Source organism: Hyperoodon ampullatus (assembly GCF_949752795.1).
Source record: "Hyperoodon ampullatus genome assembly, chromosome: 7".
NCBI classification, from domain to species: Eukaryota; Metazoa; Chordata; class Mammalia; order Artiodactyla; family Ziphiidae; genus Hyperoodon; species Hyperoodon ampullatus.
Genome location: NC_136920.1, coordinates 43,392,006 through 43,536,184, shown reverse-complemented (window position 1 = coordinate 43,536,184; position 144,179 = coordinate 43,392,006).

Below are 144,179 nucleotides of genomic sequence, written 5' to 3'. Positions count from 1 at the left end.
TTTTTCTGATATGAGAATTGTTACTCTAGTTTTCTTTTGATTTCCATTTGCAATGAATATCTTTTTCCATCCCCACATTTTCAGTCTGCATGTGTTCGTAGGTCTGAAGTGGGTCTCTTTTAGACAGCATATTTATGAGTCTTGTTTTTGTATCCTTTCAGCCAGTCTATGTCTTTTGGTTGGAACACTTAATCTATTTACATTTATGGTAATTATTGATACGTATGTTCCTATTACCTTTTTCTTAATTGTTTTGGGTTTGTTATTGTAGGCCTTTTTCTTCTCTTGTGTTTCCTACCTGGAGAAGTTCCTTTGTCATTTGTTGTAAAGCTGGTTTGGTGGTGCTGAATTCTCTTAGCTTATGCTTGTCTGTAAATCTTTTAATTTCTCAATTGAATCTGAATGAGATCCTTGCTGGGTAGTGTAATCTTAGTTGTAAGTTTTCCCTTCCATCACTTAAATATGTCTTGCCAGTCCTTTCTGGCTTACAGATTTTCTGCTGAAAGATCATCTGTTAATCTTATGGAGATTCCCTTGTATGTTATTTGTTGCTTTTCCCTTGTTGCTTTTATATTTTTTCTTTGTATTTAATTTTTGATCACTTGATTTATATGTGTCTTGGCGCGTTTCTCCTTGGATTTATCCTGTATTGGACTCTCTGCCCTTCCTAGACTTGAATGACTATTTCCTTCCCCATATTAGGGAAGTTTTCAACTATAATCTTTTCAAAATTTTCTCAGTCCCTTTCTTTTTCTCTTCTTCTTCTGGGACATCTGTAATTCAAATGTCTGTGCATTTAATGTTGTCCCAGAGGTCTCTAAGACTGTCCTCAATTCTTTTCATTCTTTTTTCTTTATTCTGTTCTGTGGGAGTTCATTCCACTATTTTATCTTCCATGTCACTTATCTGTTTTTCTGCCTCAGTTATTCTGCTATTGATTTCTTCTAGATAATTTTTCATTTCAGTTATTGTGTTGTTCATCATTGTTTGTTTGCTCTTTAGTTCTTCCAGGTCCTTGTTATACTTTTCTTGTGCTTTCTCCATTCTGTTTCCAGGATTTTGGATCATCTTTACTGTCATTCCTCTGAATCCTTTATCAGGTAGACTGCTTATTTCCTCTTCATTTGTTTAGTCTGTTGGGTTTTTACCTTGCTCATTTATCTGCTGCATATTTCTCTGTCTTCTCATTTTGCTTAACTTACTGTGTTTTGGTTCTCTTTTTCTCAGGCTTCATGTTTGTAGTTCCTATTGTTTTTGGCTTCTGCCCCCAGTTGGTAAGTTTGGTTCAGTGGGTCATGTAGGCTTCCAGGTGGAGGGGCTTGTGCCTGTGTTCTGGTGGATGAGGCTGGATCTTGTCTTTCTGGTGGGTAGGACTGCCTCTGGTGCTGTGTTTTGGGGTGTCTGTGAACTTATTGTGATTTTAGGCAGGCTCTCTGCTAATGGTTGTGTTTGTTTTCCTGTCTTGCTAGTTTTTTGAAATGGTGTTTCCAGTACTGGTGCTTGCTTTTCATTGCGTGGAGCTGGGTCTTAGCATTGAGATGGAGATCTCTGGACGAGCTCTTGTCAGTTGATATTATATGGGACCAGGAGGTCTCTGGTGTTTCACATCTTTATCCATTTTTCTGTCAATGGAAATTTAGGTTGTTTCCACGTTTTGGCTATTGTGAATAGTGCTGCTATGAATATAGGAGTGCATGTTTTCTTTTTGAATTATAGTTTTGTCTAGGTATATGCCCAGGAGTGGGATTGCTAGATCATATGGTAATTCTATTTTTAGTTTTCTGAGGAACCTCCACACTGTTCTCCATAGTGGCTGCACCAACTTATATTCCCACCAACAGTGTAGGAGTGTTCGCTTTTCCCCCACACCCTTTCCAGCATTGTAATATATAATGGGAAAAAGACAGTCTCTTCAGCAAGTGGTGCTGGGAAAGTTGGACAGCTGAATGTAAATCAATGAAGTTAGAATACACCCTCACACTATACACAAAAATAACTCAAAATGGCTTAAAGACTTAAACATAAGACATGACACTATGAAACTCTTAGAAGAGAGCAAAGGCAAAACATTCTCTGACATAAATTGTACCCAAGTTTTCTTAGGTCCGTCTCCCAAGGCAATAAAAATAAAAACAAAAGTAACCAAATGAGACTTAGTCCAACTTACAAGCTTCTGCACAGCAAAGGAAACAATAAAAAAAAATAATTAAAAAAACATATGGAATGGGAGAAAATATTTGCAAATGATGCAAAATACAAGGGCTTAATCTCCAAACAGCCGGTAGAGTTCAACAACTACAACAACAACAAAAAAAATAAACAAACACCCCAATCTATTTGTGTTCTTAAAGCTGAAATGAGTCTCTTGTAGGTAGCATATACCTACATGTTGAGTCTTTTTAAATTTTAATCAGTTTAACCACTTAATTCTTTTGATTGGATAATTTTGTGCATTTACATTTAAAGTAATTACTTATAGGTATGGACTTATTATTGGTTTTTAGTTACTGTATTCTGCTTATCTTATAATTTCTTTGTTCCTTTCTTCCTCTCTTGCTCTTTCTTTGTGATTTGATGATTTTTTGTAGTGGTATTTTGACTCCTTTCTCTTTATCTTTTGTGTATCTATTATAGAGTTTTGCTTTTTGGTTACCATAAGGCTTACATAAAGTATACTATAACAGCCTATTTAGGTTAATAATAACTTTATTTCAAGTGAATACAAAAACTCTCCCCCCAACATTTTGTTTTTACTATTTGTATGTGTTTTTTTTTTACATTGTGTAACCATTAACATATTATAGTTGTAGTTTTGAAAATACTTCTGTTTTTTAACTTTCATACTAGAGTTATAAGTGACTCACCCAACAGCATTACAATAATTTATTCTGAATTTAACTATATATTTACTTTATCAAAGAATTTTATATTTTTATATGTTTTCCTGTCACTAATCAGCATCCTTTTGTTTCAGCTAGAATAACTTCCTCTAACATATTTTTAAGGCCAGTTTAGTGGTGGTGGACTCCTTCAGCTTTTTGTTGTTGTTGTTTAGAAAACTCTTTATCTCTCCTTCAAATCTGTTTGACAACTTTGCTGAGTAGAATATTCTTGTTTGGAGCCACCCTATTTTCAGCTCCAACTTAACCTTTACCTCCTGCTTGTGCTAAGCTTAAAAATTAGCCAAGGTTAAACGTTACTGTCTCCTCAGGTCTTTTCTGAGCATGTTTCCTGTCGTGCATATGCACATGGGCTTTCTAGTTGACCCAGTACATGCTGAAACTTTTCAAAGTCCTTAATCCCCCCAATTCTCACTATCAATATTTTCTTCCCAGGCTGTGTGTCCTTTATGTGCCTCAACGGTTATTTTTTACCCTACATGGCAAGGGATTTTCATTTGTTTCTGAATGTTTTCATAGTGTCCCCTGTTTGATAGATTTCCCGGATAGGCAAAACAAAGGGAAGCCCCTTGCATTAGTACTTTTGAAAATCTGTCAGGTCAAAAAAAGCAATATTTCTTGGAAACATGGTCTGCTCTATTCATTTTAAAAATCGGATACCTGCATCTGGAATGTGGGTTGCCATCCTCAAGACCTTGGCAGTGCTAGGGAAATGGATGGAATCAGGGTCAATTAAAATGTCACAACAAATTTCTACCATGTTCAAACTGTCTTTAAGGGTTTGCTTATTTCCTCTAAACTTTTGACTATCTCTCTGAGTTCTGCTACGATTAATTCTGACAGTTTTTACTAGAGCTTTCAGTGTTTCTGTGGAAGAAGAGACCCACCTGCCCAGAGTTCCCTACTTTGCCATTTTCACTGACATTACCTACGCCTGCATTTCTTTTTCATTTTTTTTTTTTTTGTGTGTGTGTGTGTGCTATGTGGACTTCTCACTGTTGTGGCCTCTCCCGTTGCAGAGCACAGGCGCCAGACGTGCAGGCTCAGCAGCCATGGCTCACGGGCCCAGCCGCTCGGTGGCATGTGGGATCCTCCCGGACCGGGGCACAAACCCATGTCCCTTGCATCGGCAGGCAGACTCTCAACCACTGCACCACCAGGGAAGCCCCACCTGCATTTCTTAACATGACTAATTGTGTACTACCGAGTAGAGAATATATGATTCAAGTTCTTACATTTTCTAATATAATAGAGGTCATGTCCATTATGCAGAAATGTGTTCATGTACATATAATAAGCTATAATCAGTAATGAAGATTAGAGGGAAGGGAATATTAAAGTCAGTCAACTGAAGTGACCTTTTCAATATTGCTCTGTTGTTTTTTGACTGAGAAAGGGACAGAGCCCATGTATTCTGTCTTTCAGCTCAGCACAATCCTTCATAGTAGATTGCTGTTGAATATTCACTAGTACATATTTTGTAACTTCCAGTTCAGTTTCTTGTTGGTGACATAAAACTTAAATCAATAAAAAATACATATCATTAATCCTCAAAGCCAACAACATTGGTTTTCATAACAGTGATTTTAAAATCCCTTTTAATATGTGACACAGAGATTCACTTTCTCTCCCTAAATGTTCTTAAATATATGCTCTCCTTCCAGTGCTTCTAAATTTGGATCTTATACTTTAGCTTTTAATGTCAATTCAAAGTGAGGCCAAATGTAAAAAGCAATATGTATATGTGTGTGTAAGGGGAAGGAAATACATAAAAGCTATAGTTATCTAATGGAGCAGCTGCTTAAGAAATCTTTGTGCAAACTTAGGTTAATTTACTGCTTAAGGAAATATTAGAAAATACTTCATATGTGTTTGGTGAGCGAGGGACAGTTAAGCCCTTGCAATGGAGAAGGTACAAAAGCAGCAAGTACAACCTGAGAATCCTGTATGGTACCTGATATCTATGGACAATAGTCAAGTGTTTTGTAAGAAAGGAATGCTCAAGAGCTAGCAAATTCTGTATTTAAACCTACAAATGTTTACAACTCTTGTTTTTTTTAAACTTTTCTGTGTTTTATTAGCTGTTTTCTTTGCAATTTTAGTGAGAATTGTGGCTTCTATTTCTCTCATATCCAAGTCTGATGTCATTGTGTCCAGTAATATTCAGTCAGTTTCATCCAGAAGCCAGAATTTTAAGTGTAAATGTCTTTCCTGTGTTATGCTTTATAAAGTTCCTGGGTGATTTCTGCAGGCAAGCTTTTCAATCTGACTCAGTCCCCACCATTTTACTCTAATATAGGTTTTCAGCTGGAGACTATTTCATGTTGGCGAGATGGTGATATATTCTTAAAAGTTTGTAAAAGGTCTACATGGGAACAAAAGCTTTCCCCACAATTTAATTGCTTATAGCATACTTGAAATTTTATCTAAATGAAAAAATTAATCTCAAACATCAAGTTTTGTTGTTTCACAGCTTTGCTTAAGCTTGGAGTCATTAAGAAATATATTCAGAATTAACAATAAATTGTTTGAAATAAAGGCAACCATTATGAACACTTTTGCCTTTCCTGATAGTGGCTTGGGGTATAAATGCCTAAGAATCATTATTCTTAGAAGACATATAATACTTTATTAATAAAATATGAGTCAAAAGTTTCATTTAAAGTCTTCTAGTTATTTTATTTTCTGGGAGAAAAAAACAGCATTTTGTCATTTTTAAAAATAAGGAAATATATGTATGCGTTAAGTGATTTATCCCAGGTCTGACTGAAAGACTCAGGATTAGCTTCTATTTTTTGCTTATGTGAATTTCTTACCCAATCCTCACGTGGTACTCCATGGCATAGATAGAAGAGGTGTGGCCAGATGTCCCCCAAACGGGTTTCTTTGATACATGTACCTTTCACTGATTAACCTACCATATTCTCTTGAGTATTATCTTTATGGCCTTTTAGGAAGAGTATTGATAAGATATTGAAAACTAAAGGTCACAATCATTCATAATTCTCAAGATTTCAATATGACATTCTTTTGTTTGAAAATTTAAAACAAGATATTTTGACATTACTTCATACTATGCAAGAAATTATAAATGCTGATTGATGGTAAGATTTTTTAAGTTTCCCACAAAGAAACCTAAAAAAAAGGTAGACTATTTAAGATCTAGCATGTCTGATAAAAAGAAGGATAAAAGAAGGAGAATAGAAGGAGAATTGTAAAGATTGTTTAGTTCTCGTACAGATATATCTGCAGATAGAGACTTTTCAAATCCATGAATTATCCTGTGTTCCAGTTTCTAATTCACATACAATTGCTTTCTCCTATTATGTCTATGTTATGATTTGTCAACTGAAAAAAATGCACCACCTAAAAGTTGAGAATTATCTTTTATTTGGGAGATTACTGAAGACTATAGCCTGAGAACCAGCCTCTCATAGAGCTCTGAGGAACTGTTCCAGAGAGATCAGGGGCTAGCCAGGATATAGAGCAGTTCTTGCTGAAAAACAACAGCAACATATAGTTGAACATCAAAAGATTACTGCTAACCACAAAAAAAAAAAAACCAAAAAACCCAGACATCTCAAATTTTAGTACATTTTTATGTACAGGAAGATACAAGAACCTGGGCTCATTGAAATTATTCCTTTGATATACATCTTAACTACAAAGCGCCAGTATCTGGTTTCTCTCCATCCTATATTCCCCTAAGGGTGCACTGTTAGGGGTGGCTACAGTGGCTGATGGCTTGATGGTGGACAACATTCATGTTTACTAAAATGGCAGGTAATGTTTTTCTTTTTTTTTTTTTTTGGTCCACAGATTTTATTTCAGGTTTTAGAAGTAGATTAATAAACAAAATCCTCTTGAACTTTACAAGTAGTTGGAATTTCACCATATTTTATTTCACCTTTGGAACCTCACTTTCTACTGATAGCACCTGCACTTCAAGCATGAAGAAGAAATAAACTTACTTACATTTGCTTTTAAATTAAAATTTGAACAGAAGGCAAATTTAGGAATATGATTGTTATCATCCCCTGGAAAGTACATTAGTTGTTTTTGAGCTGTTACTATCATTATCAATGTTTTGAACAGAAACTTTAAATACAAGATAATGAAATTGTCAATGTCATTCTACTTCTTTCATTTTAAATCACTGATGTAAATTATCAATGAGTATTTATTGATAATTCCAATCCTATTGTTAAACTCAGTATTATGTTCATGACCTAATTATCTATATATCCATATGGCCATGCCACTCTGTGTCCCAGGCCTGTACTCTTTCTCACTGACGTGTTCCCGCAAGTCATAATTAACCTCTCTCCTGTTTCTACCTTCAATATGTAGTAAATTTAATTCTTATAAATAAACCATTATGTCAGAAATATCAGTTTACTTCTGGAATTTTCCCAGGTTTCTTATTCTCTACGGTGTTAAACTCTTTTAGTTAGCACTCTGAAACTGTAACATGGTGGTAGGAGCAGGCAACAGGGAGGCTGAGCAGGGAATTCATGTTCTTTGCTCCCCATTTCATCTTACTGGGTACAACGTCTTCAGGATACTTTTGTTGTCACAGTGAGGAGGGCACCATTGTCAAGGGCAAGTAGGTAATACACAAAAATATCAGTATCCCTATAATACTCTTGGAATATCCCACTTATCAAAACAGCATGCTGCATTCCATGGCACTTTGATATTTATTAATGCACAAAACGTCTCATAGAAATATAGTCTTAAAACATATCTCTATATAATCTTTAAATCCACGGTTTTTTCTTAATTTTTATATTCATTAAATTTTCCAGGAATATAATACCATATAACTAGATGAAATATTATATTTTATTTTGTTTTGAATTTTAAAATGAGTTGTTAACCTTTAGAAAAATCATAGCATTAATAGCAATGCCAACTTTCTGTATCTGAGTCACAAATACAACTATCAATTTGAATTTATGGCTCATTCATTAATATTCATTCTATCTATAGGAACAAGCATATGGCCATTTCCTTACATTTTCTAAAGTCAGTATACCAAAGCATTTACATATTGAATGATAACTGCAATCATAATTTTTATTACTTTTGTCGATTACTGTTAGGACATTATATTGATTTTTAAGTAATATGAATAAGTGCTTAATTGTCTCTGTGAATTACATTAGGATACTAAAGGGGACTTTATTCATAAAGTTATTGAAAAAAGAGACTGGGCCTGTTAGAATTAATAATCACAGTTCTATAATATATGAAGTGACTATGGAAAAATAAAGGGCTAAAACAAGAATTGCCCCCATGATCTGGGACTGAATTCAAGTCAGAATACAGAATAGAAGAAGATCCAAAACAAATAAGAGCAAAGAGACCAAATGTCATCGTGACTCACTGGAGTCAGGTCACAAAAGTAGTTTTAAGTGTCTGCCTTGTTAATTCAAAGGACATTAGTTCTAAGAATGGGAAAAGAAGAGACTAAGGATTAAAACAGACAGAGACTGAATGAGCTTCTACTGAGTGGGAGAGAGGGTGCAATTCAGGGTGAGGACAAGGAAAGGGAAAAATGTTGTCTGGAAAATTAATGATCAGTATAGAGGTTGGCCCTGCTAAGCTCTTGATTTGGCCTTTTTATAAAGGAACATGTGTAACAAGATTACTCTGCTCTGGTGCCCCCATCTATTTCTCTTCCCATTCTCTCTTGTACTTTGTTTCTGTGAGCTCGTATTTCTTATCTTCCTCTCTGAATGTTCAGACCCCTGCATGGCCTTTTTTGGTTCCTTTTATTCTCACCTGAAGGTGCAATTCCTGAGGTGTCTTTTATGTCAGCTTCTTGCATCTACCTGTTCCTGATGTATTGCTCTCTCCAAATTATGTTTTTGAATATGGGGGATCAGTGAAGGCCAAAATTTCCATGTGTCTCCTGGAACTCTCACCTAGTGCAGACTTTAATTTAAAGTACTGTCAATGATTCCTGACCTAATTCTTTATTCTTGATCACTGGTCTAGATTCAGTACAGTCACACATAGATGGAGATTAAAATAGGCCTTTTCAAAGATAATTCATTCTTCTAGGTTGTTTAGGTACCTTTTGCTGATGGCTGTCCTCATGAAACAAAGAAATTGTTACACTTTTGATTCTTGTAATAACATTCAGAGCCCAAGAAAAAGTTTTACCGGAAGATATTATCTAAGCATCCAGTGCCATTTTACATGAAGTGAGATATTACAAGGACTGGGAAACTTTAAAGGACTAGATAGTAAATATTTTACATTTGGGGCCAAATAGCCTTCATCAAATCTACTGAATATTGCCAGTGTAGTGAAAAAGCAGCCCTACACAAGGCATAAACAAATGAATATGTCTGGTTTCCAATAAAACTTGATTTACAAAAAGAGGCGGTAGGTTGCATTTAGCCCCTAGGCCATAGTTAGCTAACCCTGGACTATCACACTGGTAGCTTTTAATAGCTCAGTGAATTAATTTGAACTTAAATCTGTTTTATAATTTTTTCCCTTCTGCACAGTCTGCCCAGGAAGATTCCAGTGTAAACTACACCTTTGCCCAGCAAATGAAATCAACTTGAGTTCATATGAGATAGTTGCAATATATAGTCTTATGTTATGCTTACTGTGTAAAGTATATAAAAATTGTTAAGCCTTGCCAAAATTCTATGCTCAGAAATGGTGAATGATAAAGTTTAAGACTGAGAGGGAGTTGATATTTATTGTTATAAGGGACATAGTATGCTTTTTCTTAACCCCATTTGTTAACCATTTAAAATATTTTAGAGTAGTTAAATTGTACAACCAAAGTGCACTTTTCGAAACAGTGAGAGCTAACTTAAAAAACATCAATGCTCCATACAATTAAAGGAATGAAAACATCAAAACTACAGAGTTAATGAAAATAAAATATTGAAAGGGTCTTTACCTAACTACTAGTATAACCATTATCCATTCTTGGTCTGGTCAAGAAATATTTGTGTGTGTGTGTGTGTGTGTGTGTGTGTGTCTGTGTGTCTCTCAACACAGATGGCTCCCTAAGTCTTTGATCCTTTGTCAAAATTTCAACATAGCAGATTGAAGTTATTGTCGCCAAAATCAAAATCAGAGCCTGAAAAATGTACTTATACTGAATGTAATTCCCGTTTAACGTTCCTCTTTTGGATGACTTCAACTTTAGAACTTTTGCCCAAAGTAGCTCAGGTTAAAATTATTTAAGAAATTTAAAATCAATCAGAAAAAAGAAGGAAATCCTGTCATTTGTGACAACATTGGTGGGACTTGAGAGAATTATGCTTAGTGAAATAAGACATAGAAAGATAAATATTGAATGATTTCACTTATATGTGGAATGTAAAATAAAACCCAAACTCATAGAAGCAGAGATCAGATTGGTGGTTGCCAGAGGTAGTGAGGTGGAGAGTGGAGGAGGTCAAAAGTTATAAATTTCTAGTTACATGATAAATAAGTCCTAATGATGTAATGTACAATATGGTGACTATAGTTAACAATACTGTATTGTGTATTTAGAACTTGTGAAGAAAGTAGATCTTAAACGTTCTCACCACAAGGAAAAAACAATTTGTAACTATGTGAGGTGATGGATGTTTACTAAACTTATTATGGTAATCATTTCAAAATATATACAAATATCAAATCATTATGTTGTACACCTTAAACTTTTATACTTTTATATGTCAATAACAACCCAATAAAACTGAAAAACAATAAAATTAAAACAATATTTGCAGTCTTCTTAATATAGTGTTTAGGAGACAGCGTTCTGGGAAAAAAATTACCCAGGTCCAAATTCTTAAGCAATCATTTGGTCAGGTGTCTAATGTTATGTTCTGAAGTATCTTTGAGTTTATTTCCTTAGAAAGAAAAACTGCCACTTTTCAAGAATGATTTAGAAATTTTCCATTTTGCTCTTTATTGACTGTATCTTACCTATCAAATTATTTCATTCATCTAAAAAGTATTTAATGAGAGCTTATTACATGCAAGGACTTGTTTATACAAAAGTAAACAGATATGAATCTAGTTCTTATGGAGTTTCTAGGCTGATAAACAATTCAGAGTAAAGAAGTAGATGCAGAAATAAATATTTATTTAAAATGCAACCATTTTAAATGTGCAAATGTAAAATGTGTAAATGTAAAATGTATGTGCAATGATAATAGGAACCTGAACAGTACAGCATGAGTTGCACACCTCCGAGAATTATGCCCTTTTCATTATACATACATATTTTGATTCAAAGGTGTCATTTACATAGAATCCTAGGGAGTCACGTATCCCTGGAGTTGGCAATAAGCTGTCCCTGGTAGTGTGATGGAGAATAACAGTGTGATGAAAGATAGGGAGAAAAGACAAAAGTATAAAAGCAGAAATATATCGTGCATATAGTAGTTAGGAAATACTTTTCTGAGAAGTTAACATTTAAGATAAACAGAGAAGGAAAAGGAGTAGCCATACTACAGCAGAGAAAACATTTTCCAAACTAAGAATAGAACAAAAAATGAGGCCATATGTTGGAAAGAACAGTGTTTTTTTTTTTTTTTTTGAGAATTAAAAAAAAAAAAGAGTCAGCAGGATAGGAGGTAATCTGTGGCATGTGGTGAGGTAGTAAGAAACCTAGGGGACTTAAAGTCACAGTAAGGATTTTCAATTTAATTCTTGGTGAAAAGGGAAATGACTGAAGAGAGAGTGATATGGTCTGACATATTTTCAGAGGAAGTTCTGGATATTTCATATTCAGTCAAAAGTGCTGAAATTATATCAAGAAAGAAAGTACGTCATTGAACCAGGAGAGTAATAATAGATAGGAAGAAAAATAGACAGATTTGAGGTATATTTTAGAGGAAGAACTGACAGGATTTTGCTTTAATTTATTCAACATCATCCTTACTGATTACATGAAACACAATAGGTCCTTAGGAGGGAAGCTAGATTGGCTATAACTAAACATTACCGAAAATATCTAATCAGACTTGTGTAATAATGTTGAATAATTTGGGGTGAAGTGGAATTTTCATTGCCATTCAGATAAACTTACGCCATTACTAAAAAAAAAAAAAAAAAAAGATGAGGTGATGGAAAAATCAAAGCATAAATAAAGTCCTTTTTTAGTTCAGAACTGCTTTAAGTCAGAATGAAGAAATTCCTGAATGAATTTCAACTATTCATTTTAATAATATTCCCTGATTTACTTTCTGTTTCACAAATTTTCTAGGGGGGAAAAGACATCACTAAAATAGCTTTAAGAGTTAAACTAGACATTTCCTAATCATCTATGCCAATTGAATTTCATTAAATATCTATCCATTGGGTAGGCAATGTTTAGAATGATAAATAAATGCTAAGTTCCTGCTTTACATCCTAACGTCTTCTCACAGATGATAGAAATAAAAGTAAAAATGACCATTTTCTCTTAACATCGTATTATATATCCTCAGTAATAATAATTTCATGTTTTGTCTAATACTACAACCCATTATAAAGTCAAATGTTGTAGCAAATATCAGAATACATATATTTTTTGTTCAATCTTGAATATTTTATTAATAAATTTAATATTCGTTAATTTACCTTCAATGTTTTTTTTTATTTTTATTTTTTTTCGGACAAACACTTAGAGAATTTATTACCAGCAGACCTTCATTACAAGAAACATTGAAGGAAGTCCTTTTTTTTTTTTTTTTTTTTAGTTTCTGCTTTATAACAAAGTGAATCAGTCATACATATACATCTGTTCCCACATCCCTTCCCTCCTGCGTCTCCCTCCCTCCCACACTCCCTATCCCACCCCTCCAGGTGGTCACAAAGCACCGAGCTAATCTCCCTGTGCTATGTGGCTGCTTCCCACTATCTATCTACCTTACGTTTGGTACTGTATATATGTCCATGCCTCTCTTTCCCTTTGTCACAGCTTACGCTTCCCCCTCCCCATATCCTCAAGTCCATTCTCAAGTAGGTCTGTGTCTTTATTCCTGTTTTACCCCTAGGTTCTTCATGACATTTTTTTTCTTAAATTCCATATATATGTGTTAGCATACGGTATTTGTCTTTCATTTTCTGACTTACTTCACTCTTTATGACAGACTCTAGGTCTATCCACCTCATTACAAATAGCTCAGTTTCGTTTCTTTTTATGGCTGAGTAATATTCCATTGTATATATGTGCCACATCTTCTTTATCCATTCATCCGATGATGGACACTTAGGTTGTTTCCATCTCCGGGCTATTGTGAATAGAGCTGCAATGAACATTGTGGTACATGTCTCTTTTTGAATTATGGTTTTCTCAGGGTATATGCCCAGTAGTGGGATTGCTGGGTCATATGGTAGTTCTATTCGGAGTATTTTAAAGAACCTCCATACCATTCTCCATAGTGGCTGTACCAATTCACATTCCCACCAGCAGTGCAAGAGTGTTCCCTTTTTTCCACACCCTCTCCAGCATTTATTGTTTCTAGATTTCTTTATGATGGCCATTCTGACTGGTGTGAGATGATATCTCATTGTAGTTTTGATTTGCATTTCTCTAATGATTAATGATGCTGAGCATTCTTTCATGTGTTTCTTGGCAGTCTGTATATCTTCTTTGGAGAAATGCCTATTTAAGTCTTCTGCCCATTTTTGGATTGGGTTGTTTGTATTTTTGCTATTGAGCTGCATGAGCTGCTTATAAATTTTGGAGATTAATCCTTTGTCAGTTGCTTCATTTGCAAATATTTTCTCCCATTCTGAGGGTTGTCTTTTGGTCTTGTTTATGGTTTCCTTTGCTGTGCAAAAGCTTTGAAGTTTCATTAGGTCCCATTTGTTTATCTTTGTTTTTATTTCCATTTCTCTAAGAGGTGGGCCCAAAAGGATCTTGCTGTGATTTATGTCATAGAGTGTTCTGCCTATGTTTTCCTCTAAGAGTTTGATAGTGTCTGGCCTTACATTTAGGGCTTTAATCCATTTGGAGCTTATTTTTGTGTATGGTGTTAGGGAATGATCTAATCTCATACTTTTACATGTCCCTGTCCAGTTTTCCCAGCACCACTTATTGAAGAGGCTGTCCTTTCTCCAATGTACATTCCTGCCTCCTTTATCGAAGGTAACTTGACCATATGTGCATGGGTTTATCTCTGGGCTTTCTATCCTGTTCCATTGATCTATCTTTCTGTTTTTGTTCCAATACCACACTGTCTTGATTACGATAGCTTTGTAGTATATTCTGAAGTCAGGGAGCCTGATTCCTCCAGCTCCGTTTTTCATTCGCAAGATTGCTTTGGCTATTCGGGGTCTTTGTTTTTCCAAAGAAATTTTGATTTTTTTTGTTCTAGTTATGTGAAAAATGCCTGTGGTAGTTTTATAGGGATTGCATTGAATCTGTAGATTGCTTTGCGTAGTAGAGTCATTTTCACAATATTGATTCTTCCAATCCAGGAGCATGGTATATCTCTCCATCTCTCTGTATCATCTTTAATTCCTTTCATCAGTGTCTTATAATTTTCTGCATGCAGGTTTTTTGTCTCCTTAGGTAGGTTTATTCCTAGATATTTTATTCTTTTTGTTGCAATGGTAAATGGGAGTGTTTTCTTGATTTCACTTTCAGATTTTTCATCATTAGTGTACAGGAATGCCAGAGATTTCTGTGCATTAATTTTGTATCTTGCTATTTTACCAAATTCATTAATTAGCTCTAGTAGTATTCTGGTAGCATATTTAGGATTCTCTATATATAGTATCATGTCATCTGCAAACAGTGACAGCTTTTCTTCTTCTTTTCCAATTTGGATTCCTTTTATTTCCTTTTCGTTTCTGATTGCTGTTGCTAAAACTTCCAAAACTAAGTTGAATAAGAGTGGTGAGAGTGGGCAACCTTGTCTTGTTCCTGATCTTAGTGGAAATGGTTTCAGTTTTTCACAATTGAGGACGATGTTGGCTGTGGGTTTGTCATATATGGCCTTTATTATGTTGAGGAAAGTTCCCTCTATGCCTACTTTCTGCAGGGTTTTTATCATAAATAGGTGTTGAATTTTGTGGAAAGCTTTCTCTGCATCTATTGAGATGATCATATGGTTTTCCTTCTTCAATTTGTTAATATGGTGTATCACATTGATTGATTTGCGTATATTGAAGTATCCTTGCATTCCTGGAATAAACCCCACTTGATCATGTTGTATGATCTTTTTAATGTGCTGTTGGATTCTGTTTGCTAGTATTTTGTTGAGGATTTTTGCATCTATGTTCATCAGTGATATTGGCCTGTAGTTTTTTTTCTTTGTGATATCCTTGCCCGGCTTTGGTATCAAGGTGATGGTGGCCTCGTAGAATGAGTTTGGGAGTGTTCCTTCCTCTGATTTTGTTTGGAAGAGTTTGAGAAGGATGGGTGTTAGCTCTTCTCTAAATGTTTGATAGAATTCGCCTGTGAAGCCATCTGGTCCTGGGCTTTTGTTTGTTGGAAGATTTTTAATCACAGTTTCAATTTCAGTGCTTGTGATTGGTCTATTCATATTTTCTATTTCTTCCTGATTCAGTCTTGGCAGGTTGTGCATTTCTAAGAATTTGTCCATTTCTTCCAGGTTGTCCATTTTATTGGCATAGAGTTTCTTGTAGTAATCTCTCAAGATCTCTTGTATTTCTGCAGTGTCAGTTGTTACTTCTCCTTTTTCATTTCTAATTCTATTGATTTGAGTCTTCTCCCTTTTTTTCTTGATGAGTCTGGCTAATGGTTTATCAATTTTGTTTATCTTCTCAAAGAACCAGCTTTTAGTTTTATTGATCTTTGCTATCATTTCCTTCATTTCTTTTTCATTTATTTCTGATCTGATCTTTATGATTTCTTTCCTTCTGCTAACTTTGGGGTTTTTTTGTTCTTCCTTCTCTAATTGCTTTAGGTGCACGGTCCAGATGTTTACTCGAGATGTTTCCTGTTTCTTAAGGTGGGATTGTATTGCTATAAACTTCCCCCTTACTATTGCTTTTGCTGCGTCCCATAGGTTTTGGGTCGTCGTGTCTCCATTGTCATTTGTTTGTAGGTATTTTTTAATTTCCTCTTTGATTTCTTCAGTGATCACTTCGTTATTAAGTAGTGTATTGTTTAGCCTCCATGTGTTTGTATTTTTTACAGATCTTTTCCTGTAATTGATGTCTAGTCTCATAGCATTGTGGTCGGAAAAGATACTTGATACAATTTCAATTTTCTTAAATTTACCAAGGATTGATTTGTGACCCAAGATAGGATCTATCCTGGAGAATGTTCCATGAGGACTTGAGAAAAATGTGTATTCTGTTGTTTTTGGATGGAATGTCATATAAATATCAATTAAGTCCATCTTGTTTAATGTATCCTTTAAAGCTTGTGTTTCCTTATTTATTTTCATTTTGGATGATCTGTCCATTGGTGAAAGTGGGGTGTTAAAATCCCCCATTATGAGTGTGTTACTGTCGATTTCCCCTTTTATGGCTGTTAGTATTTGCCTTATGTATTGAGGTGCTCCTATGTTGGGTGCATAAATATTTACAATTGTTATATCTTCTTCTTGGATCGATCCCTTGATCATTATGTAGTGTCCTTCTTTGTCTCTTCTAGTAGTCTTTATTTTAAAGTCTATTTTGTCTGATATGAGAATTGCTACTCCATTTTTCTTTTGGTTTCCATTTGCATGGAATATCTTTTTCCATCCCCTTACTTTCAGTCTGTATGTGTCTCTAGGTCTGAAGTGGGTCTCTTGTAGGCAGCATATATATGGGTCTTGTTTTTGTATCCATTCAGCTAATCTGTGTCTTTGGTGGGAGCATTTAGTCCATTTCTATTTAAGGTAATTATCGATATGTATGTTCCTATTCCCATTTTCTTAATTTTTTTGGGTTCGTTATTGTAGGTCTTTTCCTTCTGTTGTGTTTCTTGCCTAGAGAAGTTCCTTTAGCATTTGTTGTAAAGCTGGTTTGGTGGTGCTGAACTCTCTCAGCTTTTGCTTGTCTGTAAACGTTTTAATTTCTCCATCAAATCTGAATGAGATCCTTGCTGGGTAGAGTAATCTTGGTTGCAGGTTTTTCTCCTTCATCACTTTAATTATGTCCTGCCACTCACTTCTGGCTTGTAGAGTTTCTGCTGAGAGATCAGCTGTTAACCTGATGGGGATTCCCTTGTGTGTTATTTGTTGTTTTTGCCTTGCTGCTTTTAATATGATTTCTTTGTGTTTACTTTTTGACAGTTTGATGAATATGTGTCTTGGCGTATTTCTCCTATGATTTATCCTGTATGGGACTCTCTGTGCCTCCTGGACTTGATTAACTATTTCCTTTCCCATATTAGGGAAGTTTTCAACTATAATCTCTTCAAATATTTTCTCAGTCCCTTTCTTTTTCTCTTTTTCTTCTGGAACCCCTATAATTCGAATGTTGGTGTGTTTAATGTTGTCCCAGAGGTTTCTGAGAGTGTCCTCTGTTCTTCTGATTCTTTTTTCTTTATTTTGCTCTGCAGCAGTTATTTCCACTATTTTATCTTCCACCTCACTTATCTGTTCTTCTGCCTCAGTTATTCTGCTATTGATCCCATCTAGAGTATTTTTCATTTCATCTATTGTGTTTTTAATTGATGCTTGATTCATCTTTAGTTCTTCAAGGTCCTTGTTAACTGTTTCTTGCATTTTGTTTACTCTATTTCCAAGATTTTGGATCTTGGAAATAGAATCTTGGATCATCTTTACTATCATTATTCTGAATTCTTTTTCAGGTATACTGCCTATTACCTCTTCATTTGTTAGGTCTGGTAGGTTTTTATCTTGCTCCTTCACCTGCTGTGTGTTTTTCTGTCTTCTCATTTTGCTTATCTTACTGTGTTTGGGGTCTTTATTTTGCAGCCTGCAGATTCGTAATTCCCGTTGTTTTTGGTGTCTTTCCCCAGAGGCTAAGGTTGTTTCTGTAGGTTGTGTAGGCTTCCTGGCGGGTGGGGGGGGACTAGTGCCTGTGTTCTGGTGTTTGATGCTCGATCTTGTGTTTCTGGTGGGCAGGTCCACGTCTGGTGGTGTGTTTTGGGGTGCCTGTGGCCTTATTATGTTTTTAGGCAGCCTCTCTGCTAATGGGTGGGGTTGTGTTCCTGTCTTGCTAGTTGCTTGGCATAGGGTGACCAGCACTGTTGTTTGCTGGTCGTTGACTGAAGCTGGGTGCTGGTGTTGAGATGGAGATCTCTGGGAGATTTTCACCACTTGATATTATGTGGAGCTGGGAGGTCTCTTGTGGACCCGTGTCCTGAAGTTGGCTCTCCCACTTCAGATGCACAGCACTGACTCCTGGCTGCAGCACCAAGTGCCTTTCATCTACGCGGCTCAGAATAAAAGGGGTAAAAAGTAGAAAGATAGAGTTAGTAGAAAAAAGAAAGAGAGAGAGATAGAAAGGAAGAAGGAAAGAAAGGAAGGAAGAAAGAAATAAAGAATGGAGGGAGGGAGGGATTGAGGAAGGATGGAAAGAAAGAAAGAAAGAAAGAAAGAAAGAAAGAAAGAAAGAAAGAAGGAGGGAGGGAGGGAGGGAGGAAGGAAAGAAAAAGAAAGTGAAAGGAAGAAAGGAGGGAGGGAGGAAGGAAAGAAAGAAAGAAAGAAAGAAAGACAGGAGGAAGGGAGGGAGGAAGGAAAGAAAGAAAGAAAGGGAGGAGGGAGGGAGGAAGGGAAGGTAGAAAAAAGATAGAGAGAAGATAAAGTAAAATAGAATAAAGTATAAAATATAGTAGCATTATTAAAAATAAAAAAGTAATTTTTGGAAAAAAAAAAACGGATGGATAGAACCCTGGGACCTATGGTGGAAGCAAAGCTGTACAGAGAAAATCTCACACAGAAGCATACACATACACATTCACAAAAAGAGAACAGGGGGAAAAAAATCAAAAATCTTGCTCTCAAAGTCCACCTCCTCAATTTGGGATAATTCGTTGTAAAAAGAGGAAAAGGGCGAGAAGTCTGAAATCTTGCTCTCAAAGTCCACCTCCTTAATTTGGGATAATTCATTGTAAAAAGAGGAAAAAGGGAAAAAAATCTTAAATCTTGTCCTCAAAGTCCACCTCCTTAATTTGGGATGATTTGCTGTCCATTCATGCACTCCACAGACTCAGGGCACATCAGGTGGACCTTGGAGCTTTAATCCGCTGCCTCCGAGGCTGCACAGAGAGATTTCCCTGTCTCTTCTCTGCTCTCACAGCTCCCGGTTCTCAGCCTTGGACCTGGCCCCGCCTCTACGCGTAGGTTGCCGGAGGGCGTCCGTTCTTCGCTCAGACAGGACGGGTTTAAAGGAGCCGCTGATTCAGGGTCTCTGGCTCACTCATGCTGAGGGGAGGGAGGTGCACGCATTGCGGGGAGGGCCTGCGGTGGCAGAGGCCGGCGTGACTTGCACCAGCCCGAGGTGCTCCATGCGCTTTCCCAGGTAAGCCGTCCCTGGGTCCCGGGACCCTGGCAGTGGCCGGCTGCACAGGCTCCCCGGAAGGGGGGGTGGACAGTGACCTGCACTCGCACACAGGCCTTGTGGCGGTGGCAGCAGCAGCCCGAGTGTCCCACGCTCCTCTCCGGGGTCCACGCCTTTAGCCGCAGCTCGCGCTGATCTCTGGAGCTTCTTTTAGCAGCTCTCTTAATCCCCTCTCCTCGAGCACCAGGAAACAAAAGGGAAGAAAAAGTCTCTTGCCTCTTCGGCAGCTCCAGACTTTTTCCCCGGACTCCCTCCGGGCTAGCCGTGGTGCACTAACCCCTTCAGGCTCTCTTCCTGCCGCCAGCCCCAGTCCTCTCCCTGTGCTCCGAAGGAAAACCCGATAGCCGAGCCTCAGCTCCCAGCCCCGCCCGCCCCGGCGGCCAAGCAGACAAGCCTCTCAGGCTGGTGTGTGCCTGAGGGCACCCATCCTCTGTGCCGGAATCTCTCCGCTTTGCCCTCCGCACCCCTGTTGCTGTGCTCTCCTCCGCTACTCCAAAGCTTTCCCCCTCCGCCACCCACAGTCTCCGCCCGCGAAGGGGCTTCTAGTGTGTGGAAACCTTTCCTCCTTCACGGCTCCCTCCCACTGGCGCAGGTCCCGTCCCTATCCTTTTGTCTCCGTTTATTCTTTTTTCTTTTGCCCTACCCAGGTATGTGGGGAGTTTCTTGCCTTTTGGGGGGTCTGAGGTCTTCTGTCAGCGTTCAGTAGGTGTTCTGTAGGAGTTGTTCCACGTTTAGATGAATTTCTGATGTATCTGTGGGGAGGAAGGTGATCACGTCTTACTCTTCCACCATATTCCCACGATGACTCTTTGAAGGAAGTTCTTTAAGCAGAAGGAATGTAGCACTTGTATCTCCCTCAGGAACTGACACTGCTTTACTACCAACAGCAGGAGGAAGGAAGCCAATGCTTTTTTTTAAATTTTAGGCTTTGAATGCATTTATTTAGTTAGAAGTAATTTATTTTTATTTATTTTAGCATAAGTTTTTTCTAAAAGATATAAGTAGTCAGCCCTTGCTTTCAAGTTCCTTTTAGAGAATCAGCCTTATTTCTTGTTAAGGAAAGTCGATTGTACTCTCATAAGAAATAATATAAATCATTTTTCAAATATTTGTATTAGTTTATCATAAAAACATTATTATTGGCCTTCCCTGGTGGCGCAGTGGTTGAGAGTCCACCTGCCGATGCAGGGGACGTGGGTTTGTGCCCCAGTCTGGGAAGATCCCACATGCCACGGAGTGACTGGGCCCATGAGCCATGGCCGCTGAGCCTGCGCGTCCAGAGCCTGTGCTCTGCAGCGGGAGAGGCCACAACAGTGAGAGGCCCATGTACCACACACACACACAAAAAAAAAAAAAAAACAAAAAAAAAACACCATTATTATCACACTTATTTATGTATTCAAAATTATAGTGTTAGAATGTGTTGGAAATAATACTAGCATTAAGATTTTAAAACCTAATTCAGCATAAAAGTTACACACATCATTGAAATGCTCTAAAATTATAGCTGTCTCAGTGTTTACATTTTTTAGAGAGAAACCTGATATTTCTAACATGTGATGCCTTCACCATCAAGGCCATAACTGAGGCTTACAAGTCTTTTGTCAATTAGATCTAAATCCTGAATTCGGACCAATAGTCTTGAAATTTTCCTGAAATAAAGAGAGTTACAGGAAACTCAAATATTACCGATAATGTCATTTCTTAAGAAACAGAACCAGAAAATCCAGCATAATTTTTATTAAAGTAACGTTTGACAGCTTCATCTCATAAACATCCATTGAAATCACATACATGATCACTTTTATATTGAATCCCACAAAAAGGACATCAATAGAAGTGTAATTTTTTTCAGGAATTAAATGAAAGTCCAGAGTATAGCTAAATGCGTGACTAACTGCTGTTAAGAAAATATTCCTATATAATTATTTTTTCAGCCTGCACCTGGCGTTCTGGCATGAATTCCTCCATTTATTTTTGAGACTCCTCTTCCAATTTGTTCAGAATAATTATCTTACCTATCATCAGGCTTTCTCTTCAAAGTTCTTTAGCCAACAATCAACCAAATCATACCTCTTTCTCTGAGTCCAAGGAGAGGATGTCAAATGTAACACAGTTCAGGGAAAGAAATAGTTGCTACCTTTAGAGTATAGTTTGTGAAGCACCAAATTTCTAGTGAAGACATTTATTTAAATATAACAATTATTTTAATATTTTGATTCCAGCAATGAAATAGAGAGGTAGGAAGGAGAATTTATTCTACTGTGTAGATTAAAATAGTGAAAACAAAACCAAAAATATTTCTTCTTGATGAACATTCTTTACAACCCACTTTTTTCTCTCAGCTCTGTGGAATAAAAACATAGTATAATCCTAATCCCTGATCAGTTAGTTGTTCAGAAATTGTTCAGAAATTTTATACATATATAGGAAAAAATGTCCTCCACAGAATTAAACTGCACACATCTAAGGAGATGAACATTACAGAGGAAAAGAGGATGGCTAATTAGCAGATATGTTCCTCATATGACAGCATAAGAACTTTACTACAAAAAAAAAAACTCTTTGAAGGCAGGAACTGTTACTTTTGTCTTCTTATTCTCATCATCACCCAGCTTAGTACTCATCCAGTATAGTAAATGCAAAATAGATATTTACTGAATGAAAGTGAATCACTCATTCATCAAAAAATGTATATATTGTTTCATACTCCCCAGATATAAAACAGATAAGATCATTGTCCTCAGGCATGCTGGGTCTTTCTGTTCTTCCATTTATAGATAATTGTCCAATAATTCTTCTGTGTGCTGTATTGTTTTCTAGAATAATTTTAAAGCATTATTGTGGCACATTACTTTGTAAAATAGCAGAGCTTGAGATACCAACATATTTTATGTCAAAGATGGAGATACTTTGCAAAACACAACTGGGAAGTAGGCATAGAAAATATTCCTTTGCTTACTACAGTTAGGAAGTAAAATTTCCCTAGGCCTCTGGCCACAAGTATCCTAATATGCATATATGATAAGAAACACTGGTTCTTAAACCTTACTATACATCAGAGTCATCCAAGGAGCTTAGTAAACAAATATTATCATATCCCAAAATCACTCAGAGTAGGGACCTGGAAACGGATGTTTCAATGTTTCTCAGATAGCAAAAGAAGTAGCAATTGTGAAGCATGCTTATAAAATAGAACTATCTTTAGTGTAAAAACAAAAAATCAAACTTAAAATGATACTTGAAATCTGTTTTAGAGATTTAATATGATATTGCTGAGTTTATGATATTGTGATTCATTCATTTACACATGTATATCTCTTTAATTTAATATCCTTATTATTTAGCATGGTTCTCACTACATAGTAGTCACTCAAGAAACATTTGCTAAATTGAAAGGATTCTAATAACAGAATGGTCTTATACCCCTTCATATCCTCTAGTTTCTAACACAGTTTCTTGAAAGAAAATAGTCCTTCAATGTACATGAGTTTAAAAACTGTTACTGAGAGAGAAAGAAAGAGAGAGATTAATTCACAGGCATGTGCTCACAGACACACACACAGAATCAAAGATAGTGACACAGCAGGGCATCCACATAAAGAAATTAATTCAGAGTCTGATTCTTGTGATGACGGAATGCTTTAATTGAACTAATCCTGCCATATATAACAATTCTAAAACCTGAGGAAATATCAAAACAACTGTGTAAAGGCACAAGGGAGTGACCAAATGTAGTGTTACCAAGTCAGAGCTTGTACTGCTGATAGCAAGACAGGCAAATAAATCGGGAGACAAGGTGTTGGAGCAAGGAATAGTAACTTTATTTGGAAAGCCAACAGAACTAGATGATGGTGGACTAGTGTCCCAAAGAACCATCCTACCTGAGTTAGAATTCAGGCTATTTCTATATAAAAAGGGAGGAGGTGTGGCTGGTTGTTGCAAACTTGGTGCTGGCTATACCTCAGAGGGGATGTGATAACTCTTTGTTCTTGAAGCTATATATGTAGGTCTGGTCACGATATTCCTATAAATTTTCAACAAGACAAATGTTATTTTCTGTTCTGCAATTTTTTACCTCTATGTGAATGAAAAGTGTTATGGCTTTAAAGGTCAAGTCTGGAAGCAGAGCCTTGAGAAAGATGTATTATGTATATTTTAGGCTATAGGCAAAATTTTTTTACTGATAGATGAGACAAAGGTGCAAAGACAACATGACTAAGCACAGGTAACAGAGCATGAAGGTTAGAGCTAAAAGAAGAAATCCAATATGGAGTCAGGTTTGTTCTTTTCTGTTACAGTAGGAAGAAACTGGAGGGAATTTGACCCTCAAAAGAAGAGAACTACATTGGGTGAGATCCATCTGTATATGACTTTCCCCTAAGGGCAATACCAGTCTACACATGAGGCAGCTAGAACTCAAACAGATAGGTGCAGTGTTTTGGGACTTAGAAGTCAGGGGACAGAGATGGTAGAAACCAGAGAAGCTGGGTATTGCAGGGAAAATACATGAAAAGAGGAAGCACCAAGAGGGGAACCCCTAAATAAACTCCCTTTAAATCTTTGACTGACACTTAATTAGGCATGTGAGGGTAAAAATTGTAAAGATATAAGAAGAAGTTAACAATTAGCTGAAAGAAGTGAGCAGAGATTACAGGTGCTATTCACTTCAGGGGTAAAAGTGTTTAGAGTTCAAGTCCTACAAAATTAGCATAACTTTAAAGCATACAGAGACTTTCTATTGGAATGCGAAAAAGGCCAAATTTAGCAGTAGATTCTAGTAAAGTATTAGGAGTAAAGTAAAAAACAATATATTCATCCTAAAAATAAAAGCAAAAACAGAATAGACCCACCTTAACAAAACATTCAACCAAATTATAAAAGGTTGAAAGTGGCATGTCGGTAATTTAATTAATAGAACAAAAAACCTAACACCCTTCAGGAGAAGATAAGAAAATTCTGTCTTTACAATGTATCATATGTTATTTTCATAACACAAGAGATAACACCAGGCATGTAAAAAAATAGGAAAATGTGACCTCCCCCCCTAGTCAAAAGAAAATTAATTCAACAGAAATAGATGCACTAACAATCCAGATGTTGGAATTAGTAGGCAAATATTTTGAAATAACTATGATAAATATATTTTTCATTTTTTAATCAAAGTATAGTTGATTTACAATGTTTCAGGTGTACAGAAAAGTGACTCAGTTGTATAAATATGTATCTATTTTTTTCAGATTATTTTCCATTGTAGGTTATTATAAGATATTGAATATAGTTCCCTGTGCTATACAGTAGGTCCTTGCTGTTTATCAACTTTTATACAGTAGTCTGTCTCTGTTAATCCCAAATTCTAAATTTATCCCTCCCTCCCTCTTTTCCCTTTCATAACCATAACATTTTTTTCAATATCTGTGAATCTGTTCCTGTTTTGTAAATAGATTCATTTGTAACATTATTTTAGATTCTGCATATAAGCAATATCATAGATATTTGTCTTTCTTTCTCTGACTTACTTGACTTAGTATGATAATCTCTAGGTCCATCCATGTTGTTGCAAATGGCATTATTTCATTAATTTTTATGGTTGAGTAATATTCCATTGCATATATGTACCACATCTTCTTTATCCATTCATCTGTCGATGGACATTTAGATTGTTTCCATGTCTTGGTTATTGTAAATAGTGCATGGGGTGCATGTATCCATTTGAGTTAGAGTTTTCTTTGAAAATATGCCGAGTGGGATTGCTAGATCATTTGGTAATTCTATATTTAGTTTTACAAGGAACCTCCTTACTGTTCTTCATAGTGATTGTACCAATTTACATTCCCACCAACAGTGTAGCAGGGTTCCCTTTCTCCACACCCTCTCCAGCATTTATTATTTGTAAACATTTTGTTGATGGCCATTCTGCCTGGTGTGAGGTAATTCCTCACTTTATTTGATAAATATTTTTAAAAATCCATAAGAAAATATAAATATATCAATGTGGAGACTTTCAGAGAATATTTGGAAACTGTAAAAATGAACAATATGGAAATCTTGTTTATATGTAGAAGTAGAAATGAAAAGTGCAAAATCTGAAAAAATAGCAGGTTAGACATGATAGATGAGAGTATTAGTGAGCTTGAAGACAAATAAATATTAATCTAGATGGGAAAAATAAATGAGTTTCATTGATGAGACAAGCTTAAATGATTTAATAAGTATATAATTCGAATAGTGGTAGAAATTAGTGCAAGAAGTGCTTGAAGAAATATTGGCTTAAAAAATTCCAAATTGATTAAAAAGAGGAACCTACATATTCAAGAAGCCAAGCAAATGCCAAGCCAATACAAAGCAAATTTTACCTAGGAATATTACAGCTAAACTTCAGAAAAGCACTAACAGAATAATATTAAAAGTGAGAGGGGAAACTTACATATTAAGTATAATGAAACACTAATATTATAAGGTAAATTTCCATCAGAATAAGCAGTGGAAACCAGAAGAAAATTGCATAACAATTTTAAAGTATTGAATTTCTCCATGCATAATTTTATATCCTGTGAAATTATCCTTTAAAATAAAGACAAAATAAGAACATTTTTGGGAAAAATTGAAAGTTCAGAATTTGTTACAAACTTATACTACTAAAAACAAAAACGAAACAAAACCAAAACAAAAAACTAAAGGGCACTCTTCAGGTTGAAGGAAAATGGCACCATTTGGAAATAATATTCTATGGAAAGAAAGAAATAATACTTGAAGTGTTAAATATATAGATAAATATAATTTTTTCCCTTTTTTCTTAAATAATTTAAAATTAATTTAAAAATATATAATTAAATATAAGTAAATGTGGAATATATATAATATGTAGATGAATAATACATGACAGTAATAATGCAAAGAATGGGTGGGGAGAGATATGTATATATACCAGTATAAATTTGTTACATTATATGAGAAATGATATAATTTGAAGTCAAGATAATCTGTGATGTTAGGAATCCATCTTTTAATCTCCAAAGCAACTAACTAAAAATGTAAAGTGATAGAGATATAAAGTCAAAGGAGGAGTTAGAATGGAATAGTAAATGTTATTTGCTTTACTCAGAAGATAAAAAGGGGAAAAAAAGAAACAAATACAGAAAGAAGAAATAGAAAATAATAAAACAATGACCTAAATCCAATCATATCAATAATTAAATCACATGTAAATCAGACCAAACATCTGATTAAAAGTCAGACTGAATAAAAAAGGAAAGCTTGACAAAGTGTTGCCTATTAGAGATGCAAGTAAAATCTAAAGACATGAACCTCTTGATAGTGAAAGGATGGAATACAATATATGATGCAAAACATCATCATAGGAAAGCTGAAATGATTATACTAATACAAAGTACATTCCAAAATAGAGTATTATCAGAGATAAAGAAGTTGATTGTATAGAAATACAGAAGTTAATTCATCAAGTAACACAACAATCCTAAATGGATGTGCAGTTAATAACAGAGCTTCAACATGTGTGAAGTAAAAATTTATAAGCACAGGTGTAGAAATAGACATCCACAATCAAAACTGCAGATTTAGGGCTTCCCTGGTGGCGCAGTGGTTGAGAGTCCGCCTGCCAATGCAGGGGACACGGGTTCGTGCCCCGGTGCGGGAAGATCCCACATGCCGCGGAGCGGCTGGGCCCGTGAGCCATGGCCGCTGAGCCTGCGCGTCCGGAGCCTGTGCTCCGCAACGGGAGAGGCCACAACAGTGAGAGGCCCGCATACCGCAAAAAAAAAAAAAAAAAAAAAAAAAAAAAAAAACTGCAGATTTTATCAATCCTCTTTTGCTGACTGATTAAAACATGTATATATAAAGAGAAAATCAATGATATAGAACATATGAACAATCCTTAAGTAACTTGACTAAATTGATATTTAAAGACAATCAAATATAAAAAAACTCCAGAATATACTTTCTTTCAAAGTGACCATGGGATATTCACCAAGGTAACCATATACTTTTCCATAAAACAATGCTAAGTTAATTTTTAAATCTTGAAGTCATACAAAATATCTTCTCTGACCAAACCAGATGTAAATTAGAACTAAATAACTAAACTATAATGAGAAAATACCAAAATAATTGGAAAATTAAAACAAACATTTGTAAATAATCTATGAGCTAAAGAATGAATTACAGGAGAAATTGAAAAATAATTTGACCTAAATGGTAATGAAAGCACAATATAACATTTGTGGAGTGTAGATAAAGCACTGTTTAGAGGGAAATTTATAGGATTATATGTTTATAGTTAGAAGGAAGAAAGATTTAAAATCAACTGTCAAAACTTCCATTTTAAGAAACTAAAAAAATGACTTGTCAATTAAATGGAAAATAAGTAGAAAGAAAAGATTAATAAATAAAAGAGTGGAAATCAATGGGCTACAGTACAAATAATAGAACAAATCAATAAGGCCAAAAGTTTGCTCCTAAAAGATTGTTATAAGTGATAAACCATTAACAAGTCTAATCAAGTAAGAGTGAAAGAGAGAATGAGTGAAAGAGGGAAGGAACGCAAGGCAAATGTCAGTAATATTTCTAAGGATATCACTATGGATCCTAGAGACATAAAAGAGATAATAAGGAAATATTGTACATCTTTATGCCAATAATTTTGACAAATTAAATAAAATAAAAATGTTCTTGAAAGACACAACCTCCAAACGTAACACAAGAAGAAAAAAATCTAAGTAGGTACATATTTATTAAAGAGATAAATTTGTAATAGAAGCAATACAAAAAGATAAAATTATCTTACTTTTATCATAAGTTAAAAAATGTTTAGTTAGGACATAAAAATCACTAAGTATTAAAGAAGAGAATGTATTAATTGGAATTTATCAAGGTTAAAACATTCTGCTTTTCCAAAGTCAGCATAAAATCATGAAAATATAGGAATATATTGGGAGAAAATATAATAAATGACTTATCTAGAACTTATAGAGAACTACAAAAAATTAAAAAATGTTTAAAAATCACTTCACTAAAGAATATATTAAAATGTCTAATGAGCATAAGAAAATGTACTCATTGTCATTATTCATTAGTGAAATACATATTAACTAATCTTCAGATACCACTTTACCACAAATTGAATGGCAAACAAACAAACAAAACCTGACAATACCAAGCATTGTTGAGAATACAGAGCAATTAGAATTTTCATACTGTGCAAAAGTTTTGAAGTTTAATTAGGTCCCATTTTTTTTATTTTTGTTTTTATTTCAATTACTCTAGGAGGTGGATCAAAAAGGATCTTGCTGTGATTTATGTCATAGAGTGTTCTGCCTATGTTTTCCTCTAAGAGTTTTATAGTATCTGGACTTACATTTAGGTCTTTAATCCATTTTGAGATTATTTTGGTGTATGGTGTTAGGAATTGCTCTAATTTCATTCTTTCACCTGTTGCTGTCCAGTTTTCCTAGCATCACTTATTGAAGAGGTTGTCTTTTCTCCATTGTATATTCTTGCCTCCTTTGTCAAAGATAAGGTGACCATATGTGAGTGGGTTTATCTCTGGGCTTTCTATCCTGTTCCATTGATCTATATTTCTGTTTTTGTGCCAGTATCATACTGTCTTGACTACTGTAGCTTTGTACTATAGTCAAGATAGGGAGCCTCCGTTTTTCTTTCACAATATTGATTTGGCTATTTGGGGTCTTTTTTATTTTCATCAAATTGTAAAATTTTTTATTCTTGAAACTTTAAAGCTTTTGCTCATCAAAGGAAACCATAAACAAGACAAAAAGGTAACCCTCAGAATGGGAGAAAAATTTTGCAAATGAAGCAACTGACAAAGGATTCATCATCAAAATATACAAGCAGCTTATGCAGCTCAATATCAAAAAAACAAACAACCCAATCCAAAACTGTGCGAAAGACCTAAATAGACATTTCTCCAAAGAAGACATACAGATTGTCAACAAACACATGAAAGATTGGTCAATATCACTAATCACTAGAGAAATGCAAATCAAAACCACAATGAGTTATCACCTCACACCAGTCAGAATGGTCATTATCAAAAAATCTACAAACAATAAATGCTAGAGAGGGTGTGGAGAAAAGGGAACCCTTTTGCACTGTTGGTGGACATGTAAATTGATACAGCCACTATGGAGAACAGTATGGAAGTTCCTTAAAAAATTAAAAATAGACCTACCATATGACCCAGCAATCCCACTACTGGGCATATACTCTGAGAAAACCATAATTCAAAAAGAGACACGTACCACAATGTTCACTGCATCACTATTTACAATAGCCAGGACATGGAAGCAATCTAAGTGTCCATCGACAGACAAATGGATAAAGAAGATGTGGCACGTATATACAATGGAATATTACTCACCCATAAAAAGAAATGAAATTGAGTTATTTGTAATGAGGTAGATGGACCTAGAGTTTGTCATACAGAGTGAAGTTAGTCAGAATAAAGAAAACAAATACCATATGCTAACACATATACATAGAATTAAAAAAAAAATGAAAATGGTTCTGATGAACCTAGGGGTGGGACAGGAATAAAGATGCAGATGTAGAGAATGGACTTGAAGACAAGAGGAGGGGGAAGGGTAAACTGGGATAAAGTGAGAGAGTGGCATTGACATATATACACTATCAATTGTAAAATAGATAGCTAGTGGGAAGCAGCTGCATAGCACAGGGAGATCAGCTCAGTGCTTTTTGACCATCTAGAGGTGTGGGATAGGGAGGGTGGGAGGGAGATACAAGAGGGAGGTGATATGCAGATATATGTATACATATAGCTGATTCACTTTGTTATACAGCAGAAACTAACACATTATTGTAAAGCAATTATACTCAATAAAGATGTTAAAAAAAGAATTTTCATACATTTTCTGTGATCCTCCTCAACTGAATTCATCCAACAAAAGTTGCAACCTCTGTAAAACCCATTACCACTAAAAAAAAAAAAAAAAGTGACCATGGAACTCTTTTCTTGAATATCTCTTAATACCTGTCAGCACAGTGTAATTTTGGGGAACTGTTTGGGAAATCCTGTGCTAAATACAAGATCCTGCAGAACATGAAATGAGAACAAATACTGGAACCAAATTGTGAATCATTGGCTGTCATGATAGAATTTGAAACTTATGATTTTGCCACTGACAGAGGTGTAACATTATAAGATCTGTTTCAGATAATTCTGGTAGGTATATGTAGGATGGATTAGAAAGCTATATAGTCTGGGCAGAATTAAGATTTGGAACCAGTTCAGAATACCTGCAAAAACTATGTTTTTCCCAATAGATCACATTGTCTTATGAGATTTACAAAATTGTTTTATAGTTAAAAAGTAATATCTACATTTAGTTTATTAGTATTTAAACTATCATCTAATGATGTAAGAAGCACCAACTTTTTAGCCTTATCATATGAGAATAATTATATTAACTCCCAAAATAAAATGCCTCTTATATCCCTATTTTGACTATAATTATAGAAATATGAAACTGCAGTCACCTAGCTCTATCCCTTCATTTTACAAATGGGAGTCCAAGCCTAAGATAAAGGAAGTGATTTTTTCAAGGTTATACACTGTGGTAGTAATCAGGTGGTAGAAAAATCTTGATTCTCCCAACTGCAGTGCTTGGCTTTTTCTGTTAGTGGTTCTCCTTACTATGTTTGGGCAATTGAAGGAGTCCATTACAAAGTCCAGATGCCTAAATCCCACTACCTATTACCACTATAGTTTCCCACTCACTGGGATTTTACCCACAAATCCTTACCTGATATCCCACCCTTATAAACTGTTCTCTTTTTTTTCTTGCTACAACTTATTTAATTAATTTTTATTGAAGTATAGTTGACTTACAACTATACTCTATGTGTTAGTCTCCGCTGTACAGCAAAGTGAGTCAGTTATATATATATATATATATATATATATATATATATATATATATATATATATATATATCCACTCTTTAATTTCAATTTCCATATAGGTCATTACAGAGTATTGAATGGAGTTCCCTGTGCTATTCAGTAGGCTTTTATTAGTTATCTATTCTATATATAGTAGTGTGTGTGTGTCAATCCCCATCTCCCAATTTATCCCTCACCCTCTTCCCCCCTGGTAATCACAAGTTTGTTTTCTATATCTGTGACTCAACTTCTGTTTTGTAAATAGGTTTGTTAAGCAATACCATATGATATTTGTCTTTCTCTGTATGACTTACTTCACTCGGTATGACAATCTCTAAGTCCATTCATGTTGCTGCAAATGGTATTATTTCATTCTTTTATTATGGCTGTGTAATATTCCATTGTATGTATGTACAATATCTTCGTTATCCATACTTCCATCAACGGACATTTAGGTTGCTTTCATGTCCTGGCTATTATAAATAGTGCTGCAATGAACATTGAGGTGCATGTATCCTTTTGAATTAAAATTCTTAGAGGAATACATAGGTAGAACACTATCTGATTAAATTGCAGCAAGATCTTTTTTGACCCACCTTCTAAAGAAAATAAAAACAAAAATAAAAATTTGGACCTAATTAAACTTAAAAGCTTTTGCACAGCAAAGGAAACCCTCAAGAAAATGAAAAGAAAACCCACAGAATGGAAGAAAATACTTTCAAATGAAGTGACCAACAAGGGATTAATCTCCAAAATATACAAACAGTTCATGCAGCTCAATATCCAAAAAGCAAACAACTCAATCAAGAAATGGGCAGAAGACCTAAATAGACATTTCTCCAAAGAATACATACAGATGGCCAAGAAGCACATAAAAGAAGCTCAGCATCATTAGTTATTATAGAAATGCAAATCAAAACTACAATGAAGTATCACCTCACACCAGTCAGAATGGCCACCATCAAAAAAGTCTACAAACAATAAATGCTGAGAAAGGTGTGGAGACAAGGAACCTTCCTACCCTGTTGGTGGGAATGTAAACTGGTACAGCCACTGTGGAGAACAGTATGGACGTTCCTTAAAAAAACTAAAAATAGAGCTACAATATGATCCAGCAATCCCACTCCTGGGCATATATCCAAAGAAAACCATAATTCAAAAGGATACATGCACCTACAACCACTTTTAAAATGGAGGGAAAAAATGGGGGAAGAAGGCAAGGAGGGAGGTTGTCAAGTAATTGGTTACTATAGCTGTATTAGAAAAATCTGTTTAGAATCAACACTATGTAGGGAGATAATGAAATATTTGGAATTAGAAAGCTTGGGTTGAAATAAAAACATCTTTTATATACAAGCTTTATAATCTTGAACTAGTTATTTGAAATGTTTGCCCCCAAGTGTGTTAATCAATAAAATGTACATAATAAAGCTTTTTGAAAAAGTTGTGTACAGGTTTAACTTTTTAAAAAAGATATTAATATGGTGTCTATAATATAGTAGAAACACAAAGTTCTAAGGTAGAGCTTATTTTGGTTATATTTTCCTTAGGTTTGATAGCTGTACTTGCTACCTGACAGGATAGAAGATGATCATATAAATCTAATTAAGAAACATGACACATAAAATCAGTGGTAGCAACAATAACAACCAATACTTATTGAACACATTCTATGAACTATATATGTTAAACATCTTACAATTTTTAATCTTTGGAACAATCCTCTGAAGTAAGCATTATTGCTTTCCTTTTGTAGAAGAAAACTGAGGCACAAAGAGGACTTTAATTGCTAGAGTTTAATCACTCTAGGTAATAACTCTATAATACATGCTAATAAGCATATTATGATGATCTTACTAAGGTGAGGCTTTTATATTTAACTAGCACACACTAAAAATAGAACCTCATATACATAACAATTGTTTGCCATTTGATTGGTTTCAAAGATTCAGAGAATGTTAGAGTTGGAGGAGATAGCAACAATATTATCATTCAATGATTCCCAAACTCCAAAAATTAGGGCTGTTCCATGACAATAGAAGTAAAATGAGGAAAATATGTTTTTTCCCCAAAACTAAATATATTCTGTTTAAGGAGCTATCTGCTATTAATAACAAGTATATATTAAATTAATAGATTCTTTTATCAAATAAGGTAGATTTATATGTCAAAAATAAAATTAAACCAAATTACCAATATCACCCCTTCTCTTTTTTTAAGTTTTACTAAACCGCGAAATCCAGAAGTTTGACATCACTGTGATGGCCAAGTTTATGTGTTAACTTGGCTAGGCTATAATCCTCAGTTATTCAATCAAACACTAATCTAGGTGCTGTTACAGAAGATAATTTTAGATGAGATTAATGTCAGTAATCAGATGACTTAAAGTGACAGACATTATCCTAGATAATCAAGCTCTGCCCAATTCAATCAGCTGAAAGGTCTTGAGAACAGAACTGAAGCTTCCCTTAAGAAAAGGAAATTCTGCTTGCAGACTGCAGCTTCAGTTTCTGCCCAGGAATTCCAGCCTGCCCTTCTCAGTGACCTGTGTTTCAGATTTTGGACCTTGCCTAGTCAACCTCCACAATCATCTAAGATAATTTCTTGCAACAAGTCTCATCTACAGTAAGTTCCCTATATATGAACCTTCAAGTTGTGAACTTTCAAAGATGTGAACGTGTGTTCGCATGTCCAATCACATTAGTTAGTTCTCGTGTCTGACGTACATTGTCACGTGTGTGCATCCTCTACAACTGGTTGTGTTTTGGATACTTTACTGTACAGTACTGTACAGAATATAGTAGTCCAGCATCTATTTCAAGCTAGATCTTCAAGAGGACAACTTCATTGAACTCCTTGCTGTGCAACATGAGGAGCTTCCTAATGAAGACCTGATGGAATTGTAGGCCAAGAGAAAGGACAAAGAGAGACAGAAGAAATACCTAAAGAACTGAAGAGATTCACAACACAGGAAGTGACAAGGTGATTTTCTTTATTTGAGGAGGCACTGTTAGTTTTTGAGGCACAGGACCCGAATGTAGAATGGTACACAAAGGTTGCAGCAGTCATTCAGAATGCAAGCCAGTAGTATTGTGTCATCTATGATGAGAAAAAAAGGGCTATTGCCCAGACATCAATGGATCATTTTTTTCAAGAGGGTAGATAGAATTGAATCCAGCAAGGAACCAGAACCTGTGCCATCAACATCAGATGAGAGTGAAATTACAGCTTGCCCTCCATCTCCTATTGCTGATGATGCTTCAGCTCTACCATCTCCCACCCCCTCTCCCTTGTCCAGTCAGTAACTCTTCTTGCCTGTTCAGTGGATGCCAGCCCCTGTATTCCAGCTGCTGTACTGCACTACTGTATTTTTCAAGGTACTGTAAGATTTAAAATGTTTTCTTTATTTTTTGAGTTTGGTTGTTTTTTATGTATTATTTGTGTGAAAAGTATTATAAACCAATTACAGTACAGTACTTTATAGCCGATTGTGTTAGTTGGGTACCTAGGCTAACTTTGTTGGTCTTATGAACAAATTAGACTTACAAACGCAGCGCTCTTGGAAGGGAACTCATTCATAGGTAGGGGACTTACTCTAGTCATATAGATAACATAAAACCTTGAGAATATGGGGTATTTATTCTAAAGTACAGTGCTGTGGATGGAAAGAGCTTTATGACCAGTACAGTTTATATGTCCCCTACTGGATGTTAACGGCTTTAATTGCTATAAGCACTTTCTGGCATGATTCTCACCATCTAATAACAATCAGGAACAGTTGCAATAAATCTGTCTATGGGTAAGAAGAACAAATATGTAATAAACTAAACACCACAACTGAACCATTAACATAAAGATTTAGGTTTGTAGACAACCAATACAGTAAAAGTAAAGGTTGTAATTAAAAATTTAGTGAGATCAGGAGTGATGAAGAAAGAAGAGAGAAATTGATTGTTCTGACAATGATGGAAATAAACACCCTCAGAGGTCCATAAAGGAAGAAGAAATAAATTTAAAAGTGTGAAGAAGATAATGAACATAAGAAGCTATAGGAAGCAATCCTAAATTCTTAAAGGTTTAACACAATAGAGATTAATTTTTTTCTCATCTCACAGTCCAAGTAGTTGTTATGCAGGTGGCCGTCCAAGTGGTGACTGAGGGGAGCAGGCTGCTTTTGTCAAGTGCTTCTGGCATGCCCTAGGTCCTTTCCTAAGCCCGCTGTCTCATCTGTCCAATGAATAATCAAGGATAAATCATATTCAGAGAATATCATAGAATATTACATAATATAATCTTGGAAGTGGTAACCATCTCTCCAACCCATATCCTGTTGCTACAGCTAATTATGTGATCTGATATAGAATTTGTCTTTATCACATCAAGAAACTAAAACTATTTTGTTAGTATGAGAAAATTGACTTGAAATAAGATACGGAAATATGATGAAGAGCAGAATGAATCATGTGTGTGGAGGAAAAATTAGAAGAAAGCATATTTTAAATAGGTTAAATATGAAATTTAAAAGCAGGTGAAAAGAAGATAGATGATAGAAAGAAGCATGGAAGGTGATATTGATATTGAACATATAAGCTGAATATATGGTGTTGTGTTAGAATTATAAGAGTTCTGTAATTGCCTATAAACACTGACTTCTGAAAAATCTAAAGCTAAAGCTCAAAAGTAATAATTTTGGTTATAAGCTTATAGAGAATCACAAATATGATAATGAAGCTTATGCTACATTTTAAAAGCGTGCTTATTTTAAGCTTTTTTTTTTTTTAATCACAAACTCCTGTGAGAAACTAGTGAAAACTATGGAACCTCTACTTAGCAAACTGAAAATGCACACTTATTCACAAAAATCTCCACTCAGTTTCTGTGAAACCCCAAGTATTCCAAATTCCCAGAATATGATTTTCCATGTTAGAATATGAAAACAAAAACAAAACAAACTAAAAACTTTACCTGAGGTGCATGTCAATGTCAAAAAAAAAGCACTAAACGCTATATGCTGGGAGAATTTGAAATTGAATCAAAGTATTTTCAATCGCAATTTAGATTAGGGAATAGCTCCCAGGACAAAATTATCACATTTTTAGAGAATCTGGTATCTTTGGAACTGAGGAAACAATCTGTCTCTTTTTCAAATTAGTATTAATTCTTCTACTGATTAAAAATCATATTTTACAGACACCTCACCAAAGAAGACCTGCAGATGTCAAATAAGCATATGAAAAGATGCTCTACACAATATATCATCAGGGAAATACAAATGAAAACAATGAGATACCACTGCACACTTATGAGAATGTCCAAAATCCAGAACACTGGCAACACCAACTGCAACGAGGATGAGCAAAACAAAAACAGAAAACCTCTCATTCATTGAAAGAAAGTTTGATTGTTTCTTTCAAAACTAAATATAATGCATAGCACAGGGAGATCAGCTTGGTGTTTTGTGACCACCTAGAGGGGTGGAAAAGGGAGGGTGGGAGGGAGACACAAGAGGGAGGAAATATGGGGATATATGCATATGTATAGCTGATTCACTTTGTTATAAATCAGAAAATAACACACCATTGAAATAACACACCATTGTAAATCAATTATACTCCAATAAAGATGTTAAAAAAACCCCACAACAACAAATAAAAACAAAAAGACAAAAGCAAAACAACAACAACAAAAACTAAACTATATGATCCAGCAACTGTGCTCCTTGTTATTTACCCAAAAAAGTAAATTTATATCCACATAAAACTTATGTCCACACAAAAACCTGCACATGGATGTTTATAGCAGTTTTGTTCATAATTGCCACAACTTGGAAGCAACCAAGATGTCCTTCAGTAGGTAATTGGCTAAATAAATTATGGTACATTTAGACAATGGAATATTGTTTACCACTAAAAAGATATGTGCTATCAAACCATGAAAAGACATGGAGGAATCATAAATGCATATTATTAACTGAAAGCAGCCAATATGAAAAGGCTATATACTATATGATTCTAACTATATGAAATTCAGGAAAATGCAAACGTAGGAGACAGTAGAAAGATCAGTGGTTGTCAGTGCTTGGTTGGTGGGAGGAGAGGGATGAATAGGTGTAGCACAGAGGATTTCTAGCGCAGTTGAAATACTCTGTAGGTTACCATAATGGTGGGTACAAGTCATTATATATTTAACCGCTTAGAATGTACAAACATGAAGAGTGAATTCTAATGTAAAATATGGACTTTGAGCGTTATGATGTGTCAGTGTAGGTTCATCTATTGTAACAAATGTACCACTCTAGTGGGAGGTGTTGATAATAGGGAGGCTATGCTTGTGTGGGGCAGAGGGCCTATAGGAAATCTCTGTACATTCCTCTCAATTTTTCTGTGAATCTAAAGCCTTTTAATAAAAGCCTTTTAAAAATAATGTTTTAAAAAAACCCGGAAGCTATCTTCCTCATAATAGCCTCAAAAAATTCTACCCAAGATAGTATAAATTTAGTAACCTTAAAGATGAACCACCTCCTCTCCCCAGATTTCCTTACATACAACTTTCTTTGTTGTTATTTTCCCAACAGATATCTCTTTTATTGGTCTTGATAATAAGAACATATGATTGCAGGTGAATTTGGAGAAGCATAAGAATAAGTGATTATGTCTTATGTTCTGCAGCTAAAGTGTGCCTGGTTCACTTGCATCCTCAAAGAACATTCTAGTTTTATAGCAGATGGAGTGGTATACTAAGACAGAATTGTTCAGTTCTTTGTACTCAAGGATATCATTAGAAAGAGAAATGTCACTTGGGATTGTTGGTGAATGAGATGATGCATTAAAATCATTTAGCACTGTGCTTGGCCTGTACTAATTGTTCAAGAAATGTAAGCTACTCTTCAAATATTATTAGCTATCAACATTCTACATAAGAAAAAATATAAGAATTATTACTACTTTTTGTTAATGAGTATACATAATTATGTTAGTTTTCTATTTTTATTTTGTATTGGCTGCCAGCTTTCCTTGGCATCTGGCTATGACACTCCAATATCTGTCTCCATCTTCACTTCACCTTGTCCTCTGTGTGTTTTGTACCTCTCTGCTTACCTCTTATAAGAACAATTTTGATGACCTTGAGAGCCCATCCGGATAATCTAAGATCATTTCTCCATTACAAGATCCTTAACTTAAACACATCTACAAAGACCCTTTTTCGAAATAAGGTAATATTTATAGGTTCCAGGTATTGTACATTGTTTATTTGAGATTTTTCTTCTTTCTTGAGGTAGGCCTGTATCACTATAAACATCCCTCTTGGAATAGCTTTTGCTGCATCCCATAGAATTTTTTTTTCCATTTTCTTAAGGTATTTTACTTTTTCCAATTTATTCATTGACCCATTGGTTGTTCAGTATCATGTAGTTTAACCCCCACATATTTGTGACATTTCCAATTTTTCTCTTGTAATTGATTTCTAGTTTCATATTCTTGTGGTAAAAATAACTCTTGATACAATTTCAATCTTCTTAAATTTATTGAGCTTGTTTTCTGGCCTAACATAGGCTGTATCCTAGAGAATGTTCCATGGGCAGTTCAGAAGAATGTGCATTCTGCTTTGGAATGGAATGTTCTATATATATTAATTTTATCTGATCTAATCTTCATTTAAAGCTGATGTTTTCTTATTGATTTTCTGTCTGGATAATTTAACCATTGATGTATGTGGTGTATTAAAATCCTTTACTATTATTGTATTGCTGTCAATGTCTCCCTTTAGGCCTGTTAACATTTGCCTTATATGTTATGTACTCCTATGTTGAGTGCATAAATATTTACAAATGTTATATCTTCATGCTGATTGATCTCTTTATCATTACCTAATTCCCACTCTGTGTTTTATTACAGTCTTTGTTTTAAGGTCTATTTTGTCTAAGTATAGCCACCCCAGCTTTCTTTTTATTTCCATTTGCATGAAACATCTTTTTTCATCCCTTTACTTTCAGTCTGGTTTGTCCTTATATTGAAGTGAGTCTCTTATAGACAGCTATAGATGGGTCGCATTTTGTTTTATCCATTCGGCAACTTTGTCTTTTCATTGGAGCTTTTAGTCCATTTTCATTTAAGGTAATTATTAATAGCTATGTACTTATTGCCATTTTGTTAATTGTTTTCTGGCTGTTTTGTATTTACTCTCTGTTTCTTCTTCTCTTGCTTTCCTTCCTTGGGGTTTGATGACTTTCTATAGTGATATACTTCAGATCCTTTATCATAATCTTTTGTGTATCTACTGTAGTTTTTTGCTTTGTTGTTACCAAGAGGCTTACCTATGACAGTCTATTCTAAGTTAATAGAAAATTAAGCTTGAACATGTTCTAAAACTGTACATTTTTGTTCCACCCCCCATTTTTATGCTTCTAATGTCATATTTTCCATCTTTTTATTTTCTGCAACTCTTAACTAATTATTGCAGATAGAGTTATTTTTACTACTTTTGTCTTTTAACCTTCATACTAGCTTTATACATGATTAATCTACTACCTTTACTGTATATTTACCTTTACCATTGATATTTTTACTTTCATGTATTTTCTTGCTACTAATGAGTGCCCCTTCTTTTTACCATAAAGAAGTCCCTTTAACATTTCTTATAAGGACAGTTTAGTGGTGATTGACTCTTAGTTTTTGTTTGCCTGGAAAGCTCTTTTTGTCTCCTTCAATTCTGAATTATAACCTTGTCAGGAAGAGTATACTTGGTTGGAAGTTGTTTTTGTTGGTTTGTTTTGATTTGCTTATTTTTTGCACTTTGAATATATCATGTCACTGCTTCTTGGCTGGTAAAATTTCTGCTGATAAGTCTTCTGACAGTCTTATGGGGGTTCCCTTGTATGTAACACGTTGTTTTTCTCTTGATGCTTTTAAGATTATATCTTTAGCTTTAACTTTTGACATTTTAATTATAATGTGTCTTGGTGTGGGTCTTTTCAGTTCATCTTATTTAGAAATCTCTGGGCTTCCTGGATCTGGATATCTCTTTCTTTCTCAAGGTTAGGGAAGTTTTCCTTTTCTCTTTCTCTTCTCCTCTGGGACCACTTATAATGTGAATGTCATTTTGTTCAATGTTGTCCCACAGGTCCCTTAAGCTATCTTCACTTTTTAAAATACTTTCTTTTTGCTTCTCTGTTTGGATTGTACCACTACCCTGTCTTACATATCACTGATGTTTTTTTCTGCATCATGTAGTCTTCTGTTGAACCACTATTGCATATTTTTTTAGTTCAACTGTTGTGTTCTTCATTGTATGCTGCAAGATGACCATTAGTTTGAACTCTTTACCAGATAATTACTTATTTCTGTTTTATTAAGTTTTTTTTTAGGGTTTTATCTTTTTTGTTTAGAACATGTTCCTCTGTCTCTTCATTTTGCTTGGCTCTTTGTGTTTGGTTCTATGCATTAGGCAAAACAACTATCTCTCCTACTTTTGAAGGAGTGACTTTGTGTAAGAGATGAACCTTACTGTTTAACCTTACCCAAGATGTTGGTTATCTCTTGAACTTTTGTGATTGTCTAAGAAGCCTGATTCTTTCTTGAGAGGTCTCAGTTTTGAAGGTTCCAAGAAATATTCTGATTGTTTCACACCTGCTATTTTTAATTCTTGATTTATTTAAAACAATCAAATTTGCATAGATCTTTTATAATGCAACTTGGCAATATTTAAAACCACAATAAAAATTTTATAATTTTTTTACAATAAATGTCCTCAAGGAAAAAAAAATATCCAAAGCAAGGAAAAAACTTGAGCACTATATAATGGTAGTTGCATAAATGACTAATAGTCCATTATATGTCATCAATTTTGTTCAGGATTTGTTCTCATGTAATTAGTATAAGAGGTAGCTGAGGAGGCAAGCTGTATTATATACGTTTTGCAGATGAAGAAATTGAGGCTCCAAAGCTTAGGTAGTTTTTGTGATGGTAGTCTAGTGTATTTATACTATGATTGCCACTATTAAATCCTGGCATATTAGATCATTACAAAACAAACCAGGAATGAAAGAAAGAGAGAGACAGAGAAAAGAGAAAGAGAAGAAAGACAAAATAGAGGAAAGGAAGGAAGGAAAGTGGGAAGGAAGGAAGGGAAGAAAAGAAGAAAGGATAGAAGAAGGAAAGGGAAACAAAGAAATACTTTGGGAAAAAATAACCACTTCCAAGAATTACACAATCTGTATAATGCATAGATACAATAGAGGGAAAAAATGATAATTATTTTTTGGATTTATACTATTAGGAGTATTGTTACCCCCTTTACAGTGTTCTGAAATGGTACTGTCTCTTTATAATAATAATTAAAAGAAGGGAAAAGACCCTACATATCCCCTTTATTTCCAAGTTAGCTAACACAAATAGCTTTTTAAAAAAAAAGTTCTTTCTTTTACAAAAAAAACCTTCCTTTTAACCCTCCTTTGTACTTTGCCCCATCTCTACTGTGATTCTTCCAAATGGTCTCAAGGGCAGCTGGAGCATGAGTGGTTCCTAGACAGTACAATGAGTTCAACTGAGCCTGGCATATTCAGGTCTATTTTTTTTTCCTTTTTTCTTAACACCTGGATGCCAATTTTGTACTCACTTCCCTAATAAGCCTTACATAATAGCTAGTCTAAGGGAAAGAAAAACTACTGCTGTCACTCATTTGTGTGTTCTGGCAATGTGCAGTGGTTTGTGGTTCTCATAATCAGAAGGCATGCTGAGATGCCACATAAGTGAGGGGGATCAAGGAGGTTGGGAGGTCTGATGCCTACAGTTGTAACACATGGTTTGACTTCAAAAGCAAGGATAATGATGCTTTCAGATTAGGGCTGTGTGTGCCACACACAACAGAGAATGGGATGCTTCAGTTCATTATAATTGAACAAGGTGTGGTTTATAACCTAAATTACTTTGATAATTATACCCCTTTTTTTAACCTCACTAGCTCCCCTATCTTGGCTCCATTAAATTCCATCCTAGCTCCATAATGATACAAATCCCAGCATATTCTAGTTACTGATTCTTTGTCAACCACCCCCTTCCCCGAGACTTGCCTCCAGGAATACCTTGAGAACAGAGACTTTTTTATTACATATTTTTAGCTCTCAGAAACTAAAGCAGTCTGCTGCATAATACAGTCTCTCTCTCTCTCTTGCTTTAAAGTAATTTAAATGTGATTTCCTGGAGTTTTTTAAATTTTACTGGGGTCAACAGGGGAAGATAGCCAAAATAAGGTAATAAACAGACATAGCTTAATGCAAGTAATCACTGTATCTTAAAACTAGCTACCCCATAGAAATGAGACTGCACAAAATTGAAAAGATTAGAGATTTTCCCCCCAATTTCTACAGGTTGTAAAAACCCTTTTAAAATTACTTATTTTCTAATATTTTCTTTAATTTGTTAAAATAACTTCACATTATTAACCTCTACTCCCCACCAAACAATGGCCAATTATAGAAGAAGAAACAAAAGCACTCTTCAGGGGAAAAAGAATTCCTAGTTTCCACAATTGAATTCTTTCTTCCTACTAGGTTTATTAAATTTTGTAAAGATCAACAAATGCTAATTTCTTTGTATTTCAATTTTTACATCTTTTTCCTTTCCCAAACACTATCTTAGCAAATATATAAAATACAAATATGTGTATTATGCAAATATATGTTATGCTTATAGATAACATGTGTGTGTATATATATATGTGTATATATATGTATATATGTGAGGTATGTTAATATTTTTTAGATTGCTGGTATATCAGGTATGTTTCCTCTGCCCCATATGTTTGCCAAGTTAGGCCATACATAGTGCCAAGGAAAAATCTTTTCCCCATAATAATGTTTTATCTAAAGGGCAAAAATATTCATGGGTAAAGTAATTCAGTAGATACCACTCAAAATTGTTGACTCGCAAAAATCAGTTCTAAGTAGGGAAAATGTAGAGGCTTTATGCTATGTAGTTTTCTTATAAGAATATTTTCAATCATCTGTCTCATTTCTACATTCAAGAACATATTGAGCAGTATGCACTGAGAAATACATTAGATATTAGAGCTATAGAGATAAAAGATACATACTTCCTCTCAAGGAATTCACTGCCCAGTAAGAAAGATAGACTAAGGAACACAAGGTCACATGTTAAGTGCTGTAATGCAAGTCAAATATTTGACATGTTGTTGGAGGACACATCTGGAAAGTCTTCCAAGACTAAGGGACAAATGAGTTAAATCTTGAAAGGATTTACTTAGACATAAATGAGGGATGGACTATTCTAGAGAGAAGAAGCAGAATGGGCAGCTAGAAAGGCCTGTGAGAAAAGAGCACATCTGAAGAAAATCTAGTGAGGATTCTACAGAGATAAGCAGGAACAAGATCAAGAAGGACTGTGCTTTAAAACTTGCTTTAGACTTTAAAACTTGCTTTAGACAAAAGACTTATCAAGGGCTAAGTAATGAAGTGACATGATAGTATATATTTTATAGTGATTATAATAAAATAAAGCAAGAAATAATGAGACATAATGACAACCTGGTCTAAGGTAGGAGAAACCCTAAAACTGTGTCTGGCATACAGTTGTTGAATACATAATTATTCTGTGAGTGAATGGTTGGAAGATGAGGATAGAGAAGGGGAAGTATTAAAAATAAATACAGAAATTAGAAATAGATTTGATATACCTTAAGGAGCCTATGGATATGGGGGCTGATTTCCAAGTTTCTTATATGCATTACTATGTTTATAGAAGTGCACTTAATTTAACTTAGTTTAACAAGCTAATGGAAGGAACAGAAATGAAGCTATAGATTATTTTAGTATCATGTTTGTTGAATTTGAGATGTCTTTGTTACATATAGGAAGATGACTTTATGGATCTCAAAAGAAAGGACTGAATTGAAATGCTGACTTAGGAGACATCTGCACTTAGGAGGCAGATATTTGAAATCCTGGGTGTGGATAATGTTGTCCAAGGTGAGATGTTAATATAACCAAAGAAAAGGGCTGAATATAAAACCCTTAGTTTAAACACTATTAAAATGGATGGAGAATGATATATCTATAAGAATTCCCCATTTCTCATTAGAAAAAGCAACCACAGAACTACAAGCAAAATGAAGAGAGAATAGTGTTGAGAAAACAAGAGGAGAAGAGAATCCCAGAAGGAAGGAAATTATGTAAAATGTTACATGCCTAAAAAGTTCCATTCAGATTAATTCAACAAATCCCTATCATGAAGTACTGACAAAGCATAGGAATCCTTTACTCACAGGACTACTGGGAAGGAAGAAGGAATCGGTGTGTGTACAGAGAAACAGGAATGAGAGTGTTGTTAAAAGGGCAGAGAATTTAGTTTTCTATTTTCTGTTTGAGGTAGGAGATAAAATCCCTGTGTTGAGATGGAAGGAGACAGAAGTTAGGTAGGGGCTTGGGTAGACCTAGAAATTGTAGAGTGTTTTTTATTTCCATTAGGAGATGGATCCAAAAAAATATTGCTGTGGTCCGTGTCAAAGAGTGTCCTGCTTATGTTTTGCTCTAGGAGTTTTATAGTATCTGGTCATACATTTAGGTCTTTAATCCATTTTGAGTTTATTTTTGTATATGGTGTTAGAGGATGTTCTAATTTTATTCCTTTACATGTAGTTATCCAGTTTTTCCACAACCACTTATTGAAAAGACTGTCATTTCACCATTGTATGTTCTTTCCTCCTTTGTCATAGATTAATTGACCATACATGTGTGGGTTTATTTCTGCAATTCCTATCTTATTCCATTGATCTATATTTCTGTTTTTGTGCCAGTACCATTCTGTTTTGATGACTGTAGCTTTGTAGTATAGTCTGAAGTCTAGGAACCTGATTTCTTCAGCTCTGTTTTCCTTTCTCAATATTGCTTTGGCTATTTGGAGTCTTTTCTGTTTCCATACAAAGTTTAAGATTTTTTTGTTCTAGTTCTGCGAAAAATTGTCATTGGTAATTTGACAGCGATTGCATTGAATCTGTAGATTGCCTTGGGTAGTATAGTTATTTTGACACTGTTGATTCTTCCAATCCAAGAACATGTATCTTTCCATCTGTTTGTGACATCTTCAGTTTCTTTCATCAGCACCTTATAGTTTTCAGGGTAAAGGTCTTGTGTCTCCTTAGGTAGGTTTATTCCTAAATATTTTATTCTTTTTGATGTAATGGTAAATGGGATTGTTACCTTAATTTCTCTTTCTGAACTTTTGTAAAGTTAAAACTTTTGTATGACAAAGGAAACCATAAACAAAATGAAAAGGCAACCCACAGAATGGGAAAAATGTTTGCAAATCATGTAACAGACAAGGAATTAATCTCCAAAATATACAAACAGTTCATACAACTCAATATCAAAAAAACAAACAACCCAATCAAAAAATAGGCAGAAGATCTAAATAGACATTTCTCCAAAGAAGACATACAGATGGCCAAAAGGCACGTGAAAAGATGCACATCATTGCTAATTATTAGAGAAATGCAAATCAAAACTACAATGAGGTATCACCCCACACTAGTCAGAATGGCCATCATCAAAATGTCTACAAATAATAAATACTGTAGAGGGTGTGGAGAAAAGAGAACCCTCCCACAATGTTGGTGGGAATGTAAATTGATACAGCCACTATGGAGAACAGTATGGAGCTTCCTTAAAAACTAAAAATAGAGCTACTATATGATCCAGCAGTCCCATTCCTGGGCATATATCTGGAAAAGATGAAAACTCTAATTCAGAAAGTTACATGCACCCAATGTTCATAGTAGCACTATTTACAATAGCCAACACATGGAAGCAACCTAAATGTCCATCAATAGAGGAATGGATAAAGAAGATATGGTATATATATATATATATATATATATATATATATATATATATATATATATATATATATAATGGAATACTACTCAGCCATAAAAAAAGAATAAAATAATTCCATTTGCAGCAACAGGGACGGACTTAGACATTATCATATTAAGTAAGTCAGAGAGACAAAAATGAATATCATATGATATCACTTATATGTGGAATCTAAAATAATGATACAAATGAATCTTTTACAAAACAGAAGAGTCACAGACGTAGGAAACAAACTTATGGTTGCCAAAGGGGAAAGGTGGAGAGAAGAAATAAATTAGGTATACACACTACTATATATAAAATATATAACTAATGAAGACCTACTGTATAGCACAGGGAACTGTACAAAGTATTTTGTAATAACCTATATGGGAAAAATATCTGAATATGAAAAATATTATATATATATATATATATATGTGTGTGTACTGAATCACTTTGCTGTACACTTGAAACTAACACAATATTGTAAAGCAACTATACTTCAATAAAATAAATAAATTGAATATAGTGATGCAAAAAAAAAAAAAGAAAAACATTGTAGAGTGAGATGACCAGGCACCCATAAATGATGATTGGGTTAGTCCTAAAGATTCAGACTCTCTTGGAGACAAAATAGAGTGGAGCGATACAAGGTGACTACTCAGAAGAATCAAAATACTTGAATGACAAGTGGCTCTTTTCTGTAAGTGCGAATTTTACAAAATTACTTGTGAATATTTGGGTCTGTCCCAGAAATACTGTAAAACCTTGCTTTTCTAGGCTGAAATCCACTGATCACAATTCAAATAGGTAGCTCAGGGAGATAAGGACATTTTTCATATGAACACATCATATATTTTTACTTAGAAAACAAAATTCCTTGAAATTATTGAGATAACCCTAAGTAAGTTCATCATTTGGTTACTTCTCCCTTTTCCAAGAAATCATGGTGCAACTTGTTCATAATTCTCACAGTAACTCTCTGCATGACCTACTATATTCCTGTGAAATTAATTATTTGCTAAATGATTGAATATTTGCCATTACAAATTGGCTGTGAAGTAAAACAGTCAGCATTGTCTAGGAGCCAAAGAAATAAAAACTCATTTAAGGAAAAATTAGTTCATATTATCTTAACTGCTTCCATAAATTGGCACTGCCTACTGAGACCTGAGTATGAATAAAAATTTAGAGACTGATGAATGTAACTTTGTGTAAAAAATTGTCAATAAATATGCATGTAAGTCTTTATAATCTGGAAGACGTCCATGAAGAAAAAGTCAAGTTATTTATTTGCCATTTTCTCCCAATCCAGAAACTGGAATGATCAAATTTTGCCATCCAAGTTCAAAGTTTTATAGAACATTCTAACTAGCTCCATATGCACTCTGATAACTTGAATAGGAGTGATATTGGGTATAATTTGAAAGATTTTAGAACTACTGTAAGTGTGTCAAGATAAATATGTCTTTTTATATGCATTGCAAAATAGGGTGGAAAAATCCAAATTATGGTTAAACAAAATCTCTTGCTCCAGTAGTAGAATGAGATTTGTAGACCTAAAAGTCTCAATGACTTGTGTATTCCTTATACTAAACTGTCTTTCCCAATCAACTAGAACCCCTATAAACACTTGAATGCTGGAGATTTGTGATATTTAATTGTCATGAGGCAATCAAGTAATGGCTTTAGAGCAAGTTATACATTATTAGCTCAAATTTGGAAATAACACATATAACAAAAAGAAGTATAAAAAGCTATAGATGAAACTTTAATGTATTTGATAACTGATGAACTATTTTCAAATAGAGATTCTCATGCAATCTCCTTTTATTATAGACTGGAAAGGAGAATGCTTGAAGTAAACAATGAAGGGAGAAAAGCTTACTTTTGCTTTTTGTTTCTCCCACTTTCATATTTTTCCATATATGCTGTAGAACTATATAGGACATTACATTTAAAAGGAAATTCAAGGGCTTCGCTGGTGGCACAGTGGTTGAGAGTCCGCCTGCAGATGCAGGGGACACGGGTTCGTGCCCCAGTCTGGAAGGATCCCACATGCCGCGGAGCAGCTGGGCCTGTGAGCCATGGCCGCTGAGCCTGCACATCCGGAGCCTGTGCTCCGCAACGGGAGAGGCCACAAAAGAAAAAAAAAAAAAGGAAATTCAAGATTCTGTGGAAATTTCTTTAAGTGATTTTTTTATTATATAAGGTGAAATCTAGATTTGTCATTTTTTTGTTTGTATCTCTCTGTACGCGCGCGCACACACACACACACACACACACACACACATATACAGAGAAAGAATATATATGTCTGTTTAAAACATTTAATTCCTTATAGTCTGTAGCTCATATGGCATCACCAGAGAAGGTTAGACTAAATTCCAGATTATTCCTTTATAAAATATAAATTATGAGCATAAAGAAGTACATTTAATTTAATATAGTAAAGTGTATCCTGTCTTCATTAAAATTAAAGACTATTCATTCTAGAGTCTGGTTTTAAACACAGCATATAGGTTATATGTGAGTTAATAAGCACTAGACAATTAGGTGAAAAATTTTTAGTTTATTGTTAGCAAAAAGACACACAATCACATTTTTATCTTGTAAAAGGGACAGTCTGTGTGATGTAGTAGAATCCCAGTCTGATACAGGGCAGATCCAAAGATGGACTTACAAGATTTGGGTAGGGAATGCAGAAATGCCTGGGGTGTAGCCACAGTAAGAGCCTTTACCTTTCCTAGACTTGAAGTGGCAAGTGAGGGAACAATAGCTGGGTTTGTGGTCTTAACCTTGGGAAAGGGATACACAATAAGTAGTGTGACATTTAATAGATGAATGTATCCACTGCTAATTTGAAGCTCAAAAGACATGTAGTCAAGGGAAAAATACCCCATGTTTATTCTTCTTCCTTCCTCTAATCTCCTGTCTTTACCTTGCATTTGTTTAGTCCAACCAGAGACTGGATAGCAAGTTAGCAGTAATATAATTCATGAAGATGAGCTTTTAGGCCATAGAGCATAATTAAATATGGCTAGTTGATCTCAAGAAGCAAATGAGACTATCCAGCCCTGGAATGGACTGAGATAATTTCTATTTTTTTTTAATTAGTTTTACCTCCCTTTCCAAACCAATGCCTAGCCATCTTCAGTGGTCAATATATATTTGTTGAATATATGACTGTCCAGAAACATAGTTTTTTCCATAAAATAAGCCATAATTGTTTTGTGGCATGGAAGATGCCTCCAGTTATTAAATAGTCTATCTTCAAACTAATGTCAATTTCTAGGTGTTTATAATCCATTTTTTTCAGTGTTACCTTAAAACAACCTGCTGTGCTATTATTCACTTCATTGCATTAGGGATAGCATCATAATACATTTATTATTTTTTACTTTTTTTAAGTTCTCTATTTGTCTATTTTCTGAAGGCTAACATTTTTTTAGTACCCTTCTTCTTTGCTTTGGAAAGGCTCAGATTTCCTTGATTTGGCAGAAAATTGATTGTCACCTGGATTTATTATAATTGGATTTACAACTTTATTCTTTATTATCTTAAATCTATTCATTTTATGGATGCTTACTCTTTTATACACATAGTTTACATTCTATAATGTTACTCAAATTTAGGACTCTCTCATAAATGTATGAACATAATTTTATAAATAAATAAATGCTTAGTAGGTGATATAGGTACAATCATTGAAGTGTTTCTATTATGTATTTGTCTATAGTTGATTGAAACAAAAGAGATTGAATGCCCAATAATGTGTTATGAGAGTTATCTCCTGTTTTTATGAAAATGATGATATGAAAGCAAGAGACTAACAGATACTATAAATGGTTAATTTGCACATTTCTTAACACACCAAAGAAATACTAAAGCAATATGAGAAATGATTCTTAATGAAAATTCCAGATAACTTTTCCATACTGAGAAGTCTGAACTCTGGAATCAATTTAATTTTCTGGATGAATTAAAAATGCATTGAATATTTGCCAAGTCCTATGGAATAGAATAATTTAATGGAATGTTTGTGCTCTAATGGAGGATTGTTCTGTGTGTCTCTAGTGGTCTGTGGAAGGGCTTCAATGAGTTTAGGAAATCTATTGTAATTTTGCACAAACATGTTTTGAATAATTTATGAACGTATTTACATATCCTTAAAGGGCTCCATGTTACAATTAATGTTAGATATTTATTTCACAGGTACCTAAGTGAGACGATCTAGCCCAAACTGTATATTTTGAATAAGAGGAAACTGAGGTTTCTATATTAGCAAAATTGCAATATCTAACATGTGACACAGACAGGACAGGGAATTGATTCTCCTGTTTCCATTCTGAATGCTCTTTATTAACTTTGTAACTCTGGTCTAGGTTCATTAAAATACAAATGAAATGGTATGAACATCCATTCAATTAATTAATTCACTCACTCATTGATTTAGTAAAAAAAAAAAGTCTCAGTGTTTACTAGTACAGAACTCTGAGTTAAATAACCATAAAATCTAGTGAATAAAACAAGCAGTCTTTGATCTCAGTCTACAATCTTGTAAGACAGCACATAATAAACAGTAAATAAAAGAGTATACATAATTTTAAAGTTTTGATAGAATCAATAGAAAAATTCACAAATACTAATATTTGAGATAAACAAGGAAATACATTTTGAGACATTTATACAGAGATATTTAAGCTCAGACATGAAGTATGACAAGGAACAGCCAGATTAAAAGTGAGAGAAGATTATTCTAAACATAAGTAAAAATGTAAGAAGAATCTATGAGAGGATAAAGTTTTTCTAGATGTTTTTAAGGAAATGAATTGAAGCTAGGCTTGCTCTAGCACAGTGAGTTTGCTAGAAAAGGGGGCAAGTGAAATAACTTACAGCTGAAAACATAGGCAAATACACAATTATGGGGGAGCTTTAGAGGGCATTGGACAAGTGCTTGATATTTTCTGGAACACTACCACATTCTTTACAAGCACAGCACATGTATTTCTCACAGCAACCTTTCTGAAGTAGATGTTAACTACTTTGGTTTTAGAAGTTAGTAAACAGAAGCTTGTCCAAGATCACACATTTAGTAACTGTCAGAGTTAAGATTCAAAACCAGGTCTTTGAGTCAAATGATGCCTCTCTACTTGGGCCCTACCATGTGCTAAAGTACAGTGGCCTTATTTATTTATTTTTGCCTAGTAAATCAAACTTAGATGATACAAGAGGAGCCATTTATTTATCTTTGCATTTAATGCATGAATATCCTGTGCCTTACATAGTCAAGGAGTGGGTTTCTAAAATATGTATCAGAGGATAATTATACATATATATATTGGGGAAAGATGTATTGTGATGTGATTGGGGATCAATAATTTTTTTCTATATCTCACTTTTTCATTGCTTTTGTCTTTTCTCTGCCTATGGAAATGTACTGGCCTTTTGAATATTCACTAATAACATCATCTTGGGTAAAATTTACCATATCTCAGTGACCTGAAAAAGTTCAGTTGTTCCCCATACAGTATGTATTTTCAAGCAGCAGTTAATTTTTTAGACAGAGTTAGCCAAATATGTATTAAAATACTTCAAAGTCATGATAAGAACAAAAATTTGTATTTGCAGTTACTTTAATGGCAGAACATTTCTTGTTAGATTCATTCTTTTTGTCCTCATTGGTGAAATCTGATAGAAATAAAATAGAAGATATAGAAAATATTAAAATATTTTAGCATCAGGATCAGCCAAACAAAGCCAAACAAAGGACCACACTTTATACTTGAGAAAGCTAACCATGTGTTTTTAATGGTTAATGGAACTTTTAATTCAGTGCAAAAGGTAAATGGATAAAATGTAGAAGTGCATCAAAGATTTGACTATTTTTCCCTATGTAATATAGAACAGTTATTTAAAAGACAGTTGTATCTATTTATCCATGTCGTGAGATTCTCCTACTAGATGGTCTGTGGAACTTGAAATTATAATGAAGAGCGTGACATCTCCGACAGAAATGCCTAAATTACACAGAATAATAGAGAAACAAACACAGGATTTTCAGGAGAAAGACTTCAGTTTTGACGACAGTTCTGCTTCTAAATTTTTGTGTGATTTTGGGCATACTCTCTGTCTGTGGGCTATAATTTGTCCATTTATGAAATGAGTGAATTTGTCTCATATATATATACTGTACTGATATTCTTGTAACTCATAAGTTTTCATATTTGCAATTGTGATCTTCTTCATAAGATTCTTCATTTGTTTTTGGGGGTTAAATTTGTGGACATTTTCAAGGTAGAAACCCCTTACACAGAGTCACTGTACAATAGTATTAATTATGGACATCAATTTGGGGGCCATGAACACCCAGATTCTAATCCTATCATGGCATTAAATGTATCTGAGAAAGCTCACCAGCTATGACCTTCCTTATTTAGGTCACTGCTGCAGAGCTTTTCCAGATACTTGCAACATGTTTTTAATTAAGCCCAGCAAGAGCTTCTGGACCCTCATCGTCTATGTAGGTACTTATCACTGTATTGTAAATATGGATTGAAGAGATGTGACAGCATAGAAAATCTGTATAGACTTAGATCCACCTATATTCCCAGTAAACTGTCCTAGACTAACACCACAAAGTCTGCTTTACTTGAAACATTCAGATACAACTGGCAATAATCTCCAACAAGATAGGTGAACCTGAGATGCCTATATTAGACTCTTTCCTTTCACTTCAATTACCATATTCTGGTTGGATAACAAAATCTTCTGAAGAGTTTATATATAACTCACCACTCAATTCTGAAATCACTTAGAATATCTTGTCTCATTGCAAACGCATTATGGATTAACACTCTCAACTCTGCTCTACTCTAGACATTTGGATAGGATCTGGAGGGCTGAATTGCAAAAAGAAAAATCTTCAAAAAATGACAGTTGGGTGTATATGAAATGCCTTCCTTCTTCTCAGAAGTGGGTAATACTGTGACAGGTGTGTTGATGCAGCTATTTTGAATAATATGGAGAAAATTATGCCTATAAAGAGGGAGGATTGGATGATTACTGCTAAATGTATTGATGCCCTGTGGAAGAAAAATGATGAATCAAATGTTGATAATGGCTAAGTAAAAACTAGAGAGCTTCAGTTGTATCTTAAAAAGAATACTCATTACCTATATTGAAAGGATGGATACAATTGAATGGAAGACTAAAAACCTAATTGTTAAGAGTCACAGAGCTGCAAAGACATTTAATATTCAGTCAAGGTGGGTCTATTTTACAATGATGATGACCATAGTGGGGAAAATCTGCGATCCTGAAAACTCAGAAAAGGACATATGAATGGAAACCTTTAAGGATGTTGACCTTCCGACCACCTACACTCACCTAGATCTTTTGTTCTTCCCTTGGAAGGGGCAGGTAAATTCTTGTCTTGGGATATGTTACAGAAGCTGCTCCCTCATAAGGCAATACGTGCCACACCCAGAGCCATTCCCCCATCACCTTTCCTAGATGCCAGGACAAAAATAAAGGTTAAACCCCGGTGTAATTCAGCTGTGGTTGTATTGGTTTTGATAATTGAGGAAAGAGGCTCTATCTATGTAAATAATTTCAAAAGGAATTTATGTGAACCGGGGGGTGTACTTCTAGGACTGGATTTTAAGGGTCCTAAAAAATGGGGCCAGATTGTAAGACTAGATCATAAATAATTTATTGTATACGGGATATTTTCTTGATATATGAGAGTTAACACACTGGCAGTGATCTGAGATGATGGGGTAAATTCCCTGCTGGGGTGACTCTTAGTAGCCTGGAAAAAATCATACCCAACACTCAGTGTAGTAGAAATATCTAAGTTGAGCCGATACATGATAGAGGAAGAAATTAAGAGGTTAAGGGAAGTGGGCATTTTGGAAGATAAACATGATGTAAAGCTAGAAGATCCACTGGTGACTTATTTTCTGCTAGAAGGCTTGGGATACATATCATTGACCAAGGCCATCAGGAATACAATGGGGAAAGTTACACTGATATCACTAAGAAATTCTGTGATGACTCTCCTCTGCAAACCAAGGATGACTGTAAGAGAGTCCCTTAGTCTCTCATTAACATACATGGAGACAATGGATTTCTAAAGTAATAGAGGCCAGGTAGTCACACTATAATTACCAGAAGCCGGAATCTGCAATTAGTATAACAACTAACAACATCAAAAGAGTAGCCAAGATGGTTTGACATTTAGGGAGCTGAGATAGTTAATAGAGTTTGGCATCTATAAATGTAAAGTAGATAAATAGCACTTTTGTTAGTTGTCTAACAATCTATTAAAAAATAAACCCAAAACAAAACAAAACAAACAAAAACAAACAAACAAAAACTTCAGGAATGGAGGAATAGATACTCATTCCAAAAAAAAGAAAGTTGTGATCCCTTCAGTTCCAAGACCTGAACTGATTTTTAGATCTGGAATCCACTGATTAAAAACGTAGCTGGTTTCCTAGGAGGAAGAGCTCTGTAGTACGAAGGAAGATGAATACTTACTGTGATTAATGTTTAATTTATTCAAATGCTTTTTCTGCATCTATTGAGATGATCGAATGATGTTTAACCTTCATTTTGTTAATGTGTTATATCACATTAATTGATTGGCAGATATTGAACCATCCTTGCATCCCTGAAATAAATCCCACCTGATTATGGTGTATGATCTTTTTTATATTGTTGAATTAAGTTTGCTAATATTTTGTTGAGGATATTTTATCTATATTCATTAAAGAAATTGGCCTTTAATTTCCTTTTTCTTTTCTCTTTTTAAGTAATGTCTTTGGTTTTGGTGTTAGTGTTATGATGGCATCGTAGAATGAATTTGGGAGTGTTCCCTACTATTCAATTTTTTGGAATATTTTGAAAAGTATAGGTATTAACTCTTCTTTATAGGTTTGGTAAAATTCCCTTGTGAAGCTATCTGGTCCTGGACTTTTGTTTGCTTGGAGCTTTTTTTTTTTTTTTTTTTAATACAAGTTCAATTTCAGTACTAGCGATCAGTCTGTTCATACTGTCTATTTCATTCTGATTCAGCCTTGGAAGATTATGTTTCTGACAATTTGTCCATTTCTTTTAGGTTGTCCAATTTGCTAGCATATCACTGTTCACAGCTTTCTCTTATACTTTTTTTGAATCTCTGTGATATTGGTTGTCATTTCTTCTCTTTTATTTCTTATTTTAGTTGGGTCCTCTCTCTTTCTTTTTCTTGAGGAGCCTGGATAAATGCTTATCAATTTTATCTGTCTTTTCAAAGACCAGCTCTTGATTTCATTGATCTTTTCTATTTTTTTGTCTTTTCTAATTTCTTTTTGTCTTTTTCTAATTCCTTTTCATGTTAGTAGGGTTGCTTATTTGAGATTTTTCTTGTTTCATAAGGTAGGCCTATATTGCTATAAACTTTCCTCTTAGAACTGCTTTTCCCATAGATTTTGGAAAGTTGTGTTATTATTTTCATTTGTATTGATATATTTTTTGACTTCCTCTTAGATTTCTTCATTGACCCATTAATTTTTTTTAGTAGTGTGTTGTTTAGTCTGCACATTTGTGTTTTTCACATTTTCTTCCTATAATTATTTCTAGTTTCAAACCATAGTCACTGGAAATAAATGCTTGATATAATTTCTATCTTCTTAAATTTGTTTAGACACGTTTTGTAGACAAGTGTATGATCTATCCTGGAGAATATTCCATGTGCACTTGAGAAGTTTGTGTATTCTGCTGTTTTTGTATGGAATGTCCTACAGATGTCTATTAATTCCAACAGGCCTAATGTGTCACTTAAGGCCAGTATTTTCTTATTGATTTTCTGGCTAGATGATCTATCCACTGATGTTAAGTGGGGTCTTAAAGTTCTGTACTATTATTGTATTGTTGTCAATGTCTCTCTTTATGTCTATTAATATTTCTTTTATATATTTAGGTCCTCCTATATTAAGTATGGCAGGGGCCCCCAACGTCCAGGACACAGACCAGTACCAGTCCATGGCCTGTTAGGAACTGGGCTGCACAGCAGGAGGAGAGTGGCAGGAGAAGAGCAAAGCTACATCGGCTGCTCCCTATCACTCCCCATTGCTCGCATTTCCGCATGAACCATTCCCTCCCCCGAACCGGGAGTGGAAAAATTGTCTTCCACGCAACCAGCCCCTGGTGCCAAAAAGGTTGGGGAATGCTGAGGTATGGGATATATATATATATATATATACACACACACATACATATATATATCCTCTTCTTGTATTTTTTCCCTTTATCATTATATAATGGTCTTTATCTTTTGTTATACAATTTGTTTTAAAGTCTATTCTATGTGATATGAGTATTGCTACCCCTACTTTCTTGTCATTTCCATTTGCATGAAATATATTTTTCCATTCCCTCACTTTCAGTCTGTTTGTGTCATTAGCTCTGAAGTGAGTTTCTGGTAAGCAGCATTTAAATGAGTCTTTTTTTTTATCCAATCAGTACACTGTGTCTTTCTTTCTTTTTTTTTTTTTTTTTTTTTTTTTTTGCCGTATGTGGGCCTCTCACTGTTGTGGCCTCTCCCGTTGTGGACTGCAGGCTCAATGGCCATGGCTCACGGGCCCAGCCACTCCACGGAATGTGGAATCCTCCTGGACTGGGGCATGAACCCGTGTCCCCTGCATCAGCAGGTGGACTCTCAACCACTGCACCACCAGGGAAGCCCTACACTCTGTCTTTTGATCTGAGCATTAAGTCCATTGAGATTTAAAGTGATAATTGATAGGTATGTATTTATTGCCATTTTGTTTCTTATTTTCCGGTTGTTTTCCAGTTCTATGTTCTTTTCTTCTTTTAGTTTGTGTCTTGTGGTTTGGTGATTGCCTTTAGTGGTATTCTTCTGTTCCTTTCTCTCTAAATTTTCTGTATCTATTGTAGGTTTTTGATTTGTGGATACTATGGGGTTCATATATGTTGACCTACAACTATATCTGCTTGTTTTAAACTGGCAGTCATTTTAGGTCCAATGCATTCTAAAGGATATTTTTTACTCCTTTTCCCCACATTTAGTATTTTTTATGTCATGTTTTACATCTTAATGTTTATTCTTTCACTGTTTATTGTAGTTATAGTTGATTTTACAATATTTTGTCTTTCAATCTTCATACTACCTTATTTAAGTGGTTGATCCACAGTCTTTACTGTATATTTTCCTTTACTAGTGGGAATTTTTCCTTTCCCATAAATTCTTCTTGTTGTAGCATTTCCTTTTCAACTTTGGGAAGATCTTTTAACATTTATTTTAGGGTAGGATTAGTATTGATGAACTCTTTTAGTTTTTGCTTGTCTGAGAAGTTCTATATCTCTCCTTCAACTCAAAATTATAATCATGCTGGGTAGAGTATCCTAGGTTACACTTTTTTTCCTTTCAGCATGTTAAATATATCATGTCACTCCCTTTTGGCCTGAAAAGTTTCTGCAGAAAAATCAGCTGATAGCCTTATGGAGTTTCCCTTTTTTGTGACTGTTTATCTCTTGATGACTTTAGAATTCTATCTTTATCTTTAACTTTCACCACCTTAATTATGATATATCTTGGTGAGCGTCTGTTTAGGTTCATCTTGTTTGGGACCCTCTGTCTTCCTGTATCTGGATATCTGTTTCATTCTTCATGTTCAGGAAGTTTTCAGCCATAATTTCATCAAATTGATTTTTTAAAGCCTTTCTCTTTCTCTTCTCCTTCTGGAATGTTGGTATACTTGATGTTGTCCAAGAGGACATGTAAACTGATCTAATATTTTTAAATTTGTTTTTCTTTTTGCTCTTCTGGTTGGATGATTTCCATTATTCTATCTTACAGATCACTTATGCATTCTTCTGTATCACCTACTTTGTTGTTATTTCCTTCTAATGTGTTTTAAAATTATTTATTTGTTTATTTATTTTAACATCTTTATTGGAGTATAATTGCTTTAAAATGGTGTGTTAGTTTCTGCTGTATAACAAAGTGAATCAGCTATACATAAACATATATCCGCATATCTCCTCCCTCTTGGGTCTAATGCATTTTTAATTTCAATTATTTTATTCTTCATTTCAGACTGGTTCCTCTTTATGTTTTCTGGTTCCTTATTTAATATATAATATATAAATTCTCACTGTGTTCACTTTTCCCTAATTCAGTTAGTTTTCTTGCCACTAATGCTTTGAATTCTTTATCTGGTAAATTATTTCTATTTCATTAGTTGTTTATTCAGAGACTTTCTCTTGCTTTTGAAATTGAGACAAATTCCCCTGCCTTTTAATTTTGTTTCTTTTTATCTTTGTCTGAAATAAGGTGGAACCATTAACAATTCTGGTCTTGAAGAGGTGTCCTTGTGTGGGAGCATCCCTATACAATCTCCATGTGACCAGTGACTTTGGCAAGAAAGTTAGATCTGACGTGAACAGGAGTCACATCTTCCCCCAAGGTGTGTTGACAATAGGAGGTGGACCTGGAGGTGAAAGGGCTAGGATCAGAGCCAGGTGTGAGCTCAGGCTTCTCCTCTGCTCAGTGACCAACACCACCTTATCAGGGCAGGGTCAGTTGCTAAAGCAGAAGCCCTGATGATCAGGTCCTTGCTGGTTCCATTCCCTCTAAGTTTCTGTTCTCCCACAACCCAGCACTGGCACCCACATCCCAGAGGGGAGATATTCTGGAGCAAGAGGAGCTTGAGCAGGTGCTTGGTGTGGGTCAGGGCATGGGTTGTGGTGGTCCTGGCCCCAGTCAGAGTTCCAGACTTCTCCTGATGTGCTGCCTGCATAAGTGTCATCAGTGGCTCCCCTCACCCCATTCAGATCCTGTTCAAGGTCTGAGTCAGCTCTGTCTCCCAAAATTGTGGACTCTCATGGGCAACTACAGACCACGCCCTAGTGTGGAGCTGTGTCACAGAGCAAAAACGCCCAGAGTGGGTGCTCAGTTCAGGCTTGAAACCGGCCAGAGTTTTGGACAGTTTCAATCTTCTTCCTCTGCCTTGTTTCGTGAGTAAGCAAGTGTGTGCACTCTTCATGAGCGGAGTCTAGGTTTCTTACAGCCTTCCTGTTAATCTCCCTGGTTTTCAACCCATCTAAGGGGACAGTCTTCCCATTGTCAGACTCAGGGTGGAGGTGCCCAACACATGGCTCAAACTGCTCACTTCCCTGTGAGGATCTCCAAGCCTCTGTAATCCCCCTCCTCTTTTGTGACCCCTCCCAGGGGCACAGGTCCCCACCTGATCACTTCCCTTCCTATGTGATTCCACCTGGATGTTTCTCACAGCTTTGGTTGTACAAGAGTCTTTCTGCCAGTCTCCATTTTATTTTCAGTGAGAATTTCTCCACATGTAGATGTATTTTTGATGTGTTCATTGGGGGAAGTGAGCATCATGGCCTTCTGTTCCACCATCTGGTTGTCCTCTTAAAGTATAATGTTTAAGCTGCATTTTAAGGAAGGTAATGTTATTCCCATCAGGATGTGGAAAAATAATGTATATAGAGAAACAGGTGAATAATGTATAATGTGTATATGTAAGTGAAGTTTATGGTGAGAGCAAATTTAAAAGCAAAGTATTTGTAAACCAAATTCAACTTCATTTAATTGTTAAATGCAATATATGAATAAGAAATTCAATTGGCTAAAACCTCACATCTTGAACACTCATGTCTGGGTTAAATCACTGGACCTTTTGGTGTCTTACACAGTATCACTAATGTGGCTCAGTGAAATAATAGAAACACAGAGAGCAGCACAATTTGTGCCACATGGATGGAAAATGCATTAAGAAAAATGCATTTTCTGAACATTACCAATTCAACACATCTCACCCCTCATGGTCTGCATTCTGTATTTGCTAAGAAATGAAAGTTACAACTTGAAATACAAAGTTGACTTTCAGTTGTGGACTTTTATAACTCCTGTAAGCTGTTATGAACTAGCTCAGATTTTAGAGCCTATCTCTTCTGGTCCAGACACTGAATGTGCTTGAATAGTTTTATTTGCTATATTGTTGGATTTATATAGAAAATGCTAAAAGCATATAGTGACACAGCTCTGCATTAGCAAATCTATCATGCAAATGAAGCTATGACTTCTTAGCTAAAAGAATAAAGGGACCCTAAAAGGTCTGATTCTGAGGATGCAGCCTGCCTTCACAGAGTCTAACTAGTAGAACTTCAAGAGGGTTGGACAAAAGTATGGGAGAATTTTTTTCTGGTGTACATTCATTGGATAAATTAGACTCACTCACTTGTCCAGTCCTATGCCAAGTGGGTGCCATAATGCATTATGTTATTAGTAGCCATCCTGGACTCATGTTTCTGTCAACAACTGAAGAGAACTGAAAATACTGGGATAAAAATGTATTGCAGTATCATAATTGCACAATATTTTGCATTGGCACAGTAGTCCTCTATGGCTTTGTGGATAATAAATTCACATTCAAATTTAGTGAGTTTCTGCTAACACTTATGGCCACAGATTGTATTTATGATCATAAATGCAGACAATACCTCTTAAAAATCTTGCCACACTCTCTTTCTCAGTAACCTTGTTTATCAAACCACTTGGACTGCTTTTTTGGTCATTAAGAACTTTAAGTTTCCTGGAAATCTTTGGATAATCTTGGTTTTCTTATTTTAAGAGAACATAGAACCAGGAATTACAGTGTTGTCAGTACCATAGCTAACATTTCAAAAACTAAAAGATTATTTTAATTATGAAATACAGGTGTGGTGATTTCTGGAAATACTTAATATTTCAATATTTTAGTTATAAATAACCATGAAAATATGAGGATTAGTTTTCATAAGTGTAGGTACAATTAGTCATTGGCTCTTAGCTGTTTCTTGGCAATGTAAGTATTTATAATGTAAAACTAGTCTCATGTTATTTAAATACAAGTCTCAGTGGAGTATTTGCTTTTACATTAATTCCTGCCTAACTTTAAATGTTAGATGTAGTTTGCTTAACAACATAATATCATGAATATTTGTACTTTTTCAATTCATGGTTACATGTTTCTTGAGTTATGATAATACAGTTAACATTCTCCCCAGCAGAAATTTTAAAAAGTAAAAGTGGTATACGGAGATTTTAAGTGGGTGTTCACAAATAAATCTATATTTTTTTACATTCTAGAACACACAGAAAAAATAAAGAAATATTGGAAGTAAAAGGATAGGCAAATGCATGCAAATAAGTATCAAAAGGAACTTATATGGTTATATCATAAAATTAATTTTAAAGCAAATTACATTATTAGGTATAGAAAAGTTATTTTATAATTAAAAAAACCTGAAACTCAACAAATGGTATAATAATATAATTGTTTATATAATATCATATCATATAAATATATAAAGCAAAAAATAGGAAACTATAGGTATAGACGTCCTATAGTTTAAAATCTCCCATAGGAGATTTTAAAACACTTTTCTCATTGGAGGAGATGTTGTTTGCAACTAATAGATAAGTAAGTCCTAGAGTTCAAACACATAGAATAAAGATTGTAATCAACAATACTGTATTAAAAATTTCAAAGCTACTAAGAGACTAGATCTTAATTGTTCTCACCACAAAAAATAAGTAATTATGTGACATGATAGAAATGCTAGCTAATGTTACCTTGGTAATCATATTGTAATATATGAATGTATTATATCAATATGTTGTATACCTTAAACTTACAAAATGCTATATATAAATTATATCTCAATTTTAAAAAGAAAGAAGAAAAAGCAGATAAAAAATCTGTAAGGGAATAGACTAGGTGATATCAACAACAAAATTAACAATCATCAGTTCATGGACAGTTATAAAATATCTAACTACAAAACTCAAAACTACACATTCTCTTAAAGCATGCATAGTACATTTAAATAATTGACTATATCCTGGGAAATGAAGCAAATTTCAATAAATTTGAAGTGATTGATATGCATATATATAGACTCAAATTATATTGGTAAGTTCTGCCTAGATTCCACAGTAAGATGATTGATAAAAAGCTGAAATGGGAAGAAGGAAATGGAGAAGCTAGTAAAATTGAGACAGGTTGAAAAATAAAATAAAGGACCATTAAAAATCACTAGTGCTGAATGACCAAGTTGTATAATAAGAATTTGTCCCATTAATGTTATTTGTTATATATATTTCTCAAAGATCTTCAGCAATGCATACTAGTTTTTAAATAGTTTTCATAAATTATGCTATAAGTATATATAGGAAAATTTAAAAAGGAGATAAATTTTACACCCAGTGTTTATATCCACAATTGCTAAATCATAGCCCAGGAAGTGAAAGTCTTTATAACAGTGTAAGTTCTCAGAAATTTTCAGGGACCTTATAAAGTCCCTTGTTTTCTGCAATCTATAATTCTGTATGTGTGAAGAGTGGGGAGTTAAGATATACAGCATCTAAGAACTACCAGAGGACATCTTAGTGACACCACATTGATAGCTATTCTTTCTTTCAGCTTCATAATGTAAACACTGGTCCTGTGTAAATAGCAATTTGAAAGAGAGATGAGGGTCCATCATAGATGGTAGACAGACTAAAGGGTTAATTTTTCCATTCTCTCCTTTTTATGTATCATAAATTACATCTCACTAAGCTGTGAATTCCACACAGGCAAGGAATGTGTTGGCCACCTTAGGGATGTGTCATTTTAATACAAACATTCTATTTTTACATTGCATTTGGATGAATCCATAGAAATTAAAAAACTCCAATTGAAACATTTATGTTGCTGTCATGACTAAAAATATGCATGAAATTCAATGTGATATGGTTATGTTACACATATTTTTATATATTTTGAATTCAGGATACATAATTCTTAGTTCTGGAACCATATTTCCAGAAAATCTGTTGGGTATTTTTCAGCCACTGGAGTTTTGTAACAATCATTCCTACTGGGTCTCAGGAATCCTGCCAAAATGCTGACTCAGACTGTCTTAAATGTATTAGCAATCTTTAAATATTTTTGTAGTATTACTTTTGTGGGACTATATTGTGTTTAAATGGTTCTTTTGAAGGGAGGTTTTGTAATATTAATAATTTGTCCGTAATTCTATGACTACTCAGTTCAGTTGAAACCTGGAGATTGCTATTGGTTTAATCAGGTAAGCTATGTAGCTAGGCTTTCTTTAAATCAGTTCATTTTAAGTTTGAAGCATATGATCTCTAATTCTAAAACAGCCAGTACAGTCATAGAGCTTTAATCAAATTGGATGAGAACAGGGAAAGCTGTTCATTAAGGCATAAGTCAATTCTAGTGATTTTGGGATATTGATTGTTTTATGAGTTCTGCTTTCATAAACTAGATGTTAAATAGTGAAGCTGGACTAGATATATGAATTTGTATTCTTCTCACCTGGGCTTTTGCCTTCACATTTTAATTTTTCTTCCTTTCCAACTGTAATCTCCTATTCTTTTACTTTTGCCTTAGCTGTATGTTTCACATTAAGATGTGATTTCCTTGACATATTTGAGTTGACTCCAACCCTCCTATCTCATCTTTCCATCACAGAGCTTCTAAAGTAATATTCCAGAGATCCACTCAGTGAGCTCATTATGGATTATTTTGGGAGTAAAAACCACATGATTATTTCTTTTAGGAAGCTGTGAGAGAAATAGATATGTGCTACCACAATGTGTCAACTTCCCAGTGTGATATATCAGAGTTCGTGTAGGCATAGTTAATTGAGAAAATAATTTTCATGTTTTCCCCTGAACTAACTGCCCCCGCCCACCACCAAATTTTCTTAAAAGAAGGAGAAGAAACAGACTAAGGGCTAGCTTATATGAGTATATCCTGGGTTGATACCAGGTGATTCTGTCCTCACAACAGTAAAGATTATTATTGATAACTTGCTCTTCCTTTCACAATTCTCCAAAGCCAGAAAGGAGGAGCTTCCTTTGCTTCAAATCCTCTTTCCCGTAACTCAGTTTTTCCTTTCCCTGATTCTAAACTGTCTGGCTAAGGCTAAATGGAAAATAATACCTTAAAGTAGATATTAAAAGATTGTACAATTTAAAGTCTCTAGAATCAATAAGATCTAATTTCTCAAATCAATAGCTTGGGTATTATCTTATTCCAAATGTATTTTTGAATGCCAACAGCTAAGTGTTGTTTCTCTTTTCATTATTTATGTAACAAGCTTTATTTTTTATTGTTTTAATTTTTTATTGGAGTATAGCTGCTTTACAATATTGTGTTAGTTTCTAAAGTACAGCAAAGTTAATCAGATATATGTTTACATATATCCCCTTTTTTGGATTTCCTTCCCATTTAGGTCACCAAAGAGCATTGAGTAGAGTTCCCTGAGGTATACAGTAGGTTCTCATTAGCTATCTATTTTATACATAGTATCAATAGAGTATATATGTCAATCCCATCTCCCAATTCATCCCATCCCCCTTTTACCTTTGGTATCCATAGGTTTGTTTTCTATGTCTGTGTCTCTAATTCTGCTTTGTGAATAAGATCATCTATACCAATTTTTTTTTTCAGATTCCACATATATGCGTTAATATATGATATTTGTTTTCCTCTTTCTGACTTACTTTGCGCTGTATGACATTCTCTAGGTCCACCCACATCTCTAAAAATAAATCAATTTCGTTCCTTTTTATGGCTGAGTAATATTCCATTGTATATATGTACCACCTCTATTGATGGACATTTAGGTGGCTTCCATGTCCTGGCTATTGAAAAGAGTGCTGCAATGAACACTGAGGTGCATGTGTCTTTTGAGTTATGGTTTTCTCTGAGTATATGCCCAGTAGTGGGATTGTTGGTCATATGGTGGCTCTATTTTTAGTTTTTTAAGGAACTTCCATACTGTTCTCAATAGTGGCTGTACCAGTTTACATTCCCACCAACAATGTATGAGGGTTCCTTTTTCTCCACATTCTTTCCAGCATCATTTATTGTTCTTAGATATTTGATGATAGCCACTCTGACTGGTGTGAGGTGGTACCTAATTGTGGTTTTGATTTGCATTTCTCTAATAATTAGTGATGTTGAGAAACTTTTCATGTGTTTTTTGGTCTTCTGTATGTCTTCTTTGGAGAACTGTCTATTTAGACTTTCCTTCATTTTTTGATTGTGTTGTTTGTTTCTTGGATACTGAGCTGCATGGCTGTTTGTATATTTTGGAGATTCATCCTTTGTCAGTTTTTTGTTGTTACTTCTCATTACTCTAGGAAGTGGACCAAGAAAGATCTTTCTGTGATTTATTTCAAAGAGTGTTCTGTCTATATTTTCCTATAAGAGTTTGATAATGTCTGGCCTTACATGTAGGTCTTTAATCCATTTTTATTTTATTTTGTGTATGGTGTTAGGGAGTTTTCTAATTTCATTCTTTTACATGTAGCTGTCCAGTTTTCCCAGCACCACTTATTGAAGAGGCTGTCTTTTCTCCACTGTATATCTTTGCCTCCTTTGTTATAGATTAGGTGAACATAGGTGTGTGGGTTTACCTCTGGACTTTCTATCCTATTCCATTCGTCTATATTTCTGGTTTTGTGCCAGTACCATACTGTCTTGATTATTGTAGCTTAGTAGTATAGTCCAAAGTCAGGGAGCCTGATTCCTCCAGTTCCACTTTTTCCTCAAGATTGCTTTTTCTATTTGAGATCTTTTGTGTTTCCATACAAACTGTAAATTTTTTTGTTCTATTTCTGTGCAAAGTGTTATTGGTAATTTGATAGAGATTGCATTGAATCTGTAGTTTGCTTTGAATATTTTTACAATATTGATTCTTCCAATCCAGGAACATGGTATATCTCTCCATCTGTGTCATCTTTGATTTCTTTCATCAGTATCTTATAGTTTTCTGCATACAGGTCTTTGGCCTCCTTAGGTTGATATTTTCCTAGGTATTTTATTCTTTTTGCTGCAATGGTAAATGCGATTGTTTCCTTAATTTCTTTCTTTATTGTTCTATAGGAATGCAAGACTTTTCTTTGCATTAATTTTGTACCCTGCAAATTTACTAACTTCATTGCTTAGCTCTAGCAGTTTTCTGGTGGCACCTTTAAGATTTTCTATGTATAGTATCATGCCGTCTGCAAACAGTGACAAATTTTTTAATTTGGATTCCTTTTATTCCTTTTTCTTCTCCAACTGTCATGGCTAGGACTTCCAAAACTAAGTTGAATAATAGTGGCGAGAGTGGACGCTCTTGTCTTGTTCCTGATTTTAGAGGAAATGCTTTCAATTTTCCACCATTGAGAATAACGTTTGATGCCAGTTTGCCATATGTGGCCCATATTATGTTGAGGTAGGTTCCCTCTGCCCACTTTCTGGAGAGTTTTTATCATAAATGGATGTTGAATTTTGTCAAAAGCTTTTCAGCATCTATTGAGATGATCATATGGTTTTTATTCTTCAGTTTGTTAATATGTTGTATCACATTGATTCATTTGCATATACTGTAGAATCCTTGCATTCCTGGGATAAATCCCACTTGATCATGGTGCATGATCCTTTTAATATATTGTTGGATTCAGCTTGCTAGTATATTGTTGAGGATTTTTGCATCTATATTCATCAGTGATATTGGCCTGTAATTTTTTTTATTATATATTTGTCTGGTTTGGGTATCATTGTGATGGTGGCCTCATAGAATGAGTTTGGGGGTTTTCCTCCCTCTGCAAATTTTTGGAAGAGGTTGAAAAGGATAGGTTTTAGCTCTTCTCTAAATGTTTGGTAGAATTCACCTGTGAAGCCATCTGGTCCTGGACATTTGTTTGTTGGAAAACTTTTATCACTTTCAATTTCATTACTTGTGATTTGTCTGTTCATATTTTCTATTCCTCCTGGTTCAGTCTTGGTAGTTTGTACTTTTCTAAGAATTTGTCAATTTCTTCCAGGTCGTCCATTTTATTGGCATATAGTTACTGTACTAGTCTCTTATGATCCTTTTTATTTTCGTGGTGTCCATTGCAACTTCTTTTTCATTTCTAATTTTATTGATTTGGGTCCTCTCCCTTTTTTCTTGATGTGTCTGGCTAAATGTTTTTCAATTTGTTTATCTTTGCAAAGAACCAGTTTTAGTTTCATTGATCTTTGCTATGTTTTTTTTTTATTTCTATTTCATTTTTTCCTGCTCTGATCTTTATGATTTCTTTCCTTCTACTAACTTTGGGTTTTGCTTTTTCTATTCTCTAGTTCCTTTAGGTGTAGGGTTAGATTGTTTATTTGAGAATTTTCTTGTTTCTTTAGGTGAGATTGTATTGCTATCAACTTCCCTCTTAGAACTGCTTTTGCTGTATCCCATAGGTATTGGCTCATTGTGTTTTCATTGCTATTTGTTTCTAGGTATTCTTTGGTTTCCTCCTTGATTTTTTCAGTGATCCCTTGGTAATTTAGTAACAAATTGTTTAGCTTCTACGTGTTTGTGTTTCTTACAGTTGCTTTTCCTGTAATTGGTTTCTAATCTCATAGTGTTGTGGTCAGAAAAGATGCTTGATACACGTCAGTTTTCTTAAATTTACTGAGGCTTCATTTGTGACCCAAGATGTGATCTATCCTGGAAAATATTCCATGTGCACTTGAGAATAAAGTGTATTCTAATTCTTTTGGATGGAATGTCCTATAGATATCAATTAAGTCTACCTGGTCTAATATTTCATTTAAGCCTTGTGTCTCCTTATTAATTTCCTGTCTGGATGATCTATCCATTGGTGTAAGTGGAGTGTTAAACCCCATCTCTACTATTGTTTTATTGTTGATTTCCCCTTTTATGACTGTTAGTATTTGCCTGATGCATTGAGGTGTTCCTATGTTGGGTGCATATATATTTATAATTGTTATATCTTCTTCTTTTATTGTTCCCTTGATCATTATGTAGTGTTCCTTGCCTCTTGTGGCAGTCTTTATTTTAAAGTATATTTTGCCTGATATGAGTATTGCTACTCCAGCTTTCTTTTGATTTCCATTAGCATGGAATATCTTTTTTCATCCCCTCCCTTTTAGTTTGTGTGTGTCCCTAAGTCTCAAGTGGGTCTCTTGTAGACAGCATATGTATGGGTCTTGTTTTTTGTATCCATTCACCAGTCTGTGTCTTTTGGTTGGAGCATTTAATCCATTTACATTTAAGATAATTATTGATATGTATGTTCCTATTACCATTTTCTTAATTGTTTTGGGTTTGTTTTTGTAGATCTTTTCCTTCTCTTGTGTTTCCTGCATAGAGAAGTTCCTTTAGCATTTGTTGTAGAGTTGCTTTGGGGGTGCTGAATTCTCTTAACTTTTGCTTGTCTGTAAAGCTTTTGATTTCTTGGTCAAATCTGAATGAGATCCTTGCTGGGTAGAGTAATCTTCATTCTAGGTTTTTTGTTTTCATTACTTTAAATATATCCTACCACTCCCTTCTGGCTTGCAGAGTTTCTGCTGAAAGATCACCTGATCATCATATGGGGATTTCCTTGTATGTTATTTGTTGATTTTAATACTTTGTATGTAATTTTTGTTAGTTTGTTTAATATGTGTCTCAGCATGTTTCTCTTTGGGTTTATTCTGTATGGGACTCTCTGCACATCTTGGATTTGATTGACTATTTCCTTTCCCATGTTAGGGAACTTTTCAACTATAATCTCTTCAAATATTTTCTCAGACCTTCTCTCTTTCTCTTCTTCTTCTGGGACCCCTGTAATTTGAATGTTTGTGCATTTAATGTTCTCCCAGATGTCTCTGAGAGTGTCCACATTTCTTTTCATTCTTTTTTGTTCTGCTCCACAGCAGTTATTTCCACCATTCTATCTTCCAGCCCACTTATCTGTTCTTCTGCCCCAGTTATTCTGCTGTTGACTCCTTCTAGTGTGTTTTTATTTTCATTTATTGTGTAGTTCATCACTGTTTTTTTGTTCTTTAGTTCTTCTAGGTCCTAGTTAAGCATTTCTTTTATTTTCTCCATTCTATTTATGAAATTTTGGATCATTTTTACTATCATTACTCTGAATTCTTTTTCAGGTAATGTGCCTATTTCCTCTTCATTTATTTGGTCTTGTGTTTTTTATCTTACTTCTTCATCTGTAACATATTTCTCTGTCTTCTCATTTTGCATAACTTACTGTGTTTGAAGCCTCCTTTCTGCAGGCTGCAGGGTCTTAGTTCCTCTTTCTTCTGATGTCTGCCTCCCTGTAACAAAATTTAATCCACACTCTAGGGAGAGGTATTCTAGATCAAATAAACAAAGGTCAAGTACTCAGATAAAAAATTATATATATATATATATATATATATATATATATATATATATATATATTAAAGATTTCACTAAACTGGAAAAAAAGCAGTCTGTGAACCTTGTCTATTTCACAATTCACCAGAATATTCACAGTATAGTCCATGCAAAATATGTACATCTTTTGAAACATGCTGAATTTGTCCAATAGAAAATACATCATTAGAAAGTATCTTGATACTTTCTTGTGTTTTTCCCTTAAAGCATACCTGTGGATGGGAAACTTAAAAATGTATTCAAGAAGAAGCTGTACTTGACTGAGCAGTCATACTCAGTGACTATTTATATAGTCTATGAATATATGACGTTATGACTTAAATATCTCAAATATTTCCCTACAGTAACAGTGGCATGGATTCAAAATTTTCAAGGCTCTTCCTGCTGCTCTCATTGTACTCTTTTCAATAAAGTTCATTTGCTATAGAAAGTTATTTAATGTATGTAACTTAACAAGACATTTATAAAGAGTTGCCAAATAGAAAAAATATTTGATGTTTTCTGATTTAGGGCTCAATAAAAGAGTTCTGAAACTTATTCATATTTCTTCTTAATAGTCAATGTATTCTAAATTACTTCAAACCCATTTGTCTATATTTGAATGTTTCTTATAGTCTATCTTTGATGTCAGAGAAATGTTTAAATATTTAACTATATAAAAGGACACGCATTGCAGCACTATTTACAACAGCCAGGACATGGAACCAACCTAAACGTCCATCCACAGATGAGTGTATAAAGAAGTTGTGGCACATACATACAATGGAATATTACTCAGCCATAAAAAGAAATAAAACTGAGGTATTTGTAGTGAGGTGGATGAACCTAGAGTCTGTCATACAGAGTGAAGTAATTCAGAAAGAGAAAAACCAATACCATTTGCTAACACATATATATAGAATCTAAAAATAAAAAAGTGGTACTGATGAACCTAGTGGCAAGGCAGGTATAAAGACCTAGACATAGAGAATGCACTTGAGGACATGGGGTGGGGAGGGGGAAGCTGAGACGAAGTGAGAGTAGCATCAACACATATACACTACCGAATGTAAAACAGTTACCTTGTGGGAAGCAACAGCGTAGCACAGGGTGATTAGCTCATTGCTTTGTGATGACCTAGAGAGGTGGGATAGGGAAGGTGGGAGGGAGGGGATATGGGGATATAGGTATGCATACGGCTGATTCACTTTGTTGTACAACAGAAACTAACACAGCATTGTGAAGCATTTATACTCCAATAAAGATCTATTATGAAAAATAATAAAAGGATGTGCAAAATACATGCCTATATACCATATATATTTAAGAATATATAGATATATATAAATAATCCACAATGAGAAGGGTGGAATGTGATGAAGCAAACTTAGTGAAAACAGAAGAAAAGGTTAAAGTGTCTTATATTGTATTATTTTTGTCACATGTATCTAAATATTTTGGGAATTATTAATATGTCATATATTATAGGATACTTAAGAAATCTATGCAGGGGGCAGAAGGGAAGCAAAGGAGTGAAGGAAAGAACAAGGAAAAAATTCAACTGCAAATTTAAAAAGAATAAAATAACAACAAAGAGAAAAAGAAAAAATAAAAAGATGGCACTCTTTTTTAATAGAAATCGAATCTATGCCTTGAGCTTAATTAGCTACTTGCCTTAAGCAATTCAGCAAATGTGCACTTATACTGTTTGAATTAAACAGAAAGTGTTCTAAGTGAAAGGTACTCTAGATGCTGAACTTGAGATGTTGAGCAACATGTATATAAAGTGCACATATATAAAATATTTTTCTTGCTTAAGAAGTGTTCTGTGATTTTTAAAATTTTCTTTAAAAATGTATTTAATTTCATAATGCATGAAATGAAAAAGAATTATTAAGAAAAAATATTTTTTAAAGCAATATACTAAACAAAATGGCCAAAAAAGACATCCTTCAACCTATCTCCTCTGCCAAGAAAAATGATTAATTTGATATACTTCCATGAACAAAAGTACCTTTGTGGGACCTGTGAAATGCAGCCCCATATGCCAAGGAACACAGGATGAATCTCACTTACTTGTGTGTTGAATAATGTGCAGACAGAAGTTGGTTCCAGTTGCAGAACTTGAAGTTGCCTGGGAACCATCTCCAGACACCCTTAGCCACAGTCTGGGAGGCTGTATTGAACACTGCCTTAGATAATTGCCCAAGTACAAGAGAGCCTTTGTGGAAATCCAGCATCCAGTGATGTTCCAGCACCACTTTGGAGCAAAAAGATCCAAGATTAGACACGTTTGAGAAGATAAGAGGAACAGTTTGACTTCTACTGCATCACCCCTCTTTCTAAATGGCATGAAGCCAGAGGGCAAAGGACTGAGTGTGTGTGTGTGTGTGTGTGTGTGTGTGTGTGTGTGTGTGTGTGTATTAGACTTCTCCAGCTATATAGGATGCTGCCAAAGAGGACCATTTCTCTCTACCCCATTCAGAGTACTGATTTGTGAGCTACATGAAGGTGGAGGGGGTTGAGGTGTAGGGGGTGTAAGTGGCTGGAAGAATACTAGCCAGAGTTCAGGAATGTAACAAAGGAATGCAGACCCTACTAACTACATCACAGATTCTATTAGGATATCCACACAAAAGCCACGGGGGCACTTCACCTACTGATTCCCCCAACTGACTCCTGGGTATATCCAGTTCTTCAGGTGCCTCACTTGCACATACTTCCACTTCATGGCTGGCTTCCTGTACAAGCTCCAGAAAAGCATGAGCTTTGACAGATAGTTAGTGAGCATGTGCAGGAAGTCACCAGAATCCATGGGCCAAGGGTAAAAAAAACTTAAGCTTTAGTAGTACCCTTGGGAAAGTATAAGGGAGGTTGTCAGCAACTAAGTCTGTAAACACAACATATCAGAAACTATGGGATTCTTCAAAGGCAGTTCTAAGAGGAAGTGCATAGCAATGAAAGCCAACATTAAACAAAAAGAAAGATCTCAAGTAAAACACCTTAAGGAACTAGAAAAACAAAAATAAATTAAGACAAATGTTAGTAGAAGAAAAGAAAGAAAAAAGCAAAACAAAGATTGGAGTAGAAATAAATGAAACAGAGACAAAAAACAGAAAAGATTCATGAAAGTACAAGTTATTTTTTCAAAAGGTTAATAAAATTGTCAAACTTTATGTAGGTTAGGTAAGAAAAAATAGTGAAGACTCAAATTAATAAAATCAGAAGTGAAAGAGGAGACATTATAATTGCTACCAAAGAATTCAAGGATAAGAGACTACTATGAACAATTACACCCCAACAAATTGGATAAACAAGAAATGGATAAATTGCTAGAAACATACTACTTACCAAGACTGAATCATGAAGAACTGGAAAATCTGAAAGGACCAACAATAAGTAAGGAGACTGAATCAGTAATCAAAAACCTCCCAAAAGAGGAAAAGCCAAGGATCAGATAGTTTCACTTGTGAAATATTTAAAGAATAATTAACATCAATGTTTCTCAAACTTTTCCAAAAAATTGAAGGACAGGGAATACTCCCAAATTCATTTTAAACAGTCAGAATTACCCTTGTACCAAAACGGCTTAAAAACACTACAAGAAAAAGAAAAAACAAAAAAAAACTACAGGCCAATATCTCTGATGAACATAGACAGAAAACTTCTCAACAAAACATTAGCAAACTAAATACAACAGCTCATTTAAAGGATCATGCACTACCATCAAGTGATATTTATCCCTGTAATGCAAGAATGATTCAACATATGCAAATAAATAAATGTGATACACCAAATTAACCGAATGATAAAAATCATATGGTCATTTCAATAGATGCATAAAAATCATTTGACAAAATACCACATAATTTCATGATAAAAGTCTCAACAAATTTTGTATAGAAGAAATGTACCTCAACATAGTAAAGGGCATATATATGACAAGCCCTCAGTTAAAACCATACTCAATAATGAAGGACTGAAGTTTTTCTTTCTAAGATCAAGAACAAGACAAAGGGGCCCCATCTCACCACTCTTATTTAACACAGTACTGGAAATCCAAGTTAGAACAATTAAGCAAGAAAAAGAAATAAAGGTATCCAAAATGTAAAGGAAGAGGTAAAACTGTATTTGTTTGCATATGATGTAATTTTATATATAGGGAATCATAAAGACTCCACTAATCAACAAATAAAGTTGCAGAATGCAAAATTATTATACATCAATTAATTATGCTTCTGTACACTGAGTGGCATATCTGAAAAAGAATAACAAAACAATTCTATTTACAATAGCATCAAAAAAAGTAAAGTACTTAAAATAAATTTAATCAATGAAGTGAAAAACGTACCCTAAAAAATATGACATTGAAAAAAGAAATTGAAGAAGACACAAATAATGGAAAGCTATCTTATGTACATGTATACAAAAATTGTTAAAATTATCATTTACCCAAAGACATCTATAAATTGAATGAAATCCCTATCAAAATGCCAATGGTATTTTTCAAAGAAATAGAACATACAATCCTAAATTTATAATGAACTACAAAGAGCTCAAATACTCAGTGAAATTCTGAGAAAGAAGAACAAAGCTGAGGTACTCTATTTTGGAAACGTCAAGCCAAACAACCAGTAAAACAGGAACACAATCCCACTCATTAAAAAAAAAAAAAAAAGAGACACAACAGAAAAATATATCACAGATGAAGGAGCAAGGTAAAAACCTACAAGATCAAATAAATGAAGAGAAAATAAGCAATATACCTGAAAAATAATTCAGAGTAATGAGAGTAAAGATGATCCAGAATCTCAGAAATAGAATGGAGGCATGGCTTGAGAAAATATAAGAAATGTTTAACAAAGATCAAGAAGAACTAAATAACAAACAAACAGAGATGAACAAAACAATAACAGAAATGAAAATACCTAGAAGGAATCAATAACAGAATAACTGAGGCAGAAGAGTGAATAATTGAGCTGGAAGACAAAATGGTGGAAATAATTGCTGAGGAGCAGAATAAAGAAAAAAGAATGAAAAGAATTGAAAACAATCTCAGAGCCCACTGGACAACACTAAATGCATGAAGAATCAAATTATAGGTGTCCCAGAAGAAGAGAAAAAGGAAGGGTCTGAGAAAATATTTGAAGAGATTATAGTTGAAAACTTCCCTAACATGGGAAAGGAAATAGTCAATCAAGTCCAGGAAGTACAGAGAGTCCCATATAAGATAAACCCTAAGAAAAGCACACTAAGACACATATAAATCAAACTAAAAAAAAATATAAATTCAAAGAAAAAATATTAAAAGCAGCAAGGGAAACACAAACAAACAAAAATAACATACAAAGGAATCCCCATAAGATTATCAGCTGATTTTTCAGCGGAAACTCTGCAGGTCAGAAGGGAGTGGCAGGATATACTTAAAATGATGGAAGAGAAAAAACTGCAACCAAGATCACTCTACCTAGCTAAGACCTCATTCAGATTTGATGGAGAATTCAAAAGCTTTTCAGACAAGCAAAATAATAGAATTCAGCACCAACAAACCAGCTTTACAACAAATGCTAAAGAAATTTCTCTAGGCAGGAAACAAGAGAAGAAAAAGACCCAAAAAGACAAACCCAAAACAATTAGGAAAATGGTAACGGGAACATACATATTGATAATAACCTTGAGTGTAAATGGATTAAATGCCCCAACCAAAAGTCACAGACTGACTGAGTGGATATAAAAACAAGACCCATCTATATGCTGTCTAAAAGAGACCCACTTCAGAACTAGGGACACATACAGACTGAAAGTGAACTGATGGAAAAAGATATTCCATGTAAATGGAAATCAAAGGAAAGCTGAAGTAGCAATACTTGTATCAGATGAAATAGACTTTAAAATAAAGACTGTTACAAGCGATAAGGAGGGACACTACATAATGATCAAAGGATCAATCCAAGAAGATATAACAATTATAAATGTTTATGTACCCAGCATAAGAGCACCACAATACATAAGGCAAATGCTAATAACCATGAAAGGAGAAATCAATGGTAATACAATAATAGTAGGTGAATTTAACACCCCACTTACACCAATGAACAGATCATCCAAACAGAAAATAAATAAGGAAACACAAGCTTTAAATGACACAATAGACCAGATAGATTTAATTGATATTTATAGGACATTCCATCCAAAACAACAGATTACACTTTCCTCTCAACTGCACATGGAACATTCTCCAAGATAGATCACATCTTGGGTCACAAATAAAGCCTCAATTTAAGAAAACTGAGATTATATCAAGCATTTTTTCTGACCACAATGTTATGAGATTGAAAAGCAATTACAGGAATAAAAACTAAAAACACAAATACATGGAGGGTAAACAGTGCTCTACTAAATAACCAAGAGATCACTGAAGAAATCAAAGAAGAAATAAAGAAATACGTAAAAACAAATGACAAAGAAAGTACTATGACCCACAACCTATGGGATGCAGCAAAAGCAGTTCTAAGTGCGAAGTTTATAGAAATTCAATCTCACCTCAATAAACAAGAAAAATCTAAAATAAACAATCTAACTCTACACTTAAAACAAATAGAGAAAGAAGAACAAAGAAAACCTAAAGTCAGGAGAAGGAAAGAAATCATAAAGATCATAGCAGAAATAAATGAAATAGAAACAAAGAAAACAGTTGCAAAGATCAATAAAACTAAAAGCTGATTCTTTGAGAAGATAAACAAAATTGATAAACCTTTAGCCAGACTCATTAAGAAAAAAAGGGAGAGGACTCAAATCAATAAAAGTAAAAATGAAAAAGGAGAAATCACTAATGATACTGCAGAAACACAAAGGGTTATAAGAGAGTACTGCTGACAACTATATGCCAATAAAATGGAAAACCACGAAGAAATGGGCAAATTCTTGGAAAGGTACAATTTTCCAAGACTGACCCAGGAAGAATTAAAAAAATATATCAACAGTCTTATCGCAGGTAATGAAATTGAAACCGTAATTTAAAATCGTCCAACAAACAGATGTCTAGGACCAGATGGCTTCACAGGAGAATTCTATCAAACATTTAGAGAAGAGCTAACACCAATCTTTCTCAAACTATTCCAAAAAACTGCAGAGAGAGAAACATTCCAAAATTCATTCTATGAAGCCACCATCACCCTGACACCAAAGCCAGAATAAGATATCATAAAAAAAGAAAACTATAGACCAATATCACTGATGAACATAGATGCAAAAATCCTGAACAAAATACTAGCAAACAGAATCCAACAGCACATTAAATGGATCATACACCACAATCACGTGGGATTTATCCCAGGGAGGCAAGGATTCTTCAAAATATGAAAATCAATCAATATTATACACCACATTAACAAATTAAGTAATAGAAACCATATGATCACCTCTGTAGATGCAGAAAAATCTTTCCACAAAATTCAACACCCCTTTATGATAAAAACTCTCCAGAAAATGGGTATACAGGGAACCTGCCACAATGTAATAAAGACCATATATGACAGACACACAGCAAGTATCATACTCAATAGTGAAAAACTGAAAGCATTTCCACCAAGATCAGGAACAAGACAAGGATGTCCACTCTTGCCACACTTATTCAACATAGTTTTGGAAATCCTAGCCACAGCAGAGTAGAAAAAGAAATAAAAGGAATACAAATTGGAAGAGAATAAGTAAAACTGTCACTGTTTGCTGATGATATGATAGTATATATAGAAATTCCTAAAGATGCCACCAGAAAACTATTAGAACTAATCAATGAAATTGGTAAATTTGCAGGATACAAAATTAATGCACAGAAATCTCTGGTATTCCTAAACACCAACAACAAAAAATCAGAAAGAAATTGAGGAAACACTCCCATTTACCTTTGCAACAAAAATAATAAAATACCTAGGAATAAGCCTGCCTAAGGAGGCAAAAGACTTGTACTCAGAAAACTATAAAACACTGATGAAAGAAATCAAAGATGACATAAACAAATGGAGAAATATACCATTTTCTTGGATTGGAAGAATCAATATTGTGAAAATGGCTATATTACCCAAAGAAATAGACAGATTCAGTGCAATCCCTATCAAACTACCAATGGCATTCTTCACAGAATTAGAGCAAAAAAAATTACAGTTCATATGGAAACACAAAAAACCCCCGAATATCCAAAGCAATCTTGAGAAAGAAAAGCAGAGTTTGAGGAATCAGGCTCCCCGAATTCAAAGTATTCTACAAAGCTCCAGTAATCAGGACAGTATAGTACTGGCACTGAAACAGAAATATAGATCAATGGTATAGGATAAAATGCCCAAAGATAAACCCACGCATATAGGGGCATCTAATTTACAACAAAGGAGGCAAGAACATACAATGGAGAAAAGACAGCCTCTTCAATATGTGGTGCTCTGAAAATCAGACAGCTACATGTAAAAGAATGAAATTAGAACACTACCTAACACCATACACAAATATCAACTCAAAATGGGTTAAAGACTTAAATGTAAGACCAGACACTGTAAAATTCTTAGAGGAAAACATAAGCAAAACGCGCTTTGACATAAACCACAGCAAGATCTTTTTTTGACCTACCTCCTAGAGTAATGGAAATAAAAACAAAAATTAAAAAATGGGACCTAGTTAAACTTAAAAGCTTTTGCACAGCCAAGAAACCTTAAACCAGATGAAAAGTCATCCCTTACAATGGGAGAAAATATTTGCAAATGAAGCAACTGACAAAGGATTAATCTCCAAAATATATAAACAGCTCATGCAGCTTAATATCAAAAAAACAAAGAATCCAGTTAAAAAATGGGCAGAAGACCTAAATAGACATTTCACTAAGGAAGACATACAGATGGCCAAGAGGAACATGAAAAGATGCTCAACATCACTAATTATTAGAGAAATACAAATCAAAACTACAATGAGATATCACCTCACACAGGTCAGAATTGCCATTATCCAAAACTCAAGAAACAATAAATTCTGGAGAGGGTGTGGAGAAAAGGGAACCCTCTTGTACTGTTGGTGGGAATGTAAATTGATACGGCCACTATGGAGAACAGTATGGAGGTTCCTTAAAAACCTAAAAATAGAACTACCATATGACCCAGCATTCCCACTATTGGGCATATACCCTGAGAAAACCATAATTCAAAAAGAGACATGTACCACAATGTTCATTGCAACACTATTTACAATAGCCAGCACATGGAACCAACATAAATGTCCATCCACAGATGAATGGATAAGGAAGATGTGGCACATATATACAATGGAATATTACTCAGCCATAAAAATAAATGAAATTGAGTTATTTGTAGTGAGTTAGATGTATCTAGAGTCTGTCATACAGAGTGAAGTAGTCAGAAAGAAAAACAAATACTGTATTCTAACACAAATATATGGAATCTTAAAAAAAAATGGTACTGATGAACCTAGTGGTAGGGCAGGAATAAAGACATAGACATAGAGAATGTACTTGAGGACATGGTGGGGGGAGGGGGAAGCTGGGGCGAAGTGAGAGTAGCATCAACATAAATACACTACTGAAAATAAAATAGTTTGCTAGTGGGAAGCAGCAGCATAGCACAGGGAGATCAGCCTGGTGCTTTGTGATGAAATAGAGACATGAGATAGAGAGTGTGGAAGGGAGGCTCAGGAGGGAGGTGTTATGGGGACATGTGTATGCATATGGTTGATTCACTTTGTTGTGCAACAGAGACTATCACTGTATTGTGAAACAATTATACTCCAATAAAGGTTCATTTAAAAAAAAGCCACAGTAATCAAAAAAGTATTGCATTGGCATTAAAAACAGACACATAGACCAATGGAACAGAATCTAGAACACAGAAATAAACCCTCAAACGTATCATCCTAATGTTTGACAAGGGAGTCAAGCATACTCATCGGGAAAATAATAGTGTCTTCAATAAATGGTGTTAGGAAAACTGGATATCCATTTGCAAAATAATGAAATTGGACCCCTTCCTTACACCAGTGACAAAAATTAACTTAAAATAAGTTAAATGCTTAAACATAAGACTTGAAACTTTAAAAGACCCAGAAGAAAACCTAGGGAAAAATCTCCTTGACATAAGCTTGGCTATATTTTTTTAAAAGACATGAAAAGCACAAGGAAGAAAAGCAAAATCAAGAGGGACATCAAACTGAAAATCTTCTTCACAGCAAAGAAAACTTTCAAAAAATTGAAAAGGCAATATATGGAATGGGAGAAAATATTTGCAAACCATTTACCTGTTAAGGGGTCAATATCCAACATATATAAGGGACTCATTCAGCTCAATAGCTAAAAACCAAACAATCTAATTAAATACTGGACAGAAGCAATGAATACATATTTTCCCAAAGAAGACAAACAAATGGCCAACAGGTATATAAAAAGATGTTCAATGTCACTAATCACCAGGGAAATGCAAATCAAAACGATAATGTGGTATTACCTCACACTTGTTAGATGGCTATTATAAAAAATCAAGAGATAATAACTTTGGGTAAGGATGTTGAGCAAAGTGTACCCTTCAGTACTATTGGTGGGAAACAGTATAGAGCTTCCTCAAAAAATTAAAAAATAGAACTACCATATGATCCAGCAATTCCACTGGGTATGTATCTAAAGAAAGTGAAATCAGGTTCTTGAAGGATCTGCACTCCCATTATTCACAATAGCCAAGATATGGAAACATCCTAAGTGTCATCTATGGATAAATGGATATACATGTTATATGTATACAATGGAATAATATTCAGCCACAAGAAAAGGGGAAATACTAACATTTGTGACAACATGGATGGATCTTGAGAATACTGAAATATTTTAGGCAGAAAAAAAATACTGTATGATTTCCCTTTTCTGTGGAATCTAAAAAAGCTGAATTCACAGAAACTTGGAGTAGAATGGTGGTTGCAAGGGACTGGGATACGGGGAAATGGGGAGATGTTGGCCAAAGGGTACAAATTTCCCATCATAAGATGAAAAAGTTCTGGGGATGCAATGCACAACATGGTGACGATAGTTAACAACACTATATTATATACTCGAAAGTTGCTAAGAGAGTAGATCTTAAATGTTTTTACCACACACAAATAAAAGTAATTATATGAGATGATGGAGGTGTAACTAATCTTACTGTGGTAATCATTTTGCAATATATAAGTGTTTCACATCAAAAGATCATACACCTTAACTTACACAATGTTACATGTCAGTTACATCTCAATAAAGGTGATAAAAAAGCAATATACTTAGTATATCAAACAGTTGAAGGGAAGGGAATCACTTTTCCCATGTATAAGATAAAAGAATACAAAAGACATCCTTGATCTAAATTTGACCAAGTTCATTAAAAAAGGTTTTGTCAAGGAATATATTTTGATTTTTATTACTTTTTAAAATTTGGCCATGCCGCACAGCATGTGGAATCTTAGTTCCCCGACCAGGGATAGAACCTGCACCTCCTGCACTGGAAGCACAGAGTCTTAACCACTGGACTGCCAGGGACATCCAAGGAATGCTTTTTTAAAACATTAGGGGAATTTTAAATTATAATTTCCTCTTTAGTTCACTAAAAAGAAACTATTCTTCACTAATATTTAAAACTAAAAAGAAACTATTCTTCACTAATTTTTAAAACATCAGTCCAGTATTGGAAAGGCAATTTTGACGTCATTTTACTTTAAGAAAAGCTTCTTTCTTTTGCTGTTAAATAATTTAAACAGTGAGCTGAGCGGAGCTGAGCCCTTGGTTTTGCTTGTAATTAGGACAGGAAGTCATGGTCAGTGACCTGAAAAGCAAATTATGGTTTAAGGACGGTTAACTTACTTTTAACTCCAATAAAATGGAAGAAAATATTCCTGAAATAGGAAGAATGTTTTCTGGTGCGACAGTAAGGCTTTAGATGAGAAGAAGGTTTATCTTCTACACTGTTCTATCAGTTTGTATCCACAGACAAATTTAGTGGAAGCAGAGTTCATTATCCCCTCTGAGTATAATAATTCAGGTATGAGCAGTGCTGCTGGCCCTAGGCAGAACACACGAGTGAAATTTTGTCTTCCTTGTTCCTCACCACTTTGTTCAGCACTCCCATCAATCATCCATCAGTGCATTCATGTTTCTTGTCTTTCTCCACCCTCCCCACCCTGCCCTTCTCTCTTCCTTAGTCCATCCCCTATGTTCTGCTAAAAAATGAAATTGTTGTAAGACTATCACACATTTGTTTCATCTGGATAATTCAGGGTTACCTGAAGTTTTAAGACTGACTTTACCATTTCATTCATTCCTAAAAGCCTTGGAAACTGATACTTCTTTCCCTTGCTCCTTGTCTTGGTAATCATTTTTCTGTTTCGAAGGGTTTCTGTGTTCTCAAGATTGGTTGCAGATGTGACTCAAAAATATTATAATCATTCTAGAATTTTTTCAAAAGTTGTATTATTTACACTTTTATCTCTTCTATATAACAGAGTATATTATAAATACAATTCCAGGTGTTATAGTAGCCAATTCATAAATATATAATCTAATGTAAGTAATTTATATTTTAAGAAATATCCCCTATCTTAATGAGTCACTGATCTACTTCATATAAAAGAATAAGTTCTTATGGAAAAATATAGAGTGCGTTGGTCTTCCGTTAATGGAAACTCATCTACTGAAAACATCTACAAAAACTGAGATTGTGTGTGTGTGTGTGTGTGTGTGTGTGTGTGTGTGTGTGTATTTGTATGAAGACACTGGAAAGCTAACAAGGAGTGAAAAATTATAGGGCTCAGATATAAGAGAATGATGTGTAGAAATGTTGCTCAGCATTTGAGACTACATTGCACCTAAGGTACCTGTGCATTGCAGAAAAACATCTGTGAACCCAAAAATGGGAGGAATATTAACTGTCTTGGATGTCTAACAGGACAAAAAGTCAAGTTGAAGGCTATTCATAGAGATAGTACCATAGGGATTCCCAAGCACTTTGGGAAGGGACCCTGAATGAATACATTTTAGAATTAAAGAAGAGATACATATAGAACTACTTTCAAGGACTGAAGCAAGGCTTTGCATTACCTTATTCCCTAAAATCAGATTTATGTGATCCAAATGATGAGTTTTTCTAACCATATGCCAAAAGCAAGTATAAATCTTCTCTTAAGGAAGATAACATTATATTTAACCTCCAGGCTTTTTTTCCCTTACATTGTAATAATACAGTGTTCAACACTCAAACAAAAATCATCAGGCGCCTAAGGATAAGAGATGAGATCAAAATCCAAGATAACAACAGAAAACACAAAGAAATTATCAGCATCTTGAGGTAAAGGATTATCACACAGAAACTTAAAAATAACTATGCTGAATATGTTAACAAAAATAAAAATAAGTATTAAAAGTTTTGTTATAGAATGGGGAACAAAAATTAATATTCTAGAACAGAAAAGTATAATAATAAAAAAAATTCAAGGAGCTTAATAGTTGTTAGACAAAGATGAAGAAGGCATTGGAAGATAGATATAAAAAATATTGGAAATGAAGCACACAGAGACAAAATGTGAAAAATAATACATTAAAGGACATAAGAGGCAAGGGGATATTTAGTTTTAAAAGTCTGCCATACATCTAATTGAAGTCTTAAAATATAACCTGGAATATGAAAGAAAGAGAAAGAGTGGGAGAGAGAGACAGAGAAGGAAGAGAAGGGAAGAGAGGAGAAGACAGGAGAAAAGAAGATGGAAGGAAAGGGAAGAGAACAAACCATAAGCAATATTTGAAGAGATAAAGGCTAAGAATATTTTCAGGAGGATGAACGACATCAAGCTACAGATTCAAGTTCTATGAATCTGAAATGTGTTAAACAGAGTGCATTGGTACCTGGTAGATAAGAAGAGGAGTGGATGATTTATTACACAAATTATTTATAAACTCTGTAAGTCAAATTATTATTCATATAATAAGGAAGACTCAAAAAGGTGTCTGGGCAAAAATAAAAACAGTAAAAACTTCAGTAGAGTACTTACTATGTTATCTAATCTAAGCAGTATTACAGATACATACTATTGTTTCTTCTAATTTACAAATAGAAAATTAAGATTGAGAAATATTGGTGTAAGGTTTCATAGAGAATAATAGGTGCTACAGGAATTGCAATTCATTTTTTTTTAATATAAGAACCCCAACTCTTGTCTATTCTGTTCCACAGTCCTGTTGACATAGAAATTTCTTTTCAGCCCAAACAAAATATGATGTTTGAGGTTTATCATTTCACAAATACTATTATATATTTACAGAAGCACTGTAGTTCCTTTCTTATATTCACTCACATATTCATTAACTCAACATTTATTTATTTAATACTTCCAATGAGCTCTACACTTTCATAGGCATTTGAGTTATATCAGTGTCAACAACTGTAAAGGGCCTAAGATTTTCCCTACTTGTAAGCTAACAATTTAGCCTGCCATGATTTCAACGACATTGACAATAAAAAACAAGATTACTAGATCAAAGACAAAGGGAGTTATTACACACAGCACAGCACGGTATATGAACTTTATGTTAATGCTAGCTCCCTTTGCCCCTTAATCCATTCAAATTGATGGAGAGTGGCTCCAGAGGATTCCATGTACACAGTGAGTTTGCATCACTCCTGAGGAAGCCCAAGCTTTAGTATACCTCAATCTTTTATAAGGGGATGCAAGCAAACATGCCCAACTTTTGTCCTGGAGAGAGATATTATATTTATTATACTGGGAATCAAAAACTTTCCCTCTGTTTTTAAGGGAGATACTATAAATGATTTATTCCAACAGTGTTTGCTCTACAAAAAATCCTTCAAAGGATAAACCAGATCAAAATGCTGTAGTGTCTCTACTTAAAAGAATTGTAGGAATGAAAATGACTCAAGGAGAAGTGTCTCAATAATCAATGAACAGGCACACAAAAATTCCTTCTGTTGAAGTTTACATTATAAGATAGAAACAATAAATATAGTAAATAAAATAGGGTTTTAGTAGATTAAAGGTGATCAATGCTATGTGAGTAAAAGAGGAGTATATAAAGGAGAGTAGATTGGGGAGTGCAATACATATTTGAGTAGAGCAGAGTAAGCCTAGATGACAAGGTACAAGGATCAAATAATTTAAGCCTTGAATGAAAAAATTTCCCTCAATATTGCTTTTTCACTTGATTTCATCTTAATTTGATTGTTCTTGGGAATAATGAGTACATTTAAAATAAAACATATTCATAACTTTGTTTACTGCAGATCAAGCCCCCACATGAGAATGGTAAGAAGAATGTACAGGAGGAAAACTTTCCTTAACCAGTCATTTTGTATATGGTGTTTATTAGAGATAGGTGTATATACATATATTTGGGGTTCTGTTAATGGTTATATTCAAGTCCCAAAAATGTTGCTCTGGTAAAGCAATTCTGAATTCCCAGAGTACACTGGCATATTATCTTGTAAATGATAAACCGATTTTCTCAAGAGAGGCAGACAAACAAAACCTTATCTCAAATCCTCAGAGGTTCAAGTCGACTTTGCAAGTCAATGGCCATGAGGTGAAAGTGTTTCCAGACCTGGTAATGTACATTTTCCTTGCTTTTGATATTGTTTCTGGTCATTATTCATGGTTCTCTCTCAACTCACAGTTAATTCATCAAAACTGACTTGCATCCTCTGGCATAAAATGGGGACATTTGGGCCTACTTATGGCTGCAGGATAGGTTATACTCCGTATATTTTGAGGGAACAGGAAAGTTATGATTTGGATATTGTAAAATCCTGCAACCACTTGGGGAAAATATACTTCACATAAGGCATGGTGATAAATAGGTACAACAAAATATTTTTACACAGATCCACCAAAACAAGTTCAGAGATAATAACATTATAGAAAATATATACCACCACATAACTGGATATTATATATACAGCTTATATGAATATCTGAATTAGGTTTTAGAACTTAGTGAAAATTAATGTACTACATATAACTTATTAAGATAAGTTCCCTGCTGACTCAGCACTCGGAAGATTACTTGCTTGACAGAGAGTGTAAGAAATATAGTACTGGGTATAGAAATGATAACTTTTCATCACCTATTTTAAGATATAAAGTTATATTTATGGCCAGAAGTTTTATAAACTCTGCAAATTTTGCAGCTGCTAACCCTAAAATGATTGTCTAAGGTACAATATTTTTGAAGTGTAAATTAGGTGTTCAATGTTGTCAAAAGTTGTATTAGTACCTTCTTACACACATGGACAAATTAATTTGCATTCTCAGAAAAATGCATCCACTACTTATCACATATAAACATGAAAACACATTTTCTATCTTCACATGATGACAAGAAGGATATAATAGTGGGTATTATTATGTAAGTAAAGCCATATAAAATAAATGCACACTTCAGCTTGCTTAATTTAACTATTTTACTTTTTCTCATCAGTTTCATCACATTCTACCACACTAGAATTTGGGCATTTAGGAGTTAGTTTTGGAAAATTGAATTAACTTACATTAAAAAAAAATAAAGTTTTCAAATTTTTGAATTATTTATTTTTGTAATATTATATCACATCTTAGAAAACTTCAATCCACTGAAATATAGCTATATGTATATATATATATATATATATATATATATATATATATATATATATATATATATACACACACATATATATATATATGTACTACATGAATGTATTTTAAAGTTTGCCTAACTACTGAATTAGGGTCCTGAAATTTTCTGGCACCATAATCTGAGTAAAATATAAGAAAAGGAAAGCATACCAAAAACTGTACAATACCTAGTCTAAGAATGCAATCTTTGAGAGAAGGGGAACTCATTAAGATAAACCTCATGATCATTCTTGCTTTCTTTCTGCAGACTATTTCCAAATGACTATAGAAAGCTGGAGTCCAAGCAGAGTCTGGTAGTCCTGCTGAGTTGAAGAATCAGAGATCAGAGTTTGTAGATGCTAAAGAGACTGGAATTCCTAGAGCATAGAACTGGAAAGTGAGGGTTCCCTCTCTGACTCCTTTGTTGGTCTAGTTTGCATATACAAAATAAGACTATACACGGCTTACCAGAAAGTAGTTGCTAAGGGGTTAAATATGCAACAGAGATATGATAGGGCAAATTTAGAACAGTGGAGATCTGCCTTAAGATGGAGAGAATTCCTTAACACTAGGAAGAGCTGAGAGAAAGCCTTACTTTTAGGAATAGGATGCTATCAGGAATATGGGCTACTCTAGACCCACCCTAACAAATCTTGAAGTGAAGAAATGCCTCAAGTGATCTAAGAAAAGAAGAAGTTTGGAGTTTGAATCCTGATTAATTAGAGTGACTCAGATTCGACATGTGTTTATCCAGACAAATGGTAAAACCAATATTATACAATATAAAGGTGATAAAAGAAAATTTCATATACTGAGGTATGGAGAAGCCGTTCTGGCTTATATATCTGTTACAAATCAAATTTTATGCTAAATAAAACAACATATATTGCACATATGCTTTAATTATTAAGGAAAAGTGTGCATTAACCAGAAATAATGTTCATGTTAAAAATTAAATGCCTCCCTTCCTGGGATGCCAATCCTGGTACTCATTTGATGATAAAACTCCCTTCCCAGGTGCAGAGGTCATACTGACTTGTGTGTGTTCTGATCTCTCTCTCTCTCTCTTTTTTTTTTTTGAAACTTTTAAGGAATGTATCCCTGACTTGCTTGATGTTCTTTGTTCTGAGAAGATATAAAACTGTGCTGAAAACCATGCTTCTCCAGAGAAGTTCCCCACTGTTACCTAAAAGGCACTCTTCCAGGCTATCATCTTCAGTTTGGCTCAAATAAAACATTTTTCTATTCATATTACAGAATATTTATTGATTACTTTTGTTCACAAAATTAATCAACAAGTTATTTAACTAATAGAACAAAAATCAGAAATCTAAGGAGGAAGAGAATGGGTAGAGTGTCTCTAAATAATAATTAATGTCTGGTACATATAAAATTTATTAGATATGGAAAGAATGAGAATATGCAATCCATAATCAAGAGAAGCTCACTAATAGGAAGAAAAACAACCCCATAATAAAAGTAGAAATATAAGGATGTGCATTCACTCCCTCTTGAGATATCACTGGAATCACAACTAACTGCTGAACAATCATCAACAGGAAGACACTGGAACTCACCAATAAAAGATACCCCACATCCAAAGACAAAGGAGAAGATGGAATGAGATGGTAGGACGGGTGCAATCACAATAAAATCAAATCTCATAACTGCTGGGTGGGTGACTCACAAACTGGAGAACACTTATACCACAGAAGTCCACCCACTGGAGTGAAGGTTCTGAGCCCTACATCAGGCTTCCCAATCTGGGGGTCTGGTGAAAGAAGGAGGAATTCACAGAGAACCAAACTTTGAAGGCTAGTGGGATTTGATTGCAGAACTTCAACAGGACTTGGGGAAACAGAGACTCCACTCTTGAAGGGCACACAAAGTAGTGTGTGCATCAGGACCCAGGGGAAAGGAGCAGTGACCCCATAGAAGACTGAACCAGACCTACCTGCTAGTGTTGGAGGGTCTCCTGCAGAGGCAGGGGGTGGCTGTGCCTCACCATGGGGATAAGGACACTGGCAGCAGAAGTTCTGGGAAGAAATCCTTGGTGTACTGGGGGCTACAGTGCTGGGTCACCTCAGGCCAAACAACCAGCTGGGGGTGGGGGGAACTCACCCCCACCCATCAGCAGACAAGTGGATTAAAGTTTTATGGAGTTCTGCCTACCAGAGTAACACCCAGCTCTACCCACCACCAGTCCCTCCCATCAGGAAGCTTACACAACTTCTTAGATAGCCTCATCCACCAGAGGGAAGACAGAAGAACCAAGAAGAACTACAATCTTGCAGCCTGTGGAATGAAAACCACATTAACAAAAAGATAGACCAAATGAAAAGGCAGAGTATATGTACCAGATGAAGGAACAAGATAAAACCCTAGAAAAACAACTAAATGAAGTGGAGATAGGCAACTTTCCAGAAAAAGAATTCAGAAGAATGACAGTGAAGATGATGCAGAACCATGGAAAAATAATAAAGTCAAAGATGGAGAAGATGCAAGAAATGTTTAACAATGACCTAGAAGAATTAAAGAACAAACACCAAGAAGAATTAAACGACACATAAACAGAGATTAACAATACAATAAGTAAAATGAAAAATACATTAAAAGGAATCAATAGCAGAATAACTGAGGCAGAGAACAGATAAGTAACCTGGAAGACAGAATAGTGGAATTCACTGTCATGGAACAGAATAAAGAAAAAAAGAATGAAAAGAAATGAAGACAGCCTTAGAGACCTCTGGACAGTATTAAAAGCAACATCATTCCCATTATAGGAGTCCCAGAAGGAGAAGAGAGAGAGAAAGGGCCCAAGAAAATATTTGAAGAGATTATAGTCAAAAACTTCCCTAACAAGGGAAAGGAACTAATCACCCAAGTCCAGGAAGTGCAGGAGTCCCAGGCAGGATAAACCTAAAGAGGAACATGCAGAGACACATAGTAATCAAATTGACAACCATTAAAGACAAAGAAAAATTATTAAAAGCAACAAGGGAAAAATGACAAATAATATACAAGGGAACTCCCATAAGGTTAACAGCTGATGTCTCAGCAGATACTCTACAAGCCAGAAGGGAGTGGCACGATATATTTGAAGTGATGAAGGGAAAGAACCTACTACCAAGAATACTCTACCCAGCAAGGATCTCATTCAGATTTGATGGAGAAATCAAAAGCTTTACAGCAAGCAAAAGCTAAGAGAATTAGCACCACCAAACCAGCTTTACAAAAAATGCTAAAGGAACTTGTCTAAGTGGGAAATACAAGAGAGGAAAAGGATCTACAAAACAAACCCCAAACAAATTAGGAAAATGGTAATAGCAATAAACATATCAATAATTACCTTAAATGTGAATAGATTAAATGCTCTAACCAAAAGACACAGGCTTGCTGAATGGATACAAAAACAAGACATATATATATGCTGTCTACAAGAGACCCACTTCAGACCTAGAGACACACATACAGACTGAAAGTGAGGGGATGGAAAAAGATATTCCATGCAAATGGAAATCAAAAGAAAGCTGGAGTAGCAATACTCATATCAGGTAAAATAGACTTTAAAGAGTGTCACAGGAGACAAGGAAGGACACTACATAATGATCAAGGGATCAATCCAAGAAGAAAATATAATGATTATATATGCACCCAACATAAAAGGAGCTCAATACAGAAGGCAAATGCTAACAGCTATAAAGAGAAAATCAACATTAACACAATAATAGTGGAGGATTTAACACCTCACTTCCACCAATGGACAAATCATCCAGACAGAAAATTAATAAGGAAACACAAGCTTTAAATGCCACAGTAGACCAGAAATATTAATTAATATTTTTAGGAGATTCCATCTGAAAACAGCATATTACACTTTCTTCTCAAGTGCACATGGAACTTTCTCCAGGAGAGGTCACATCTTGGGTCACAAATCAAGCCTCAGTAAATTTAAGAAAAATGAAATGATATCAAGCATCTTTTCTGACTACAATGGAATGAGATAAGGACTCAATTACAGGGGAAAAAATAAAAAAGCACAAACACATGGAGGCTAAACAATACATTACTAAATAACCAAGAGATCACTGAAGAAATCAAAGAGGAAATCAAAAACTACCTAGAGAAAAAGGACAACAAAAACACAATGATCAAAAACAATGGGATGGGGCCTTCCCTGGTGGCGCAGTGGTTGAGAGTCCGCCTGCCAGTGCAGGGGACATGGGTTCGAGCCCCGGTCCGGGAAGATCCCACATGCCGCAGAGCAGCTGGGTCCATAGCGCAAAAAAAAAAAAAAAAAAAAACAATGGGATGCATCGAAAGCAGTTCTAAGAGGGAGGGTTATAGCAATTTAATCCTACTTCAAGAAACAAGAAAAATCTCAAATAAACACTCTAACCTTATGCCTAAAGGAACTAGAGAAAGAAGAACAAACAAAACCCAAACTTAGTAGAAGGAAAGAAATCATAAATATCAGAGCAGAAATGAAATAGAAACAAAGAAAACAATAGCAAAGATCAATAAAACTAAAAGCTAGTTCTTTGAGAAGATAAACAAAATTGATAAATCTTTAGCCAGACTCATCAAAAAAAGAGGGAGAGGACTCAAAACAATAAAATTAGAAATGAATAAAGAGAAGTTACAGTGGACACCGCAGAAATACAAAGCATCATAAGATACTACTACAAGCAACTCCATGCCAATAAAATGGACAACCTGGAAGAAATGGACAAATTTTTAGAAAGTTATAACCTTCCAAGACTGAACCAGGAAGAAATAGAAAACATGAACAGACCAATCACAAGTAATGAAATTGAAACTGTGTTTAAAAACATTCCAATAAACAAAAGTCTAGGACCAGATGGCTTTGCAGGTGAATTCTATCAAACATTTATTGAAAAGTTAACACCCATCCTTCTCAAACTCTTCCAAAAATTTGCAGAGGGAGGAACACTCTCAAACTCATCCTGTGAGGGCACCATCACACTGATACCATAACCAGACAAAGATATGACCAAAAAAGAAAATTACAGACCAATATTACTGATGAATATAGATACAAAAATCCTCAACAGAATACTAGCAAACAGAATCCAACAACACATTAAGAGAATCATACACCAAGATCAACTGGAATTTATCCCAAATATGAAAGGATTATTCAATACATGCAAATCAATCAGTGTGATACACCATATTAACAAATTGAAGAATAAAATCCATATGATCATCTCAATAGATGCAGAAAAAGCTTTTGCCAAAATTCAACACTTATTTATGATAAAAACCCTCCAGAAAGCAGGCATAGAGGGAACCTACCTCAACATAATAAAGGCCATATATGACAAACCCAGAGCAAACATCATTCTCAATGGTGAAAAACTGAAAGCATTTCCTCTAAGATCAGTAACAAGACAAGGATGTCACTCTTGCCACTATTATTCAAAATAGTTTTGGAAGCATTAGCCATGGCAATCAGAGAAGAAAATGAAATAAAAGAAATACAAACTGGAAAAGAAGAAGAAAACATGTCACTGTTTGCAGATGACATGACACTATACATAGAGAATCCTAAAGATGCCACCAGAAAACTACTAGACTAATCAATGAATTTGGTAAAGTTGCAGGATACAAAATTAATGCACAGAAATGTCTTGCATTCCTGTACACTAACAACAAAAGATCAGAAAGATAAATTAAGGAAACAGTGCCATTCCGCATTGCAACAAAAAGAATAAAATACATAGGAATAAACTTGCCTAAGAGGTAAAAGACCTGTACTGAAAAAACTATAAGACACTAATGAAAGAAATTAAAGATGGTATAACAGATGGAGAGATATACCATGTTCTTGGATTGGAAGAATCAACATTGTGAAAATGACTCTACTACCCAAAGCAATCTACAGATTCAATGTAATCCCTATCAAACTACCACTGGCATTTTTCACAGAACTAGAACAAAAGATTTCACAGTTTGTATGGAAACACAAAAGATCCCAAATATCCAAAGCAATCTTGAGGGAAAAAAACAGAGCTGGAGGAATCAGAATCCCTGACTTCAGATTATACTACAAAGCTACAGTAATCAAGACAATATGGTACTGTCACAAAAAAACATAGATCAATGGAACAGGAGAGAATGCCCAGAGATAAACCTATACACCTATGGCCACATAATCTATGACAAAGGAGGCAAGGATATACAATGGAGAAAAGACAGCCTCTTCAATAAGTGGTGCTGGGAAAACTGGACAGTTACATGTAAAAGAATGAAATTAGAACACTCCCTAACACCATACACAAAACTAAACTCAAAATGGATTTAAACCCTAAATGTAAGATTGAACTCTATAAAACTCATAGAGGAAAACATAGGAAGAGCCCTCTTTGACATAAATCACAGCATGATCTTTTTTGACCCACCTCCTAGAGTAATGGAAATAAAAACAAAAATAAACCAATGGGATCTAATGAAATGTAAAAGCTTTTGCACAGCAAAGGAAACTAGAAACAAGATGAAAGGACAACCCTCAGAATGGGAGAAAATATTTGCAAATGGACAAAGGGTTAATCTTCAAAATATATAAACAGCTCTTGCAGCTCAATATTAAAAAAACAGAAAACCCAATCCAAAAATGGGCAGAGGATCTAAATAGACATTTTTCCAAAGAAGACATACAGATGGCCAAGAGGCACATGAAAAGCTGCTCAACATTAATAATTATTAGAGAAATGCAAATAAAAACAACAGTGAGGTATTACCACACACTGGTTAGAATGGGCATCATCAGAAAATCTACAAACAACAAATTCTGTAAAGTTTGTGGAGGAAAGGGGACCCTCTTGCACTGTTTGGGGGAATTTAAATTGATCCAGCCACTATGGAGAGCAGCATGGAGATTCCTTAAATATCTAAAAATAAAAGTATCATATGACCCAGCAATCCCACTACTGGGTATATACCCAGAGAAAACCATAATTCAAAAAGACACATACACCCCAAATGTCCATTGCAACACTATTTACAATAGCCAGGTTATGGAAGCAAAGTAAATGCCCATCGACAGAAGAATGGATAAAGAAGAAGTGGTACATATATACAATGGAATATTACTCAGCCATAAAAAAGGAACAAAATTGGGTCATTAGTAGAGACTTGGATGGACCTAGAGACTGTCATACAGAGTGAAGAATGTCAGAAAGAGAAAAACAAATATCATATATTAACACATCTATGTGGAATCTAGAAAAATTGTGCAGATGAACCAGTTTGCAAGTCAGAAATAGAAACACAGATGTAGAGAACAAACCTATGGACACCGGGGGGGGAAAGCTGGTGGTGGGATGAATTTGGAGATTGGGAATGACACATATACACTAATATGTATAAAATAGATAACTAATAAGAACCTGCTGTTTAAAATAAAATAAAATTCAAAAAGAAAAAAGAAAAAATTTGAATTGTATATCAAAAAAGAAAATATATTTATATTTAAATAAGCATATGAAAATATGTTCAACATCATTAATTATGTAGGCAATACAAATTAAAACCACAATTAATTACTACTTTACACTAAAATAAAAATACAATAATGCCAAGTATTGAGGAAGATGTATTGCAATTAGAAAACCTATACATTGTTCTGGGTAATGTAAGATGCTATAATGATGTGGAAAAGAGTTTTTTAGTTTCTTATAAAGTTAGACATACACTTATTATATCATTCAGCAATTCCACTCACTGGTAGATTACTCTAAAGAGATCAGAACTGATACTGACAAAAAGGGCTATGATCAGAAGTGGCAATCAGTGTTCAGAGAACAGATCCCCCGTATTTGGAAGATAGGTCCTTTTTGCTCACCCCGGCTCCCATAAGCTGTGTGCAAGCTGCTCCAGGAACAGGTGCACAGGTACCTGCTCTGTGGTGGAGGTGGTGGATTGGGTACATGTAGCTGCTACTGTGCTAAAAACTGAAATTGATTGCAATTAACCACAATTTACCTCCAAGTTTTCCCCAGGAATTTTAAGCCTTCAGTAGATTCCAGAGTTCCAAAATGGATACATCTGTCCCTGTAATTATGTCTAGTTGGAGGAACAGAGTCCTGTTGCTTCCTACTCTGCCCTCTTTTCAGACCCGTGTTCCCTATATTCATTGCTTCTTGTATTTTAAAACATCCATGTGTTTCCGGAATAAACTTAACATGGGTGTGATGTATTATCCTTTTTAATTTATATTTTTTTGAATTTGATTTTCTAATACTTTGTTTAGAAGTTTAATCTTTTTATGAGGAAAGAAATTTTTTTTTCTTTCTTGTAATGGCTTCAAGTTTTTATTACAAGAGCCTCATGAAATGAGTTTTGAAGTATTCTCTCTTTTCCCCATTTTCTAGAATACTTTTTTAAAACTGATATTACTTTTTATTTTAAAGTTTGTAAGAATTTACTGATGAAGTTATCTTGGTCTGGAGATATCTTTTGCAGCAAGTATTTAATTAGAGATTCAATTGTTATAATAGATATTTAGATTTTTTAATTCTTCTTGTATCATTTTTGGGAGGATGTGGTTTTCTAGTCTTTCAACAGTTTCATCCAAATATAAATATTTGTTATTTTAAAGTTGTTTATAATACTCTCTTATTATCCCTTCTATAGTTTTAGAATTTCTAGTGAAGTAACCATTTTTCCTCCTATTATTGTCTTCTATACTTTTGTTTTCTGTGAATAACCTGGCTAGTGGTTACAAATTTAATTAGTCTTTTCAAACAAATACCTTTTGGACTTGTTGATGTTCTCTATTACACATTTGTTTTCTGTGTCACTGATTTCTTTTCTTATCTTGATTAATTCCCTTTCATCATAAAGTTTATGTGTTCAGTGGGATCTTCCTCCAGCTTCTGAGATCATTGATTTTCAGTCTTTATTCCTTTCTTTTGTATGGCTACATATTTCTCTTTAAACATGATTCCAGTTGAAATCCACACATTTTCTATTTAGATGTATGTTTCCCAATTTCCAAATATTTGAGGACTTCCTTGTTATTGTTTATTATAGAATTCTAAGTTTCACTCTATTTGGAGATCATAATCTATATGATTTAATCAATCACAGATTGTTGAGGCTTATTATATGACCCAACTTGCGATCAATTTGATAATACCTCGAAGACCATTTCAAAACAATATTTATCTTACAACTGTATGACAGAGCTTTCTATAATTAAATTTCTTAATTATATTTAAATCACCTATATGATTAAAAAAAAAGTTTTGTCTGCTTGAGCAGACATAATTGAAATAGATATGCTAAAATTACTCACTCAGTGATTTTTCTAATACTCTTTTCTTGTTGTTAATTTTTGTTTTGTAGTTTGTTTATCATATTATTATATATTAATTATAATGTTATAGTTATTTTTTGTTTAAAAGCTGTGTTATATAGGTACACATAATTTAGAAGTTTTTCAATCTGCCCATTGCATTAACACTGTGATCATTATAAAATACACCTTCCCTTTATTTCTTGTAATATTTATTAACTTAAAATACACTTTAATTTGTGTTAATATTGTCATAAGACATTTTGGGGGGTTAACATTAGTGTGGCATTTTTTTTCATCCTTTTGCTTTCAATCTTTGTTTGTTCTTATATTTAATGTATGCCTCTTATATACAGTATATAGTTTAGGTTTTTGTAATCCAGCCTGACCATCTTACTCTGTTAAAAGAATAGAGTTCAATTAAATAATATTAAAGTGAAATTATTGATATATCAGGTTTTATTTCCTCTCCTTACTCTTTGTTTTTTATCTGCATCTTCTGCATTGTTTCTTCTTTTCCTTCCTTTTTCTCTTCCTCTCCAGTCTTCTTTTGTATTAAAGTACTTTTATTTGTTCCACACTCTTGCAAGTTTTGCATTATTTAATATTCTTGTTGCCATTACCCTAATGTGCCAGTTAGTTAGCTCTTGTTTCTTAGTTCCAAAGTTATCCAATTATACTCTGTTCTCTGATATGAGAGCTGGGATGCTGCAGATGGCATGTCTTCTTTGTCAAATAACTTTCTGTCAGGTTTGGCCCTGGAGAGTGATTGCAAGGTAGAAGTAGGGGAGGACAGCCCTTCCCCTATTTTTTTGTTTGCTTTTGCTGTTGGCATTTCTCCAGAAATGGTAGCAGCCATTACATCTAGTCTCTAGATTGTTTAAACACTGCCAGATGCAGCTTCAGCATGATGCTCACTCATACCAGTACCAGATAGACAAAACCCCCATCTCAGTATTCAGATTTCCAGTTATATGAAACCTCCACTCATCTCCAAATGCATTTATCATAACACATAACTCATAGGCTTCTTTAAAAATTAAATGATTTAAAGCATATAAGACACTAGAATGGTACTTTAACTTCATAAATACTGTATAATATAATCTAATATTATTGACATATATATCAATATTTATCAATATCTAATATATATACCCCTTGGACTTGAAAGAGATATTCTATAAAAATGAATTTAATTACATTTTAAAATAAAGTTGAATCATATCTCACCATTAGTCATGAGAGAAACAGACCCTATCATTTTTGGAATCCTCAAAGTGTTGTGTTTATTATAAGATTTGTAAAATTATACATGAAAAGAACAATACATATCTTTATAGGTTCATGCATCCATAGGTAGGATAAATTAGGGTTTCATTTAAAATTATTAATTAGAGGGTAAAAAAAAGTGGGCATGGTTAAATGTTACATATGATTTTGAAATGAATATTTTAAACAATACCTGTTTCCATGCAGAGATCACTTATGTTGAATCTTGATTTCAAAGGCTGATTTGTATTCAAAGAACGTGTTATTCATAGCAAAAATTTTAAATTATACTCCAAAGAAATTCTTGTTTTAGTTACAAAACAAATTATACTAGTTGCTGAGAGAATGACAGAGCATTTCAAGGAACATAATCTATAGAATTAGATAAATTATTTAAGGTTAGTTCCTAATTAGGCTTAATAACATCAATGATTGACAATTCCCCAAACTCACAGCAAAAGTGTTTATTCTTTTCAAAGGTTTTTCTTTTTATTTCCTTATTAGATGCTCATATCAACTCTCCGAGGTAACTTGCGAAAATGTTACCCTCATTTATTGGATGAGAAAACTGAATCTTGGAGATGTCTGCAGACAGTTTTTAATCATATAAGTAAAGTCATTACAGGATTACAATGAGATTAATGTTGTATTGTGGTCTCAGTGCCTATGTCATAGTCTGTGAGACATCATAACATTTCACTCTATGCATCCTTTATTCTGGGTCCATGTAGCCTAAAGTAATTTATGAAATCAAGTTTACAAATATACCATAACTAAATATAAACAAAAGAGACAAAGAAGTAAGAAGAAAAAAAAACAACAAAAACATAACTATCATGACTATGCATTGAGGGAACTGCCATAAGGAGAAAATCTGTCACTTGTTAAGAGAAACAAAAAGTATGCTCCGAATTGAAACAATAAACATTTCTCTGGCCAACATGTTAAAAAATAAACAAATAAAAGAAAGAGAAAGAAAAAACAAAAAAAATCAGGAAAGCAAGAAATCAAGAAAGCAATAACACAAGAAGAAAGAAAATAAGAAAGCAAGAAAGAAAGCAAGAAATCAAGAGAGACAGATACTTCCAAAAATGAAAAAAAATATATGGCATTATCCAGTGAATAAAATCACTGCCCATTTTCGCCTTTGAAATCAGATACAGAGCACATAAAACAAGCATCATGCTGCCAGGCAACTAGGCACTGCCAATATTAAAATATGTAGAAAACTCTCCCTTAGATACAGCTGGAAAGTACCTGAAGGGATGAGCACTGAGGAAGTCTAAATGGAGAAATACTGCTCATCTTTCAGCGTCAGCATCACCCTCTTCTTCATCATGGCTAATATTTCGATGTTCTAGGTTTAATGCCAAGTACTTGAAAACATTGTCTTCTTCGTTCTTCAGTGCAGTTCCATGAAGTAATTTAATTTTTGTTTTTCATACTAAAGATGAGAAAACTTAGGATTAGAGAAGTTGAGTGATTTGCCTAAGGTAGTATGGCTAAAATGATTACAATATGAGTCCTCTCTCTCAGATAAAAATGTCATACATCTAAGCTTCAAAACAAATTTTCTCTCCTAATCTAGATCTCAAACATGCAGGAGTTCAAAAACATGATGGCATCTTCACTTAACAGCAACTAAATCAAGTTATCCCAGAAAGGCAGATCATCTTTATATGATATCTCATATGGATCACGTTGGATTTGCCCTCAGGACAATGACATCCCAGTGTGAGATGACGATTATGGATTTTACCCTAAGTTTATCAAATTCAATAATTGGGTCATATTTATTGATTTTTGTTATAGACTGTTTATGTTCCCACCCCCAAGATTCATATGTTGAAATCCTAATCCCCAATGTGATAGCAATAGGAGGTGGGGTCTTTCTGTAGGGGGATTATGGCATAAGGGTGAAACCCTCATGAATGAGATTAATACATTTTTTTAATGGACTGGTTTTATTTGATGTTGAAAGCACACACACAGGCCACGTTTTACAAAGAATTCCAATTCATGGTCTCTGCTTCTGGCTTGACAAAAGATTCTGTTCATTTCCTGTGCCTCTACTTCTTGGCTGACGTTCTTGTCTTCTGTTAGACTTGAATGTGACTCAATTTAGGAGTAATATATCATGAAACCCATCTGGGCCTTGGATTTACTAGGGCTTCTTTGCTCTTTTCAACTGCAAAAGTGGAGCCAGATCCTCAAACTCTGAGATTAGTACATTTTTAAAGGAGATCCCAGAGAACTTTCTTAACCTTTATGTCATGTGAGGACACTGGGAGAAGATGACTGTTTATGAACCAGAAAATGACTATCACCATACATTAAATCTACCAGCATCTTGATCTTGGACTTCCTAGCCTCTAGAACCATGAGAAATAAATATTGGTTGTTTATATGACACACAGTCTATGCTATTTTGCTATAGCAGCCAGAATGGACTAAGGCTAAATGGACTTTTCTACTATATTAAATGAGGAATTTAGAACACCTTTTACTTGTCTATCTACTCCTGAATCTTAATTTAAAAACTTCAAAATTATGAACGTTCATTATGACCAAGTTATTCTCACATTCTGTATCTTATAATTCTTGACATTTTTTATTAGATCTGTAACTGTATTAATAGCAATTATCCAGGATTAATCCTGTATTTTGTTATTATTACTACCAATGCTATATATTTTTTCCTGTTATAATATTTTCTATTTCTCAGTTAATTAGAAGTAAAATTCAAGCATATGTTTTCAGTATTTCAATATTTTAATATTTCAAATATATATTTATATGTAAAGAAAATTTTACAGCTAATATATGCTTGAGCTCTAAAATTATGTGAGCAGTTTCCCTAAACTTTTTCAATAGATAGATACCTAGATATCTTTTCATCTTTGGATTTGTCAACATAGTTGTTGTTGTTATTTTTTACATCTAAGTCTATTCACTCATTGATTGTATAACCTTATTTCAGAGAAGCCATGTACTTTCATATCCTAGTTTGAATGCTAAATCACTTTATAATGTCATTTTAATGTAACTTTTGAACTCTATAAGGTTTTGAATCCACATAAGGTGCTAGTGATAGAAGGGTGAATAAACCTTAAATCCTGCTCTCAAGGAAAAAGCAGTAATCAAAGACAAGGTACACAGTCCAGACAGGTAAATTGCCTTTATTTATTATTTTTCTTCTTTTTTTAATTTTTTCCTATAGCTCCTCTCCCCCACCACACCGAGTCTATTTTTTTTTTTTTTTTTTTTTTTTTGCGGCGGGCCTCTCACTGTTGTGGCCTCTCCCATTGCAGAGCACAGGCTCTGGATGCACAGGCTCAGCGGCCATGGCTCACGGGCCCAGCTGCTCCGCAGCATGTGGGATCTTCCCAGACCGGGGCACAAAGTAGTGTCCCTTGCATCAGCAGGCGGACTCTCAACCACTGCGCCACCAGAGAAGCCCCCAAGACTCTATTTTTTTAAAATAAGTTTTCACAGGGACCGTGATGGTGAATGTGTTAAGTTGGTTGGGCCACTGGGTACCCAGATATTTGGTCAAATATTATTCTGGCTGTGTCTATGAGCATGTTCTTGAATGAGAATAACATTTAAATTGGTAGACTGAATAAAGCAAATTGCCTCTCTAACATGAGTGGGCCTCATCAATCAGTTGAAGTCCAACATAAAATAAAAGGCTGACCCCCAGTAAGAGAAAATTCCACTTATTTTCCATGTTTTCAAGCTGGGACATAGGCTTCTTACTGCTTTTAGATTCAAACTGAAATGCCTGCTCTTGATGGCCATGAACCTGCTGGCCTTAAACTACACAAAGAAGGAGGCAAATAAGGAGGGAGTTAAGAGGGACTCAGGTGACTGGCATGAGCAAATGCAAATACTTTTTGGGGCAAAAACTTGTGAAATCTGCAGGCTGTCCAAGGCAGACGTGCTGGCCGTTAGATTCTCCAGTGGCAAAACTTGCTGAGTTGGCTTCAGAGTAGGTCACTGTGGACCACGATCACTCCCACTGTGTGGTTGCTATTGATAGCACTATTTTTTTCCCTTATTCCTAGTCATCTCTATAGGTCTCAGCTTTGCTGGTCTGGATGGTGTGAAACCAAAGCAGGACCTTCTTTTGGGGCCCCAGAAAGCTGGGAAATCTTGTTGCTCATCTCACTTTTCTTTTCCTGGAGAGGAGAACTCTTTCTAGCTGGGATGTTCTCTTTTGCCACGGCAAAGTCAGCTTGGGGGATGGGATGATTACAAACAAAATGAAGGTGTCTTCCTTCTCTCCTTGTATGGTTATTCTTAGGATTTTTGGCACTGTGTTACTAAAGTTTCTTAAGTGGAATCTGGAGCTATCCCAGAGCTGTTTTTGTTTATGGATACATGTCTAATTGTTGATTTTTGTGGGGGGGTGGAGGCAGGGGTCTCCTATGTCATCATTTTGGTAACATAACTCCATAAATCTCATACACACATACACACACACACACACTCTTTCTCTCTATTGGTTCTGTTTCAATGAAAAACAATGACTAATACTGGTGTTATGTTTTTATTTAGTTTTGTTTTTATTTTTCTCTTTTACATTAGATAAAAGGAGAAAATTCTCAGCCCTTGAGATTGTGGCTTGTCATTAGCAGCATTCATGATCGACTTAGGTATGTGAGATCAAATACGATTCCTGGTCATATAAACCTGAAGTTTATATCGTACCTATGATAATTATATTTTATAGAAAGATAAGTTGACATTCATAATATGACTTGATAGCTGATGTAAGTCTACCTAGAGATTCAAAATGAGTTGATCATGAGGGGTGTACATGTTGTTATTCCTATGACAGTTATATTTCTCATAGTGAATTAATTGTTTGTCATTCTGAATTCATAAGTATCTTAAGAGGTTGCTTAATGTGTGTATACCTCTGAGATATTAATATCCTCTTAGTGTGCTGATAAAAACAATGTGCTGAGCCAGCAAAACAAAGGACCATATCTGAAGCTTAATAAATTCATCAAGATAGTGAATTTAACCCCCAGAGGCCTCTTGGCAGAATTACTGTGTGTATTCTGCAGGCAGATGACGCACAGGAATCAACATTCCTTTTTCTCTAAACATGGGAATGAAGCATTTATTTTTCTTTTGAAACTTATACAAAGGATATAGAATGCAAAGGAAAAGAGGAAATCGAAGAAAACATGTGTTTCAATAGTATGAGTAATTTCATTTATAATTTGTTTAATTAAAAATTAAATTTATTTAATAAATAAATAATCCATGAAGACTGATTGATTAATTATGTAATTACTGTAATTATGCAGTATATAATAAAGTCATTAACACTAGCATATAAGATTCCCAAGGACAGTAATTGTGAAAAATACAACTTTGTATCCCTGAAACCAAACACAATATCTACCACATGGTAGATGCTTAATAAAAATTATTAAAGAGATGAATATTTTAATGATAATGAACTATTATATTATAAGTAGATCACTGGTAAACAAATTGCTTAGCTGATAAACCAGGTTTATTCTTGAACTCTGTTGGACATTGTCCCCCAATATTATTCTGCCCATTGCCCCTAGTAATAAAATTTCTGGATTTCAGCTGAGTACATGGTCTTCAAGAATAAAGATCTCATTTCATAGTTTCTTTTCATGCAGGTGTCTCCAGCTAACAATGTACTAAACAATGGCTTAAAATAGAAGTGTTTTGTAACTGATACAGGAAATTGTTTATTACTACTTTTTTCCCCCCTTTGGCCCTTATCTATTTGTATCTTGAAATACAGATATGATGATGGTAACTCTAGCCCCCAGATGGTAACTTTAGCCCATGAGGAGGAGACTACATCTTGGGATTCAGAGAAATGAAATTCAAGGAAACTGGGTCTCTGAGTACTTAATGCTATGTTGTTGCCAGATAAGAACCAAATTTCTTAACTCCTAACTTTATTGTTTGAAAGAAATAAACTTTTTTAGAGTCATTCTTAGGAGCACCTAAATATATAAATCAAATATTAACAGACCTAAAGGGGTAAATAGACAGCAACACAATAATAATAGGGAATTTTAATATCTCACTTACTTCAATGGATAGATTATACAGATAGAAATCAATAAGAAAACGGTGGTCTTAAATAACACATTGGACCAGATGGATTTAATAAGTATATATAGAATATTCCATCCAAAGGCAGCTCAATACATATTCTTCTCATGTGCACATGGGGCATTCTCCAGGAGAGATCATATGTTAGGCCACAAAACAAGTCTTAATACATTTAAGAAGATTGAAATCAGATTAAGCAACTTTTCTGATGACAATTCATGAAACTAGAAATCAATTTTTAAAAGAAAGCTGGAAAATTCAAATATACATGGGGATTAAACAACATGCTATTGAACAACCAATGGGTTAATGAAACAATCAGAGAAGAAAGAAAAAATACCTTGAGACAAATGAAAATGGAAATACAATATATCAAATTTTATGTGATGCAGGAAAGCAGTTTTACTAAGAAGGAAGTTCATAGCAATAAATGCCTACTTCAAGAAACAAGAAATATCTCAAACAACCTAACATTACACCTCAAGGAATTATAAAAAGAAAAACAAATGAAGCCCAAAGTTAGTAGAAGGAAGGAAATAACAAAGATCACAGTTGAAATAAATGCAATAGAGGTTAAAAGACAACAAAAAAGATCAGTGAAACTAAGAGCTGGCTCTTTTAAAAAATAAAATTGACAAATGTCTAGCTAGACACAGCAAGAAAAAATAAGAGAGCTTAAATAAATAAGATTAAATGTGAAAGAAGAGACCTTACAACTGGTACCACAGAAATATAAAGCAACATAGAAGACTTATAAACAATTATACACCAATAAATTGGACATTCTAGGAGAAGTGGACATATTCCTAGAAACATACAATCTTCCAAGACTGCATGATGAAGAAATAGAAAATCTGAAGAAGCCAATTACTAGGATGGAATCAATTATCAAAAACCTTCCAAGAGAAAAAGTCCAGGACAGATGGCTTCCCAGGTGAATTCTACCAAACATTCAAGGAAGAATTAATACCAATCCTTCTCAAACTCTTCCAGAAAATAGGAGGCTACTTCTCAACTCCTTTTATCAGGCTAGTATTACCCTGATACCAAAACCAGACAAGGATACCACAAGAAAATAAAATTATAAGCCAATATTCCTGATGAACATAGATGCAAAATTCCTCAACAAAATATTTGCACACTAAATTTAACAATACATTAAAAGGGTAATACATCATGATCAAGTGAGATTTATTCCAGGGATGCAAGGATGGTTCAACGTCTGTAAATCAATCAATGCGACACACCACATTAACAAAATTCGGGATAAAAATCACACCATTGTCTCAATAAACACAGAAAAAGCATTTGACAAAATTCTACAGCCATTTATGATAAAACTCTCAACAATGTGGCCATAGAGAGAATATACCTCAAAATAATAATGGCCATATACGACAAGCCCACAAGTAACATCATAATCAGTGGTGAAAAGTTGAAAGCTTTTCCTTTAATATCAGGAACAAGACAGGTATATCAACTCTCACCACTTTTATTCAACATAATGTTGGAAGTACTAGCAAGAACAGTTAACCAAGAAAAATAAGAAAAAGGCATTTAAACTGGAAAGAAAGAAGTAAAATGGTCACCATTTGCAGATAACATGGTACTGTAAATAGAAAACCCTAATGATGTATTGAATACAGTACTGAATAGAAGTGGTGAGAGTGGGCATCCTAAACTTCTTTCAGCTCTAAGGAGGAAATCACTCACTGTTTCTTCATTTAATATGGTATTAGTTTTAGATTTTTTATAGAGAATTTTTTCTATTAAAAAGAACAGTTTTCTTCTGTTCCTAATTTTGAGGGTTTTTTTTTTTATCATAGATATGTTTTCTCTTAACTTAGTGATAATACCAGTAACTTCAAAAAAGTATATTTGTTTAGATATGTGTATATTATATAATATATGCATATTATGTATATATGCACACAGATAAGCAAGTGTGCATATATATATATATATATATATATATATATATATATATATATATACACATATATATGTATACACATAGATATTTAAGTTACTGCATTGCCATGTAAATTAATCAATCAGGCAGCTAGGAAAAGTTGACTTGTAGCAACAGTGAGCCACATAAGTTCATTTGAGGAAAAGCACTATAGTCTCCAAGCAGAGACCTGAATCTGAAAGTGAATAATAGTCTTCAATGTGAACATCAAAGCATAGTTCCCTCATCACATAGCCTCCTCTCCCAGTCACAACCACAGTTGTGCAATGGTAATCTTCTAATAATAGATAGAAAATAAAAAGCACTTAGATCCCCATTTTAAATCTTAAAAGGCATATATTGAAATTAAAACAGCATAACTCTAGACAAATTTACATAATCAATCTGTCAATAATATGAATAAATTCCATGTTTTAGCATTAATAAAAAATATGACACTGAAGAAATGTCTCATTATTTATGTAGTATATTTTATCCAAGTTGAGAACTCTTAAGAGCCACAATCTGAAGTAGGCAACAAATGATGAACATCAGTATCGGTTGCTGGAACAGAGCTCTGATTAGATCTCTAAGTAACATTACATGTTCTAAAATTACTTGCAGAATACATCATTAAAACACACTGGCCAAATTTTCTTAACTAGAACAAGAAATTGTTTTAGTTTATTTCAAAGCCAGTTTATTTCATCAAATCCATTTCCTTATTTACAAAACTGTCTTTAAAGAGTTGGATTGATGCTCATGAAAAAAAAATCATTTGTAAAGACCTCCATGGAAAGCTATTCTGAAGTGTCTTTTGATAAACCATCATAGTATTAAGTAATCTTCATGGCTGGAAAATTCATATTGCTATTTTATATAGCCCCATATTCTGCAGTTTTAGTCTGAATCTTTCTCTTCTATCCTTTAAGATAATAGAACACATTTTATTATTGAGTTCCACATAGACTCTGTATATTCCAAAATAACTGATAACATAGTTGCCCATCTTTCTTCCAAAACATACTTACTTCCATTTTGTTTTTTGGATTATTGAAGAAGAAAGGATCCAAGGTTGTTTTGGAAGCAGTAAATAGGAAGAGAGTAGGTGATCTCAGCAACAACCTTGGCCTTTATCTTATATTATCTTTATAATTCTCTTTATCCTAGTTGGGTCTTACTCTCAGACCAGCTAATTTTATCTGCTTGAGAACAATAATTGCTAAGCTTTGAGGCCATTCTAGTGCCTCTGCCACTGCCAACTCCCTTCCACCTCTACCACTAATATATAAGGCTCTTGGAGCAATGTACTATGTGAAGCGAAATAGCTCATATCATCAGACATGACACTAGTCAAGGGTAAATCCTTATGGAAACATACATGGCTCTGGTAAAACGTGTGTGTGTGTGTGTGTGTGTATACATTTCTAATGAGGATATTCTCACGATATTTCCTCCTCACTTCTTTGCATTTGGGGGCAGTCCTTTGTGAACAAATATCTCCACTCTCACACTTATTTTAAAATACTTTCTAATCCAATCAAAAATTTCAACTGCTATGATTTTTTCAAACTTTTGCTTTGGATGCTTTGCCACTAGCACTTTTGCCCTTTTTGAATCTTTCACAAATCAGGAAGTTTACAGCATATAAAGAAGACCTACAAACCTGCAAAACAAATTCATTTTCATTTAACAAACAATTATTGAGAAAGTTGCTAGCTTCTGGGGAAACACTGCTGAGAAATCAGATATAAATCACCACTCTACTTTTTTTATTGAAGTCTGGCTCTACGATCCTGACATGATTTCATCATGCAGTCATTGAATTTGCATTTTGACTTGAATTCTTCTGTTTGAACATTGGATTTTCCAATACAAAGTGACCTTGTCTGTCCCCATGGCATTTGATACTCTGAGTAGTCTTTGGAAATAAGTCCACACTTCAACTCTTTCCCCAATGGTCAACATTCTACTTTAATCAGATTTGATTCTTTCCAACACATTCAATAACTATTTTTAAAACAGTCCTCCCATTACAGACGGTTCCCAACTTAGAATGGTTCAGCTTACAATTTTTTGACTTTATGATATTGCAAAAGTGATACACATTCAGTAGAAATAATACTTTGAATTTTGAGTTTTGATCTTTTCCCTGACGAGTGATAAGCGGTAGGATACTCTCTCAGATGCTGGGCAGCAGCGGTGAGTCACAGCTCCTACTTAGCCTCACAATCATGAGGGTAAACAACCAATATGCTTACACCCATTCTGTACGCATACTCCATTCTGTTTTTCACTTTCAAGACAGTATTCAATAAAGCACTTGAGCTATTCAACAATTTATTATAAAATAGGCTTTGTGTTAGATGATTTTGCCCAACTGTAGTCTAATGTAAGTGTTCTGAGCACCTTTGAAGTATACTAAGCTGGGCTATGATCTTCGGTAGATTCGGTATATTAACTACATTTTTGACTTATGCTATTTTCAATTTATGATAGGTTTATAGGGACATAACCCCATCGTAAGTGGAGGAAGATCTGTAAATACACACATCGTACTTATGCTAACAAACAAAGGGCTGATTTGGCGAGCCTGGATAATTTTCCACTATCCATATTGTAAAAATTTCTTCTGACATTCCTTCTCTTATCCCACTAATTATCCCATCTCCTTTCACTTACCTCCCTTCTTTGCTTTATTCTAGATCTTAATATTTAGTGACAAAATTATATTACTGCCTTTATATTATTAAACTGAAAATATCTTGGCTCTTTGACCTTCATAATCTCAAAGCCACAACATTTCTGTAATTTGCCTTTATTGCTTGAGTTTGTCTTTGTTATTGTCTATTTCATGTTTTATATTCTCTCAGAGACGATGGCAATGGGTTCAGCTTTATAAAACTAAAAATTAAATGAGTAAATTATAAACGGATATATCATTTCCTGTATTTGTGCCCAGTGACTGAGGAAATGACTACATTTTCAAAACGAGAACATAAATAAATAAGCATTTCAAAATCTGGGTACAGTGTGTCATTATGCAAACTATATTCTTTACTTAATTTCACATTTAAACAATGTCACTTTCCACATCTGAAAAAGACAATAGAAGTGTTACATAAAAACCAGAGATAAAAATGTCCAGTGCTTCCATTACTCACTCTCATTATTATCTCTTCTAAGAAATGGATTATTGCTGCCTTTTTTGCTGATTGTGAAGAAGGCATCAGAATTTTAATATTTGATATCCAACATGAAGAATGGTGGGAAAGCATCTTGATAGGACTGTAACCTTAACGTGTAAACTCTCACTTAATTGCTTGTAGCAAAGATTAATACATGGGATTAAGTAACCAAACAGCGTCTCCTTGAGTACAAAGCACTGTGGTCGGCTTCTCTCCCCTAAACATTAGCAACTGCATGCTTTATTGTAGGGGCAAAGATGATAATGAGATGCGGCACAACATAAATACATCCTTATAAAAATGATAGCAAGGAGAATTAAAAACAACCGAGAAGTCTTCCAAATTTTTGTTATCAATTTATGGCAACCTATGGGTCTTCCCCAGATCTCTTCTGCCCCTGCAAAATAGTTACAGCTCTCTTTTCATTCTCCATGTATTGTTGCTCACAACAATGAGAACTGTAATTCTTATATCCCTCATCCTTCCTATTTTTATTGGAATTATATGTTCATAGGTGACATCCTTCTGAGGTGGTGCTGAATATCAAGGCAAAAAAATATGATAAACATTGTATAGTACCAAACTTAATCATGCAGTTAAGAACAAAAGAATGTTTAAAAATATGTTTCTTTGTCTGTTATTTCTCATAATCCTATGCTTTGGGTGGAAAAAAAAAAAAACTCCCTGAGGTTTTTTTACTGCATCTATCTTATAAATGATTCTCTTTGATCAAAATCTAGTGCAAGCTCTCCTTTTTTTAGAGTCATGGAGGCAGTGATTTCATATCACAGTATTTCAACTCTTGACAGCTCAGTGGGAGTGAGGAAAAGGAGGAGGGTTTTTATCTAAAGGAAAGGAAAAATGGGGGAGAGGAATTCAAAGTCAGGCCAAAGATGACAGGCAAAGCATGGGAACAGCTGTACAAACTGTTACTTGATCTCTTCCAGATATTGGTGTGCTGAGGTGAATGACAACTTCTAATTAAAATGGTAGCTGATTATCATGTAAGAAGTGACACAATTTGTCTAAGACCTGGAGTAGAAGATGAATCACTTTTATTTGTAGAAAATTCTAATTTAAAGATATGCATTTTTAGATGAACATCTGTGGTGTGTTTTGGATGGGAGACATGATAATTAAATCCTTTCTTATTTTGTTGCTGAAATGTTCACACTGTATTTTTGTCATGTATCAATTTTTATATTACCATAAACAAGAATAAAGCAAGTCCTCAAAACTCACATGCAAAATTTAGAAGTTTATACAATTTAGAATTCTTGAGTGTTATAATTAGATGCCTAGATCATGATTGCATGTTCATATCTCACCACTAAATCCATCGGAGTACTAATTTTCAAAGCCAACTGATCTCTTTAGTAGACGTATCTATTAAAGCTGATTCATAGGGCTCTTTCAGGGCAAGTATACATGACTGTCCTCAGAATACTTGCTGCTACTTGTGTTTTTTAACTTTTTGAGAACTTGAAAATAGATAAGCTTGGTCTTACTCTCTTTAGTGCACATCTTTCATAGTTAGGAGAAGCATTTTCCAATCATACATGTACAAAATATGATTTTACTATTCCAAAGGAAAGATATACCTCTATGATTCCAAATAGTTGTCTATGGTTTGGCAGAACTTGTCTGGTTAAATTAAAGAATGCCATATATTAAGGGACACCTATTTCAATAAGATAAAGAACAAAGTCAAATAAGCAGACATGAATATAGAAATATAAAAGAATATATAGTATATATAATATTCTATATAATATTAAATATGAATACATAATAATATATTATATGTTGCATACACTTTGTAACACATGCACACATACACACATATATATACATATATATCTCTATAGGTACACACATATAGAGATATATTGTACACATATATGCACATGGTATATTATATTATTATACATATGTAAATAATTTATATAATACCATGGATGTCTTGAATATATTATTTATATTAGTATCCTTGACACTTGAATAATGCAGGGGTTGAGGTTCTATTTCTCCACACAGTAGAAAATCTACATGTAACTTTACAGTTGACCCTCCATATTCTTTTTTTTGTTTGTTTTTATTTTTAATTTTTTTCACATCTTTATTGGACTATAAATGCTTTACAATGTTGTGTTAGTTTCTGCTGTACAACAAAGTGAATCAGCTATATGTATACATATATCCCCATATCACCTCCCTCTTGAGCCTCCCTCCTACCCTCCCTATTCTATCCCTCTAGGTTTTGATTGCAAATCTACAGATTCAACCAACTGTGAATCGTGAAGTACTATAGTAGGTATTTATTGAAAAAAAAATCATGTGTAAGTGGACCCACGCTGTTCAAACCTGTGTTGTTCAAGGGTCAATGGTATTTATGTATATAATATCATGTATAAATCTTATGAATATACACCCATACACACAGTGTAAATACATATACACACATCCACACACAGATGTCAAACTATGGCTGTGGGAACCAAATAAGCATCCCCTTTGTTTTTTCTTTGGGCTTCCTCTAAATTTAGTTCTTCACATATTTGCTGCTTTGAACTTGCTATTGCTGCTCTAAGTGCATACAGCAATATCAGGTATGGCCAAAATTCAGTTGGCTTCATTTACCATAAGTAATGACTGCTGATGGATGAGAAATGGAAACCATATGTGCTCCCTGCGTCTAGCTGAGGGGTCTGCTGAGAGCCAAAAATCTGAATATTTTGGTTTCATCAGATTCGGTTTCTCTGTTGTATTGTGTGTATGGGATCAGCACGCATAAGGAAAGAAATAAAGAATACTATATGCAAAACAGAATTCTATGTTTATTATCACTGGTAATCTATAGAATTATCCTTTGAAGCAAGTACTGGCCCATCCATTTTAGAAACTAGAGAATGAAAGCAAAACCAGCTTACACATGGTTGGAAAATTAGTAAGGGGTAGAGCCTGAACTCAAACCCTGCTTTGGCTCCAATGTGTTCTTTGCATTATGCAAGTTGTTTGTTTTCTTAGTTTCCAAGTCAAGACTTGTGGAACTGTTTATCTGTCACTGCCCCCTGAAGGGTCCAGAGGGAGACTGGTTGACAGTAATTCATGAGCTCGAGCTTTTAGGAAGGCTCCCAACCCCCACCCCATATTGTTGCTCCCTTTGCGTTTGATTAACCTACTAGTTAGTTTAGTCATACAGAGAAAACCTGGATTTAACGGGTGCAGCAGTTAAAGAAGGATCATGACGCTAAACATATATTTTTGATCTCCCCTCGGTGATGAATGACTTTGTATCATGTAAATAAAGCAAACAAGCTTCAATTTAATCTATAGGAAGATATATCTATATCTATCTGTATACATAGATTTTATATACATATATATTTATATATATATAAATTATATATATAATTTATACATATACAAATTTTTTAAGAACAATGAGAGAGGAAATTTCTTAAAAAACAGTACTAATTATCAATGGTTATAGAGGTCCAGAACAATTATCTTTGGATGGGGTTCAAAAGTGACTTATGCTGTTAACTTGAAGTCACACTCATAGTGAAGGAGTTCTAGTAACCCTCCCAGTGTGTACAGAGCACATGGTCTTAGACATAGACCTAATTACTCATAATGACTCAATAAAAGAATGGCAGGGTGAATATGAAAACATTATGGGCCCAGGAAGCTGATGGTAAAAGCAAAGCTGGATGTAAGTCAGTCAGATCACTACAAGTCAGTGATCTTCTAAACCTCCTCTAAAACACTCTGTGCACTTCTGAGAGTTAAAAGAAATTCAAACTCTCAATATGATCATATAGAAACATGTCTTAGAAATTTCTATTCCTTTCCAAATATGTTTACAAACCCCAAGTATCTTACAATCTTAAGATCTTGTAGCTGTAGAGCTCTTGATCTAACTTCCATTTCACATCACATTGCTATGCTTTTTTTCACGGTTCCATGTTAACTTAAATGAGAAACCTAAATTCTTTTAAAATTATTTCTCAAGTGGTGTGACTTTGAGTGTGTTTGAGAGTATGTGTGTTGGAGAAGGAAGGGGGGTGATGGAGAGAGAAAAAGAGAGACTTTTTCAAAAGTGGTTTAGTTGGTATAATAACAAGAAAACACTAGAAATTTCACGTTGACTACTTTTTTATAGATTTTTATCTCCCTGCTCAAGTAACAAGGTATCTGAAGGACTTATGTATCCTTATTTACAACAATTAATCAGTGGTCACCTTTAAAGTTCCAGATCATCAGGGAATATATGTTGAGAAAAGTGGTTGGGGAAAACTTTTTTCTCAGATATCCTTAAAACACTAGAGACAATTGAGGTATAATGATGAGTTGGAAAATGCTACTTCAATTATCTACCATTTAGATTGGAAAGTCTCACTGTAATAGCTGCCATATACAGGAGAGCAAGGATCATGTCTGCATTACACATGATATATGATCTGTGCTTAACAGAATCTGGAACATAGAGGGACCTCACATATATGTATTGAATGAAAACAAAACTGCTTTCAGTTTAACATCTTGTTTTGTTTTATATTATGCTTCCCTGCCACCTTTAGGCTTCTGCTTCTGTTCTAATGTTGGTATTTTCACTTCCTAAGAAGTTTTTTCTCTACTATAAATTATACATACACTTTAGCTTTACTATTCAAGGATGGGAATATTAAACATGTCAGGACTGTGTGGAGGGAGTCAGTAAAGTTTATTCACACAGGGAAGATGTTGGAGCAACAAATCAAGTAGAGAGCTAAGGCAAGTGGTGTAGGAAACACTGACCATAAAAATGGGTTAGAGATGAGAACGAACCATATTTACCTTTACTTGTAGGAATTGTACTAGGTATTTGACAGAAATTATCTCATTTAATCTTCAATATAATACTATGCTATATTCATTATCATTTCTATTTTAGACAGAAACTTCTAAGATCAGAGATATTGTTTAATTTTTACAATGTCACAAAATGATAGGGGAAATATAATTCAAACCCATATCATTTTATTTTCAAATACTTTTGTACATTTCCATGATACACTGCTTTCTAAGTAAAAATAAATAAATAAATAAAAGCTTTGATATATTTAAAACCTCTTCTTCAACATTTATGCTTGCTTTGATAGCAGAAATGCATTTTGTGGCTCCTTGGATTGGTAATGGGAAAGGATATACCAAGGTATAGTTTTTCCTTATGAATTAAATAATAATCAAGAAGTGGGACCCCTAACCCCAACCATATATAATAATTAGCTCAAAATGAATCAAAAACTTAAGTGTAAGAGCTGAAACTATAAAACTCTCAGAAGAAAACATGGGGATAAATCTTCATGATGATAGATTTGGCAATTGTTTCTTAGATGTGACAACAGAATTACAAGAAATGAGGAGGAAAAAATAGCTAAATAACACTTTAATAAAATTAAAAATGTTTGTGTTTTAAAGTTCCCTATCCAAAAACCTAAAAGAAAACCCATAGGATAGGAGAAAGTAGTTGCAAATTACATATGTAAAAAGGACTTGATCTAGAGTATATGAAGACCTCTTGCAACTTAAAAATAAAAAGATGAATAACCTAACAACAGCAACAAAATGATCTGAATAGACATTTCTCTAAAGAATATACACAAATGACCAATAAGCTCATGAAAAATGCTCAATATCATTAGTCATCAAGGAAATGCAAATCAAAACCTCAGTGAGATACCACTAAGCTGGTAAGAGAGGTATTGAATTATCCACAATTCCTTGGGGGATATGTTGCCCACAACTCTCAGCTCAGGACATCAATCAAGAATCAATTGCACTATGTCCTTCTCATCTCCCTGCCCTCTTTCTATCAATACTTATCTTTACTGCTCCTCAGACTAATGCCTTGGCTGTCAGCACGTACTCTTAGTCTGCCTCTCACAGTGAAGCAAAGTCAATCCAGAACAGTGGCCAACCACAACCCTGCTGGAACCAGACTCTACTTCCACCATGGCTGAAACTCCCATAAACTACAGTTTTGAATCCGACCTAGAATAAATGTCATAAACAAATAATTTATGGCGAGAAATATGAAAATTTCAAACAACTAATAAGTTATTATACTGTGCAATTCTTTAAACATGTTTTGTTTTTGTAGAATTGGCAAACTTAATCTGGTAAAAACAATTATATTGGCCTGTTAGTTCTCTCCTTATTAGTTTTCCCCTGAATTAGTATTGCCATTCAGCAAGCTTTTTTTGAGTGCCTATTGAATTCTAGTAACAATTACAAATAAGAACAAGAGATAGTCCCTATTCTGGAAGAACACTCAGTTTAAAGGCTATGGGAGTCGAGCAAAAATATAACTACAGAGAAAGAGACAAAACTTGAATTAAAGGACAGGAGATTGCCTAGGATATCGGTCTCTATTGGGAAAAAAAGTAACTGGAGTGCTAAAAGATCCTTGAGAATATAAGAACAAAAATATTTCACTTACTAGTACATCCAACCAGAGTCATTATTAAAGGTAGTTGGACAGAATGCTTTGATATAAGTCACTGAGACTGTGAAGGTAACAGCTCCAGGAGGAGTATTAGTTAGGCTGAACTGCCTCTGAATTGGATTAATTGCTGGATTTTTGTTTTATGAGAGCACACATATTAGGGTCCAGAGCTAAATCATTATAAATGTTGGAGGAGAGGGTGTATGACACACAAGCATTCTTCTATGACGTTCTCACTCTGTACCATATGGGTCCTCGCCAGTAAATAAACATTGCTCAAATATTAATTTAATGTTTAGTTTCATATTACCTTTTCTTCTCAAAACAACCATAGCCCCACTTATGTATGGTATAAACTAATAAAATTGCTTCATACTTGACTGACAATATTTACCTGCTCCTGAAGTATCCAAACTAAACCACCCAATTCCCCCAAATACTGATCCAACTTTGGAAAAATGTATGCACTCAGTGCTAAGTTAGCACCTAGAAGAAGCATTTGGTAGATTCTAAGGTGCCAAATGACAGATGTGTTCAGTCTTTAAAGAGGCCCTCAGTTTATTTCCCAAGCTTTCCTCTCACACATAATCTCCTTCTTTAAAACACTCAAAATATTCTCCAAATGGAATCTTCACCCTCATTTCCTTCTCCACAAATCCTGATTCACTTTATTCATCCTCAATATTCATTTAACCATTTCCTTTGTTTTACCAGGGAGAAAAACAACCCACAGCCCATTCCTATTTAATGTCCCATTCCTTCAGTGTCAGATACCAGATTCATCTACAAACTGCAAAGACCTTTTCAAAGAACTTTTGTTATTGAATATGTTCATTCAATAATTAACATTTCTACACAATTAAAAAAATGTTTTAGGTTTGTGTGTTTAATACATGATCTTGGATTATAAACTTTAATTCTTTATTTGTTGAGTCACAACCTTAATTTGTATAGGTCACTGTGCATTTTATAGTATTAATATTACATAAAATAGTGAAATGAGAATCATAATTAAATAATTATAACCATTATCCATCATCATCAAAGTGTAATAATTACCTTCTTACTCATAGCATTATAGAAAACAAATCACCTCTCTTGTGGCAATTAATTATGGAAATATGAGATATTAATACACATAAACATCTAAAACAATATGCTTATATAGTTTATGACTACTGCCTTGATGTTAAATAAATTCTGGTCTACCTTTCATTAAACAAAATGAAAACACTAACATTCCAATTTTGAAAACATATGTCTTTATAATTAATTCACATTGCCACAGAGTTTGCAATTTGACTTAGAATTTCTTAAAACAATTAGCTTACTAATAAAATTAGTATTTTTTCTTATAAAACATTAACTACATAACTTTTCAGAGTCACACTTACTTATTGTGGCTCTTCAGCTATAGAACATAAACATCAAAAGAAGTGTCTATATCACCTACATGCATTTCTAAAAATAATTTCATGTACATATAATATGGGCAAAGTTGATCAGTAAATCAAAACTAATATCTGAGTAATTCAAGGCTACATTATTGATTAACTCATTCCCAATTATGTGGATATTTTATGTCAAAGGGATTTTATGTGCTTGATAATTCTGAACTTCACTTGGTTACTACATAGGAATAAAGAGTTTACAAATTTTTAAATAAGATTTACAATAAAAAAAGATGGGGAAGTTGCTTATTTTTTCATATTTTGAAAAAGGTTGGATTTCAAGCTATTATCATGCCATTAAAATAATGATGTATAGCTAGTTGGATGGAATATTTTCCATTTACTTTGATGAGGGGAAGTAAGAATATAAATTTCCTATTTAGATAAATATTGTATTCCTGGGATAGGGAAGAAATGGGAAGAAGTAAACTAAATCTATAAATTCTAATAGTATGACTCTGGTGATTCTAAAACATGACCTTCAAATTCTTTGACAGTCCTCACATCAAAAGCTGGGGTCTATAGTCTGTTTGTTTAAGTCAGGTGATTTATAACTGTTAACCAATAGAATAGTGATGTCTTGTGGCTTTCAAGTTCACAAAAGGCCATGAAGTTTCCACTTGTCCCTCTTGAAATGACTGTTCTCTGGACCTCCTCTTAGGAAGCCCTCTCTATGAACTTAGCCATCATACTACAAGAAGCCAAACCACATGAAGAGACCATGTGAAAGCACTCCAGTCAAAAGCTTCTGCTGAAGTCCCAGGTGACAGTCAACATAAATCTCCAGCCATGTGAGTGAAAATGCTTCCATATAATTTCAGCCCTCCCCCTCAGTCACCAAGTTATCCTCAGCCATGGAAGTCATCCCAGCTAAGGATGCAGATATCATGGAGTAGATATAAGCCATCTCTGGTGTGATCTTCCTGAATTCCTGACCCACAGAATCGAAGAGCATAATAAAATCATTGTTTTGTGTGATTAAGTTTTGGAGTGGTTTGTTACAGTAAATGATAATAGGAACTAAATTCAGTCAATGTTTATAAGAATGAGAATAAAACCAGCCTGATGGTACAGGTGCATAATAATATCAGCTATCTAACACTTTTATATCAATATTTCCTTTAATAATCAAAGGGGACAAAGGATTGTAGTTTATTTCAATTTCATAAGTAGGGAACTTGAAGAAGTAACAGTGTAATTGGTTTCTTAATAATCCTATGTTTTCTAAATGTCAAAGCCAAGAAGCAAAGCCAAGTCTTTTATTCCAAATCAACTGCCACAGTTGTATCTTCAGAATATGCCCCATTGAGATATTAATAGTTGGCAACCTACCAATGATGCTGGACAAAATATTCTCAATGATGATAGTTATATTACTCTGATTCTTCTATCTTTAAGTAAACATAATCTTATACAAGATAATGCAATTTGTATAGTTTTTGTGTGCATGTATATCTCCAATTTTTATGTTTGCATAGGGCATGGCTGAATAATATTCCATTGCATCATACCACATCTTTAGCCATTCATCCATTGATGGGCACTTAGTTTCTTCCCATACCTTGGCTACTGTGAATAATGTTGCAATAAACATTTTACTGCAGATATGACTTCCAAGCCCTATTCTAGTTGCCTTTGGACATAGACCCAGAAGTGGGATTGATGGATTATATAGTAGTTCTATTTTTATTTTTTTGAGGAACCTTCATACTGTTTTCCATAGTGGCTGCACCAATTTAAATTCCCACCAACAGTGCTTGTTGTGTTTCCCTTTCTTCACATCCTTGCCAACACTTCTTATCTCTTTTCTTTTTAATGATAGTCATTCTGACAGGTGTGAGGTTCTTATGGTTTTGACTCACATTTCCCTGATAATTAGTGGTGTCAAACACTTTTTCATTTACCTGTTTGTCATTTGTATATCTTCTCTGGAAAAATGTCTATTCTGTTCCTCTGCCCATTTTTAAACTAGGTTATTTGGATTTTTTGCTACTGAGTTATATGAGTTCTTTATATATTTTAGATATTAACTCCTTATTGGAGATGTGGTTTGTGAATATTTTCTTTCATCCCATAGGCTGCCTTTTCATTTTGTTGATAGCTTCCTTTACTGTGAAGAAGCATTTTAGTTTAGTGTAGTTTCACTTCTTTATTTTTGTTTTTGTTGCTTATGTCTTTGGTGTTAAATCTGAAAAAAATATTCATTGCTATACTGATGTCAAGGAGCTTATCCTTATGTTTTCTTCTAGGACTTTTATGGTTCCAGGTTTTACCTTGAAGTCTTTGATCCATTTTGATTTGACATTTGTGTAGGAGGTAAGATAGGGGTCCAGTTTCATTCTTTTGTATGTGTCTGTCCAGTTTTCCCAGCACCATTTATTGAAGAGAACATTCTTTACCCATTGTATATTTTTGGCTCCTTTGTCATAAATTAATTGACCACATATGCATGGATTAATTTCTGAGGTCTCTCTTTTGTCTCATTCATCTTTTTGTCTTTTTTTATGCCAATACCATATTGTTTTGATTACTAAAGCTTTGTAATATAGTTTGAAATCAGGAAGTGTGATGCACTCAGGTTGTTATTCTTTCTCATGATTGCTTTTAAGAATTAATATTTTTAAAACATCCATACTACCCAAAGCAACTTGCAGATTCAATGTGATCCCTATCAAAATCCCAAGGGCACTTTTCACAGAAATAGAAAAAAAAGAATTCTAAAATTTGTATGGAACAACAAAAGTCCCAAGGAGGCAAAATGTTATATTATTTAAAATCTCTATTTTCAATAAAAATGCATTTTTGTTTGTAACTCTTTTTCTCCTAATTTAAAAGATAACTGCATAATACAATAATTGTAAAACTGTGTTAATGGAATTATGATGCATAAGGAAAATAATTTATATGGCAATAATAGTACAAAAAAAGGAGGAGAAAGCAAAGTTATATTGGAATTTTTGTATATTATTAAAATTAATTTGATATTAATTGTATTAAATGTTCATTGTAATCCCCAGGGAAACAATTAAGAAAATGTATCAAATATATAGTAAAAAACAAAAATAATTAAAATAGTATGCTAGAAAACCTCTTTTTAATTTAAAGTAAGAAACCAAAGGACAAATAAAGGAACAAAAATAAATAAATAAATGAATAGCATAATGGCAGACATAAATTCTGTTGGATCAGTAATTACATTAAAAAATAAATGGAGTAAATACTTTGTGTCATTCAAGGTTCTCCAGAGAAACAGAATCAATATCAATTAAGACATGTATTTTAAGGAACTGGCTCCCAAGATTGTAGGCATTGGCAAGTTCAAAATTTGTAGAGCAGCTAGCAGGCAGGAAACTCAGGCAAGAGCTGATGCTGCAGTCTTAAGGTCCAGAATTTCTTCTTCTTCAGGAAACTTCTGTTTTTGCTCTTAGGGGCTTCAACACATTGAATGAGCCTCATCTATATTATTGAGGGTAATCTCCATTATTTAAATCAATTGATTGTAGATGTTAATTGTATCTAAAAATAACTTCACAGCATCTAGATTGGTGCTTCACTAAATACCTGAGTACTATGGCCTAGCCAAGTTGATACATAAAGTTAACCATCACAGCCTTACTCTTGTTAATTTGGCACCCATACACATCTCCTTACATCATAAATAATCTCCAAATGAAGACAATATTTTCATTTAACATGACACAACTACCCTGTGTACAAATAAAAAAGTATTACCCACACATAAATTTTCTAATCCAGTAAGGACGAAGTGCGGACATTTCATTATAGAAGCAGTCTAATGTAATTAACCTGTTATGAGGTAGCTGACTGGGTGACCAGGAAATGGTGCCATATTGGAGACTCAGTGGAGGTCTCTATGGGCAGATTGGGCAATCCCAGGGGCTGTAGCCAGGTCAGCATTGGTGAGTGGTTCCCTGGTTTATGTTGCTAAACTCATATATCACCTCCATTTATGTCACCATGGACACTTTTTTCTGAGCCTATTGGGACAATGACAGAAATGTCTAGGGAAAAAGGCTGACTGGTTTGCACAAAATAGGACATACTTTCCACTTGATTATTAAAATATGTTTCTGCTGAGGTAACACTTTTCTGAATATTCACATGGGACACAAACATCTTCATATTTTTTGCCCATTCAGAGAGGTCCATCTACATACATCTTCCCCAGACTTCCATATCACCAATTTTCTAATCATATTCCTTCCAAGTCCCTGACCATTGAGCAAAATCATAGATCATAGCCTATAAATCAATATACACTCATGCATCTGGCCACTTCTTTCAAGCAAAATGAACAACTAATTGCATTGCTCAAGACTCTACAAACTAGGAGGAATTCCCTCCACCACTGTCCTTCAGGGATGTTCCAGAAAGGGACTGTAGTGCTACAGTTGTCCATTTATGGGTGGTGCTTATGTGTCATAAAGAACCATCTGCAAGATCTGTAATCCAGGTCAAAAGTTTATCTTCCTTAGTAACCTGATCATAGGGAACTCCCATAAATACAGGCTGGAATAAAGAAGATAATGTAGCAGTAGTGAGGACCATTGACATTTAGACCACTTCTGTATGTAGCTTATTTGTGCCTTCAGGGAATGCTTGAGTTTGATCTTTCATATACCACTTCCATTTGATGATGTATTGCTTCTCAACACACCCAAATGTATGATTTGATGGGTCATATGACACCCAGTTCATAATAGGTGTCCCAGGTTGCATGGTAATTTGGTGGCCCATGCTTGAGGATGCAGTCTCTACTGAGGCCCAATAGCAAAGCAAAAGGTGTTTCTTAAAGAGACTAGTTATTCACAGAAGATGCCAGGGCTTGGCTCAAAATTCTTAAGAGTTTGTGTTGTAATTTATCTATAGGGGACTGCCAAAGGTCACAAACAATCTGCATCTGACGCCAACACTTCAAAAAATCATTGGATCTACTGAATCGTTATAGACCAAGTGACAGAGCACCTGGCATGGCAGCCTAGATCTGTTTCAGAGAATTTTCCTGCTGACCTGACTCAAAACCAGCATCTTTTCAGTTCACTACGTAAATGGGCCAGAGTAACATACTCAAATAAGGAATATTATACCTCTAAAATCCAAATTGGCTAACTAGGCATTGTGCTTCTCTTTTGGTTGTAGGAGGGTCCAGGTGCAACCATGTATCTTCTAATGTCTTTTAATATCCTTAAATATCTCAACTTGTCTCACACCACTGGACCCTATGACACAAATGTCTTACCAATAAATTAGAGTAGTTGCTACTTGTTGCTCATTAGGTCCAATCAGCATAATGTTATCAACGTAATGCACCAGTGCAATATCTTATTAAAGGAAAAGGCAGTCAAGATCCCTGCAAAATTATGACATAGTGTTGGAGCATTGGTATAGCACTGAGGTAGAACCATTAAGGTAAATTTCTGTCCTTGCCAGCTGAAAGCACACTGCTTATGAAAGTCTTTACTAGTATATATCAAGAAAAAAATCACTTTCTAGATCACTAGCTACCCATGAGGTAGCAGGAGATGTGTTAATTTGTTCAAGCAGTAAAATTACATCAGGAACAGGAGCTGCAACTAGAGTCACCATCTGGTTAAGTTTATGATAATCCATCATCTTTCTTCAAGATCTATCTGCTTTCAGCACGGGTCAAATAGGTGAGTTGAATGGGGATGTGGTGGCAATCACCACCCCTGGATCCTTGATGGTGACACTAATCTCTGCAATGCTTCCAGGAATGTGATATTTTATTTGTTTTTTTATTTTTCTAGTTAGAGACAGGTCTAGTGGCTTCCACTTTCCCTTTCCCATAATAATGACCCTCAATCCACAAGTCAAGGAACAAATGTTTGCATTTTGCCAGTTGCTGAGTGTGCCTATTTCAATTAATGCATTCTGGAACTGGGAATATAACAACAGGTTGGCTTTGAGTAGTCACTTGGACCTACTGTGAGTTGGACTTGAATTAAAATTCTATTGATTATCTGACGTTCATAAGCCCCAACTCTGATTGATAGACTACAATGATGTTTTGGGTCTCCTCAAACCAGGGTAAACGGGCAGCTTCTATGAGCAAAAAAGATGGAATAGAATTTAGGAGTTCAATATTTTCTGCTAATCAGAATCCACCCATATGACCCCATTCCAATTTTCAATATCTCATTTCTTCCAAATCAATTACCTCATTTAACAGCATACATGCTGTAAGATGGGAATTCAACTTGCATTGTAATTTAGACATTCATGGAACAAGAGCCTGAGTTTGTTTTTCAGAAATCTCAGCTCCATGGTTACGAGAAATGAAGGTTTCTTTCAGGTTAGACTTAAAAATTTTCAGGTCATTTTTGTGGAGATAGAGCTGGTAATTTGAAGCCCTGAGTTCATCCTTTTTTTTTTTTTTTTTTTTTTTCCACTTACTTTTTCTGGCACCACTAGGATCAGCCAGTCAACTTCATTTTACTAGCTAATTTGACCAAAATGTTCTAAGTTATCAAATACAGGGTTACCCAGAAGCTTACCTTTTATAAATATTTGATTAGGAGTATCCAATGGTGAGATTTTCATACTTGTGCCACATTCTCCACGATATATCAATGCCCTCTTTTATCATTGGAAATAGATTGATTAGTTTCTTTAAATATAATTATATTAGAGAACCAATTCCAGAAACCCCAGAACCTATTCAAAAAACATCCTTATGATTCTGTTCCTCTAGAATTACTCTCAGTACCAAGGTCTGTATTACACTTTAATCCAAAGGAAGAGATTGGATAAAGCAACAAATAAACATACATAAAACCATAATGCTACTATATATGCTATGATGAAACACATGCTTTAGATTCAAAGACACAAATAATTTAAATATGAAAGATGTATCATGTAAACAGCAAGAAAAATGAGCTGTAGTTGATCCACAGATATCAGACAAAATAGACTTTGAGAAAAAATTTGTTACTTAGACAAAGACAATCAGTGGCTTTAATAAGGATTAAAGGGTAAATCTATAATGATGACACAACAGTGAAAAATATACATTCACTAAAAAACAGAGTCTCATAATATGAGAAACAAAGTGGCAGAATTGAGGAGATAAATAAAAAATTAAACATTAATAATTGTAATACCACACTTTCAATAATAAAAACAACAAAATAGCAGATTAACAAGAAAGGGGGAGACATGAACAATGTTATAATCATGTAGATTATATTAAGACAAAAAAGTCTCAATAAAATTGGAAGGATTAAAATTATACCAAGTATGTTCTCTGAAGATAATATAATTTATTTAGATATCAATAAAGGTAGGAGATTTAGGAAATTCAAAAATATATGGAAATTATACAACATACTTATAAAGAACCATGAAGAAAAAGAAGAAATCAAACTGACAGTTAGAAAATTATTTGAGATTAATAAAAACAAAACCAAAACATACCAAAACTCATGAATGCAGTGAAAGTAGTGTTCAGAATGAAATTTATAGCTTTACATGCCTATGTTAAAAAAGAAGATCTTATATCAATATCCTAAACTTCTCCATTAAGAACTAGATAAAAGAGTAAATTAAACCAAATAGAAGAAAGAGAATAACAAATATTAGAGAACGAATATCTAACGAAGAGAATAGAAAGCAATAGAAAAATTAAATAAAACCAAAATTTGATTCATTGGAAAAATGAACAAAATTGACAAAACTTTAGCTAGACCAACTAAGCATAAAAGAGAGGACTCAAATTTCTCAAATCAGAAACATGAGATGATATCACTACCAACCTTATTGGAATAAAATCATTGTCATCATCACCATCATCTTTTAAATATTCTTCCAGAAAGTAGAGATAGGGAGGACACTTCCCAAATAATTATAGGATGTATGCATTCTCTGATGCCAAAACAAAGATATCAAAAGAAAATAAAATTATGTACAAATATCTCTTATGAATATAGATGTGAAAATTCCCAACTAAATACTAGAAAATCAAATCCAATAACATGTAAAAGGAATAATATGTTGTGACCAATCATATCCAATAACATGTAAAAGGAATAATAATAAGTGGAAGTTATCACAAGAAGGAAAGATTGAAATATCAATCAATGCATTACACTATATCAATAGAATAAAAGACAAAAATATTTGATTATCTAAATAGATAAATAAAAGGCATTTGACAAAATTCAATACCCTTTTATGATAAAAATACGCTCCAAACTGGAAATAGATGGGAGCTTTCACAACCTAATAAAGAGCTTCTACATAAAAACCAACAGCCAACATCACACTTAGTGATGGAAGACTGAATACTTTTTCCCTCATGTAAAGAACAAGACAAATATGTCCTTGTACTACAGTTTCTAGACAGGACAATTATGAATTAAAAAGAAATGAAACTCATATGAATTGGAAAAAAACATGAAACTATCTCTGTATGTATCTGATATAACCCTTTATATAGAAAATCCTAAAAAATCCATATACACACACACACACACACACAAAAAAAAAACTATTAGACTGATAAACATGCAACGAGCTTGCAGGATACAAGATCAGTATATACACTTGAATATATTGCTATGCAATATTAATAAGTAGTCTTTTCCTGAGGTCTGGAAGAGGGGTGTGCAACTACAGGCCCTGTGGGCTAAATCTAATCAGCTCCCTGTATTTGTGAATAAAGTTTTATTGGAACAGAGTCATGCTCATTAATGTATCAATATATATCGTCTATGGCTTTTTTTCCTGCCACAGTAACAGAGTTGAGTAATTGTGACAGAGATTTTATGGTCCTCAAAGCCTAAAAACTATGACTATATAAACTTTTACAGTAATTGCTTGCTAACCCTTGCTGGGCCTAGAGTCCAGTCTATTTTTCCCTCAACAGATGACTGATTTGAAATGGTCAGCTCTCATTACTTGTCATGTGACATAAGGTTATTGTACAAAAATATTAAATTCTCATCCAAGTTTGGGACTTAACGACTATATTTTTTTAAACAAATCTAAGTTATTACTGCAACACTTCTCATAAAGCACTTATTAATTACATTTTAGTTCATTTAATTCACTGAATGGCTTGTATATAGCATCAAAATATTATTAGTATTGATGTTAAAGCATTTACATTTCAATGGAAGAGACAGAAGAGTAAAACAGTAATATGTGTCATAGTAAATATATTCATAAGGAGGGTATGGGATTGCAGGGGAAGAATATATAAATTGATTCCAGAGCATGGGTCAGGAGTAAAGGAGACCTCTTAGAAATATAAGAATGAACTGGAACTTGAAAGAAGAATAGAAATTATAACAAAATAAATGTTTATGTCAGATTGCAACTGAGGCTGTACTGAAGGCAGAGAATGATTATGATAGAGAGACAAATTAGGAGACTATAGCCAAAGTTCAACTTCTAAGGGATAGTGGAGATAATGGGAGTGTTGGGTTAGGTGAAAAAAATATATGTAAAGAGATAAAATGGATAAGAACTGGTGATGATTATAAATTGGACATGGAGTGGGGAGGAGATTATGATAACTCAAGTTCTGGTTTTGACAGTCTTGTAAGTGGATGATGATTAGGTTCACATAGATCGTATAGATGCAAAGTGAAAAACAAGCTTGCAGAAACTGGGGAGAGGTTGGTCAAAGGGTGCAAACTTGCAGTTAGAAGATAAATTTTTGAATGCTAATGCACAGAATTGTGATTATAGTTAATAATATTGTATTTTTTTAAAAAGGTAAAAACGAGTTTGTAGAAAAAGAGCTCAGTTTCTCACCCTTATTACAGGAATGCAGAAAAGCTTGAGTACACTTCTAAGTGGAATTGATGTTTTATACTTTGATTCACTCATTTGTTCAAAACATACGATGTACCATACACTACCAGATCTTGGAGCAGGTAAATAGAATGGAAACAGGAAGACTGTTTTGGCAAAGAGAAACCAGGCAAGTAATTACAATAAATTGTGATAAATCTTCCATTGTTATGTAAAAACAACAACAACAACAACAACAACACTGTCCTTATTGGTAACATACAGAGTTCATAGTGTCCTCCCCCTACTCAGAACTTTTATTTGCCAAGTTTTTCAGAATCTTTGATTCCCAGACAGAGCAGAAAACCGTCAATTTCTTGTCACTTAACAAGAGGAGACTTCAAAGTGTCTGCCGGTAAGAACAGCAGTTATTGTTTTAACAGAGATGTTTCCATAGCTTCCAAGCCCACCCCAAAGTATGCCTAGAAACCAAGAACTCTGGAGAAATCACAGAAAAATTGTTTATCTTAAGATGCTTTGAGGCATAAACCAAATATGTTCATTCTCAAACTACCAGTAAGATGGCACTGAAAACCTTGATTTCAAAATTTAATAAATATTTTAACAAGATCTCATGGATTCTTTGTGCTTGCTTGTAGTAACGATTATTGTTGGACGTACTATTTCTATAAATACTCTCTCATATTACAACTTCAATATCTATCATGGGCTGTAAATAACGACTTTAAGTGGGCTATGACAATGGCCTCTCCAGTTTACTGAGGATAAAACATGAAGTTTCATTTACTGAATTAAGATATATACAGGCTTATAGACAAAGGCCAATGGGTGTGTTAGAAGGAAAGAGGTATTATAGAATTTTCATTCTCTACCTTTTAATTGCAGACTATTTAAAAGACTTCTGTGAACTGAAATTGGTAAGATATCTGATACAAATTGGTCTCAAGAGCGATCTTGAGCTATCTTTTCCAAAGAATGACAAACTTTTACAATTACTTTTTTCTTTTTTAATAGACCTTTATTGGAGTAAAACTACTTCACAATACTGTGCTAGCCTCTGTCGCACAACAAAGTGAATCAGTCACATGCACACATACATCCCCATATCCCCTCCCTCTTGAGCTTCCCTCCCACGCTCCCTATCCCACCCGTCTAGGTGGTCGCAAAGAAGCAAGCTGATCTCCCTGTGCTATGTGGTTGCTTCCCATTAGCTATTTCACATTTGTTAGTGTCTATATGTCGATGCTATTCTCATTTTGCCCCAGCTTCCCCCTCCCCACCGTGTCCTCAAATCTATTCTTTATGTCTACATCTTTATTTCTGCCCTGTCACTAAGTTCATCAGTACCGTTTTTTTTTAGATTCCATATATATACGTTAACATACCAAGATCTTTTTTGACCCACCTCCTAGAGTAAAGAAAATAAAAACAAAAATAAACAATAGGACCTAATTAAACTTTAAAGCTTTTGCACACTAAAGGAAACCATAAACAAGATGAAAAGACAATTATCAGAATGGGAGAAAATATTTGCAAATGAAACAACAGACAAAGGATTAATCTCCCAAAATATACAAACAGCTCATGGAGCTCAATATCATAAAAACAAACAATCCAATTAAAAAACGGGCAGAAGACCTAAATAAACATTTCACCAAAGAAGACATACAGATGACCAAGAGGCACATGAAAAGATGCTCAACATCACTAATTATTAGAGAAATGCAAATCAAAACTACAATGAGGTATCACCACACACCAGGCAGAATGGCTATTATCAACAAATCTAGAAACAATAAGTGCTGGAAAGGGTGTGGTGAAAAGGGAACCCTCTTGCACTGTTGGTGGGAATGTAAATTGATACAGCCACTATGGGGAACAGTATGGACGTTCCTTAAAAAACTAAAAATAGACCTACCATATGACCCAGCAATCCCACTACTGGGCATATACCCTGAGAAAACCATAAATCAAAAAGGGACATGTACCACAATGTTCATTGCAACATTATTTACAATAGCCAGACATGGAAGCAACCTAAGTGTCCATCAACAGATGAATGGATAAAGAAGATGTGGCACATATATATAATGGAATAGTAGTCATAAAAAGAAATGAAATTGAGTTATTTGTAATGAGGTGGATGGACTTAGAGTCTGTCATACAGAGTGAAGTAAGTCAGAAAGAGAAATACAATTGCTTTTGATGAAGACAATACCCTAACCTTAATATGAATATTTTTCTGAAAAAGTGTTTTCTATACTATTTTGATATTTCTCTGAAATAGGGAAGGGAGGACAGCATCTGGCTGATGACTAAAATTTTAGACTGACACCTCCTCTGGCAGTTAGTTATAGACTTCCTATCAAGTCTTTGATGTTGGGATAGAAAGAAATTCGAAAACCAGTAAACCTAAGGTTAGCCCAAGACAACATGAATTGCATGCTGTCTTAGTTAATGTGCACATCCTCATACACCTTGGAAGTCTAGTTAAAAACCCTGGGTCAGGAAGAGGACTATCCTTGGCTCTATAGAGGCCATTTATGTTCATTCCAACTTATTAATGTTGGAATAATGATCAGACCAAAATCTGCTACAGTGAATGGCCTCAAGAACTGTGTAGAAGACATAGGTATACTGTAGAGGGTGCCAACTGAGAAAGCAAAATTACATTTGTAACATAAATCTTAAAAATAATGCAAAAACTATCAAAGAAATACTAAACACAGAACACATCTTGACATGAGCACACTATCATGCAGCATGTATAATAAGATTATGTTCATATATAACCTATGTTAAGCTATTTCCACAGTTACCAGCATAATTCAAACGAAAAATGTATAATACCTCATTAGCCATAGTCAAAAGAAATTCAGAATCCCTGAGACTTATATTATTATTATACATTTTTATTAAAATCTTGCTTTAAATTTCAGAATATATGGGTTCCTAAAATATAGAGAACGTACTTTTAATCAGAACATTGTATATAATTAATGTCTTGTTGACTTAAAGGGGATATACCTTGGGATTATGGGGTGAATTTTTAGAAAGAGGGAAAGTTTCTCCATAACCCGAACGCCATGCCATCTGACTATGTACCTATTTAAAACTACCTGTAGGGCAGCGCAGCCTAGCTAAGCTCCCAAAAATTTAGGTAGTGAGGTCTGGGAAAACAGATCATATCATGACTTTATTACATAATTTTGTCTTTTTAAAGAACCTACTTGGTAGAATAGCATTCCCATGGACAGAAGTTATTTTTCTTTCCTTGGTGAGCAGCAGTAGAAGAGGGAGAGGCTAACTGGAGAAATGTGGATCTCATCACCACTTGTAAGGATAATGGAAATCTTGAGGCTTCTTATTTTTAGGAAATGTTTGCAGAGCTGATCATATTAGCAATATCCTTGAATTTCCTGGCACTATGCAAATATGATATCCCTTATTCAATTAGAGTCTTCTATAGAAAGCACAGAGCCAAGATAAAAATAGGAGAAAATAGAAATTAGGAGAGAGTGTTAACATTCCCACTGCAATGTAAATAATGCTAATAATGTTACTAATAACAGCACCAAGTTATTTTGTAGATTTTCTCTATACCTCTACGTTTGATGACTATTGTTAATGAGTAGAATAAATATGACTATATTTTAATTCATATATATGTGATAAGTAAGAGTTCAACCTCTGTATTAATATATTGCTGTTCTATATATATTATATGAAACATAGTTATTGAAGTAATTATTAATCATTTCTTCAATCAAAAATTTTAAGGCCTTACTATCATTCATGGCATATTCATGTGGCATTGAGTTAAAGTCATTATTTAAATGCTTTTAGTTAAACACAAAAACCTGTATGCAAAAGTTAATATCAGCTCTATTTATAATTGTGCACACCTGAAAACAAGCCAAATATCAATCAACTGCTGCACGGATAAACAAACTATGGTGTAACCATGTAATGGAAAACTACTCAGTAATAAAAATGAATAAGCTACTGAAACATGAAACAGTATGGACGAATGTTAAAAAGTTTTTGCTAAATGAAACATACCAGACATAATAGGCTACATATTACATGATCCCATTTATTTGACATTCTGGAAAATGTAAAACTCTGGGTACAAAAATCTATCAATACGTATTAAGTACTAGGAGTTAGAGGTGGAGATTAACTACAAAGGGGAACAGAGAAAATTGGGGGCTCTGTTACAGAACTACATAAATTTGTCAAAATTCATAGAATTATACATCTAAAAATGACTAAATGTTATTATATATAAAATATATCTAAGTAAAACTGGATTTACAAAAAGTGATATTTTAGAAGTTAAGGCACATATCTGTTTTACTTGCTTTAAATATGCAAGAAACAGATTGAAGTTTCATGAATGCACTTGGCAATGATAATGATAATGACGTTGATGATGCTGATGCTGATATTAATGATGATTAACATCCTTAAAAGCACATTGGGAATAAACAGGGGGCGGGGAGTCTCAATGACAAGTAGACCAAAGTTTATTTTTTTGCTACCTGAATACATTGTCTTATAACTTCAGGGGCTTTGATTTAGCTAAAATTGAGCAGTGATACAGGCTTGAGTATAATGCATCTTTCCCTTGTATAGTTTCACAGAATTTACATTGGGACACTGGAGGAGGATAGATGTGAATGGTTCCTTTCTCGTTGACTGCTCTGATGCATTGACACTTTTACCATGCTCACTTTCATTTTTGCTTCTAGCAATATTTACTTTCAACTGGTCCAAAATAAGTAGTGGGAAATCAAAATGTCATAATCAGCTATAAAGAAAAATAGATGAATAAATCGATCATTGTATAGTCATTGGCTTGAAAAAAGCATCCCAGATATTATTTTTTAACATACAATTTTTTGTATACTTGGGCATTTAGATGTTCTTCTGGGAATTTTACAGGAGCATTTCTCCCTCAAATAGTTTGTCATCCTCCTGACTCAAATTGTGATGAGTTGGCATTTAAAAAAATAGTGGTAATATTTACAACATAAATATTATTTATAAACATCTAATCTTTTTTAAATGTGGTTTCAGTGCTAGATGTTTTTAAATGTTATTGTATTTACAACATTTCTTTTTCCACTATTTTATTTATTAGGCTCATTAGATTATATTTACTTACACTTTGGACTTCTACCATTTAAATGTTGCAATACTATCTCTGTTTATGTGATGGCAAAGTAATTACATTTAAATAATTATCTGTTGTACCCTGACCATAAAATACACAATATTATTGTTTATCAAACTGAAATTATAAAAATGTAAAGTTCAGAGAAAAAGGATGAAGTCTCACAAAATAGAACAAGAGAGCAGATGGTGTTTGAAGGAAGTTACACCATCAGGAGAAAGCATTTAGATCTGAGAAGGGAGTAGGACAGTTAAATGTATGGGCTAAGAAATATGGTTATTTCCTACTTCTAGAATGAAAATTGTCTAAGATAGATATCTTAAAACCATATCTTAAAAATGCAAAAAAATAAACAAGGATTTACTGTACAACACAGGAAACTATATTCAATATCGTAACAAACTATAATGGAAAATAATCAAAAAAATAATATAGATATATACCTATATATATGAATAACCAAATTACTTTGCTGTACACCTGAAACTAACACAGTATGGTAAGTCAACTATACTTCAGTTTTAAAAATGCAAAAAACAAGGCCTAGAAGAGTCAAGAAGTATGTCAAAGGTCTCAGAATGTACAGGTTTTTCACTAAAGGAGGGTACCTTTTACATCTATTCATGACTAATATGCTTTCAAATGTTGTTCTCAATGAATTGACTAGAAACAATGCAAAAGAAACTAAAACATCAAGAAGATATATCTGCATCCAAATGCACAAACTCTTACCTGCCCGCTTTTACAAACATGAACAGAACACCAGCTATGTACAAGATTCCCCATTCACCTGGGTTGTATTCTTAATTAGGTTAAAATTAATACCTTTTATAGCACAATACCATTTAAAATAAAATTTCTGGTGTTCACCAGAGATCCATTGAATAAGAAGGTCCCAGAGACTGAGTCGGTATATTTGAACATTTTACCAATCTCTCTACCAGTTCACCAAAATATAAAAATAAACACATAGACACTCACACACTTGACAATAGTTAACAAGCTGATGGTTGATCATCACTGACTTACACAGATTTGTAGGTAAATACTAGTTTTGAAAAATGTTAGATAATATGTGGTAAAAATGATTTTAAAAAAAAGTACTCTAAGCAAGTGCTTCAGGCCATTTACCACATACTTTTCATTAACTGACCAGTAATATGACTTATAGGTCACCTTCCTTTAGCCTCTCATTCCTTTTATTTAGCCACAATAGGCTCAGTCTTTTAAACCTTTCTTTTTTGACCTACACATCTGCTTATTTGATAGTAAGGTCAGACCACCTACTTTTCATAAAAGCCATCAAAAACCTTAGCAAATTGACTTAAGACAGATAAAAATCAGTGATCTGGGGATAAAAAGCATTATTCTTTTATATAAAATACCAAAGTCGTAAGCCTTCAGCCTTTTTCTCTTCTGTTATTTAAAAGGACATGCTGATATATACCAGCTGAAAACTTTAAAAAACTCTTCCTTTTAGTCTTATGCTCTGAGAACGATCTGCAAATTCCATACCACATTTATGTTGGCCTTGTAAATGCCAAAATATGTCTTAGAGATACAATCATTTGGCACTGAAGTTCTGCAGATAATTCCTTGGAAGAAACTTAAACAAGATATTTATCTGAACACATTTAAAATTACCTTTTTAGGAATTTGTTCCACTTGGGGGACAAAGTTCTACTTTGAGGGTTTTTTTTCTCTTTTTTAATGATGTGAGAATTTGAAAAAAGGAAAATAAATAGAAATTGATAGAATCTAAACTCTCATTCTAGAACGTATATCTGTACAGATAACCAAGTACTAGAGAATGATACTATGTAGTCTGTTATCCCAAACAAAAAGCACTAAATCATTTAACTCAAATGAGTCTTATATCAGGCGAGAGGCCATATAATTCTTATATTATAACAAATATAACAAATAACATAAAATTTCAGTGGCTTAAAAATAACAGACATTAATTTTTCATACACACTAGCTGTCCAATGAAGGTCTGCAAGCAAGCTCTGCCTTTGTAGTCACTCAAGGATCCAGAGTGATGGGTCTCCCAGACTAATGACTGGAGCACAAAGTGGGGAATGTATACTGTGCAATGGCTCTTAAAACTCCTAGAAACATAGGACACACATCACTTCTTCTCACATTTAATTGGCCAAAGTACACTGCATGGTCATATCTAACTCTAAAGGGAGTGAAGAAGGGCCATCCTGCCATATGCTTGAAGAAGGTGAACAGGAAGTATATACTGAGCCATAAGACCACCACAGGCCCAGGACTATACCATTCAAGAATTTGGAGAATGGCATCACATGATTACAGGATCTGATCATGGCACAGAGACCTGTTAAGTGGCACAACCGCCTAGGGAAGTGCTGAATCACTGCAGAGAAGCACATGCAACTACCTAAGTCATCTGTGCAAGGGAGGCTAGGCAGAGAGATGACCCTACATGCAAAGCGGATAGATTAAGTATGAAGGGGCTGTTGGAGAAAGCTTCAAGACCGAGAATGAAAGGTGGGATTTGGATCATTTTCTCTGCAAATTCATGGTCAAATACAGAGAACATTTAGGGTGTTTTGGAGGATGAATAAATATATAAGGCCTCAGTACATTGAAACAAAGCAGACAATGACTAAATATGAATTGTCTATCCTTCTATCTTTTCTATGTAAGAATTCTTACTGATAAAAATGCATATGGCCAAATATGAACAAGTCACAATTAGAAATGAGTCTCAAAAAATGTGAGTGTGAGAAGATTTTTATTTTCTTCCTTTTGCAGTGGAGCAGGACCCTATGAGACCTCCCCAACAGGCCTTCCTCCATATCCTCTGCTTTAGCTCCTCTCTACAGTACCTAGATAACAGTATTTGATACACATTTCCTGAGTTGTTTTATGGATGTGAAAACCCGCCACCTAATGGAAGATGTTAACTACTTGATGACCGTAAACACATAGCCCCAGGCCTCCTGGAGCCTAAGGACTGATAATGTTAACCCCTGTGACACCGCCCTGTTCCCTCACCATCAGCCAATCAGAGAAATGTGCAAGAGCTGATCACATACACTGTGACACCCCTCCCTCACCTGGCTTTTAAAAGTGCTTTGCCGAAACCCTTCTGGGAGCTTGGGGATTTTTAGGGCGTGAGACACCCATCTCCTTGCATGGCCCTGCAATAAACCTTTCTCTGCTCCAAACCCCAACATTTCAATTCGGTTCATTTGGCCTCGTCGGGCACACGAACTTGTGCTAACTTACACTAACACCTAGTCAGCAGGAAAGTGTATTTTATGCCCTATGACATCAAAGTTGATACTTAGGCAAATTGAATTAATTTAAATATGACAATTTTCATATTTTAGCGATGTTGGAGTGGGGGAAGCATTCTACTTTCTCTTCTGTATTAAAGAAACTAATTATTAAACTACAGACATTTTCTGACTCCTCTCTAGGTTAAGGAAGATGATTGATGGAACTCAAGGATTCTAGAGTACCAGAGGTTAAGCATGAAGGTCAGGAGGCTGTTCCACACTGGAGGTTAACAGTCTGACTCAGGCTCTACTTACCAGGTCTCAGAGAAAATGAGAGATGCCCTAATGGGTTTACTGGCTCCTACTGAGATCAAAGGCAGTGGGTAACTTGGACAGATTTTCTTCTGTGTCTTTCCCAGTCCTCTTGCTCTTCGGATGATTCAACTGAACTCATAATCAAGGATTCTTGGGGCCTGAGTGAACTTTGTCATAGCTCTGAAGGGGAGAAAAAATCCTCTACTTAAAGGGAAAATAGTTATTCTCAAAACGACATTCAATATTCATATTCTATTAGCAACCTTGCCCAGGTTCTATATATTCTATAATCTAATAATGTATCTACTTGACATGTATAAAAGACATCTATGCTGTATCATGCTCTTTCCTCTGAGAAACATTTATAAAACTGCAAAAATGCCTTCCCCCATCATGTCTAAGAGAATGCTAGAAGTTGCAGGTAGAAGTAAATTATTGTATTATCTAGTCATTCTCTTGGTGAAAAAAAATTCAGCCCCCTTTTAAAAAATCTCAACTCCCTCTAGTACAGCACTGGCTTCATTTGAATGAGATTGGGATTCTGCCACTGCTACTTATTGCTATATTCCAAAGTCTTCCCTTTGCTCAGGGTTTTCTTCTCTGAATTGAAGTCAGCACTTCAAGACCTACAGAACGTAAATGCATCTGCTCTCCAAGGTTTTCTCACTTTGCAGGCAGAAGTGAAATGGGTTATTTAATTCCCATTTCTATGCCTACAAAAATACACTACCATCTTCTACTTGCTCCACAGTGGGAATATATCTGATTTATCTTTTGCTTTTTACAGTAAACAGGAGGGCTTCAAGCCAAGTCTTTCATTCTGGAAACTGCTTATCTTTTATTGGAGGATAATTCTTTTTGTTAATGCTATTCTAAAACTCCCACTCCTTGAATACTGGCTTAACTGCTGACCAGGTTGAGTAATAATATAAAGTGGTAACCATAGTGGCTAGTGGCTTAATGAAAAACAATCAGTGGTTTGCATTTCAGATCAGCAAATCAGGTCAGAAAATAAAATAACCTTTCCTTTCTGTAGGCTTCAGTCATTTTATTTTGGGTCCTGTCTAAAACCTTTGCATCAGTCTAAAAGCTTATACTGTCAAGCATGGAAGAATCTATCCATAACTTTCTCCTATAAGACTCACTTATAGGCTCATAGAATCCCAGTGAAGCAAGAGGGCTCAAAAATTTATTATGTCTACTATTTTTGCTTCTAACAAAATATGTATTGAAACCTAGATGGTTAACTGTTTTCCCTAAGATATTATGGTGTGGTTTGTTTCAGATGGCTAGCTATTTTTGCTTGGTGCTAATGAATCAAGTGTTACAAGTTTAAACCTCATGTGAGTCAGTTAAGTTTGCTTGCCCCTAGAGTTCCAGACAGTGTGCATTAAATAAGAATGTAAATAAACTACCACTAGTGGGCAAATAACCAAATGTACATGCTTTTCTCATGGAAGGTCAATAACTTTATCTATATGCACAAATGGAATCATTAAAACATGTTGAAATTGTTCATAAATAGACGGTCTCAACCCTTCTGACAGCCTGTACATAGTTCAACACTCTTGAAGAAAGGCATTTTATTTTCTATAATCTTAGAGCTGGAACTCATTTTAAGAGGTCTTTGGATCTGGCTCCCTGCTTTCCAACAGGTGAATTTGAATTCTATTTCCTGTTAGGCTCATGCTCCTTTTGAAGATGGAGAACAACAAGTAGGCGTTTTCTTAGTAATTCCCTTTAATATTTCCAAAGACAATAATATGGAATTTTTAGGATTCCAACCACATATTGTTTAGTGTTCAATTTTTGAATTCCAACCACATATTGTTTAGTGTGTTTTATTTATCTTTATTTTTTACCCTGGTTTTATAGAAATTCATTAAAATAGACATTAAATTTTTCTCCCTAAACTTGGTCTATATTGATCCCATGGAGGGGCATGAAGAAAACTCTGGAGAAAGTGACTCTTCAAAACATGCTCATTATTGAAGTAATATTCCTACAAAAAATGATGCTCCAGGGCATTCAATCACTTATATTCCATTGTATGCTTTTTTTGAGGATTAAGGATAGTGTCCTTAATAATCTCAACATTTCTTAATGGACCCAGAATCATTTGATAATACAACTGTCATGTATCTGCTGCAAAGCCTTCTTCACCAAGAATCATCATCGCCCCAGTATAATGAGAATAAGTTGCCAAATTGGAAACAGTAGAATGTGGTGGCACACATCCCTTTGAAAACTGAGATTGTACATGGCACAGCTGTACTCAATTTAAAGGCTCTCATAACTTAAAACAATGTGCCTTAGCATTTTATTTCTTGAGTCTTAGCTGAACATTATTTACAGAATAATGAACTCAAACTGAAAAAAAAAAGTCCTAATCTGCAACATGGATAATTTTGAGAAGTGGCATTACAACAATATTAAAAAGAAACCTAAACAGCCTGAAAATAAAACATCAGTAGGAAACATTTTAAATGAGATGACATAAAAAGTAAAGAATGTTCCATCTGAGTGCTAGAAAACACTGAGCAAATCTTACTTAAAAGCAAGAAGTGACCATTTTTATAGGCCAAAACCATGTAAAATGATCTTTTGGCAGGGAAATAGGAGAGAGATAAAAACAATGGAAGAAACATCGTTCACACAAGAACAAAGCCCAAAATCTTATGGTTCTTTCTTTTACTTCCAGAGTTAGAGAACATACACTTCAGAGTTGTTCCAGTAAGGGTGACAAATTCTCCTGCAGCTACTTTGAAAGATAGATTTGCTAAATTCGCCTTGGTTCATGGGCAGAAACGGATTATGTATACCTCAAAAGATAATGTGGGCTTCATTGAAATACATTTGTTTTCAGCCAGCTAGTGGAGCAACATGTGTCTATCTATTCCTCAGTTTGCATAATGGATGCAAATTCAGCCAGAGCCATACATTTTATTACTTTTGTTGAGAGTTTGGTAATAAATTTTCAGATGTTTTAAAAAACAGACATTCTAAGACTGTTCCCATTACTGACATCAATGATTCCTTAACACTTCTTCTAATGATATCTAATTAAAATTAGGTCATTTGACAAGTTAGAAAATACTAACTAAATAAAATTGAATCTGTGAAATCATCTTCTTTGCAGATAAATCATGGACCAAGATGTCCACTAGGGGGCTTCCCTGGTGGTGCAGTGGTTGAGAGTCCGCCTTCCGATGCAGGGGACACAGGTTCTTGCCCTGGTCCAGGAAGATCCCACATGTCACGGGGCGGCTGGGCCCCTGAGCAATGGCTGCTGGGCCTGCACGTCTAGAGCCTGTGCTCCACAACGGGAGAGGCCACAACAGTGAGAGGACTGTGTACCATATATATATATATATATATATATATATATATATATTATAATGTCCACTAGGTAAATGGGAGCAGTTAGGGAGAGACACTATCTTTGCCTTCTTTTTTCAGTAAATCTTCTTGTGCTTCCTTTGTAGAAGTAGCATATCTTCATGTTCTCAGCACTTTCATGGATTTGAATTGATCAAGTCATTTACCTAAAAAATACACTTATATTAATAAAATTTACAAAACTAGTATAAAGAGTTCTGCTTTGTCAAATTTTTATTTTTCTCTTAGTTGAATTAAATGTTATCTTTTTAAATAAAACTTTCACTGACAATTAATGATTCCAGATAGAGCCCTTTGGACTCTCAATAATTTCATAATAATTTTAAACCATAGCAGTGATCATATTGCATCATAATTATTTACAGAGTCTATGAGATATTTGAGGACAAGATAGAATTATTTAGTTATCAGTATAATCCTGGCTTCTACCACAATGCATACATGGGCACTCAATAAATGCATGCTGTCATGGACTGAATAATTGAATGGAAATTTTACCTCAATATTGCTGAGCTAGCCCACCAATTATTTCTAGATCCTGAATATGAAACTTCTAACATTAACCACTGTCATATAAAAAATATAGATATATTTGCTTTGCTCTCTAGCCTTTTATTTTGAACTATATGTCTTGACCTATTGTCTTAAAGATGCACATCAGAAACAAGGAGTATAGATATCTACTCCTTGTTTTCATGTGCATATGTGTGTATGTGCACATGTATATGCATGTGTATTCATATATGCACACACATATATGTACATTAGGTATAGTGAGGCTGTGAAAATCAATGCTAATATTACATTACAGCAGATTACTCCAAATATATGCCATTTATTACTTTTAAGAGAGAAGCTGTAGGTTAAGCCTATCTATGTAAGTATCTTCATCTGTAAAATGGGAATAATAATATTACTTACCTCACAGGGTTATTGGAAGTTTAAATGACCTCCTATACATAAGATACTTAGAACAGCAGTGTTTAATGTATAGTAAGCATTGAGCTATTATTATCATCATTATTACTGTTTATTAATTCAGAGAAGAAAACATAGTCATCATAAAAATTTTGCAACTATCTCTGTGAAATATCTCACTCATAGATGTAATATTTCACTAATGTAAGCAAATTTTATTTAAAAATTTTGAAATTTACAGAAAAATTGAAAAAATTATTCAATGAACTTCCATATAATCTTCACATTTATTCACCACACAGCAAACACATACACACACATCACACCATCCCTGCCACAGAAATATACCTTTTTTGAGAAGCTGTAGATGTCATGACACAGTATTAAATACTTTTTCATGTTTCTTCAAAAAACAAGAAGTTATCATAAAAACCACTATACAGTTCATTCTCTCAAGAAGTTTAACTTTGTTACAATCCTATTTTCTATATAAAGGACCTATTGACATTCATATCCAAAGTTCCACAACTATCCCAAAATCACCTTTATAGCTCTCTCCTTTTTTCCAGTCAACTTGTTTCATTTACTTGTCATTTGTCTTCAGTTTTTTTTTTAATTTAGTGACATTCACTAACCTGTTTTCTATTGTTGTCATCATTGTTTAGTTTTTTTTTTGACTCTAACATTTTAAGGCATCTACAGCATTTGATTGACAAAATGTTCTTCACTTTTACTTGCCTGATTAAATTCAAGTTAAATATATATTTTAGCAAGAATACTACATAGGTGATATTTTGTCCTCAGTGTAACACATTGGGAGGCACATCATAGCAAATTGTGCAATTATTAGTGAGGTTAAATTTAGTCATTTTGTTATGATGACCACCAGTTTATCCATTGTGAAGGCAAGAAAGTAAATTTTATTTTGTTTTAATATCAAGTAATATTTGATTTGATTTGGATAAGCATAAATTAATGATCATTGCCAAGGTGGATTATTCTGAATGTTGTGAAATGGTGATTTTCTAATTTTACCATAGCTTCTACGTTTATAAGTTGATAATTTTCTATGAAAGAATTTCCATTTTCTCCTTTTCTGCTTGCTTACTTATTTATTTGTTAATTTTTAATGTCCTTTCTTCTACAGTGAGATATGAGGGCCTCATCAATATATTTATACACTATCTGAACCAAAAAAAAAATTGGGGGAGATCACTACACTAATAGTAGTATCAAGACCAAGTCATCTAAGCAAATTAACAGTCTCTTAATAGTACCTTTTGTTTTAAGATTATATCTCGTTGAGGATATACATAGGACTTTATTATTTTTTCCTTTGTATTTTTAGTTTGATTACTTAGTATTATTTATTTATATTTGTATACAAATTTAGTGGGGTTGTCTCCTTCTTTATATATATAAATATACAACTATTTTTCAACTAGGTAAAATATTAACCTCATTAAAAAACTCAAAATTGTATAAAAAGACATACTCCAAGAAATCTCATGCTTTACCTCTTTTACTCCTTACCAAACATCCACAATCTTGTTTCATTGAGTTTTATATTATGTGCATGAAATTCTCTGAAAAAAAAAAAAAAATATATATATATATATATATATATATATATATATATATATATATATATACATATTCTAGTCCTTAAGTAATATCTTGGCTAATGTGAAATTCTTGGCTTGCCTCCTACTTCTCTACTTTTTAAAAAATCATTGTTCCAATATTACTTTGTTTTGTACCTCTCTTTGTACCCTGCAGCTGAAAAGTCCGGTACCAATCTAATTTTCTTTTCTTTGTGAGAGGATAATTTCCCTGGAAGCTCTGAAAATTTTCTTAATCTTAAAATCTAGTAATTTTAGTAGGATATATTTTGTAGTCTATTGTCCTGCATTAATTTTCCTGGTTACTTATTATATACTTTCAAAATGTAGTTTTAGGTAACTGTATTCTAGAGAATTTTCATGGATTATAGTTATAACTATTGGTTTTGTTTTGATTCCAGGGACTCCAGTTATACATATGTTGGAAATCTATTGCCTATTTTCTATATTTATCTTTCCTTCTCTTTTTTAACTTCATTTCACTTCTAAGGTGGATTTTCATATCTTTTCTTGATGTTATTTATTATATTTTTAATCAAATCTATTTACTCTCAAACATTGTTTAATGTAAACTATTTCTAGGATTAAAAAATCTGTTATTTCATTTTTATTACTGAAATCAAACAGCTCTCTTTTTGTATACTCCAGTTTTTTTTTCCCGATTCTATTATGAGATTTTGAATTTCTGGTTTAGTATTTGATTTTGTTTGCCTGTTTGGTTTTTTTTTACATCTAAGTTTTCCTTTATGCATTTAATTCAGCGTTTGCAGTGGGGTGTACAATTTTCTTCTGTTTCAGGATTTTTGCATGGTAACAGGGAGAATTTTAATTAACTGAAATGTTTTCTTTCTCATTTTCTGTTTTGTTTTTTTGGGTAAATATCCATGTATTTCATTTTATCTTTTGTGTTAGTTTTTCAAATTTTATTTTTCCTTTTAAAATTTATTTTATTGGAGTATAGTTGATTTACAATGTTGTATTCATTTCTGCTGTACAACATAGTGATTCAGTTATACATATATATATATAATATATATATATATTATTTTTCTTATTCTTTCTGATTATGGTTTATCACAGTATACTGAATATAGTTCCATGTTATACAGTAGGACCTCATTGTTTATCTTGGCTTTGAGCTCTACATTTTAGATAGCATTAAACTTCACAAATACATGTAAAAAACATTACTATAAAACACATGGATGTCTCAGGAATTCAGGATCTTGTGCTCAGTTCTGGCACAACATATCTCATAAGCCAAAATATCTACTCTCATACTCAACAGCATCTAGACTTCAGGACAACATTTTTACCAAACCTTTACTCTATGTCTCTGAAAGGAAAGGCAAATATGTCCAAATAGTTTAAAAGCATATGATAACATTACTGTTGATATGAAGAAAGTCTGCTGAGTGAAGGGAGGATTTGAGCAATGGAAGTTTTTAGATAAAAGAAATAAAAAATAAGCAACTTGATAAAGATTTTCAGAGAGCAATAATGAAGTAGATTCTTACATATTTATGTGATAGCTGTGTGAAATTGTATTGAAAGCAAGAAAATGATTTTTGAGCTAGACATATCTTTTGAATTACATGTTTCATTACACATTAAAATCAGGCTTCTGTCTTCCTGTCTAGTTTCTTCTTCAGCAATTCTTGTCAACAGAACACCAGACATATATTGAAACTATTAATTTCAATCATATTTACCATTTGATGAGATGTAATATATAAAAATCATAGCATTAGTTTAAAAATTACAATATTAAGTCATACGTTTCAAGGTACAGAATAGAATATACTTTATTTAATATTTTGTTAGTTTGATTTAAAACTTTTAAATATTTTAACACAGGTTGTGTTGCCTCCGTTTATATTATTGTACCAGGACCTATAAATATCAGTCATGAGTCTACCCCTAGTAAGAGTTGCAGTAGGCTGTTACTTAACATTAATTCATTTCATGCCTAACTGATATCATTTAAGATACACATCACATCGTCCACATTTTTTGTGTAATGCATCAAGCCCACTTAAGACCAATAGTTCTTCTGAAAGTCTGAAAGCCAACACATAACAACAGTAGTATGATGCCATGCTCAAGACCAAAGGAATGAGCTGCTTGTCATGACTTTGTTACAGGTAGAGGGCAGTGTTTAGAGCAGCATTTATCATTGTGCCAAATATATGAGTTGAATTTGACTCATTTTCTCATGAGATAAGACACTGATAGAAAATAGCTCAGATATTATAGGAGGTGACCAAGAAAGAGGTTAACTAGCTTACTCCTAACACAAGACTCATTATTTCTCACATGAACTATAAAGTCATCTTTGTAAATTTCCTCCCTGTCTTTAGTCTTGTTCTCCACAAATCTAACCTTAATGTGATAAAATCCTTAGACAGAGTAAGTTAGGAGGAACACATTAGAAACTGTGTCAGAGAAGCTGTCTCTGAGGAAGTGACATCAATTTGCTGAGCTTGGCATGATCAGAAGATTCCTAGCAGAGGGAACAGCAATAACATGTGTTAGCAGTTAGGAAAGGGCTTGACCATATTCAGAGACCATGAGAATGACCATGTTGAACAAGGTGGAAGAGTGGAACAGAGTATTTTCAAATGATATATAGAGACTACATCACTAGTGTCTCTTTCTAGGTCATGATACACGATGCATGATCTACACCATTCTGATTTCCTATGTAAAACCTTTCAAATCCTCCACATAAATAATAAAATCCAAACCCTTTAGCATTGTTTACAAAGTCCTCCATAATCAGGCTTCTGTCTTCCTATCTAGTTTCTTCTTCAGTAATTCCCTGTCTTTTCTCTAACATTCCTCAAACATAGATCAGGTTGTGATTCTTTGGATACAACACGCTTTTCTTATACACACCTATATTCCATGGCTTCTGTATTCTCTTCTTCAATGTGAAATATTACTCTGCTTACATCTTTGAAAGCTAAATTATACATATATAAATAAATGCATACATGGACTTAAGGAATGAATGTCATTTCATTTGATTCTCAAAAACAATTCAATAATTGAGGAAATAGAAACCTATAGGCAAAAGTAATTTGCCTAGAGGTGGATCCCACAACTAAGGTGTAGTTGAGCTAAGACTCAAATTCAAGGTCTTTAAGGAAAAATCCACTCCTCTTTCTACTACATGAAATAGTTTCCCTCCTATTTCTCATGATAAATGAATAAAATCCTTACTAAGCATATTATGCTCTATAAATTAATCAGATTGACTAACTGAAGAACAAGAGATCACATTTCTTAATTCTGGAAAAAACTCCAAACTTGCAGCTTCAATTTTCTGCAGGTTCAAAAGCATTAATTTGCTCAGACCACTGTGATTTTTGAGATCCAATTGAGTTCTAATGCTTAATTTGCAATGCTAATTTAACTTTTTCAAAATCTGATAGTTATAGATCCTAAAATAGGTCAAAAGTTACAAGAAATTCATACTGTGAGCTAATAATCCTAAAGCAAAGTTCCCATTAGAACATAGAGATTGCATTTAGGAATTTTTCTCAAAGGGTATAAAACTTATGGTTTTATATCACTTTCCACAGACTAAGTAACAACTAGGCAGATAATTAGAGCTTATTCTTTGCATTTAAATTGAATCCCAAAAGTTTAGGTGTTGTATTATTTTATAAGCCAAAACTTATAATGATGTCTTACACTTAAAAGGAGTTTCAAAGTTTAGAAAGTACTTTCTTTTGTATTATCTTATCTTCATGACAATCCTGTGTACTTTGTGGGGGGGATATTATTATCCCCCACCATTTTACATGTGCTAAAACAAA